The 130,143-nt window shown below is 36.3% G+C and overlaps 8 protein-coding genes and 1 pseudogene across 8 annotated transcripts in view; 1 reads left to right on the top strand and 8 right to left on the bottom strand.

The window, feature by feature from the left end:
- The first annotated feature begins 8,533 nt into the window (after window positions 1–8,533).
- Window positions 8,534–20,298, top strand: LOC115918827 (glutathione S-transferase theta-1-like). The gene is made up of 5 exons (XM_030991986.1): window positions 8,534–8,722; window positions 15,108–15,195; window positions 16,608–16,764; window positions 17,499–17,651; window positions 18,468–20,298. Exons 1-5 carry the CDS (start codon window positions 8,611–8,613, stop codon window positions 18,615–18,617), a joined length of 660 nt encoding a protein of 219 aa, XP_030847846.1. The 5' UTR covers window positions 8,534–8,610; the 3' UTR covers window positions 18,618–20,298.
- Window positions 20,299–28,297: 7,999 nt separating this feature from the next.
- LOC593058 (glutathione S-transferase theta-1) lies at window positions 28,298–36,437 on the bottom strand. Its single transcript, XM_792553.5, has 5 exons — window positions 36,203–36,437; window positions 32,610–32,697; window positions 31,603–31,759; window positions 30,630–30,782; window positions 28,298–29,404 (listed from the first exon to the last, which is right to left on the bottom strand). The coding sequence occupies exons 1-5, from the start codon at window positions 36,312–36,314 to the stop codon at window positions 29,255–29,257; spliced, it is 660 nt and encodes a 219-aa protein (XP_797646.1). The 5' UTR covers window positions 36,315–36,437; the 3' UTR covers window positions 28,298–29,254.
- Window positions 36,438–39,147: 2,710 nt separating this feature from the next.
- Window positions 39,148–43,170, bottom strand: LOC593074 (glutathione S-transferase theta-1). Its single transcript, XM_792567.4, has 5 exons — window positions 42,899–43,170; window positions 41,024–41,111; window positions 40,356–40,512; window positions 39,768–39,938; window positions 39,148–39,543 (listed from the first exon to the last, which is right to left on the bottom strand). Exons 1-5 carry the CDS (start codon window positions 43,008–43,010, stop codon window positions 39,394–39,396), a joined length of 678 nt encoding a protein of 225 aa, XP_797660.2. The 5' UTR covers window positions 43,011–43,170; the 3' UTR covers window positions 39,148–39,393.
- Window positions 43,171–45,187: 2,017 nt separating this feature from the next.
- On the bottom strand, window positions 45,188–57,001 carry LOC593086 (glutathione S-transferase theta-1). Its single transcript, XM_792578.5, has 5 exons — window positions 56,794–57,001; window positions 50,417–50,504; window positions 48,571–48,727; window positions 47,335–47,508; window positions 45,188–45,771 (listed from the first exon to the last, which is right to left on the bottom strand). Exons 1-5 carry the CDS (start codon window positions 56,903–56,905, stop codon window positions 45,622–45,624), a joined length of 681 nt encoding a protein of 226 aa, XP_797671.3. The 5' UTR covers window positions 56,906–57,001; the 3' UTR covers window positions 45,188–45,621.
- Window positions 57,002–60,140: 3,139 nt separating this feature from the next.
- LOC593100 (glutathione S-transferase theta-1) lies at window positions 60,141–69,955 on the bottom strand. Its single transcript, XM_792591.5, has 5 exons — window positions 69,772–69,955; window positions 63,207–63,294; window positions 61,932–62,088; window positions 61,398–61,571; window positions 60,141–61,041 (listed from the first exon to the last, which is right to left on the bottom strand). The coding sequence occupies exons 1-5, from the start codon at window positions 69,881–69,883 to the stop codon at window positions 60,892–60,894; spliced, it is 681 nt and encodes a 226-aa protein (XP_797684.3). The 5' UTR covers window positions 69,884–69,955; the 3' UTR covers window positions 60,141–60,891.
- A 2,655-nt stretch (window positions 69,956–72,610) lies between these two features.
- On the bottom strand, window positions 72,611–78,953 carry LOC115926744 (annotated as a pseudogene).
- A 2,290-nt stretch (window positions 78,954–81,243) lies between these two features.
- On the bottom strand, window positions 81,244–85,346 carry LOC100893229 (glutathione S-transferase theta-1). The gene is made up of 5 exons (XM_003730133.3): window positions 85,141–85,346; window positions 83,738–83,825; window positions 82,349–82,505; window positions 82,004–82,177; window positions 81,244–81,609 (listed from the first exon to the last, which is right to left on the bottom strand). The coding sequence occupies exons 1-5, from the start codon at window positions 85,250–85,252 to the stop codon at window positions 81,460–81,462; spliced, it is 681 nt and encodes a 226-aa protein (XP_003730181.2). The 5' UTR covers window positions 85,253–85,346; the 3' UTR covers window positions 81,244–81,459.
- Window positions 85,347–87,411: 2,065 nt separating this feature from the next.
- Window positions 87,412–91,354, bottom strand: LOC100888690 (glutathione S-transferase theta-1-like). Its single transcript, XM_030991124.1, has 3 exons — window positions 91,250–91,354; window positions 88,420–88,593; window positions 87,412–87,641 (listed from the first exon to the last, which is right to left on the bottom strand). The coding sequence occupies exons 1-3, from the start codon at window positions 91,352–91,354 to the stop codon at window positions 87,537–87,539; spliced, it is 384 nt and encodes a 127-aa protein (XP_030846984.1). The 3' UTR covers window positions 87,412–87,536.
- A 2,391-nt stretch (window positions 91,355–93,745) lies between these two features.
- The window catches only part of LOC589776 (glutathione S-transferase theta-1), a 56,521-nt gene continuing 20,123 nt past the window's right edge, over window positions 93,746–130,143 (bottom strand). Inside the window, exons 2-5 of the mRNA XM_030991123.1 lie at window positions 96,446–96,533; window positions 95,682–95,838; window positions 95,329–95,502; window positions 93,746–94,658 (exon numbers count right to left, since the gene is read on the bottom strand). Of these exons, the coding sequence (XP_030846983.1) occupies window positions 94,509–94,658; window positions 95,329–95,502; window positions 95,682–95,838; window positions 96,446–96,533 (569 nt within the window). The 3' untranslated portion in view covers window positions 93,746–94,508. The remainder of the gene's footprint in view (window positions 94,659–95,328; window positions 95,503–95,681; window positions 95,839–96,445; window positions 96,534–130,143) is intronic.

Genomic DNA, 130,143 nt, shown 5'->3' with positions numbered 1-130,143 from the left:
CTCGTTCGCTTGTGTCTCCTTAGATCAAGATCAAAGTACGGTTCCTAAATTAAATTAAATTAAATTAAGTTCTACCATCGCCCGATGGCTACGATGACCGTCTCATTTACGAGGGCCAGGTATTCATCTGTGCAAACCGTTCTTACTTGATATACTTACTTGGTATACTTGGTAGATTAGCCCTCTTTTCCTAAGGGAAGGGCTCTCAATTGACGCTTAAAAGTCGCCACTGTAGATGCAGACACTACTTTTTCTGGTAGGCTGTTCCACGGTTGGACCACTCTGTTAGTATAAAAGTGGCCAGCCAGTTGAGTTCTGGAACGTCTGCCGCACTGCAAAATGTGGTCCATCGCCTGAGTCTCTCCGCAGTCGCAGTGGGTATCTTCTCCATGGGCATAGCCCAATCTTGCCATGTTGGCCTTACACCACCCCAATCTCGTCTGCATTCGACTTAGGCATTTCCACTCTGGCCACTTCAGGTTTAGTCCCTTGATGAGTATATGGGCTTGGCTGGTGGTGGGATTCTTCTCAGGTGGTGGGACAGAATCGAGGAAGCTGTGTATGGATACAAAGCGTCTGTGGGGTGGTAGGTAGCCGTATATCATGTGTATGTCGTCTGTCGCCTGCTTCATCCATTCCTTTAGGCAGGTGTTAGAGCGTCATTGGTTAGGAGATCCGATGCCAGCGAGGCGATATATCTCCTCAACCTGGGCAAGCATATTATGCGGATGACATGCAAAGGGCAACAGCTGCAGATTGTATAGTTTTGGGGTCAGCGCCATAGTGTGAAGTTGTAGCTTTCCGATGATGGCATTTAGAGATTCTACTTTGCCTATTGGAGCTTAATCCGTGTTTCATTTCAAAAGGAACTAAAAATCCACGAAAAAAATAATCTAAAAATTGAGTAAGACTCAGGAAAAACTGGTCGATTCTTTCTTATCGTGTATTAGTGCCGGTCCAGGCAGAAACCTTTGACATATACAACAACATGAAGGTACATGGCTAAAGGGAAAGTGAAGAAATAAACAAAGGCGATTTACTCAAAAGTACCCAAAGTGGAATTACCTCCTTTTGGAATAACTCTTTATATATTGTTATAACTCCAGATTTGACTGATTGTGATATATCATTAATAAAAAGTAAAAAAAAAAAATGATTGGGGCAAGTACTCCTCCTTGTGGTACCCCTACTGACAGTTCCTTTTTTTGCAGAAAGTTTACCTTACGAGAATACTTGTTTTCTTTCCTTCAGATAACTTGAAAACCACATGAGCAAGTTTTCAGCAATACCATATTGCTGCATTTTGACTAGTAGAATATCATTGTCTACACAATCGAAACATTTCGATATATCTAATAAACATGCCCCCAATTTTTTTTTCTCATTAAATGCATCAAGTAATTCATCGATAATAATGATAGAGAATATTTACGAGGCGCATGATTTCTCTATGCGCTTTACAATTATGACATACTTGGATTTATATACAACATAATAACTAACAAAATAGTTAACCCGCTGTCCACTGGAACCGGGTTGTCCCTGTGTTATCTTCGGTAATGAGAAAATTCAGTAGTCAATGGGATAAGCAAATAACTAAAAATAATTATGGGAAGTAAACCAATTCACATATAATTACACCTAAGTACAAACTATTTAAAATGACATATTACAAATTCAACAATCATACACCCATACGTCGAACCAACCTCCTAATGCCCGCGTCACAATGTCCCGACGTTGACACCAGATGGGCACACGAGTATGTAATTTTGAATTTCGCACGAAGATGGCCCCGAACTTGGTCAACAGCCAGCCAATCAACAGCCGAAGGAAGTACGATGCCTACATAAGGTCACCCGATGGCACCCGACCACACACGAATGCAACACGAATATGTAATTTTTATTAAGTAGTTTACCCACAGGCCACAATAAGGCCTCACGTTGGCTACACGACGTCGTATTGATAGTACGCTGCGTTCGAACTAGGTCACGAAGGCAATTTTAATTGCTGATCGGAGATTAATGATGCTCATAGCAGGGCGTCGGAGCGTCTTTCAAAGTGGGGGACGTGACCAATTAAAAAGGGCACTTTCTGGAAAAAGGGCACCTAGAAAGGGAAATCTCAAAGCGAAAATATACAGTTTGTTAGACATTGGTATATACCCTACATTGTGATTACATCAACTGGGATGCTTCCAATATTTGTTTATATTTATACATCATACAAGATATTGTTTAAGCAGCATACTTTACAGTTGGGTGTGATTGTCTGAATATTTATATGTGAGCGAGGAAAATTTGAAAGATTTGTGAGTCGCAGTGCGAAAAATTACATCTTATAAAGAGAAAAAAACAACAATCCTATTAGGGTTTTACTCACATTCTCATAACGGAAGACTGACAAGACCTTTGCTGACTGACATAATAGTCATCTATAAATGCGAGTGAGTGTAGCGAGCGAGCTGCTGGAGAAATTGCCCCGAGTCACTTTAAATTAGGGGCACGTTTAAAAAGAGAAGAAAATGGGAAACTTATAGAAAGGGATAAGCCACCTTTAGAAAATAAAAAGGAACACGTTTTAAAGTACAAAGGGTAATTATCAGAGGTGAAAATGGGGCACTTCTTATACCGAAAAGAGATACTGACAAGATATGAAAATAGGTACTTATGAGAATGAAAAGGGTCACTTTTAATAGGTGAAAAGGAGGCATTTATAAGAAGGGGAAGGAGTTCATTTTTCATGGGGACACTTATCATAACAAAAGGGGGCACTTATTAAATTGGAAAAGGGGCACACGTGAGAATAAAAGGTAGGCTAATCGGAGTAAAAATGGGTATTTTTTAAAAGGGGAAAAGACAGTTCCTTCAAAGGGCACTTGTCAAAGTAAAAGGAATACCTCTCAAATTAAATTTGGGTCATTATCAGAGGTGAAGGAGGCACTTATCAAAATTGAAAAGGGGCAATTACTAGAGATTAAAAAGGGCACTTAGATAATTAAAAATGGACCCATATTGAAAGGAAATGAAGACTCGTCGAAGGAAAAGGGGCACAGGTCAAAATATAAGGGGCACTTATCATTGGGAGAAAAGTAATATGGGCACTTTTTAAGGTAAAATGGGCCTTTGTCCTATATAAAAAGGGGCAATTCTTACGAAGTTATAGGGGCACTTTTCCTATCATTGGGCACTTTTTAAGGTAAAATGGGCCCTTTTCCTATGTAAAAAGGGCAGTTCTTACGAAGTTATAGGGGCACTTTCACTTATCATTGGGAAAAAAGTAATATGGGCACTTTTTAAGGTAAAATAGGCCCTTTTCCTATGTAAAAAGGGGCAGTTCTTACGAAGTTAAAGGGGCACTTTTCCTATGTTAAAAGCGGCACTTTTGGGGTACTTGAAAAAGCCTGTGGCTCTGAGGCTGGCTATATCATGGGAAATGCTTGAGCTACATAAATTCGGCTGTCTTCGCCGACACCGTGGCCTCATCTCGATGTCATCGTACAATAATTCGATGGCTACACGATGGCTTTCCGAGGGCTTCACATGTTGCCTTCCGAAAACAATCGGGCAGCTTCAAGTTTCCTTCGTATTGTCTTCGTTAGGCGATAAATGACCGATGGAACTTCTGATCACACGAAGTAAAGACGAAGAGGACACGATTTGACAAGATGCCCTCACGATGGCCTTATAGAGGGCAACACGGACACACGAATTCAACACAAAAATGACCCTTCCCATTAAGGTCTTGTCTTGTGTGGCCCGATGTCTTTACGATCAGAGCCGAATTCGAACTTTTCCTTCATCTTATGTCAACAAATCAGCTCTAGGAAACCCTCGAAAAAAAGGCTCTCCCAAAGCCGCCAGTGCTCCCAACAACTCGAAGCTGGTCAGGAAGTTGGTACCACAAGACAGGCGCTGCCGTTGAAAAAGCACGAGAGCCATACGTTTCGGTTGATGTGGTAGATAACTCTATGCAGAAAAGTTTTCGTTGAATGTTTCGGTAGGAAAGCATGTTGTTCAATATTGATAAGATTGTGTTTAAGAAAATAACGTAGCAGTTGTTTGTCAATTTCTTTTTCTATTATTTAAGGGATATGGCTTCAATACAACAGAGATGGATAGGTTGTTTGTTTCTTCATTCCTTGAACCTTTTCCCTTTCAAATTGAAGTTGTTCCAGCCAATTTCCAGTCTTCTGCTACATCTCCACATTTTATGCTTGAATTAGATATATCTGTTAAAGATACACACACACACACACACACACACATATATATATATATATATATATATGCTGCTGCTACTTGAAGTAATCTTATAATCGAATCCTTGTACATCACTATTACTAATTTATCTAAGAGAAGCAAATATTGAAGTACTTCACCTTTTTACAGAGACTCTATTTTGAATTCATACATACATATGCTGGGTTTTTCCATTAATAGATTTGCTTTAAGGAATCATTGTGATAATATTATTACCAAAATTAACAAATAAAGTATTAATTTTATCACTGTCTATACAACAAGATGATGAACTATCATTTTTAGTCATGCCTGTAACCTGTTGCTTTTCTTTCCTATAATTTCTTACCATTATTACTACATTTGTGAGATACATCAGTGAAATAAGCCTTATTCCTTTCATTTCTTAATCTGTCAACGTAAATCTTGCACTTAGCATATTCACAATGATTATCATGAGATACCGTCTCATTTTATGATTTTCGTTTGTATTCTCTAAATCAATGACAGTATGTACACGATAGTGATCACTCAATGATATATTAAGTACGTCAGTTAGAATATGTTTTTTTTCAGGTATTGTGCTCGAAATGTGATCAATACACATTGCTGATTTTGTAGTAAATCTCGTGGGCTTGGTGACCGATTGGGTTAGTAAAAATTATTTCCCTAAGCTATGAACAGTATTACCATGAAGAGTTTCATTAAGTTTGTAATCGACATTGAAATCCCCGAGTTTAAGTAATTCCATATATGTGTCATTTGCCTTCTCAACATTTTCTGTGATCTTCTAAAAATACTCAGCATATGCATCAGGAGGTCTATAACTACAACAACAAAAAATGTAACTTTGCTAGTTTCAGCCTTTGAATTTCAAGCCACATTAATTTAATGGAATCGTCATAAAGATCATTTCTCTCAATGCATGCGAAGAAGCTTTTTTTTTTTTTTTTTTACATAGATACAAACACTACCACCTCGGCGACCATCATTTCTATCTCGCCGATAGAGGGTGTATCCATTTATTTTCACAACTTCACTAGCACTAAAATGATTTAACCAGATCTCAGATAGACATAATAAACCAAAGTTCATAGTTTTCAACAAATAAAGAATTTCATCAAGTTTATCAAATAAGCTTCGCACATTGAGATGTACTACTTTCAGTCCTTTTGCTTCGAGAGTGTTCAAGTTTTTAATTTGCTTTTTAGGAGAATGTTTCTTAAGCGCGTCAATATCAGCACAGTCTTCCTGGCCTTAATTTTAGTTGGTTTATGTATTCTTGCCAAATTTACGTTTGTGTCCAGTTTCATGGCAAAAATAGCACTCAATCTCTTCTCCATAACGGCAGTTTTGGTGCTTGTTATTTGTTTCTCCACAGTAAAAACATCCGGTGTAGCAAGGGGAATTATCAGCGTGCGCATAGCTCATTCTAGGAGGTTGCAGTTACGGTCCTTTAGACATGTTTAAAGGAAACCAAAACCTTACTTTTATTGTAAAGTTTAAAAGATTTGAATAAAATCAGTGAAAATTTGAACAAAATCGGGCAAGGAATAAGAAAGTTAAAGCTTTTTGAAATGACTAGTCACTAGAGGGCGGTATTCAATTTGATGACATCATCTGTGAACAACTCTCCATGCCTTTTGTACATAAAATTTCACAATTTTGTTGTTTTCTTTGTATTTATTTGTGTTCTTGATCCGACTTCATAACATGTGAAGCAGAATATCATTTTGCATTCTATATCTTGCTTTCAGAGGAGTGCATTATCTCAATCACAAGAAAGAAGGAAAAACATGAAATTTGATGTACAAAAGGCATGGAGAGTTGTCCACAGATGATGTCATCAAATTGAATACCGCCCTCTAGTGACTAGTAATTTAAAAAAGCTCTTACTTCCTTATTCCTTGCCCGATTTTGTTCAAATTTTCACTGATATTTTTCAAATATCTTAAATTTTACAATAAAAGTAACTTAGTATGAAGGTTTTGGTTTCCTTTAAAGGCAGTTTTGCTGACGCGGTTCTGCATTGCCATGGAGAAAGAATCCGGGGCAGATGGAAAGGGAATGCGAGTGGCGTAGGTAGAGGATACAGTACATGCAAATTATACCAAACAGAATTAGTCTTATGCACATTATTTTTTTTTAAATATCCTATTAGGCCTCACAGTAACGACGCCATTGTTTATCCTCTAAATCATGGCTGTACGCAGCGGAGAATAGGGTACGTGGCCACCCCCACATATACCAAAAAACACAAAGAAAATGCAATAAATTATCAATAATTCATTGCATTTTCCCCCGTTCCCCAACAGGAACAATTTCTCTGTAGGGCCATGCATTATGGTTTAAGGCATGCAATGGCCACCCAGAGAATCTTTAATTCATTTTCTAGTCCCAAATAATATGATATTATACTTTTTTAAAATAAATATTTGTGTGATGATCTTACACTTCTGAATATTCAACACTAAGTCATCTCTTTCAAGGTGGTCAACTATTTTTTGAAACTCACATTTAAGCGTATTCTCAACAAGGGCAATTTCTTTGCCTTGGCAAAATACTGCCGCATCAGCATCGTATAAACAGATTTTAGTATTTTCACAATAGGGCAAATTACAGAGGTCATTAATAAAAATGCATCGGAGATAAGACCCCTATCTTTCCCCCTCAGTATTAAAAAAATCATTCACATCACCCACCGCCGTTCCTGTTGATTGAAGCGGTCGGAAGCCCGATTGCCTCTGAAGACAATTATCATTGAGATTATCCTACAATAACAGTGTACTGCCTTTTCTAAAATCTAGAATGAAGGTAAAACCATTGCAAAAGAAAGATTTTTGTGTGTGGATACTCCCCGATTGAACCCGGGTCGCTTGAATGGGAGGCAAGTGCCCAATTAACAACATATTTCCGTTATATTTCGCTTACACGCAAAGCTGAAAACGACCTTGGCAAAGTCGTAATTTCAACTTTGAGTTAAAAATCTCGACGTGATCCTGACATCTGATAGAAACAGAAAATATTTTACCCATAGCCCATAGTCGTAGCTATAATATACCAACATGTGGGAGCGAATAAAGCAAAAACAAGCGAGATACTGCTCAAAGAACGATGCATGTAGATTCATGATGTGAACGAAATTCACCTTCCATAGGCGTGACACGCAAATTAAGAAAATTCTGACATGTCCCCTTTAATCGAATTTGTTTTTTTGATGACGTCATCGAAATAAAAATTGTGTAGTTGATCTTGTAGAAAATAGTCTAAGCTACAACAATCAACTACAACCATCTTTGAGTGAGATATTAGGGACTTTTCGATTTGCGTGGACATGGACGTGTGATTTCCTTTTAAGGCACTGGCAGTCACGTGTGACGTCCTTTTATAAAGGCACTGACAGTGTCACACGTTGCAGTTCAAGTTCTCGTCGTGCAAATCGAAAAGCCCCTACTGTCAAATGAAAAGGCTATAACAATTAGGACGACATTTTATCAAAATCATTTCTTTTAGATCATATGCAAAATAATTGACCCCCCAATTGTATTCATAATTCTATTTTAACTTATAGGCTTTCAAAAAGAAACAAATTTGGGGCGTCTCCAGCCTTTCTGACGAGCTATGGCGGATTCGAGATAGGAATGTTTACCCCTTTTTATTTTAAATTGCCTTTGACGTGCGCACACATTTGAAAGTTTGACGCGCGCGTGTAGCATTATTGAATGTCAAGAATGACTGTAAATAGTTGGAAATTGCCAAGAATAGTGTCAGAAAGACAAACCATGCAACAAAAAACGGCGCTTCTATGTTCTGTACGTGCTGCACGCGCGCATAATATGCGTATGGGCGCTTACGCGCAGACAATTTTGAAACACTTGACATATTTTGAAACATAATCTTATTTGATAAAAAAAAAAAAAAGGATATTTAGCATTTTAAATTTTGACGCGCGCGGATTTTGTTGTGCAGAAACGATGTATAAATGAAATATGGCCTATATTAGAAATTCACAAAATGGCGCCAAGATGACGTCACACATCAGTAATTACACAAATCTCCTAGTAACCATGCATATACCACATGACATGAGAGTATTCATAACTTGCTTACTATTTGTCCTTGGATTGCCCTTTAAAAGAGAGAAACAGCGTCCCTCCCTTCGGCATTGTGCCCACTTGTACGCTTTTATTGCGTAATCGTCCCATTGTCCACATGCATGGAGCTCGCACAAACACTCTGCTCTCACCGTCAGCATAGATATCGACTGCCGTGTCATTGTATTTGTCAGCAGTCGACAGGTAAGGATCAAAACCACACCTTCCGAGTTTAATAGAACCAGGTCAAAGTCAGAGAATTCAAGGCCACCATGACCATCGAGCTGTACGTTGATCTGAGATCCCAGCCATGCCGTGCTGTGGTCATCTTTCTCAAGCTGACGGGTATTCCACATGAGCTTAAATACATCGACATCTTTGCGGGTATGCTTTTTCGTTGTGATTGGTTTATTATGAATGAGTGGCTATGAATACTACGGAGCCCCGAAAGGGACATGAACAAATTATCAAAAGAATATATACTTCACGTCCCGGAAGGAACATAAACAAAAAGGGAGATTTGATTTTTAATTTTTTTTTCTCTAATTTTATAGTTTTTTTTAATTCAATTTTTTTTTTGGAATTTAATTTTTTTTTCTTCGAACTTTTAAGTTATTTTTTTCTTCAAATTTTAAAGTTTAATTTTTTTGCGAATTTTTAAAGTTGTTTTTTCTAATCTTATTGTGAAATTAAGATATTGTTAATCATATATATTGATTGGTTTTCTATTTCTTGTATTTTGTATGGTACAATTAACATAACAAGTTGTATAATTTAATTAAGAATCAATAGTGATGTCTTCGCCTTATCCATTGAGAAAATAACCACACAAATGGACAGTCATGTATAAAAATCTTGTTAGATATATCAACCTCAATTGAGGTTGATTACGCAGATCATGAGTAAAGCTGATTAAATACCATCTAGATAAAGGAAAAATCGTAGGGCAAATGGTCCCATTAATCCCTCAACATGTTAGTATACTCCAGTAAATAGCCCTCTTTCAAGTAGATACTTGAAAATGTAAATCCAATAGTCCAAACTATTTTTTTCCTCAAGAAACTCCACCAACTTTCTATTCTCTGATTGGCAGTACTAGCACCTGCCAGATACACTCTTTCAGTCTGCATGCTGCGAAGCACTTCTTGAAGCACCTGAATGTAACGATAGCCTACAAGGACAAGAAATGGGCGTCCTTCACTCTCCTTCAAAGCTTCCCGAAATTATCATGCAATAATTGGATGATATACATTAGGCCATATTATTTTACGTTTTACAAATCCATCGTTACAACCGCTGATGCACAGTCCACATGGTTGCAATTTGTCATAGCCGTCTAGAGGCTGTTCACACCGGCAGAGATAGCGCGGTCTAGCGCGCGCTAGACCGCGCTATCTCTGCGGTGTGGAAGGTACAACGTCGTTTCGGTCCGCCCAACAGCGAGCCACGGCGAGCCAACACTGGAGCACCTCTTGGGGGTGGTCCACGAGGGATAGCGCGGTCTAGCGCGCGCTAGACCGCGCTATATCTACCGGTGTGAACCCGAGCTACGATAGCACGCCGGATTTCATCGTTCTACACGCGGGGAATTTTATACTCATTCTATTTTGGTGCGATCTGAATCTGAATCGGTACAATAGGCCATTTTCGTAATGTAACCAAATTTAATGCATAAGTGTTTGTGAGGTGCCTCAATACAAATTATTTCATTCACCTGATAGGAACAATAGTATTTCAATAGTCAGAATGCAACTGCATATATTAAGTGTTGCTATATAGGTAGGTCAAGCCATAATGCTTGTCCAACCTGACAACAACTAATGTATGCAGTTTGGATTCTGTCTATTGAAATACTATTATTCTTATCAGGTGAATGAAATAATTTGTATTGAGGCACTTTACAAAGACGTATGCATTAAATTTGGTTACATTACGAAAATGGCCTATTCAGAACGTCACGCGTCATGACAACAGGACCTCTCAAAAAACTTGGGTGCAGTTAGACCGCGCTATCTCACTGCGGTGTGGATCCGGCGAATGCCAATGGGCGGACCGTGGGTCGCGCTACGATTGCGCGATCCATGGTCCGCCCACGGTCCCCCCTTGCGGTGTGAACACGCCCTATGAGGCTGTTCATACCGCAATGAGATAGCGCGGTCTATCGTAGCACCCCCTTTTTTTCTAGCGCGCGCTAGCCCGCGCTATCTCTCGTGGACCACCCCCAAGAGGTGCTCCAGTGTTGGCTCGCCGTGGCTCGCTGTTGGGCGGACCGAAACGACGTTGTACCTTCCAAACCGCGGAGATAGCGCGGTCTGGCGCGCGCTATCTCTGCCGGTGTGAACAGCCTCTATGTGACAAACGAAGTTGGGTCCTTATATATGCATGTTTTCTTTGTCGTCTGCCTTTCCTCATTTAAACTCCTTCAGGATCAAGTTCTTCAAAATTAATCTAAGCGAGTCTTGGAGCCGTTCCTAGAAACCGTCATAAGTCTAACTTCTTGACTATGCCATTGAAACGCGTGTTAATTCTATAACACAGGTTTCAATGGGAAAGTCAAGACGTTAGACTTATGACGGTTGCTAGGAACGGGCCCCCGGATTCCATTGTATTTGCACTTGGCGTGCATCATTCGGTAGCCATGAAGTTGTCTGGGTCCTTCTAACTGGTTCAAAATGAATTTGAAGACATCAAGTAGATTGCAAAAATGTCTGCGTTTCAGATTTAAACGCTTCAACGTTTTAGATGCCTTTGGCTTATCACGTTAATTCTACCTTTTTTGGGAGATGCTCCCCCCCCCCCCTGGCGCTCAAGGAGGGTTGGGGTTGGGGGGTGCAATCTGTTTAATTTTTCGAAGACTAAACAAAAATGTGCTCACTACCCAAGCAGCATGTAATCACGGACCCAACACAAACCCTTTATATACCATTTTAATGTATATGGTGCCTCATAAAATACAAACAATTTGTATATGGTGATTGTATATGATGATTGTTTTAACTGACTGCTAAGAAAGCATGTATATGCTTATAGGTTAACAACCAGGGGATCGTGTACCGATACCATTGTTGAAGGTTGATGAAATTACTGCGTAATGTTTGTATGAAATGTTACTTATTATATTCCTTCTACTGTACTAACCCTCTAACATGCAATCAATCCTCACAATTTTTCAAACCACAACGATATTTTTTGCTTTCTTTGTAGGCGTCACTGGTCAACACCCTCTAACAGTAAATTCTCCCAACCAATTTTTGAATTTTCCCAACCTTTTTCCAAAGAAAACAAGACGTAAAACAGACTTTAAAAAAAAAATCTGTCAACACTTACATGTTTGGAATGGTATATTCATATTCATAGCCAATTCATTGCTTTGTGACGATTTACATTCAAATCAAATTAAATAAAATAATAATAATAAAGTTGAGAGATCAGATCAGTTTTTCCAGATTGTAATCATTAATAATGGTCTGTTTTCACTTAAACTTTCATATTATCTGTATTGTATATCTAGCATTGAAGTCACTACCCTATCAGAATTTCCTCTCATTTGAACAATGTTACCAAGTCTCCGAAAGGACTAAATAATGAGAGTCAATGCCTTCCTAAAGGGCACGAGCGTATTTACTGGGTTTTGAAGTATCAACCCGGGACCCTCTTGTTTACGAGACCACTACCCCAACACTTTTATACAAATAATTATATTTCAATATTCGAAATACAAATTGCATACATTGCTTATTGACAGGTAGGACAAACATTGTGGCCCACCCTACCTAACAACACGTTATATACTGTATGTATATTTAGCGTTCTTACTATGAAAATGCAATTATTTCATTACATGTGAACAATATATTTGTATTTAGGCACTTCACAAAGACACATGCATTATATTTAGTTACATTAGAAAATGGTCTATTGAATTAACTTATTTTACCTTGTATAAATTTGAACACCAATGCAATTCCAATGCCTCATCAAATTTTATGTAGAAGACGTTATAGAGCATTTATATTTGCCCAGCATATGATAGTTCATAGAGTTAGGAGCTTGTAATGATTCTCTTGAACCACTTCTTGTCTTTCCGCGTACATCTGGTCTTTCCACCAGTTGATGAAAACAGTAGCGCTTTAGGTTTACCCACAAATAAACAAATACTTGTCTATGACATCGATTAGAAAGCCATGACACCCCTCCTATTCTCCTGTTTTCAGACCTGGGCCCTGTCTTATAACGAGTTGCGATTGATCCAAATCAATCGCAAGTCATCTAATCAGTCGCAAGTTTACAGTCACTTATGTCTGATGTACATAATTGCAGTGATATCAAATACAAATAAGTTGCGATTAATAACAACTCTTTATGTGACGGGGCGCTGGTGTTAATTGCCTTGGTAATTATTCTCATATGGTGATTGTTTGAATATTATTCAGGTTATTCAATTATTCGTAACAGGGGAAATAATTTATAACGAGCCACTTAATTAACAAAGATTGGAGGTGCTTTAAACTATGTAATTTCATTACGAAAATGACTTATTAATTGCAAACAAATATGGTTTCATTGGCCTACCAGGTATCGTGCAATATGCCAACGAAAAAAATGACCGATTACTAAATGCAAACAAACATAGTTCCATCTGCGTACATGGTATCGTGCAAAATGCCAACTCATCGTGTCAACAATTAAATGCGTTAGCAACGACCCCCTTCCCCTACAGTAGTCCGCATACAATTGAATCAAAGATTTAGGTGGTCGATGTGTACAGGATCAATATTGTGATGCAATGTGTATACGAATGGAATTGAAAAGGAATTGCTTAGTCATGCAATTGTGGCAGTTTCGAGCTACATGAATCATAGAAAGTTCAACAGGCATATACAGGATGATACATTATGAACACTTATACTCCAAAAAACATTCCTTGTTATATTTTTATTTTCTTGAAAAGTTAGGCCTATATCATTGAAAATAATGTTTATGCTTTTCAACTTCATCAAGGTCTAATAAACTAAGGGCTCCGGGTTTCTTTGCGAAGAAAACAAAAATTAGGAGACAAAAAGGAATCGCCCGTGCAAAAACATTCCAGATGAGTTTTGTTCCTCTTTTTAATAACGGGGAATAGCAGTTTTATAGCACAATCCTAAGTGTTAATCGATGTTGATGAAGATGTGTACTTGTGGGAAAATTGGGACTCAAGTTTGTTTTCTCCTATTCATTTTGCTCACCCCCCCTTTCCTTCATGACGATTGCTGATCACTTACATGCCCAAGTCACACCGCCAATACACTCCGGGCTAACTGTTTTTTTTTCTCTGGTATCGGTCTGTTGGATGTTACCAAGGTGGATTGCTTTGGTAGTCACTATACTCTCTTTTCTTCTTTTCTTCTTAAACATCAATAAATAAAATCAATAACAAATTGAAGTTAAATACTCCCGAAAATATCTATGAGACGGTAAACTGTACACAGGTGCTTTCCTCCTATATTTCAGGGTCGGTCACATGTCAAGAATTTGAAAAGAGTTTGATTAAAATAAATTGGTCTAAGTTTAGAAAATATGTGGGTTCCGAGAAATTAATGCTTAATATTCATTCTCATACATCGACTAGCATACGTTTTACAAAGACACAATTTAGATCGTTATCATCGATTGTCCTATAATCGTTGGTTTGTATAACCATCCAAACTCCTTTTTCCCCTTTGTCCTCCTAATCTACTTCTGCTTAGGCAGACATATTGCTTAGTCATTGGCAATCTCAATAAAACTAAAACATTATCCTTTCACCCTTCTAAGTAAGAAGTTTGAAGATCATTTTTTTGTTTCAAACCTGTCTGTGATGGGTCGGTAAGGACATGATCGGATTCTCTGTTCAGTGTCACTTAGACCGTCTTATCAACTAACCAGCAATAGAACCCACTCGTTTCGTGTAAGCTCTTTTTCAAACACTGTCACTGTGCCTAAACGCCTATTGTGATTCTTGTAAAAGTTCCTTTGCATAACATCTTTGAGACAGGGGTGGAAAGATACTCATCCTGGAATAGGGGAAGCGGGGAGTGCTTTCAGATGTTATTCATTTTATGACTAGTAAACCCAATATTCTGTCCAGAAAAAGTCTGATTGTTGTTGATATTTCTGTTTCTATCATGTATTAGTGTTGTTATTATTACTATCATTATTATTAGTAGGAAAAGTAGTAGTATTTTTTGTTATTGTTGTTGTTATTATTATTATTATTATTATTATTGTTGTTGTTATTATCGTATTATTGTTGTTATTGGTTTTATCCTTCTTCTTATCATCATTATCATTATCTCCAGCATCGTCATTGATTTATTTTGCGTCACCTTTTTCGATAAAGTCCGGTGGACTTTTTTTTTTATTGAGACACCCTTCAGTACCTCGATGTCATGGCTCAGTTCAGAGTTGGCATGCAATAAAGGGGAAATATACTCTGCCACAGGTGTTATCCTCCACCCGATCGAATAAGCCTAATCCTAAATCCCCTATTGTGTCTTAAACAGTCCAACACATGATACCAATGACAAGGAGGAATATATATTTTAATGTAAACGTGTTTACTTGTATTTTAAAGCGAGCACAAGAAACCCTAAAACGGGAACAATTTCCATCTCCAAACGGTTCCAGGGCTGAATGGAATGATCCTAATCTTATGGATTATAGGTCGTTAATCCCCTATTGTGCCGTTAAGAATCCTTTTGGGTAACATAATTATGTCAATGCCAAGGTGTTTATTTTCATTTTTAAGGCGAGCACAAGAAGCCAGAGTTCGCGGACAAGTTCCCACTCCAAACACTTCCAGGACTGAAAGATGGCGATTTCTACCTCGGTGAAATGTAAGAATTGTTTCTTATTTGCTTTTCCCTGTCATGCGTGTGTTTCATATGTGACAAAACAAGAGTACTGTATCATGACGATTGGAGGAGTATTGCAGAATAACAAGCGCTATAGGCCTACCACCATCATTTTAAATGTATTATATAAACATAACAATTATAACTCTTTCACCTCGCACCGGGAGTAATGGTAGAAATAAGAGAAAGAGTATTACTCCTAGTTGTAGTAGTGGAAGTATTAATGGCGTATTAGTAGAAGTAATGGAGGTAGTAGTACTAGTTATGGTAGTGGTGGTAGTAGTAGTAGTAATATCAATAGTAGTAGTGGAAGTATTAATAGCGTAGTAGTAGAAGAATTGGAGGTAGTAGTACTAGGAGTGTTAGTGGTGGTGGTGGTGGTGGTGGTAGTAGTATTAGTAGTAGTAGTAGTATTAGTAGTAGTAGTAGTAGTAGTAGTAGTAGTAGTAGTAGTAGTAGTAGTAATAGCAGTATAGTAGTATGATCAGTAATGGGCGTTTTAATGTGAGGTATATACAACCAGCAGGACCAATTCCAATTACCAACACGTTAAGTCCATATTAAAATAAGAATATTCTTAAAGGGATAGATGAGTACTTGATTCAAATCGCAAATGTCTTCAAAGTGCATGGTTATTGCTTTTACTCATATTTATGATATTTCTAGAGCCCTTTTATGACCTAAAATTGCAATGAAAGTAAATTTAGACCCCAACATATGTGAAAGTTAGCCAATACGATCGTACCAACTCAGCACCACTTAAAAAAATATGGTGACCGTTAAGTAACAAATTAATTATCAATAATAATAAAAAAGGACCGCCTGGTTTTCTGCGTATTTTAACCAACAGGAAAAAAGCCAACACTGGCATTGGCTTGAATAAAACGTAAAAGGCGCTGTTTCGTTTTTGTCAGCGGCTGGTTCAAATTATCGAATATTTGTGGGGCACCACAAATATTAGAAATTGTTATCTTTGTGGATATTTTAGCCGTCTCTGAACCGACTTTGATCGAACGAAGATGATGTTGTCGTTTATATTGTATGTTCTTCAAATCTGACACTCAGTTTTTCATTTTTACACAAAATAATTATTATTATGTGTGGTGCCCTCTGCAACAAAAATCAATTATCCCTTTTATGATATTGTATGACCTTTTCAGTGATATATCCCATAGATTTGTTTGACTACACGTTCGCAGAGTCGCTATATTCCGTTCTTTGTTTCGTTTTTTGACTTCTAATTCTTTTGCAGATTTGCCACATTTCGTTCTTAGTTTCGTGTTTTGAATATTTGTTTGCATAGTCGCTGAAGTTTGTTTTATACTTGTTTTGGCTATCCTTTTCGCATGGTGGCCTTTTCCATTCTTTAATTGTGTTGGCTATTCTTTTCGCAGGGTGGCTATATTCCATTACCTGATCAATAAGCATGCCGACATGATTGAGGATCATTGGTACCCTAAGGACATGAAGTCCCGTGCACGTGTGGATGAGTACATCGCCTTTCATCATACAGGCACTAGGGGCAAGTGTATGGCACTCTTCGTGGCTGAGGTATGTACATCAAAACTATGTTGTGAAATGTGAAGTCTTTGGCAAGTCAAATGGCCAATAGTTCATTGCCGATTTATCGCCGGGAAAGAGGTTTTTTTTCGAGCGAAAGCTCTGCATATCGACTGGTGAATTTACTTTTTTGCGATAAACATTTGTTTTTATCGAATTATTGGGCATTTGAACTTTCATAACAGTCCTCATAGTGATGTTTTTTCTACTATGCCATCTTGTATTCCCTTTTATTCCACTACCCTTGTCTCCTTCCATACCTCCTCCCTCTGTCTCTCTGTCTTTCTTTCTCTTTTTATGTCTCTCTGTCTTCTTTTCGGTCCCTCTTTATCTATTTGTGCCTTCCCTTTTTCCTGTGTCTCTCTCTTCTCATTCTTCATGCTGAATATACTATGCAACTCAAGGTAATCTTCTCAAACAATGCGAGACGATAATACGAACTTCTCGGTGGTATAAGTACCAAGTTCGTCTATTTATACGGCTAACATTTGTTTTCCGTTTCCAGCAAAATCCCTTTTTTCAATCAACGTTTAAAAGCAATTGCTTTATCATTACTTCGCCCCGCCTCCTTTGCCTTCATTTCCCATATACGATGTTAATGAATGGAGATAATGAGGGATATCTTTTTCTTCTTTAAAACGTTTTTAACGAAAGAGTTTTGACACACTATAGAAATACAGCATATTAACCCCCCAAAACTGTAATGTTCTTTCCTTGATTTTCAGGTATTTGCTCCTGTTCCGGATCAGGACAAAATCAAGACTGAGGCAGAGAATCTCAAGCAAGGTTTGGACAAGATCGAGAAGTGTTTCCTGAAAAATAAATACTTCCTCTGTGGCAAGCAGATATCTATCGGTGATATCATGGCTGTTTGTGAGGTAATGTTTACTTATGTAAAGTATAGGCCTTTTTAGGGGTGTCGTAGTCCAGTAAAAACGTCACCAGATTATGAATCACCAAGTTTCCGGTTCGAATACCGCCGCAGCACTAACGTCCTTTGAAAAGACGAAAATGTACATTTGATACTCGCTACTCTCTTCTCAGGTGTAATATATGGGTACATTGTGTCTTTATTAGGGCAGTTATGCGAAAAGCCAGGTTATAAGCAGTGGTATGTAGGCGCCTTGAGCATACCATGGGATGCATATGCCCGCCATAATTATTATTGTTATTATCATTATTATTATTATTATTATTATTATTATTATTATTATTATTATTATTATTATTATTATTATTATTATTATTATTATTATTATTATTATTATTATTATTATCATCATTATTGGCGTTATCAACATCATCAAGTTCGCCAGTTTTGGGGAGGGGGAGGGGGGGGGGGGGGGGGGCTGAAATGACCTGACCAATCAATTTTCAACCTCTAATCTGTATTATAATAATTTTGTCATGAAAAAATACTAGATCTGAATTTGTAATTAAAATAAAGCACCTCATTGGTAGCGGTTGCCTAAATATGAGGGGATGGGTGCCTAGTGTGCCTAGTGCGTTTGAAATGGTTTATTTCAAGTATTCGGCCCCCCACACTCTCCCGCCCTCCTCGTACGCCTGTAATAACAGACCTGTCAGAAACCCACCTTTGGCATAGGATTCATAATCGTGTTTTTGTTTTGGTATTTGTAATTTGTCATATAACATCTTCTTCTTTTCTTCTTTTGTTTGAACTATTTTTACAGCTCGCGCAGTTCACCGTCCAAAATCGGGACATCTTTAAAGACAACCTCCAGATGAAGGGGTACATGAATAGAGTGAAGGCGTGTCTCCAGCCAGCTTTCGATGAGGTCAATGTTAAGTTATGTGATTGGAGAGATTCGCTCGCGAAGTAGACCTTCCGGAGATTGAGGTCATGTCACGTTCTGCTTCTGAAAACAAATCCTCATTACGTACTGCCACCATTAAAGATTCTATGTCCCTTTTGCAGCCAACATCAAATTATGTAGAACTTTGCAGGAATTATGGATATGTCATGTCCTATCTGTTTAATTTAAACATTAGCAGTTTCCTAGTATTCAAATTATGCAAGGAAACCTGTTTACCTTCTAGACTTCGCTGCCAGACACTATTGAGTGACTGACTGACATCTTTTTTTCTTTGGTAATAAAATAGCTAAAATGAGCTGTAACAGGTACATAAGCATTTTGTCTACATCAATAACCCATTATTTATAAAGGCCAAAATTAAACTGATTGAATCTTTGTGCAGCACAACACATACGACCATTCGGTAAAAGGGTCTGAAAATCAGACTATTACTTAGATGATTGCAATCACTTAAGTCGATTCGACAACTAATGGTCCTTATTTTTCCACAAAAACCATTGGAATTGAACCTTTTGGCTCAGTCAGTAGAGTGTCCGCCTCACAACCGGGAGGTCGTGGGTTCGAACCCCTGCCGCGTCATACCAAAAGACGTTAAAAGACGGGAGTTGCTGCTACCTTGTTTGGCGTTTAACAACAAGGAATAAAGCAACGTCGATTTGGCGCTGCTCAAAGCTGCCGGGCTCACGATCAATTGGGCAAAAAGAATTTCCAATTTCTGTTTAACTTAATAAAATTTAGAGTGGACTTTAAAAGATTATTATTATTATTATTATTATTTTCATTTGTTTGGCCTGCAAATGGGACATAGAACCTTCAAGACCCGTTTCATTTTTATAAATGGCGAAGTTCCAAAGCTAAGCCCACCGTAAAGGCTCATTCAGATATGACACGGGATTTTTTAAGTGTAGAAGAATGGCAACTACGCGCAACAAAAGACTTGCGCGTATCCATTGAACTATGTGTTATAACATGCAGAAATGTGACGCGTAATGCAATTTACGGCATCGTATAAATAAAACAAAAATCCGCGGTTTTGTCGTTTCATATCTGAAGGGGTCAAACAGCGTATTTTTAATAAAATTAAAGTGCTATGACTGGATTGTGATGGAAAATGGTCAGATCTGGGATATTCATATACTACTTTGTGTATTTCCAGTAAATTTATTTTTATAATGGCATTATATTTATTCAGTCTCTTCCCATCTTCACTCAACCAATGTAATCTTAATTTCTTGGAGGTTCTTCTTTTCATTTTGTATTTCCAGTGTAAAATACATGTAAAACAAAATAAAAATGAAATAAACTTGACTTGCATGATAACAAATAATATCGATAAACAAAGTAGGTTGTTACAATTTGAAATTGGCATCATTTCGATTGCGCTATTACCTATACTCGTTCGTTCGTTCGTTCGTGTCTCCTTAGATCAATATTAATGTACAGTTCCTAAATAAAATACAATTGAATTACCTGCACTAACAAAGCCTGTGAAGGAAAATAGCGCATGGGCCAATAATTCGACTTGATGGATCCTGCTGACGCATCAAATGACAGATCGTGTGCAGACATGTGTTATCCAGTAGACAATCAGACATCTCCAAATTTCACTTGAATTTCGCAGACAATCTTAAGTTTATATTGTAAATCCTTATTCTTTTAATCAATAAAGTCTATAATTGAAGGAAAACAGTTGCATATTACTTAATTATTATCATGTCTATTAATGTATTCCCCATGTGTTGAACGCTATTTGCCTAAAGCTTTGGAAGGAGAATAGCCGATTGCATCTAGCGTGCCACTTCGAGACTTGCTTGCCCCAGTGTATTTGGCTGACTAGAGTCACAATTGCATCCGGTTCACTTTATGTCTGTTATTAGGCCTTGGATCGAGCTGAGGCAAAATATTTTGTTCCCTTTCCATCTAAAGAAAGGCATAGGCCTTTGTATTATTTGTATTAAATATCAGCCAACATTTTTTGTTGAAGTAATAGGTAGGCAAGCTTGGAGAATATTGGCAGCTAGAGACTCGGTGAGAAAGTAAACAAAAGGGACATGGACTGTGGTATGGAAAGCGAGAGAGACTTAGAATGGAGAACTTGTGATTTTTCAAGACAGCAAGAGAGAGAGAGAGAGAGAGATTGAGAGAAATGAGAAATAGACAGCGAGAGAGTGATGAATATCGAATGGGAAATAATAGAGAGAGAGAGAGAGAGAGAGAGAGAGAGAGTGAGACAGAGAGAAGTGGCGTGAGAATATTAGTTTGAAATGCACGTACAATATAACGAAAGCATATAATGAGTGTCTCTATACGACGCTTATAATACAGTGCGTCCATGAAAAAAACGAAACCGAGAATTATCGATGTTTTATCATAACTTAGTCAAATTTATAATTAATAAATGACACATATTTGTAAAGTTTAGATCCTCAATCAATTTAAAGAGAGGAAACTAAAAAGTAATTTGGCGGACGGTATCTGAATTTAAACTACGTTGTTACGGCGTTAAACTACGTCGTTACGACAAAATGACAAACTATATGATTATAAAGATTCAATTTCCTTTGTATCAGTTTCTAGTTAAACATCAACGAGTCAACACGAATACTTTCGATATGGCCAACCGTTAAGCTTGTTCACTATGTGATAGGAACTATAGTCGCAAGTTCGACACGAAGAGGTACGAAATTTACATCCTGATATGAAAGATCATGGATACTAGACTAAAGTTTCCAAAGCTGGTGAAGAAGCTAGTGAAGATGCTTTCTCCGAACCACCCTCTAAAAAGCAAAGAGTTGTAGAATCTAGCGATTTTTCGAGCCTTATTTGTAATCGTTCAAGCTGGCATCGTTTCAAGGCATCTTCATAATTATTATAACTTTTCCCTAAAATGATTTTACAAACCCTTTTCTGAATTCTTTCTAAATTATGTATGTGCTCTAAGGTAAGACCTCCATTAAGAACAGGTGCACAATACTCTAAAACAGGACGAATGTATCCAACATATATTTGAACTAAGTCAGGAATTGGTAATTTATATTGCTTAACCATTCTAAACATGTATAGTTTTCTATTGCACTTTTTTAAAACTTCATTTATGTGAGTGTCCCATTTCAAATTTCGCTGGATGTAGACTAGTAGTAAACAGTAATAAAACCATAATTTGTATAGATTTTTACATATGACAATTGTGAATCACCAATACTAAAGGTCTCAGGTATAAATGGATTTTTCATACATGTAATTCTCATTCCAGTACATTTTTAGGGTTAGGTTTCATGTGATTACCTTCTGTCCATTCTAATAAATTATCTAATACATGTTGTAATATTGATTGTTTCTGTAAAGTTGGATCTTCAAGTAGAGTAAGATCATCAACATGTTTAAATTATAACAACGATTGATCTTGGCAAGCATCATTAAACATAATTAGAAATAAAATTGGGCCTAACTTCGTACCTTGAGAAACCCAGGCATGGGTGGTTACATATTCAGAAAAAACATTTTGATATTTTACACACTAAGAACGTTGTTCTAAAAAACTTATTATCCAATTAATAATAAATGGTCTGACATTGAGATCAATTAATTTCCTAATCAAAATATTGTGATCCAATCGGTCAAATGCTTTTGAAAAATCAGTACAAATAAAAGTTGACATAGATTTTGGTCTCTCACAATTTTCGAAAATGTTATGCACTAGTCTAATAAGATAGTGAGATGTTGATAAACCAGGTCTATTGCCATATTGGTGAGGGTCAATGTACTTAGATATGTCTTCCAAAAGCCACTTGGCTATAAAAGATTCTACCATTTTTGAGAGACGACTTGTTAACGCTATGGGGCGTAGTTGTTCAATTGTTGGTGGTTGAGACTTTGGAATTGGAACGATTTGACTTCTTTTCCACTGCCATGGTACTATGCCCTGATGAAAAGATGCATTTAAGATATCTGCTACAGGTAGTCTTAATTCATATGCAAATTGCACGAAAAGTACGAGGTGGAAGTTCTTCTTTCAATCCTGCTTTGTTACTTTTTATCTTTTTAAGAATGTTGTAAACCTCATATTGCTGGACCTCTGGGCATATTGATTGTGAAGGTAAGAATGAAGCATTGATTTGCTCTTGTCCAGGGCCGGAGATCTTTTGTAATTGATATAAACAGCTTGTTAATAGCACTTCGTAGAATTCGTAGACAACCCCAATGATTATATCTGACAAATGTACTCTGTTTCAACATGTTGTACATCAATCGACCCTTCTGAGTACAAACGTGCATACATGAACGGTTCCAAAATAGAAATAAAACCCTTTCTATTATGTTTTATGTTTTTAAGATAATTATACCTACACACTATATGTTTGCCGTACAAGTATGGTAACAGTTTTTACATATTTACGTTGAAATAATATAATAATTTGACTTGGTTCTATTTCTCTAGTTTTTATATTTTATCTTTGTTCCCTGGTAACAACTAAATTGTAATTGTTATCTTTGTATTCAAATCTCTTTTGCATGAAGTTGTCCACATCGATACGGAAACAAATAAAGTAAGATAAAGTAAAATTGCTGTTCTACATAGTGTTTTATTTCATTGATGTGTGTATTTTACATCTGGATCGTACAACATACAAAGTATGTCCATAATGATGTTTTGTGAGAGTTTAAACACAGCCATGACTATATCAAAGTGTTGTGTGAAAGTCCAAAGAACTCGGCGGTATGAACAGGTCGTTAGTAAAACAAGCTTCGCTTGTCGAAAGTCTGTTGAGAGGTTCATAAAGTCAATGCACGATCAGTAAGAAACAACGGTACTATTGCTGAAAAGAGGAATACAAAAGACACTATACCTATACAAAATCAATACCTTTACTGTACGCTTCCTCGTGTTGCCATGCGAGGATCGCAGTATGGGTAAATACACGTTCCTTTATTTAGTTGATCGAACAATAGATATTGATCCAACCTACCACGGCGTTGTAAACGTTTCTCAGAAAGTCAAACACAAAGAATTATATAGAAAGAAAGTCAAATAGCCAAAATTCCATAGACACGCATGTTAAAAGTCAGTTCCAAAAAGAAAATACCTGTCCACTTTTCAAAACGTCAATAATTCATAAAAATCTCAGGGTAAAATTCGAAATATCAAAATTCACATAGAAACACGTGTTGTAAGTCACTTTTTGCTCGAAAAGAAACCCACTGTTGTACAATTCTTGGGATTACTTTTTAACAGTACCCCAATTTACCATGTGTTATGTGTCATATACAAATACATTTCCTACAAGATGATACCTTAATACCTCATTAATTAGGGTAAGAGATGATCGCAAAACAATTTTGAGCCAAATTTTTTCTTCTTCTTAAATATGAATTGCGCCAAAATACATATTTCTTCTTATTTAATCGATTATGATGATAACTGATTTTGAACTTGCTTAAAAAATGTTCAGAAACATGGTTGATAACATATCTAAATTCCAAGTCTATTGCCTTTCTAACTACAAAGATAATAGCGCTCTTAATTTGACACTTTGTTATGAGCCAAAATGGCAAATTTGGTTACTAAGGGATATATTCTTTTAAGCAAGTGACGTGAAAAATAGAATATATCGCGAGAAATTAATATCACCAAGCAGATGACTACTTTGATAGGAAGTATAATGTCAGATGATGCATTTTTCATCATGTTTTAAAGAAATATTTCGCCAAGTTCCCGTTGCTATGGTAATACTAGCGAGCTTTCGATTTAGGCACCCGGCGTCGGCTACTACGAGTTACTGGAGCGTGGAGACGTTACGCAACTCACGTCCGTTCTAGTGCTTTCAATTTTTCGAGACAGAGCTTTCGTCAGTCACGTGACCAATTTTTGAGATCAGGTGATTAAATCAGGTCATGAATCCACCGTGCGCGAAAATCTGATACGAAGAATACCGTAAGGATGACTTAAATGGAAAGTTAGTATCGGATAAAACAAAAAATAACATAAGAAAAGGTGGTAGAAGAATAAACAAAGGATAGCAAGAGGAAATGATAAAAACAAAGAAAGGCATAAGAAAGAAAGGAAGAGAAAGTGATTGAATGATAAAAAACATAGAATAACATAAGAGAAGGTGATAGAATATTCAAAACAAAGAATAACATAAGGAAAGACAAAAGGAGAAAGTAATAGAATCCTTAAAACAAAGAATAACATAAGAGTAGGTGATAGAAGGAAGAAACAAAAAATAACAAAAGGAAAGAAAGAAAAAGAAGGTAACAGAAGGAAGAAACAAAGAATAACAAAAGGAAAGACAGAAAGAAAAAGTAATAGAATGATAAAACAAAGAATAACATAAGGAAAGACAGGAAGAGAAAGTGATAGACCAATAAAACAAGAATAACATAAGAAAATATAATAATAATAATAACGTTTTATTTACCCACAGTAGCCACTTCAGTTATGAAACTGCTCTTCCAGCGGGCCCTGCATAACATAATATGTTATTTCCACCCTTCTCCAATCTCATATGCTGAGCGCCTACCTAGAAGGCAGAAGGTCCCATTGTTATAAGTCTTTCGTATGAGTCGGCCGGGGTTCGAACCCATTACCTCCCGTTCATGAGGCGGGCGCTTTAACTACTGAGCCACAATGCCCTGTTGGAAGAAATAAAGAATAACATAAGGAAAGACAGAAAGAGAAAGTGATAGAATGATAAAACAAAGAATAACATAAGAGACGTTGAAAGAAGGAAGAAACAAAGAATAACATTGAAAAAAAAGACAGAAAGAGGAAGTAATAGAACGATAAAAAACAAAGAATAACATAAAAGAAGATGATATAAGGAAGAAACAAAGAATAACATAAGAGATGGTGATAGAAGGAAGAAACAAAGGATAGCACAAGGAAAGACAGAAAGAGAACGTGATATACATGATCAGGCGCGTACACAGGGGGGGGGGGGTTTGGGGGGGTTAAACCCCTCCCCCCTTTGGTAATTTGTTGTGTGTAAACCCCCCCAAAATTTCCCAAAACCCCCCCTTTTGGATTTTTTTTTTTTTTTTTTTAATAAAAAAAAAAAAAAAAAAAAAAAATTCCAATGGCCGACCTCAAAAAGATGACCTTACCCTCCCCCCCCCCCAACGGAGCAAAATGTCAAATTTTCAAATTTCGATACCAAAAAAAAAAAAAAAATGACCTTACCCCCCCCCCCCCCCCCAACGGAGCAAAATGTCAAATTTTCAAATTTCGATACCAAAAAAAAAAAAAAAGATGACCTTACCCCCCCCCCCCCCCCCAACGGAGCAAAATGTCAAATTTTCAAATTTCGATACCAAAAAAAAAAAAAAAAGTGTCCTCTTACCCCCCCCCCCCCCCCCCCCCCCCCTTAGTCTTAGATCATATAGAAATAATCCTTGATTTAGCTCATGCTGCAATGATAATTATAAACCTTTAGGTCAGTCAGGAACTCCATGACTTTTACAAGCCGATCGCCTGTCTGATTATCAAGATATTAATGATTGGAATTACAAATTTTGAAAAGCGTTCGCCGAACGGTTTTCATGACATTACAGTCTATTGGGGAAAACGAGTATGGTAAAACCGGTCACTCAAAGATTTTTACTTTATTGAGGCACTTCTTGATCATTTTGAAGCGCGATTTTTTTAGGGCTTCAATATTACACCATATCACAGACACTGGTAACATGTAGGACCTTGTATCTCAGATTTAACATTGGTAAACGATCCCTTTAAAGTAACAAGCACTGTACACAGAACGATGTATATGGGACTACACAAACACGTGGCATAAAAATGTGGCTCATGTTTCAGCTGTTACTTGTCATATTAAAAATGTAAAGGCATTTGAAGAGCCATGCTTTTCCAAGCAATATTTACAGTGTATAGTGTGTTGAAAGGACACGTAACGTAGATTTTGAGATCTGTCGTGTCTACTACATTTTGTTTCTGTTATCTTATTGTTCAAAATTTTACCTCCTGACCATCGACATCAGTAAATCCCGATGAAAATATAATTTAACTTTGCATTTAATGCTTTATATATATATCATTACATTCATTATAAATTCGCTGTTCGACCCCTTCCAGATATGACACGAAAAACCTATGGATTAAACAAAGAGAGTAAGAGAGGGAGGTGGAGAAGAAGAGATATTGAATAGATATAGATATAGCATAGTTAGAGATAGATAAGATAAAGATTAAATGAGGCAGGAGAGAGAGAGAGAGAGAGAGAGAGAGAGAGAGAGAGAGATGGAGAGAGACGAAGAAGAAGAGGAGAAAAAGCAATGTGAAAGGAAGACAGGCAAGAAAGATAGGGAGGGAGGGAGAGAGAAGGAGAAGAGAGAAAAATATAGAGAGAGAGAGGTAAGTACGCATACACAGTAACACGGACATAGACAATGACAAAGAGGATACACTTTATGTAGACTGACATATAGACTAAGAAAACCTAGGGTTGAATAATTTTAAACATGGCATTATTTTGACAAATCCCCAAAACAAAGTACTCCTTGAAATTAATTAATTCTTTCGCTTGTTTTTATTCTTTGACTTGTATGTGCCATATATTATAAGCAAACTTGACGAAACTCATTCATTTCATCACAAAAATAAAAAAATAGAACCAATGAAAAGTATATGAAAAATTTTGAGCACAAATGTAGCTATAAAACTACTCATACTTATCCGGTTCATGTATTCATGAGCAATAATCTAGTGTTGTGTCATGAAAAATATTTCCCGATTATATTGTAAACCCCCCCCCTTTTTTTTTACATTGAATGCTTGCATAAGATATGAGTGAACATACTTATGCAGATAAACATGCAAACAGTTATATTTATACATTTTCCGACTGTTTGATAAACACGGGCAAAGAAAGACACTGGGAAGATTTGTCTATCTATTGTACTTATTTGGACAATGTTTAAAGAAGGCGACCTTTCACACAGGGAGATGTGAGTCGGTCTACAGGCACGTTCACTTGGTCAGCTCTCTGTCTACGTTCACAAACTGGCTCAGGCAACTCCGGTTCGTAAACTGGTTTTCGGCTCGTATCTAGGGAAACTCATTATGTGCTCTCGTTGAATTTTACGTGCATTTCAAACTATCATTCTCATGCCACTTCTGTGTGTGTGTATGTGCCTCTCTCTATCTCTCTCTCTCTCTATTTCTCTCCATTGGTATGTATCACTCTCTCTCTTTGTCTATTTCTCATTTCTCTCATTATCTCTCTCTCTCTCTCTCTCTCTTGCTGTCTTGAAAAATCACCAGTTCTCCATTCATCACTTTCTATTCTCTCGCTCCCCAATTCCCCACTACCTTTCCTTTTAGTTTACTTACTCACCGAGTCTCTCGCTGTCAATATTCTGCAAACTTGCCTACCTTATACTTCAACCAAAATTGTTGGCTGATATTTAATACAAATAATACAAAGGTCTATGAATATCTTTAGATGGAGAGGAAACAAAATATTTTGCCTCAGCTCGATCCAAGGCCTAATAACAGACATAAAGTGAACCGGATACAATTGTGACTCTAGTCAACCGGATACACTGGGGCAACCAAATCTAGAAATGGCACGCTAGATGCAATCGGCTATTCTCATCCCAAAGCTTTAGGCAAATAGCGTTCAACACATGGGAAATACATTAATAGACATGATAATAATTAAGCAATATGCAACTTTTGTTTTCTCAATATAGACTTTATTAATTAAAATAATAAGGATTTACAATATAAACTCAAGATTGTCAATCGTTGTCAACAAAGTTCAAGTGAAGTCGAAAATGTATTTGGAGATGTCTGACTGTCTACTGGATAACGCATGCCTGTACAAGATCCGCCATTTTGATGCGTCGGCCGGATCCATTAAGTTGAATTATTGGCCCATGCGCTAATTGCCTTCACATGTTTTGTTAGTGTAGGTAATAGCGCAATCGAAATGACGCCAATATCAAATTGTTACAACCTACTATGATTGATGTTATAATCTTTGTATCATGCAAATCAAATATATTATATTTTCATTTTGTTTTACATGTATTTTACAGTGGAAATACAAAATGAATAGAAGGACTTCCCAGAAACTAAGATTGCATTGATTGAGTGAAGCTGGGAACAGACTGAATAAATATAATGCCATTTTATTAATCGTTTACAGAAAATACACAAAAGTATTCTATGAATATACAATAAAAAGAACCATAGTTACAATCCAAATATCGCACTTCAGTTTCATTATAAAAACGGTGTTAGACCCCTTTCAGATATGACACGACATAACCGCGGCTTTTTTTTTTTTTTTTTTTAATATGACGCCGTAAAGTGCAATGCGCGTCACCTTTCTGCATGTTATAACACATAGTTCATTGGATCCGCGCAAGTCTTTTGTTGCGCGTACTATAGTTGCCTTTCTTGTACACGGCGGTTTTGTTTGCGGCTGATTCCCGCGTCATATCTGAATGAGACTTTTAATACGGTGCAGGGCTTAGCTTTGAAACGTCGCCATTTATAACATTGCGATGTTGGCTAACACCCGATGTTAGGATCGCAGTGTGAAATGGGTCTTAATGTTGAGAGTACGAAATGAGGTATTTGTTTTCGGAAGCAGAACGTGTCATGATCTCAATCTTCGGAAGATCTATTTGGCATGCGAATCTCTCCAAGCACATAACTTAACGCTGATCTCATCGAAAGCTGGCTGGAGACAAGCCTTCACTCTATCCATGTACCCCTTCATCTTGGGGTTGTCTTTTAAGATGTCACGACCGTTGACGGTGAACTGCGCGAACTGTAGAAATAGTTTGACAAAAAGAAAGAGAAAGAAAATGTTATATGACAAATACAGAAACAAAAATACGTTTATGAAGCCTCTGCCAAGTGTGGGGTTCTGACAGTTCTGTAATTACAGGCGTACGATAGCGGGAGACAGATGTGGGGGGGGGGGGGGGCTGCTGCCCCCGGATATTTGAAATTAACCATATTAACCGCCATCTGACACTGGGCACCCATCCCTTTATATTTGGGCAACCGCTACCAGTGAGGTGCTTTATTTGAATTACAAATACAGGTCTAGCATATTTTGATGACAAAATTATTATAATAGAGATTAGAGGTTGGAAAATTGAAATTAGGTAAAGTCATTTCAGCCTCCCCTCCCCTAATCCGGGGAACTTTGGCTCGTACGCCTATTTGATGCAGTCATTGGTTATCATTTTTTGAATGAATCACAAACTAAATTGCGAGTAAATGTTGAGTAGAAAACATTCATTAATATAACTCGGAAATCTGTCTTGCTGACTAATAATTGCAGGTTGTCCCAAATTTGCTGACAGGTAAGTTGACGGGAAGGGGTTCATCCATAATTCCTGTACACTCACTGGCGATCCCTTGTGATTGTAATCTCAGGTAAATTAATAATAATGATGATGATGATAATGATAACAATAATAACAATACTAATAGCGCGCATATGCGTCCCAGGGGATGCTCAAGGCGCTTGCATACTACTGCATAAGTAAGACACTATAGTTGGGTAAATAAGTTGGATAAAATATTATATGCAAAAAGGAGATTAGTGCCGCGGCAAGATTCGAACCACGGACCTCGTAGTCCATAGTTCCGTGACAAATACACTCGGCCACGACACCTCTAACATAATAACATAACCCTATTGTTGGAAAATAATGTTGCCCGCCTTACGTTTGCTCAGTTACATCTGCCCAACTTATTTTGAACATTTAATTGGGTAAATATATTATGTAGTAAATGGTTGGATAAAAATGGCCCAACTCTAGTTTGCCCAATAACATTACCCAAACTTTTTTTTTTACCTTTCATTAGGTAAATTCATATAGTAAACGGTTGGGAGAAAATAACCCAATTATCGGACAAAATTTGCCCAACTTCAATTTTACCCAGTAACATCTGCCCAACTTTATTTACAATGTGGTGATGTATCCCACTGGACAACGACACCCCTAAAAAGGCCTATACTTTACATAAGTAAACATTACCTCACAAACAGCCATGATATCAGCGATTGATATCTCCTTGCCACAGAGGAAGTCATTATCCTTAAGGAAACTCTGTTCGATCTTGTCCACACCTTGCTTGAGATTCTCTGCCTCAGTCTTGATTTTTTCCTGATCCGGAACAGGAGCAAATACCTGAAAACCAAGGAAAGAATATTACAGATTTGGGTTTGATATTCTGTATTTCTATAGTGTGTCATAACACTTTCGTTGAGGACGTTTTGAAGAAAAAGAACCTCTCACTATCTCAATTCATTGACAGCGTATAAGGAAAATGAAGGCGGGGGGGGGGGGCCGAATTAAAGATAAAGTAATTGCTTTAAAACGTTGATTGACAAAAAGGGCATTTGCTGGAAAAGATTTAAAAAAGGATGTCAGCCGTATGAATAGACCTACTTCTACTACCGAGAAGATCGGATTGTCGCCTCGCATTTTTTTTAGAAGATCGGCCGAACACCAGCTTGAGTTGCATAATGTCTTCGGCAGAAAGAACGACAAGAGAGAGAGAGAGAGAGAGAGAGAGAGAGAGAGAGACAGACCAGACAAAGAGAAGGAATACATATATAAAGATGGACCGGAAAGCAAATAGAGAGATATAAAAAGAGAAAGAGAAAGAGAAAGAGAGAGAGAGAGAGAGAGAGAGGGAGAGACGGAGAGAGAGGAGGTGTGGGAGGAGACAAGATAAGTGGAATGAAAGGGAATACAAGATGGCATAGTAGAGAAAACATAACTCGGAGAACGGTTGTAGAAGGCAAAGCCCAATAATTCGATAAACTCAGTTTTTCGAGCGAGCGAAAAAACAATGTTCATTGCGAAAAAAGTAAGTTAATCAGTATATAGGCAGAGCTTTCGCTCGAAAAAACCTCATTTGACGGGGATAAATCGACAATGAACTATTGGCCATTTGACTTGACTAAGACCTCACATTTCACAAAGTAGTTTATATAATATATACCTCAGCCACGAAGAGTGCCATACACTTGCCCCTAGTGCCTGTATGATGAAAGGCGATGTACTCATCCACACGTGCACGGGACTTCAGGTCCTTAGGGTACCAGTTATCCTTAATCTTGTCTGCATACTTGGTTGTCAGGTAACGGAATATGGCCACCCTGCGGATAGAATAACCATAACGATTATAAAATGGAATACAGCCACTTTGCGAAAGGAATTGCCAAAACAATTAAAGAACGAAATATAGCAACTATGCGAACAAATAGTAAAAACACGAAACAAAGAACGAAATATAAAAAATCTGTGAAAGAAAAGGCAAAATATGATACAGAGAAAGGACTATGACGACTGTGCGAACGTGTAGTCGGTGTGAATATAGGGGAGATAACCACCAAACGATCATACAATTCCGTTAAGGGTATTTGATTTGTAAGTATCGGCGGTCATCTGCAGCGACCGTTCCCCTGAGAATGCATTTGAGAAATGGCTGCATTCACAGTTTGGGTTTTGCTGTAGAAGGCGGATCAGATCAAGCCCGATGCTATTCCTATTATCAAGCCGGTTTGAGTTGATATTTTCACCCTTTTTTCAACTTCCTTATAGTGAACGTAAATATATAAGCAATTGTCATTTAAATAAGATAACACACAAACAATGACCTTTGACCCACGTTCATGCTTCAGCCTAAACTTTATACAAGAGGACGTTGGCAATACTTTTTGAAAAACATTCTGTTCTACTATTACTACTACTACTACTACTACTAGGAAGGATTTTCCCTTTTATTACTTCTACTATTACTCCCGGTGCTAGGTGAAAGAGATATATTAGATAAGAAATTTGAAATTATTATCATCCTAGGCCTATAGCGCTTGTAATTTAGCACTATTCATCCAATTTCCATGATACAATAAATACTTTTGACACCCACAGACCTTTTGAATAAAGGTATTGTCTCGTAGGATGCACACTCATGGCAGGGAAAATCAAATAAGAAACAATTCTTACATTTCACCGAGGTAGAAATCGCCATCTTTCAGTCCTGGAAGTGTTTCGAGTGGGAAGTTGTCCGCGAACTCTGGCTTCTTGTGCTCGCCTTAAAAATAAAACAGACACGTTTACATCTAAATGATTATTTTTAAATCCTTGCGATTCACATCACTTCCTTACCCAAATGGATTCGTAACGGCACATTAGGGGATTAACGACCTATAATCCATAATCCATTGTCAGTATATCTGTATTTAAACGTAGACTGAACTGTATTTACTACTGTATAGCAACAACCGATTTACCTTTTCCTTTTTCTTTCCTTCTCTCGCTTGTAGCTAGATTTCAGCTTACAGTGAAAATATGTCCATTTGTCTTTCTCCCCCCCCCCCCCTTTAGAGCTCTCTCTCTCTCTCTCTCCCTCTCCTCTCCTCGCTTCATTTCTATATCCCACGTTATTATCATTCTTATCGCCCCTTTTGTACATAGTCTCTTCTCCCCACTTTTTTTTAATTACACAGTAGAACCTTATTATAATCGTATGGTTATACTTTATAGTAATTTGTTTTAGTACTTAAGAGCCTTTGCCGAACATTTCGTGAATTTATCTATTATATAACCAGGTTTTTTTGTTGGTCTATATATGATATTGTTTTGAGGGACCTGACCTCTACAAGCTAAGTTTTCTTGATGTCTCCTCGTCTTTCTTTTTTTCTTCTTCACTTAAATGCATTATATGAACTTGTTCCTTATAAGTGTTCCTTTTATATACTCTACATGTTATACAATTGCTAAATAGTATTGCATTCATGTTGGAAGAAAGACAAATAAACTAGAACTTAAACTTGAACTTATTGATTTAGCCCTGGAACTGTTTGGAGAGTTAACTTGTGCTCGCGCTAAAATATGTAAATGTATTTCTCCTTGGCATTGAGATCACTTTTGTTACCCAAATCGACAGTCAAAGACAGGAAAGGGATTTACGATCTATTATTCTGAACTGTAGGCTTATTCAATCAAGAGGGTGGGGAGAGGGGGAGGGAGGGGGGGGGGGGGGGGTACGCCTGTGCCAGATTATATTTTCCTTTTTCTAAAAGCCAAATTTGGACTGAGCCATTACATATAGGCACCACAGGGTGTCTCAATAAAAACAAAAGTCTACCCGACGCAAAAGGTGACTAAAAATAAATAAATCATGATGCTGAAGATAGTGATGATGATAAGAAGAAGGGAAAAAACCCAACGACAACATTAATAATGATAACTGCAACAACGATAATAACAATAATAACGACAACAATGATAATGAAAATAATAACAACAATAACAATACAAAAATACTACTTCCACTCCTGCTACTACCAATTATTATAATAATAATCATAACATCTATAATAAAGTCAACGATACAAACAAAAATATCACCAAAAATCAAAGTTTGTCTGGACAGAATGTTAGGTTCACTAGTTGTGAAATGAATAACATCTGAAAGCACTCCCAGCTTCACCCATTCCAGGATGAGTATCCATCCACCCGTCTCAAAAATTGTATGCAAAGGAACTTATACAAGAATCACAATAGGCAGTTATGCACAGTGATAGTGTTTGAGAAAGAGCTTACACGAAACGAGATGGTTATATTGCTTGTTAGTTAGTTGTTCTAAACTTAGACCGATTCATTTTGTATTAAACTGTTCTCAAATTCTTGACATCGGACCATCCAGCTCTGAAAAATAGGAGGAATGCACTTGTGTACTGTTTTTGCGTGTTGTCTCGAATATATTTTCGGCAGTATTTATCTTCACTTTGTTATTGATTTTATTCATTGATGTTTAGAAAGAAAAGAACAAAAGAGAGTATAGTGATGACCAAAGTAATCCACCTTAGTAACATCTAACATACCGATACCGGAGGTAAAACCGACCGAATGATAATAGACAAAATGAAAATTACATAAACTCTAAATATACTGGTCATGATTTTCTTCACTGTCGGTACATTACAATCCCGGACCAAGTTTGCGGTGTGACTTGGGCATGTAAGTGATCGGCAAACATCATGAAGGAAAGGAGTGGAAAACAAAATTGAGCCCCAATATCCCGATAAGGACGTCTCCTCATCAAAATCGATTAACACTTAGGGTCGTGCTATTCCCCCGTAATAAAAAAAAAGACGAGACAAGATAAAAAAAAAAGAAGAATCATCTGGATGGTGTATCCACGGGCTTTTTCTTTTCGTTTCCTAATTTTTTTAAAGTAAGCAAAAAACAAACAGAGCCTTAATTTTATTAAAATTTTAAATACGTTGGTTTAGTTGAAAAACATGAACATTTTTCCAATGATATGAGAGGCAATGCTGTGTTCATATTGAATCATGCCGTATATGCCTATTGAACTCTCAATGATTCCCGGTGCTCGAAACTGGACTCTGCCATGATTGCATGACTAAGCAATTCCGTCCGCGTTCACATTGCATAACAATATCAATAGTTTTGCCAATACTGTACACAGTTTGATCGACCATCTAAATCTTGTATCCTATTGTTTGCGGACTACTGTAGGGGAAGGGGGTCGTTGCTAACGCATTTAATTGCTGAAACGATGAGTTGGCATTTTGCACGATACCCACATTTGACTGAGATCGCTGGGGATTACATGTTGCTCTTTAACCCTAATAAGGCCGGGGGGGGGGGGGGGCACCATGATTTTTCTAATTGTTCGGGAACGCATATGGATGGCGCCCCGCCGCTCGCTGACTTTTTTTCTTTCGAGTCTTGCGCATCTTTTAAAAGACTGTTTTGAAAATAGGACCTACAGTTACAAGGTCACGTGACCTTTTGTCTTTGCATGTCTGCCCGAAAATCGCTCTTTTTCGTGATTTGTGTACAAAACATATGAAAAAGTAATTTTTCCTAAAAATAGATCAAACATTGGTTATTGAGTCTTGTTTAAAGTTTAGGTGGTTGTTTTGGGAGTCAAAATAGTTGATATGTAGTTAGAAATTAAATTAAACAACAAAAACAATAAAATACATAAGTTACAAAAACAATTTTTTTTTATTTTTTTATTTATTTCACTTCTTTATTCAGGGTAGTCTGTTCAGTATACAAAAATAAAAACCTGGTCTTCCACAGAGCCCTGATTATAAAAACAGCACATTAAAAAATAACATAATTACAATGAAATACATTAGAAATTATCAAAACAAGAGGTAACATGAGGAATAAGCTGGCTCTTCCAAAATTTAGTGTCGTATTAATATTCCAAATGATCTAATGAATATATATATAGTGAAAAAGAATGCTTAAAAATGAATAATATATGATTTATGGGTAAAAAAGTTTGTATGACCTTATTTGCATAAATTACCATAAATATGCAAATGAGTGAATTTTTCAAAATATTGAAATTGTTTATCATAGTATTCTATACACTTCACTTGACATGCATGCACATTTTCGCGGAGACCGGCATTTTCACGACCGAGATCTTAAGGGGGGGGGGGGGGCATAATGCCACCCCGGCCGTACTAAGACCTCAAATAGACCGGCCTTTTAAGGGTTAAATGGGTATTCATAGCTACGCACGACCTATCACAAAGATAAGAGCATACCTGCAAAGATGTCGATGTATTTAAGCTCATGTGGAATACCCATCAGGTTCAGAAAGATGGCCACAGCACGGCATGGCTGGGATCTCAGATCAACGTACAGCTCGATGGTCATGGTGGCTTTAAATTCTCTGATTTTGCCCTGGTTCTTACTCGGAAGGTGTGGTTTCGTTCCTTACCTGTCGACTGCTGACAGATACAATGACACGGCAGTCGATCTTTATGTTGACGGTGAGAGCAGAGTGTTTGTGCGAGCTCCATACATTTTGACAATGGGACGATTACGCAATAAAAGCGTACAAGTGGGCACAATGCCGAAGGGAGGGACGCTGTTTCTCTTTTATGTATGCAGGTATACACAACGATATATATATACATGTACCTTCTCTCCTTTCATTTACCATGTTCTTGAATGTTAGAGCGAGAATTGATATCGCTGAAATGGTGGAAATTAAACTGCATGGATCAACCCTTATATCGTCACATTTTCATCGCGATATAATCATAAATACATATATTATGGTGTGTGTGCGTGTCACGGTGTGTTTGTATACATATCAATAATATTTATTAAAAAACGAAGAAAATAATGAAGTTTATTCAATTACATTTAATGACGTCGAAACATATTATTATATTGATCAAATTTATTACGTGATAAGCCATTTTATCGTTACAGTCTGAGCATGAACAGATACAGTTCATTGCAGACCAAATTATGAAATACTAGTACACGGAGACAAAATACTGGATACGTGCTTATGAACGTTACGTAATCATTGTTCATTTATGAACAAGCAGTGCACTTCTATGCAGGTGGAAGCATTCTTTGAAAAGCGAAACAAAGGCTATTTATGTAGCACCGGCATCGCTGTAGGAGTGAACATTTCAAAATGTACAAATGGGACCTCTTTCTGTTTTGAAGATCTGTGGATATCCAGGGTCATTTGGGACATGTGCTAACCGTGAACTGGTCTATCGACGTAGAAGGACTTGGTATATTGTCCTACGTGAATATGAGACACGCCTATCCCTCTCTGCATTTTTCACCTTACGGCGATCGAGATCATATATATATATATATATATATATATAAATATATGGGGCCTGTCACCACGAAATGAGTCCAGTTGGTCAAAAAAAAATTTCCTGTTTTTCAGTATTATATGAATCTACATTAAGTAAGCTTTAAATTAAGGGGTCACACATTAAAATTGATAAATTATATCCAGAAATATGAACAAAAACCTAATTGGACTTTATAAACAATGGGATTACCCAGTTTTGAGATAAAAAGGTGTAAAGTTAATGATGCGTAACATAGCCTATATTATTTGCCAAAACATGTTAGAAGGAGATATTTTCGTGACCTAAGCTCTGGGGACATAAACTACAAGACATTAATAAGTCGATTTTTGGAAAAATCTTAAATGTGGTAGGTGGGTCAATTTTCAGTACATACACACTATACATCGCTATTACTACGATTGAGCCTAATGCGACACTGGACTCATTTCGTGGTGATTGGCCCCATATATACATATTCATAAATACAGGCTATTAAAGTGTATGACCGAAATTAATGTCGTTTCGTGTGTTGTTATTGCTGTATTCCCTTTGCCTTATGTAAATGCCTTATTAACCACTATATATAGACCATGGAGACGGGTCAGTGGCTTCAGCGACATCAGATTCAATTGAGGGACAGATTGACGATTTTTCAACCTTTATTAATGAATTCCTTTGTCGGGGACAGGTGATTAGGAACAGTGACATGACGCATGACTCAGCTGTGTCCAAGCGAATGCTTGATATATACATGTATAAGTTACAATTAATTGTTTACACACGCATATATATATGTATATGTATATATATATATCTCTTGTTAAAATACAGACCGCCTTGTACAAATAAATAATTAAAGACAAATATAACTTAATCGATAATCATAGATTGACGATTTTTCAACCTTTATTAATTAATTCCTTTGTCGGGGACAGGTGATTACGAACAGTGACAGGACGCATGACTCAGCTGTGTCCAAGCGAACGCTTGATATATACATGTATACGTTACAATTAATTGTTTACACACGCATATATATATATATATATATCTCTTGTTAAAATACAGACCGCTTTGTAAAAATAAATAATTAAAAACAAATATAACTTAATCGATAATCATAAGGATGTGACCTTATCGGGATATGGCTACCTAAGTTTTTTTTCCTTTCGTTTATTTTCCTCTAGAAACAAAGGGTACTACATGTTTTGCTGTCTATTATAATGTATTCACTCGAAGATCTAAAGAATAGAGAACATCAAAACCGGCAATTGATCGTTAAATCTTTAATATTTCCATCTGTTACTAAAATTAGTGTACACCAATTCAAAAAAATGTGAACGTTTTCTTCGGCACAGTTTCCCTTTTGATACACTTCTTATTTTTTTCTTCAAATTGCAGTAACTATAAATATACAAAATGCCGTCTGTACCTGTATATCCGAAAGCAGTGTACAATTATTTTATAACACTCTCATTTTCAATAGATATAAAAATAACGTGTGGAATATTGTAATGTTTGTGCTTTCTGTATAGCCTGTTTGGTTCGGTTGTGGTATTCCACTATTGTGACGATGTTAGTATTTCCCCTGATCTGTGATGGTTTAATTCACATATTAGGTATCAAATAACATTATTAATAATAATGATGATTATAATAATAATGATAATAATAACAAAATCAACAATAATGAAAATAATAATGATGATAATAACAACAATAATAATAATCGTAACAATAATGATGACATAACATATGATGATGTTGATAGCAAATTAGCAATAACAATAATACCAATAACAATTTTGTAAATAATTATAATTATACTACTACTACTACTAATAATAATAATGATACAAATAAAAATAACAATAACCATCTGTAGTCTAAGATTTCCGACGTATGGGAGTATGCGTGGTCGTGACCACACAAGACATGCAAGTGAAGTGCTAGTGATATGTCGGGCTACCACATAACGAATCATCTACAAAGATTTTTTTTTTAATACAGATAGCGCGAATTTGATGTCGATATACTACAATACAACAATTAAAGAAGAATCGGTCCTGACACGATGGGTCCAAATTTTTTCTGATGTGATTTAAGTGTACTGTTCATGCGTGATTCTACTTCTTGAAGCTTTCTCTCCATCCGTACAAGGCTGCAAAGACCTCATCAAAGACAGGGTTCAAGCGCTTCTTCACACGGTTAACAAAGGCCTTCAGTTGGGGGCGTCCTTCCGTTACATCTCGATCTTTAACGGTGTTCTGCATCATCTGTGCGAGGGAGAGGAAGAAAACATTTTAGACTTCTGTCTTCAGGTCCTAAAGCCAATAGGGGAATGATGAAACTGTCGTAGATCGAAAGTAAGGTGAAAAAAGGAGGAGAAGAAGAAGAAGACGAAGAGGAAGAAGGAGATGGAGAAGGAGGAGAAGAAGAAAGAGAAGTAGCAGAAGAAGAAGAAAAAAAAGAGGGGAAAAAGAAAAAAGAATTTGCTCACCTCCGAAACGGCCAAGATGTCAGCAACAGAGATGTCATCTCCAGCTAACCAATTATTGTTCTTCAAAAACGCTCTGTCTAGTTTGTCGAGCTGGGTTTTCATGTTTTCCAGGTCTTTCTTCGCTTTTTCTTCTGGCACCTGTTTACCCCCGTTAAAAATTGGAAATATGACCTGGAAGAATATAATAGAAACAAATTACCAATTTGTCAGTATCGATTTCAATGCAACCTACCAAAAATCATTACATTAGGCAACCATATTATGTATCAATAAATGTTGCATTAGATTCGATCACTCCCCAGAATAAATCCTGTTGTAAGAATAGGTCTGAAATGAGTGAATACGCTAAGAAAAAAAAAAGATATTTATCTAGCTTCTTTTCAATAATGCGCAGGACAGAATTCAAGAGTCTAAAATTGCGACAAATCTAAATTCATTTACGTCTGATGTCGATTATAATTAATAAAACCCGATGACAATTTATAGCTCTTGAAGCTCTGGAAATGTTTTAAATATATTATTGAATATGTGATATTCATTAGAAAGTAGAACTTATATTATTCAGTGTAATTCAGATTACAACCTCACCTCATTTACGAAGACCCCGCAACAACCTCCTCTGGTTCCTGTATGGTGAAATGCCATGTATTCATCAACTCTGGCTCTTTTCTTTAGGTCCTTCGGGTACCAGTGGTCTGGGACTAGGTCTGAATACTTAGTTGCCAAGTACCGAATAATCGCTACCCTGCATCCAAAAAGTAATGTAGTTTGGTATACATATGAGTGCTACTGATAATCGAGGCGGACGGGAATGTTGGGTATTTAGGGAGAGTGCAACATTCAGTCATATAAGCTGTCAGCTTTCGAGCAGGTCCCTATTTTCTTCCTGGGTACGGAATTGCCAACGTACATAACAATACATTCTGTCTAAAGTGTTGCTAATAAACTAAAACGACATCTGTTCCACACTTTTTTTAGTAAATTAAAACCCATTAGGAATAGTGCTTAGACATCTTTAAAAAATATATATAATTAGGTATTTATACCGAGATCAATCATTATTTGTATTTTTACGCCGGACAACTAACCCGAGGACTGTAATCTAAAATACCAATGAATGTCGATGACTTGGGAGGGAGTCTACATGGGAAAGGTAAATGTTAAATGTAACAGTTGATCAGAAGGCAGATGTTCTCGGGGTGTATTTATCGGGGGTGGTAATTTAGGGGACAGTTATGTAGGAAGGGATTTCTCACGTTTCTCCCAAGCAGAAGTCACCATCCTGTATAGCGGGGACAGTATTCAGAGGGGTCACTTTTGTAAACTCGGCTTTCTTCTGGTCACCTAAAACGAAAAAATATCGATACAACTATTAAGCAAATATCAATATGATACATGACCGATGATTCATATTGTTCAACGGAAGCGTAATGACGCAATCATGAGAGAAAACTGTCTAGCGTATAAAGTGACTGTGAAGGAGGTGGGGGAAGCGTCAATATTATGAATACAATTTTGATAAAAAATAGCGTCACAACAGTTACTGTAAAGGATTTTCTTAGAGTTTGATAATACATCATAAGTTCATCAACCAGCAGTTGTCGTAACAAAAAAAAAAAAAACGAATATTATTTGGCCACATATTTGCTCAAATGTTAAATGTCTTTTTAGCTGTACCTCGTTTTTAGGAGAGAACAAATGTGACTGAGTTCCTTTTTGCACTTAAACATCAATCTATGGCGAAAGGATTCTCTTACAATAATCAATAAAATAAAGAGGCAAAAGGAAGAATAAATGACAGAGGAAAGAAAGACACTAAGAAAGAAAGAAATAAACAGAGAGAGAGAAAAAGGAACAAGATTCGAAACTAAATTATTTCTTGTGAAAGAGTAAATGAAATCATGATGTTCTTAAAAATTATAATCTGTGGCTGTATCATATTTTTCACTGTTAACTTGGCAACTTCTTTTTTGATCAAGGAACCCCCAGAGAATAAACAGAAATATAATAAAATCAATATTTGATTTTGTAAAAGATATCTAACTTGCATTCCAACTATTGTACCACTTCAAATATTGATAGTAAAGAGTGTTGACATTCACAAAAAGGATTGCGTGATATTGACATTGGTTGAGGCACTTGGAGATAGGCAACTTTTTATTCGACTTAGGATTTATTATATGAATGATTATACAGATTTGAATATTCTTCGTTCATGCGAATAATGATAAAGTTAAATTCTCAGTGTAAGTCTTCAATTTCCTCGACTTTCATGAACAGAGTTTAAAACATTACATCGAGTACATTGATGTGCAATAATCACCAGCATTATATTGCATCCAGTTTACATATGAAACAGTTTTAGCATGGTTAAATTTATATATGAAATTTGAACTAAAGTGATATAGTGTTTAACCTACTGAAAAATGTAGCTTACACGTTGCAAAAACAGATACATGTGTATTCTAAGGGCAATGATATCCTGCCATGACGGAGGGGGTGGAGGGGGGGGGGGGCTCAACTCAGCAAAAGGATGGGGGGAGGAGGGGGACACTGTGCGTATATGCATAGCAAATTAAGAATAATTTTGTAAGAAAAATAATTTGATTTTTGTTTTGTTTAATTTTGGAATACAAACACCACTCTCTCCTATTGTTAAATTAATTTTTCTTCTCAGATTTTACAAGGAGGAAAACTCCTTTGAAAATCGTAGGGCTGATGCGTCCCAGACCCTGGGGTCCTCCGAAGTTATTGAAAGTTGGACGAAATAGGTACCCTTTAATTGAACCTATAATTCACAAATAACTTAACCTGGGAGATAATAAGAACAAAACGTTTGATACTATTTTTTATAATTTTCAAATCTAAATGCCACATCCATTTGATACAAAACTACTCTTTTTGTTTTTTGTAATAAATTTCAAATAGTTCTTTATATGCACTAACGGACAATACAAGTGGTCAGACGCACAAATTGGTTTTATCTAAGCTGTTCTATCGAAAGAAAATGATTACGTTACTAAAGAATTAGAATGAGGGAAGAAAAAACTGGTTTTCGCCGACAGTACCCAAATTCGCCTTACAAGAAAGGAGAAAAGGATAATAATATTTCAATTATAAGCCCAACTTACCATTTCGTAGGCTAATTGTTACTACTTCAAACGGAATCTTGGTGTTCTTGAGAAAGAGAATGAGAGCCCGACAAGGCTGGGAAAGCATGTCCACGTAAACCTTGACAACCATGATAGATTCCTTATTAACAGGAAAGAGAGGAGATCTTGGGAGTGTCCTTCAACGATGGAGATCAACCGAACAAAGACCACTATTCAAATCCGACGCAAGATGACCGTCCAAAGCGGGCATAGGATGGTCAACTACGACATGATCATGTGGTAGGTATGACGATGTTTCGACGTTAAAGGGGAGGGGTTGGACTAGTTGAGTAATACATCTTGTATGTATTTTTTCTTCAATACATTTATTGTTATATTGGGAATTAGTGAAAGATTTCATTGTAAAATGTGGTATTCTATCAGTGGTTACAATACAAATATGGTAACCTTTGACGTTGAAAAAAGGGGGTAACGAAGTATGCCCCTAGACTGGCCGTTCGCCCCTTTCGTATACCTAAGTTCTATTTTGATATGTTAGATATGATCGAAGGTCAGGTTCCGACGGTACAATAGACCACTAATATTAAATATTGACAAACTTGAGAATCTTATTTACTATGAGCTAACTTTGACTCTTCCAACTTTTATGCGGACTCACGATCAGTCAAGAAGTTGGAGGTCGTGAATTTATTTGAATTGTGCATTCAAATGAAGTACTTGATGCGGTCGGTACAAAATGAGTCATTTCTTTATCCCTCTAAACCTTGATTCCTATTTTATCAATGACATGATTCGTCATCTTGCAAGTCAAACACCATCCCAGTTCTTACTTTTTCCTCTTGATAGCCCTTCATATTAACAGTGCATCTCAAGGCATTTTGTTTCCCAATTCACCTTCTACAACACTCTGATTCATTTCTTTATTACTTTTCTTCTCACTGTGCAGAGAATTGTGCACATAGATAATGTAAATTTCACTCTTTAAAATGTGAATGGTTAAACATACAAAACCACAATATTGGAGGTAACTAAAACGGTAGGAGATGTGTAAGGGGCAAAGGTCAGTTGCCCTTTATATTTGTCAATTTACAAAAGAAAGATAAAAGACAGAAGTCATCGAATCGCTCTTGAAAATATCACATGAAACACAAAACGAATTTAAGGCGGGGAATCCTAAACATTTAACATTCGATAAAAAATATTATTTTCATTTCAAGAGAGAGCCAAATACATTTAGAATAAACAAATAGGTGAATTGACAAACAATTTGATTTCAATGCTGAAATTTAAGTAAGATAAAATTGAATAATGATAGCAAACTTTTAGGCACATACATATTTTTGTCATCCTTCGCATTGACATGTTACACAACTGATTTTCGTCTGGCATTGGCTGTGATATACTGATATTCATTATTTCCCTACTCAACAATATGGTATATAAGTGTAATGAGCAGACACTATGTGTGTCTTGTATTTCGTTTGAGTATGTATTTCGATCATTCACACGACAACATATTAGACAAATAAATAATTCTCCTTACCCATGCCATTGGTAGTGAACATAGTTTATTATTCTCCCTTTCAATTTTTTTTCAAAATTCACATACTTTTTGCTTCCATCGTTACATAAACAGTCACTTAACACTCTTGCAAGAGCGATATTTCATAATGATTTTTGAATGCAATACTAGCTTTCTCTCAATGAAATATATTAATTTTGTAAATATGTGATGGACAGCCCCCTAAACTAGCCTGCCTGTAAGACACAACTCCCGAAAACTCCTTACTAACTAATACTATTCTGCCTCTTAAGGGGTTTCAGAAGTTGTGGCTGATTGTATGCAGACTTGTTTCATTCAAAAATTGTGAATCCAATATCTAAAACTGGTACATATTTAATCTTGAGATTCTGAAATACTTTCTCCCACTCAACAGTCCTTATATTGAAATGTTTATTTCTCCTTAAAAGGTGAAAACATAATGAGTATAAAAGTATGAAACTATTAATTTGTGTATCTTTAAAGAACAAGAAAACTTTTGTCGAAATTAAATAAAGGTGTCTCGATGATGACGCAAAGTTTTTAAAGTAAAGAGGACTTTGCAACTTCTGTTGCTGTCTTGTTTCATTTGCTTTCTTTAATCATCAGTAGTTTGTTTGTGTTAAAAGAAAAATGTGCCGAGATATGATAGGCAACATTATCAATTGAGTGTAAGAAAAAGAAAAGAAAAAATAATAATTATATAAAATTTTTACATCTTTTATTTTTACAGCAAATTGATATGAGTTCAAAGATTTTTTGAACAATTTTTGAAAAATCCATGCTTAGCGGCAAATGCTTCGAAAGCAGCGAAAAGCACACAGTGAATGTAGAGCCCTCGTCGAGGTAGTGTGTACAAAATGCCTGGGGAAACTTTGCATAGTAAAACATCTACGGATCCATACATTATTTTTTTAAACAAATGCTGTTGGTAAATTATCTTCGAAATAATTAAATGATAATTCTATTCAAAACTTTTCAATTGGCAAACATTAGAATGAAACCGTGAAGAGCATCAGTTTTCAAAAAAGTATATATGATCAGTAGCCTAGTTATTTTTCGCATGTATTTTCATAGATACTTCTTTGGAAAATGAGGGCACTGTATACACTGCTTCTTAAGAACCTGATCAATGACACTGTATTTCGCTGTTTTCGAAGTATTAGCGGTTTTCGACATTGTGGCTGACTAGCTGAGAAATCTATTTTTTGTAGTTAGCCCTAAATTCGAACAAGACTGCGTGGACTTCATCAAAAATAGGATTAAGGCGATTTGTCACACGATCTACGAAGGCCTTGAGTTTAGGTCGACCCTCTGTTACATCACGTCCATTTATAGTATTCTGCATCATCTGATCAGTGAAATATCAAAAAGAGAAATATTCGTAATTATATTCATAGTAGTTAATTTTTTTAAATCCGAGAAAACAAAAAAGAAACAATATTTCTCCGTAACAAAAAAAGAAATCCGATTTAGCCATGACATTTTCTAAATAAATACACAATCAAAGATTACATACATAACGTACACATATTGTTTTTTGACACGAAAAACATCAAATCTGTCCGGTAAAAGTGACATATTCTGGATTCTCTGGCGAGGGGTGGGGTGGGGGAGAGGGAGGCAAAAAGTCCGCAAATTCCGTGACAAGCAGAGAAAAAACAAGTTCATTAACTCTTTTGAGTGTCGTTTTGGCCAGGGTAAAACGAAAAAAAATCCAAGAAGCAAACGGGTGGGCGGGAACCCCCGTATCCACCACAAACCTCTTTATACTCCTTTGGGTTTATATGTTCCTCATCATTTCATAGATTGAAAAGTAGGTATATCTGGGCATCTAAAATAGAGGTTTTTGTTTGAAACTGCTCAGTTTGATTTGATTTGATTTGATTTATTTATTTCTGTTTGATTTGATTTGATTTGATTTATTTATTTCTGTTTGATTTTCTTTTTCTTTTGCATTTTTACAAATATATAACAAACAAATATTGCAAATTTACACATGACAAAAGAATATAGTTAATCGTGAAACAAAGATGGCACTAGAAAAAATGTATTTCCGACAGAACCAAGACACATTTATATTACATGTTTAATTTAACAGCAAAAGGTAGTGATTAATTGTTTAATATTAGAAAGTTTGTTCTAAAGTGTGGCTTTTTCTTAGATACTCAGATCTATCGTCAAAATGACCATGGAATATAGGCCCTTGAAAATTAACAGTATTTGAACTATGACTTAACTTTTTTAAAATAATTTTTGTATCTGCTGGAAACCTATTCATAGGAAAAAAGAGTTTCAAAGTATTGATCGTACATTGTTCGATGAGGAAATTTGTCTCAGCCTAAAAAGTTTAGAATGGGGACTATAAAAATGGACTTCTTGTGCGCGCGCAAGTTGGTGGATGCGTATTAAGTGTGTGTGTCTGACGGTGTGCCTGTGCATGTGTAATAATGTTATGCTTTTCTTCTCTTATTTCTCAATCGATTCTGACTCTGTTTCTTTCAATTATTGCGGCTATACACGGGCGGTCAATTACCTACACAGAATTATAAAAAGAATTAAGTTTACGCCATAGAAAATTGTACAAAAAGATTGTTAATCACGAGAAAAAAAGTATCATATCCTTCATTTTTATTCCAATGTTCGTTTCTTTATCTTTATATCTGATAGAGCTGTCAGAACTACTTAACGGATTTCTGTAAGTGATTCATTTTGCCAGGCCTAAATTTATGAAATTCATCATCACAAAACGGACATGCATTAACTTCATCCTATGGGCCTATCCTCCCGGATTTGAAGGAACTAATCACCGCGTATATTTACTTATTCATTTTTTCGTTTGTTTATATGTCTGTTTATTTAATTTGTTTGTTTGGTGGTTTGTATTCTACGTCAAGTCAGACATTTTTCTTACCTCGGAAACAGCGAGCACGTCAGCAACAGAGATATCATCTCCAGCCAACCAATCATTATCCTGCAAGAAAGCATTCTCCAGCTTGTCTAGTTGTTTGGTTAGGTTCTCTGTGTCTGTCTTCAACCTTTCCTCTGAAGCATGCTGTTTACCTCCAGAAAGGAAGGGCATGGCGATCTACAAGGAAATAAATTGATATAAAAAGGCGAAATAATAATTGTTCATGTTATTCAAAACAAAAGTAAAACGTAAAGGTAAAGCATGTTTGTATATTTATACATACATGTATAAATATATATATATATATATATATATATATATATATATATGCGTGTGTGTGTGTGTGTGTGCGGGGGGGGGGGGAGTGGACGGTTATTATGTGGATTTAATTCTTACATACTTTACATTACCTGTGTTGTTCGGGTGAATGAAGTCGAAATGTAAAATGTTTTTATTGTATGTAACATTGGGAGATAATACTCCTGTAACATGGTAAGCCATAGCCTTTGACTGCGTACCTAAGGTTTGAAAAGAATTTTAATTTCTTTTTCTTCTTTCATATAAATAATAATAATAATATTTAATTGTTATATAGCGCTTAATACAAATGCTTAAGCGCTTTACAAATATACTAATATATTTCTCTTATTTGATCATTACAAAGTAATTCTAAAGAGTAAATGTGCCAACAATTTCGTCAAAAGCCAAGCCAAGTAATTTTCACGAGGAAAGGCGGCCGTTTCAGTTTGAAATTGAATTGCCTAAAATTACTAGAATAAGAATTGTCCTATTTTGTAAACGTTTTTCGCACGAAGACGTATCGCTTTTAAATAGAAATGAAAATTTGTATTTGTTGCATGTTTTCTTTTGATACTAGAATCGCACTGTTTTTGAGCAGAAATGGGCGCTACGCATGTATGGGAACTTTTATATAATTTTTGAAAGTTTACGTGGTACGATATGAAAAACAATTAGCACACCTTTTAAATTCAATTCAATTAAAAAAAATATTTCCATAACTCAATTTGAAAAAATGCTTACACAAAATTAATATCATTTGCAATATGTAATAGAAAATAAAAAAATATTTGTTATTAAACAATATTAAATGTCGATAAGTGATAAAACAAAAAATTAAGGATATAAAATATATAAACATAATATTATCATAATAAATTAGGTTAAATTGTAAAGGAAATTGAGTCAACTAAAAAATCAAAGCTTGCATTTCTAACTCACCTCACTGAAGAAGATCCCACCGCATCCTCCTCTTGTTCCTGTATGATGAAAGGCCATGTATTCATCAACTCTGGCTCTTTTCTCCAGGTCCTTTGGGTACCAGTGGTCTGGGACTAGGTCTGCATACTTCGTTGCCAAGTACCGAATAATCGCCACGCTGTATTATTATTACAAGAAAATTTAGTAGTATAGATTGTATAAATAGATGTTGATATTTAAAAGGTATCCCGCGGGATAGTACTGATCGTACTCAAAGCAAGTCTCCCAAAATGTATTAGAGGCTATAAGGCTCAGTCCACTCCCAAAATAATCTGCTTTTAATAGAGAAGAGAAACAAGAGAAACAGAGCAAAACAAATTTGAGTAAAAATCGGTTAACTAATAAGGAAGTGATGATTTTTTGAAAAGGTGTGAAAAACTATGGAACAATGAAATTCACTACACAAATTTCCAATTTGGTCATCAGTTTGTGACGTCATTCCCCCACTATTTTTCAATTGCTTTATATATTTTATCCAATTAATTTTCCCTTTTATCCCCCAAAATATTGATTTCCCCATACCTTTGCCGAGGTTGATTGATTTGTATCATATTGCGTGAATGCCATTTCATAAAAATCTTTTATGAACTTTGAAGAATTTGTACTATTTTCTGAATATTATATATTCATAATCATTGATTTTTATAAAAATAGTTTATAAAACTTCACATTTTTCATGATTTAACTCAACAAAATTACTTAATATATTAGTGCATCCACACAAAAAAATATTACTATCAATATAACTTGGATGCTGGAGTGAGGAAATAAGATTCTTAGGGGGGAAATGGGAAATTTATATTATCGATCTAAAGAAAACAATAAGTGGATAGTGAGGAAATGACGTCACAGACTCATGAGTTAGTTGTCAATTTGTCTTGTGATTTTCAAAGTTTTTCATGTCATAACAGATTCATAACTTTCGTATTAGTCATCCGATTTTGCTCAAACTTTTTTAGATTGGTTTGTCTAGTTTTCCTGCTTCTATTGAGAGTAATTTAATTTTGGAGTGGACTTGCCCTTTAAAGGTACTATGTCCCTTTTGCAGCCAACCTCAAGTGCTGTAGAACTTTGCAGGAATTATGAATATGTCATCATGTATGTCCTATCTGTGAAATTTAAACGTTAGCAGTGTCCTCATATTCAAATTATGCAAGGAAACCCGTTTACTTGCTAGACTTCACTGTCAGACACTATTGAGTGACTGACTGGCATTTTCTTCTTTGGTAATAACATACATGGAAAGAGTTGTAAAGGGTACATGAGCATTTGTCTACATCAATAACTCACTTCTTGTGATGGCCAAGATTAAACTGATTGAATCTTTGCGCAGCATAAAACGTATGACCATTCGGTACAATTGTCTGAAAATCAAGACTATTACTTTTGGGCTCTATAGCCCTAAAGTCGATTTGACAACTAATAGTCCTTATTTTCCCACTTGAAGACATTTTCAAGCCCCACCTTTTTTAGGGAAGTTCTAAATTAGTATTATCTTTCAAATGCAGTTGGAATTTAACTTTTTCATTTTTTTGGCCTGCAAATGGGACATAGTACCTTTAAGTGGAAATATTTTTGTTTTAAATGTGAACACAAATGCAACACATTGATAACTATATTAGCTTGAAGTTTTTTGTTGTTGTAGGGCAGCTTTTTTGTATAAACATTATATCAACGTTCTCATTTAGCATTAACAAAAATATATATATATATATCCAAGGTTGAAAAGAAATGGGGGGGAGGGGGGGGGGGGACAGAACAAGTTAACGATATCTGGAACACACAAAAGTGAAATAAAATAGCTTACGTTTCCCCCATTCCAAAGTCTCCATCTTGGATGGCCGGTACTGTGCAGAGAGGATTCATCTTCACAAACTCAGGTTTCTTGTGAATTCCTGAAAAGAAGCACACAAAAATAAATGTTTAATAATTAAATGAGTACACAAATATATAAATAAGGAAGTAAGCAGAAAAATAGATAAATAAATAGCATATCAAACGTATACAAATTACAATCAAATAAGGGTATATTACACTTCTCGTTGAAATCATGTTTGGAACAATGGTTATGACACTCATAAAAACAGAAAGCTTTATGAAATTTAATGTTATATCGTTCCCCTTTCTTGTTATTGATAAGAATTACTACTTCACTTGCTAACGTTAATGTTCCATTGTATAAAATACCAATCATTAATGTCTTTTACACTGATATATCTAGATTATATATATATATATATATATATATATGCATTTTGAGAAAGAAAAAAAAATATTGAAAGAAAGAAGAAAATGCTCAACCAAAAAACGAGATAGTCTATGTTTTTGGCAAAGCCAATGAGCAGATTCTGGTGACAGTAAGAAATCCGCCTTGGAACCAAGTATATCCATTAGTCGTTCTAGATTATGTTTGATTATTGAAGAACTCAAGCTAGAAAATGAAGAGAATGAATACGAAAACATCAAGCCTAACCGAGCCTATACACATCTGCCGAGACACCTACCACAGACAACCGAAAGGTAAGAAGAAAAGGCTTATGCCGAAAAGGTGGGTAGGGTAGCGTCGCGTTGACTTGAACGCGACCATTCGTCCAAAGCCCCCCCCCCCCTCGGTTTGGCCGAAAGGGTGCGTTGACTAGTCTTTACCATCAGTCTTTTATAATAGAATTTAAGGAATAGAAATTTAAGTTGTTTAAATTCAAATAATCAAAATAGAAACAGATTAAAAATGTAATCAAATTAGTTTTTACGTAGTCTTGCAGATCAGGCATTTATAAGAATTAAATCAATAAATAACAAGAAACACAATCAAACATTTTACTATCAGTCAGACCGCAGCCGGTGCGAAAACCCTCTATTTTACTCAGCACGTATGAAAGAATGTACGTGTCTTGCATACGTAATGAGTAGTGCAGACGGTCTTCCCGATCGGCAGTTTTTGCCTTTATAATTGTATATTTCTCATGAAATGGGTCTTATTTTAAAGATAAGAAGTTGCACTCTCTATATACTTATATGACAATCATGTTAGATATATTTTGGAAACAGATATTTCGCCTTGAAAATGGGTTTTTTCGACGATAAATCTATCTTAAGAGTAGGGCTGATTTTCACATAGAAATCATTCTTGCGTCAAGAAGATGTTATAATCAGCATAAAGCATAAATATTTTTCTTTACAATGATATCAAAATTATTTTATTTTACGCTGTACCAAAGTCAGGAACCAAAAAAAATCACGCTCATGTTTATGAATAATTAAAAAAAGTAGTCAACTTTGCCGATGTGATAATACAGCGTTCTGATTGGTCAACTACGTCAACTACGTCATATATGTTCCGCTTTGGTTTATTAACATTCTGAAAACATGTTATTAGTATCCTTGTTTTGTGGCGTGCGCCTGTAATGCACGTGCGCGCAAGCAGTCATGCAAACGATCGAAGGACCCTGGATCACATACGTAATTTGCTCTTCTGATAATTATTTTCTACAATATTTCCTTTTTAATCACTTTTCTTATTTTTTTTCGACCAGTTTGTGGCGCGGCGGAGCTCCCTGGAGTTTAATAATCAGTTATACATTGTCATTGCTCAGACGGCGAGCGTGCACGAGTATGAAATCACACAATTTCGCGCCATCATAGAAAGAACAAATTGGTAATTTCCGGGGTTTTAGGGTCTTAATTATTATGATTATAAAGAAAACATGATTTTGCGTCAATTAGGTTTTGACATTATTTTGATCAGTGACTTTTCATCTTTCCAACGAATCTCAAAGTAAACAAATTAATTATGTACCAAAGTCAGGAACCAAAAGCGAAATTCCGGGTACAAAATAGCTGTTGAAATGTTACAAAAATAACGACCATAAAAGTGGTGAAAAAAGATTGTTTCAAAATTGTAAAATATGGCAAGTTTCATATCAAACTGAAGCTGAAGATCTCTAGAGTAATTACCGTTGACTAAAGTTATCGACCACAAAAGCAGCTGTTTGTACACCCTTACAAATCTCACGGAAAATCTCGTGAATTTCAGCACACGTGAATGCACGAGATTACCAAAGAGATGCTGAGTAAAAATCAGCGTACAGCCTCATTATCGCGCACGCTGCGGTCTGACTGCTATGGTATCTAAAATTTCTAATAAAGGTGTTTACCTAGTCTTGCATATCAGTCGTTTATTTATTAAAATAACGAAAAATAAAATACATTTCTTTCTATGTATGGAATTCAGAAAGCCCCCACCCCCTCCACCCGCCCGCGCTTGTCGCGAAAGGGTGCATTAAGGTGGTAGGCCTACTCCGTTATTTATTTATTTATTTGTTATTTTATTTGTAAAGACTGTTAAGCATGACTAGTTTACATCAAAAAAGAATTCTATACATAGAAAGAAATGGATTTTTATTTTTATTTGGCCTTTTAAAAATATTTATTGAATTCATTAATTGATTTAATTCTTATAAACGCCTGATCTGCAAGACTACGTAAAAACTAGTTTCATTTGATTTTTAATCTGTTCCTATCTTGATTATTTGAATTTAGAAGACTTAAATTACTATTCCGTAAATTCTATTATAAACGACTGGTGTGGAAGACTAGTCAACGAACCCTTTCGGCCAAACCGGGGGGGGGGGGGGGCTTTGGACAAAAGGTAGCGTTCAAGTTAAGGCGACGCGACGCTACATTCCCAACGCACCCTTACGGCCAAACCGGGGGGGGGGGGGTCTTTGGACGAATGGTCGCGTTCAAGTCAACGCGCCGCGACCCGACGCTACCCACCCTTTCGACATAAGCCAGAAGAAAAGAAAGGGGTGAGTCGTGGGAAGGCTGCGGATGTGACAACCCTATTCTAAGAGGTCTAATTCAAGGTGCTCTTGACCGGAAAGAACTATCTGAGATACAGAATGAGATATTAAAAACTAATAACAGGTTTAATATTAACTAAGATCAAACATATTTGGACATTTTTTTTTTACTTGTTTACAGTCCATCGTCCCACTTCAAACCTTCTTGAAACTGATTGATGAATCTTTGAAGAGGATATGGGCAATGTTGGCATACCGATATAATAGATAGTCAGCGACGTGTAGAGGAAGTAGACAGGCTGGCCGGTGCTTTATAACTCATATGCACAACTATGCATTGTTTTCACTCTTATTCTTAAGTTATCAAACTTGATTCTGAAACTATGCAAATTTCTTGACCTGAGTTTCCTTTTTTTTGTATCCATTAGATTACCAATTTCATTACAAACTGCTCAATTTACAAACACACATCCTCTAATTAATTATGACGTCATATACAATCATTATGAAATATTGTACACAAGAGCTTACTTCAATTTCTTTGATGTGTAATAATTTGATTGTAGCACATTGTTATTTATATCTTTGTGAATCTGATTCGACAGCTTTTTTGACTTTGTGTACGTTTTTTTTACCATTGCTATCGATATGTTTGTGTTCTTTATTTGCATTTGAAATCCAATCTCAAGTTTTCGAGAAATGATAATATTAAACCCCTTAAAATGGGCTAAAAAACCTTAAGCTTGATAAACATGAATACATTTACAATTATTTCATGCAAGCATGGTAACGCTTATTCACCACTACTCCCATCTATAATACCTGCAATTAATGATCGTCATGTCATATCTTGATTACTGCAATTAATTTTGGTATATTGACTTTTGCAATATGCTAGGCTGAATGTTCCTCAGGAGAAGATAATTATTCAACACATTAACAAAAAAAAAGAAAATGTGTTGGATATTCATTAGATGACGTTTTGAATACCCATATCTGCTCATAAAGTGCTCATGAAAACAGTCTCCCCGTGAGCAATTCCTTCATAATAACCTCGTAATAACCAAAATATCATTCCCTCTAGTAAACAATAAATCTTTACAGCAGCTCTGGCAACAAAGTCGATAGATGGATATATAGTATTATATTCCACATACTAGAATCTTGCTATACGATTGGTCAAAAGTAAGTCACATGATGAAAGATAGTTCGCCCATCATTGATGGGAGAAGAAAAGTTCGTTGCACTGTGTAGATAGTAGTACTATCTACACAGTGCAACGCACTTTAATTGTATACGCTGCGTATTGCTCACCTCTTTAAGCGCTTTTAGTATTAGTACGCGAACTTTGGTCACGCGCGAACTATTATGGTCACACCACCATACTATACTGCATGCACTGTACGTATCGTACACCGTTTGATAGCTAGCTGTTAATTAATTAAAGACTTGTTGCTCTAAAATGACGGAAGAAGTGAAATGTTTCCGATGTGGAATACAAAGCAAATAATCACCTTTTGGTTTTAGGCGATGGCAAACTATCACTTCCTCGGCAATCTGAATTTATACGCCATCTTTTTTCAGCTTCGCTTCGGAAAGATAGCTACATCCAGATCGCCTCGGAAGTGATAGTTTGTCCCATCGCCTACACCAACGGTAATTATTTGCTTACTATCATTATTATAACTCGAAATGCTACTTTAAACTGCTGAAGGTCCTCCTCAAAAAAAAGAGAAAAATCCAGAGTTGAAATGGAGAAAGGAGTGCCGAAATCAAGAAAGCTAATATACTAAAAATATACATTATATTTGCTTATAGTCTGGAACAGAGCCAATAAGAGTTTTGAAAACTCTAAGAATAGTAAACTTTCGTATCAAAGTGGTTGCTTCCTTGCTTGAGACATTCAAAACTTACAAAGGCATTTCGTTTCCAGACAAGTACACCCAAAACAAAAAGTGAGTCATTTGACACATTTAAGCATAATTTTCGTGAGTCAGGTGTAAATTGACTCATTAGTAACAACCAATGAGTCTCTATTGACTCATTTATATTTCACCAGTGTGTCAATCATGAGCTGACGCATTTGCAAAATGCTTCGACTGACTCACATGGTCGTAAGAAATGAGTCAAGATCGACATAAGAGCATTTTAGAAGAAAAAAGTGAGTCAACTTGAAAGTGAGGCTGTATGCATGCGCGCGCATGTTTTCGTGACTTCATCCAAAATGCGCATTCTCGAGCCATATTTGAATTCCCGATCGACGACGCGACGTCGCCATCTTATATCTTGGATTCAGAAGAGTTTTGACTGCAGCTAGTGAAAAATTGGTACGCATAATTATTCATATGGTTTTAAACGATGATTTTTATGACTGGATTCGTGGGCTGATTCTTCTGATTATTATACAAATGATGCATGCGTTCATTTTACGATATCCGCACTCGAGTTGATGAGGCTGTGTGTAACTTAACTATCACTATGAACATGACTGACAATGAGAGCGGACAAAATATACAGTTCCTCAGGTAGACAAAGGAACATCCCTTACTGCTATTATGTAAAAATGTGTAGAACAGGTGTCACATGCATATTCGCCTTTTTACATAATAGCTGTGAAGGGATGTTCCTTTGTCTACCTGAGGAACTGTATATTTTGTCCGCTCTCATTGTCAGTCATGTTCATAGTGTATAGATTCTACTGTATCGCACGAAGCCGTGTCGAATGAAAACATGCATGATCTTGCATCATTGTTTTATACAACGAAACTCCTAGATCCTTGTTATTTGATGTAAAACGAATTAATTCAAGATTGTTTCGTGACAGTATAGGTGACAAATAAATCTCAAGTTAAGGCTTAATTTAGTGCGTACAAAGTAGATTTTTCAGATTCGGGTAGCGGGACCACCGATTACATCGCTAAAATGTGATATTTTAGGATATATTTTCCATTGCAAATGTGGACAGTGACTCTGGCATGGTATGGTATGTGTGTGATAGGCCTAGGGAGTAGGGGGGTCTATGTCATGATGCACCCACAACAGTGAGTCACCCTTACTCAAATTGATGAGTCACTGGTTTGTCCGTACAGCGAAACACTTGAAGGATCATGTGAGTCACTATGACTCGATACAAATGAGTCTCTTAGATAAATAAGACTCATTTGTATCGAGTCATAGTGACTCACATGATCCTTCAAGTGTTTCGCTGTACGGACAAACCAGTGACTCATCAATTTGAGTAAGGGTGACTCACTTTTTGTTGTGGGTGTAGGCGAGTGTCATTTGATGGGTATCAATAATTGACGTAAAATATTTATTTTTTCGGGTGGAAATTATGAGATAAACATAATAAATGATCCGAGGAAAAGATTGGCAAGCTTACCATCCTTCAGAGTAATCGTCTCAATTTCGAAGGGAATCTTGGTGTTCTTGAGGAATATGATGAGAGACCGACAAGGCTGGGAGCGCCAATCAACGTAAACCTTGACAACCATGATGAATTCCTTTCGTAAGAAGTGGACCAAGAGACAGTGTACCCTTCGACAATGATGATCGATCCAGAAGTACCACTCTTCAGGTCGGAGGCAATATGACGATTCAAAGACAGGTCACGTGAATCACCGAACTCTGTCCTGTAAGTCTGGTAGGTATGACGGTGTTCTCGAAATAAAGGAGAGGGTTTTTGGATAACACTTTTCACCATTTCATGTATGGTACGAATGCAGTATTCCTTTTCCTAAATTCGATTTTGAAGCTAGGTTCTGTAAAAAAAATTGATAAAAATTGTGTTTTATTTTATCGGTTACAGCGACATCAATCCTTGAATAAATGTGTACTTTTTGTAACGGGAGGCGAGGGGAGTGGGGAAAGGAAAATGCCTCGAGACCTTAAACAATTATGACCTTCCTTTATCTGTAAATTGTATTCATATCATATGTTTGTTCTGATCGAAGGTCATGTTTTGCTAGGACACGAAATCGAACGACAGCTAAGTGTTGACCAGCATGTGAGTCTTGAGGGAATGGAAAACAAATGAAAAAAGGTATAGCTATTTTTAAAAGTTAATAAGACCCTATGGGCGCGAGCCCGGAGATATCAATCTGCATGAATTTAAATACTAAAATGGAATTTTAATTTATTCCAAACTTTTAAAAAATAGCCTGGTCTCTGGGAGAATACCCCACTATTTTAATTTTCCTTTTTATCTAACTAAAAAACAAAAACAAACCCAAAACAAGAGGCTGTAATTGGACTGTTGTAAGCAATAAACTCGGGGCCAGATTCAGTAAGCTTAGCAAACCCATGCATCACTCTGCGCTGGCGGACAATGGCCAACGATACCTTATTATATACTGTAAAATTCTGATAAGCTTTGCGTGTCCCTATTATTAGTACAATAATAGTTGTTTTGTGGGATCATGCCCATTTTCATGTTTTGGCAGTACTCAAACCGGGAAAGGGTCCCGGAAAGGGTGACGAATTCGGCGTTCAGCTGAAGCTAGTATCGCACATATGCGGTAGGTATTAAAATTGGAATTATGAAAATAACAGGATTATCGTGATTATGAGACGGCTTTCGCGTTTTTCGAATCATATTGAATTCTACTGAAGTGCTGATGTTGATTATTTCGAGGAAAGAAAAATATCCGTTTTAACGGAGGAAAGAAGATAAAGGATTTTAAAGAAATGTGCCAATATAAAAGTACTTTCGTTGGTGTGTGTTAAATGTGTGTGTGTGTGTGTGTGTGTGTGTGTGTGTTTGCGTTTGGGCGCGCGCCGAAGGGGCGGGTACCTTGCCTCTGCTGTATGTGTTTAACCTTTAACGCAACTTTTATTTATCTGGATGTATTTGTTGAGATCGAAGGTCAAGTCTACACACTAAAATAAAATGAAGAGCACTGCCAATTTGGGTGTTAGAATTGTGTAACTTAAGTTTGAAAATAATTGACTTTGACTTCTGAATCGTGATGCCTTTCCTCGAGTGTCTGTAAAACTCTATCGAGAACGGACATATCAACATTGCTCATGTGGGTTTAAGGAAGAAAGTTTCCATGGGTTGTGACAATCATATTATCTTTGAACGGATGTCATCATTTAATTAATGCTGTCCTTATCGCCAACTGACTTAAGCCTTCTTTGCTGAGTCATACGTATACTTTGCTGTCCTCATCAGGTCAGACAGTCCTTTCTTTTCATTGGTCTACCTCTTCCCCTATGCCATCCATCGATCCTTCCGGTATGTCCCTAACAAATATTGCCTTTGAAATGTTGTCTCGTCCACTGTTTCGAGCACCTTCTGCTCGTTCCCCTCAGACTCCATTCCACATTCCTATTCCTACTTTGTTTTCGTTTGGTCAGTAGTTTAATACACGACGTTTCTATCTTTTTAAGCTAATATAGTCTGTTGTACTTTAGTTTAGTGATGTTTCTATCGCTTTAGTTTGACAAGCATCATTTTATTTGTTGTTTTTCATACAAGTCCAATATTGCAAGTAGAAAATAACTAAAGAGCGTTGATATTTAGTGTTTCCTTTCTTGTTTGAAGCTGTTGAAGAAATTTGAGTGAGCTATTAAAATTTGAGTTGTAAATGTGGATGTTTAAGTACAGCTTTTGCAGTGTCCTATTGGATATTATGGAGTGTGTAAAATTGACTAGTCACATGCGAGGGTCTGGTTCGGTGAAAGATGTTAAAAATCAAAGTTATGTTTTGACCTGGCTTATAAAAGGTTGAGAAGGAGTAAGAAAGAAACTTTGTATGATAAATGTATTCATGTTGGTATATAAATGGTATTTAGGTAGGCCATACAATATAGTATACATATATAGGTATTGGTTCTTCATTCAGAGGGCCCAAGCTTGTTGTATGCATGTAGGCTCTATTATTGGTGTATAATATATTAGGTCTATCATTAATAACGATTAGTAATCGTTTATAACTTATAAGAACGTATGTATTTCATGTGTTATCACGTCATTTTACAACAACAAACATGATACATCTCGGTATACTATGGCAGTTTAAAAACTCCAAATCCCCTGACTTAAAGCTTTGGTAGAACAAGATAAGCATTTATGTACAAGAAGTTTACAATTATTTCTCGGTTTATTATTATATTTATTAGGTACAACGATAACATTTACAAAGGAAAGTGAGCATGTACACAGTTTTTACAAAGCTGTATAATTAATTTTATCAGCTTATATGTATGCTCATTGGCAGCTTTGAAAATTAACATTGCTTATAACTGTGTGTTGCCTGTTTTATTAAAAGATTCAACCATAATTTGAACGAGTTATGGTATCAGCACAATAGTCACTCTAGTGTGTTCATTCGTCACCGGTGACTTTTAGCAAATAGCTGGTTATTGTTAACAATTGGTCCATTCTTAAACAAATATTAAGAATAATGCCCTCCGTCAGTTAGAAGTAGAATCTTGCAAATCCTTTCAACAGGATACCGATCTAGCTCTGTACCCCTGTAAACCTCACACACGTACCCCGACACATACACACTCCCGCCCTCACTTTCTCGGATCGTCTTCCCATCCTTATTTATAACTCATTCTATCCCTCCTTTCAACCTTTGTACAATCATCGTCATATAATTCTGTTCGGGACTCAATTTTTTTAATAAAATCGTTCGTAAAAGAAAATGCAATTCTACACCAGGCTACGCTTCCCAGCGGCCTGTGATTAGCAGCCAAGTATGTGGACGGTAAACATTATGATAAACTTGCAAGTTCAACATTTAATTATCAAGTTTCACATTTACCATATTTACAGCAGACTCTGTCATTATTATTTAGCTCATGTTCAAGTCGATAGTGTGTTAATTATGTTTTTACAAAATGTAGGTTAATGTAACATCTAGAAAAAAATATATTTTTAATGAACAACCATTGCATTACAGATTTCGGTGAAATGTTACTCTTTTTAAGCTACAAAAATAATCTCCTTGTGCCACTGTGTATTCAAAATGGGATGGATATACTAAAGGATTAAAGATCATTAAATTGTTAGTACGGCGATTAAGAGAGAGAGAGAAAGAGAAAGAGAGAGGAAGGAAGAGAAAGAGACGTGGAAATGAATATTACCCGAAAGAGAAAAGAGAGATGTGATATGGGGGAAAATGTTTGGGGAAAATACCTTTTGTATCCTTCAAAACTGTTTTCGCTGAGAATCTACTGATATTGGATTGGATTTAGAGAGCGTTAAAAGAGTGAGGGAGAGAAAGGGGGAACGGGTTTAAACGTAATACAAAGAAGGTACGGGAACAAATTGATAGTCAAATGTGCAGTGCCAGTGTTATATGGAGATTAAAATAAAAAGAGGGTAGACGAAGAAAACATTTTCAGAGATGACAAAGAGCCGTAAAGAATACATGTTCAATAGACTCAAAAGATTTATAGAAGATGATTCGATATTAATAAAGACTTGTGGAAATGTGAGAGTCATTCTAAAGCATTTTTCACTGAGAATCTATTTGTTGTAGCTGTCCCTAAATGCATACAGCGCTCCGTGTACTTCATCAAAGGCAGGATTGAGACGATTCGTCACACGATCTATGAAGGCCCTGAGTTTAGGTCGCCCCTCTGCTACATCTCGTCCATTTACAGTGTTCTCCATCATCTGATCCGTGAGGGTACCAAACAGAAAGAAAAAAAAATGAATGTGGCTTGTGCTCATAAAGCATTTAAAAAATAGTAAAACAAGTATGTTTTAATAGTTAAATAGTTTACATTCGTTTTATGTCGAAATCTATAGTGAATCTTAACAATGCAATGGCCCTAAAAACAAATCTTAAGATAAAGGGCAATACTACTGTTGCATGAATCTATATACATTCACGTTACTTTAAATTGTATTGACAAGATGATAATTGTAAATAGGCCATATATTACATGTACACAACATTATTTCAGTTATTATTTCTTTGCTTGTATTCCAATATTGTATATCAATACCATAATCTCCATCATACTAACCTCCGAGACGGCAAGCACGTCGGCGACAGAGATATCATCTCCAGCCAACCAATCATTATCCTGCAAGAAAGCATTCTCGAGTTTGTCTAGTTGTTTGGTCATGTTTTCTTCGTCTCTCTTCAACCTTTCCTCTGAAGCATGCTGCTTTCCTCCTGAAAAGACCGGGATAAGGACCTGTAATTGTAAAATTAAACAACTAGGCAAATGAATTTCCGATATCGTTGTATTCTCTATAAATTGTAAATAAACAATCAAGTCAAATACTAAAAAACATCTGTGTGTGTGGTGAATGTGTGGGTTTGGTGATATGAGCGGGCAGATTAATCTGATCAATATGCTTATAACATTTTCAGTTAATCATGCTCTAAAGAGCTAAACTTAGAACCAAACACAAATGTTCGTGTAATCTAATCATGCCAATCTGACATGCTTGTTTGCCCTAATCATCATTTTATAGCATTTAAGGAGGAAATGTCGCTTAAGCATCATTTGTCGTAAACTGATGACAGTAGCAACTTTGATAGTTAATCTCACCTCACTGAAGAAGAGCCCACCGCATCCTCCTCTAGTTCCTGTATGATGAAAGGCCATGTATTCATCAACTCTGGCTCTTTTCTCCAGGTCCTTTGGATACCAGTGGTCTGGGACTAGGTCTGCATACTTTGTTGCCAAGTAACGAATAATCGCCACACTGTTTTATAATTAAAAGAACATTTTGAAGTATACATTGCATAAAATAGATGTTGATCTTAAAGGTATCCCGCGGGAAAATAATGATCATGCTCAAAGCATGTCTCTCCAAAGTGCAGCCTTGTGCCTTACAATTTTTGATGTATTAGAATTTAAACGGAAAGACAACTTATAAAATGTGAGCACAAATACAACACATTGGTAACGATGTAGTTTGTAGTATATTGTTTTTGTAATGCAGCGTTTTATTAGTTTTCATCGAGCATTAACAACAAAAAATAAACATATCCATACTTGAATTGAAATGGGGGAAGGGGGGTGGGGAGAGGGGAGGGAGGGGGGGGGGGGTGGGGAGGGGGGGGGGGAGAGGGGTAGTTAGGGATGGAAATTCTCCAGAATAACTTTTCCCAGGGATTTGATTTAGGCAACCCTGTCGGCCCTCCGGAGGGGGGGGGGAGGGGAGGGGGTCAATCAATTTATTTTAAATCCGCTGAACCTGCCAAGGCGCATGAGGGAGAGGTGAATTTTACCTTTTCGATTTAAATTTAATTTCAAATAGAGGTGGGACTTAAACCCCAGTTCTGTGGATCCGCAAAGTTTACCGATAAAATGGATACACAATATATACTATACGGTCCACTCGTACCTATGACATATATTCCTTCGCATTTCTCGCCAAAATATTATTTTACTATGCTATATGCACTCCGAAATATCGACCTAAATGTTATCAATGCCAGATGAGACATGCAACGTAGAAAACTCTTCAATGCCCCCTTTCTCTATTAGCTCATACTGAATCCGAATCATATTTCCTTTACTTGTTTTGATATTCTTTGTTCTATTCCATATTATGTTTGTTACACCTGTAGTATATTAATGTCAAATCATTAGCAGTTAAATTCATTCCAATTCGTGAAGTGACGATGAAGGCTGCATTACAACTGCACCATATTTATTTTATTCTTCCACCTTTAACGTGTTTGTAATATCGCGATATCTGGAGTACATGTTAAGTAAATAGGCTTAAATTTCTTTTTTATGACATTCCGTGTAAACAACGCACAACATAACAATATTAACGATCTCTGGAACAAACAAAAGTGAAAAACAGCTTACGTTTCCCCCATGCCAAAGTCTCCATCTTGAATGGCAGGTACTGTGCAGAGAGGAGTCATCTTCACAAACTCAGGTTTCTTGTGACCTCCTGAAAATAAGCAACATAAATGAAAATGTAATCATTAAAAAAATACAAAAATAAATAAATAAATAAATGAGGAAGTATAAAGGTTGATAAATAAATTAGTTATAAAATAATCTAAAAAATACACATCTTGTTCAATCATGTTTGGAACAATGATCATGATACTAATAAAACACGAAACAGTATGAAATTTAATGTTCTATCGTTCCTTTTCTTGTTAAAGATAAGAATTATTACTTCACTAACTAATGTTAACGTTCCTTTAAGCAAAAATCTTCAATGTCTTTTACACTTATATATTTCAATTTTTAAGATACGCATATTACAAAAGAAAGAAAGAAGAAAATGTATGACCCTGTACGGACGCCACTTATTATACAGGTTATACTGTCACTGATGCTACAGTCGATAATGAATGTGATCGGGGACAAAATATTGCCCAACAACAAAATGAGATAGTAACGCTTTTGACAAAACCAACGAGGAGATCCTGGTGAAAATATCCATTGGCTGTTCTAGCTTACATTTGATTATTAAAGAACTTAAGCAAAGCCAATGAAAAGAATGTTTACCAGAACCTTAAGTCCAACCGAGCCTATACATATCTGCCGAGTCACCTACCACAGACATCCAAAAGGTAAAAAGAAAAGAAAGGGGTGGGCTGAAGGTGCCCTTGAGCTGTAAGAGCAATCTGAGGTACAGAATGAGATATTAAAAACCAATAACAGGTTGAATATTAACATATTTGGGATATTTTACTTGTTTACAGTCCATCGTCCAGCTTCAAATCTTCTTGAAATTGATTGATGAATCTTTGAAGAGGATATGGGCAATGTTGACACACCGATGTGATAGATATCCAGCGATGTTTAGAGGGAGTGGACAGCCTGACCGGTGCCTTCGTACTACTAAGTACAACTTAGCATTGGTCTCACTTTAAAGTTCTCAGATGTAACTCGATTTTGAATCTATGTAATGTTTTTTGAATCTGTGCTTTCGTTTTAAATCCATTATGATTAGCAATTTCATTAAAAACTGCTAAAGTTACAGTTACACATACCCTAATTAACTCTGACGCTCTTTAAAATCATTAAAATATTTTACATATGTGCTTGCTTTGATTTATTTTATGTGTAATAATTTGATTGTAGCACATTATAGCCCATTTTTAATCATATTTGTAAATCACATTTGACAGTTTCTATGACTCTGTGTACAGTTTTACCATTGTTTTCTATCTGTTTGTATTTTTAATTGTATTTTAAATCCAACCATAAGTTTTGGATGCAATCACGGAATATTAATACAATTCAGACCCTTAAACTGGGCTTTAAAAACTTAAGTTTTATCAAACTTAATTTATTAACAATTATTTCATGCAAGCATTGTAAAGCTTATTCACCACATCGGATTTACAACACCTACACTTAATGGCGGTCATCTTGGTTTGTTATGTGATACTATTTTGAGAATATTGATTACTGCAATTATTTTTGGTACAATAACTTTTGCAATATGCTAAGCTGAATAATCTTAATGACCAGACTTACCCGGCCCATTTGAAACAAGAACAGAAAATATGTTGGCTATTCTCTATATAGTAGCACAGAGAAAATTATAGATAGATGGTGGATATGTTATATCATTATTATAACTCGAAATTACACTTTAAACTGCCGAAGGTCCTCCTCAAAAAAGATATCCACAGTTTAATGCCGAAATGGAGAATGGAGTGTCGAAATCCAGATATATACTAATAAAATATACATGACATTTGCTAATAGTCTGGAACAGAGCCAAGACGAGTTTTGAAAACTATTAGAATGGTAAAAATGCGTTAATTTTTGTGAAAGTGGTTGCTTTTTTGCATGAGACATGTTTCACCCAAAACTTGAAGGGGAGCTGCAAGTGGGGGCGGACGTGTTTCTGCTGAGCTCCCTTGTTTCTCATATTATTTCCGTTTTGGCGTTTGTTTCTATGCTGTGATTGGTACTAAAGTGATGATCTGGACGCGTACAAGCCATTTCTAGGATGAGTCTTTTGATTTAGCTTTTTGATTTTCATATATTTGGTGATTTAGTGATCAAATTTTGGTTTTTTGATAGTGAAGGAAGTCAAAATTGCAGTTGTTTTTGCTGCGCGTAGTGCTGAACACCTGTTGTCAGTGACAACATATTGCGCACTCTGTTATTTGTTTTATTACTTCTTTGTTTTTAATTGCGCATATACACCTGCGCCAGCGCCTTTCATTTGAAGTACGCGCAGAGGAATTGTCCTTTATTACAATATGAACATTTTATGTTACTATTAATATGAAATAATATGAATAATAAATAAATAAATAAATGAATAATAATAATAATAATAAATAATTATATTACTGGATTTGTAAAGATAAATATATTACGCTTTGTACTGATATGTGAGTTGGGTGTGTTTGAGTGCTGATAATATTATTATAGTTCACAATTTGGTATTCATTAAATTATTGTTTTTATATTTTCCTGTTTTACGTGATTAACTTAATTATAATTTGTTCTTGAATCGATTGGGTGAGTGGTACATACGCGGTATTATTTTATTTTACTTTTAGGCTCTGTATAATATTGGCTTGTTAGAGCTCTTGTGAGTAGTGTGCCGCGGGGTTTCATATCCTTAAACTGCTGGCGAACAGAGCAACAAGACCAAGCTCTGTAATTGTTAGGTTTCTCCAATGGTAGGTTTGTCCAATAATGCCGAGTTTGTGCCACGGAACCTAGTCGGGCATTTCGATTATATTCTTTTTATGTCATACGTCTTTATCTTTTAAAAAAAATATTTTTTATAGTTTAGTCTACCTTGCTGATACCTCCTCAAAATATATACGATAGACTATCATTAATTCTGCTGCATTGCCATATAGCTTACTTAGAGGTTACTGCAGATCAATCACCTGTACTGTATCTAGACTATAGTTAAGTGTAGGAGAACAGTAAAAACAGTGGGGCCATTGAAGGAGCGTTCACGTCGCGGTCTGTCAGATGAAAATCTGCGAATCCTTCAACCACACTACTCAAGTTTCTTTTAGTAACTACCACAACCAACACCATGGCTACCAATGACAATGATGACCAATTTGTTGCTGAGGCCCAGGGTCGAACTCATGGGTCCTTGTCAGGACCGGCCCTGAGTATCATCTCATCCAACATTGAAGGTCTTTCAGGCGCCAAACAAGAACTCTTGGCTGACCTATGCATAACAACCAACTGTGACATTCTCTGCCTCCAGGAGACCCATCGCGGGCCTACACGAGTTCGCCCTCGTATCTCCGGAATGACCCTCATCGCAGAGAGACCACATGACCAATTCGGAAGTGCAATCTTTGCTCGTAATGGTCTTGCTGTGGACAAATCTTACCTATCAGACATCAATAACATTGAAGTCCTTTCTATTGACCTAATGGGAATCACCGTAAGCTCCGTGTACAAGCCACCTCAAGAGCCTTTCGACCTGCCCGGCAGAGCTACTGACGGCAGGATGAATGTGGTCATTGGTAATTTCAACAGCCATAGCATTCCCTGGGGATATAGAGAAATGAACGAAGATGGTGAACTCGTTGAGACATGGGCAGATGCTAACCAGCTGTCCCTCATTCATGACGCTAAGCTTCCTGCCTCTTTCAACAGTGCAAGGTGGAGACGTGGCTACAACCCTGACCTGATATTTACATCTACCAGGATTGCTAACCAGTGCGAGAAAGTCATTCTCGACCCAATCCCTCACTCCCAGCACCGACCGATAGGGCTTAAGGTTAATGCAGTCATTACTCCACGAGCAGTACCCTTCCGACGTCGTTTCAACCTGAGGAAGGCAAACTGGGAAAAGTTTGCCAAGGACTTTGACTCCTACATCCAGGACCTACCTGCCACCCCCAAAACTACGACACCTTTGTAGAGTTGATGAAGAAATCGTCAAGGCGTAACATCCCCGAGGATGTCGCACAAGCTACATTCAAGACTTGACGGACCACTCCAAGGTGATGTATGAAGACTACATCGAACACTTCCAGATAGACCCCTTTAGTGAGGAGACACTGGAATCTGGAGAAAATCTGACCAAGGAAATTGGTGAATCTAGAAGGAGGAAGTGGCAGGAATTCATTCAATCCACTGACATGACACATAGCAGCAGGAAGGCATGGAAAACGATCCGGATACTGGGCAATGACTATACAAAGGCCCAACCAAGATCTGAAGTCACTGCTTACCAAGTTGCCCATCAACTCCTATTGAATGGTCGGGAAAACCCTGACGATCACCCCAGAAGAGCCAGACTCCCTAAGGTCCCAGACGCTCTAAGCTCTCAAGATGACCCAGGCTTCACTAGACCATTCACTATGAACGACCTGCTTGCTGCCATCAAAGCAAAGAAAAATAACAAAGCTGCTGGACTTGATGACATCCTCTGCGAGCAGATCAAACAGCTTAGACCAGGCGCCCTCAACTGGCTTCTCAAAATGTTCAACGAATGTTTGGGCACCAACAACATCCCAAAGCTCTGGAGGAAATCCAAAGTTATTGCCCTATTGAAGCCTGGTAAAGACGCAGCCAGTCCAAAGAGCTACATGCCTATCTCCCTACTGTGCCATACATATAAGCTGTTCGAGCGGCTTATCCTCAACCGCATCGCCCCATTCGTGGATGAACATCTCATTCCAGAACAAGCAGGGTTTAGGCCAGGAAAATCATGCACTGGCCAACTCCTAAACCTCACTCAGTTCATTGAGGACGGGTATGAGAGTAAGCTAATCACCGGAGCTGCTTTCGTTGATCTCTCTGCTGCCTACGACACCGTGAACCACAGAATCCTTACCAGGAAGATCTTTGAGCTGACAAAGGACGTGAGACTGACTGGACTCATCCAGACGTTGCTGTCCAATCGGCGATATTTTGTGGATCTCAATGGAAAACGCAGCAGATGGCGCAGACAGAAAAATGGCCTACCACAAGGAAGTGTGCTTGCACCGTTACTCTTTAACGTGTACACGAATGACCAACCGATCCACCCAAACACCAGGAGCTTCCTCCACGCCGATGATCTCTGCATCACCACCCAGAACCAGTCTTTTGTGAAGTTGGAGGAGTTCCTCAGTGATGCCCTGGCCGGTCTCATCCCATACTATGCGACCAACCACCTGAGAGCTAACCCTGATAAAACTCAGATAAGCGCATTCCACCTCAAGAACAGGGATGCCAACCATCAACTAAGGATCAGCTGGTATGGGAAAAGGCTGAAGCACACTCCCAACCCAGTCTACTTAGGCGTCACACTCGATCGCTCCCTTACCTACAAGAACCACATTGCCAACACAAAGGCAAAAGTTGGAGCCCGCAACAGCATCCTCAAGAAGCTAGCCAACACCAACTGGGGGACTGATGCCAGAACAATCCGGACGACAGCCCTCGCGCTTTGCTTCTCTGCTGCGGAGTATGCATCACCAGTATGGAGTAGGTCGGCCCATGCACCCAATATTGACCCAGCTCTAAATTCATCTTGCAGAGCGATCACTGGATGCCTAAGGCCAACTAAAGTAGAAGACATCTACCTGCTCTGCGGTATTGCCCCTCCACACGTCAGAAGGTTGGTCTTGTCCCAGAAAGAAAAGGACAAACAAGAAAACAATCCACTCCACCCACTCATCGAACAGCAGCCAGTGGGCAAGCGGCTCAAATCCAGACACAGCTTTCTGCACTCGGTAGAGCCTCTTAATACTAGCCCTCACAACCAAAGGATGACTTTGTGGTCTAACCACCTTCAGACCACTCCACATAAACTCTCCCTCAGCCCGAAGGAATCCCTCGCAACCGGCTCCAGTGAGACTTGGCCTACCTGGCTTAGCCTCAACCGCCTAAGAACTGGCTACGGTCGATGCAGAGTCCTAATGCAGAGGTGGGGTCTAGGAGACGAACAAACGGCATGTGAATGCGGCCAGGAACAGACAATGGAACACCTGCTAGTCTGCCCACTCCTGCCAGAGCCATGCACCCAAGATGACCTGGAAGCCGTTAATTGCCGTGCCAAAGCCTGTGTGGAACACTGGACGGGACTTGTGTAGTGACTCGATATTAAGAAGAAGACCCAAAACTTGCAAAGGCATTTTGTTTCCAGACAAGCAATGAATCATATAAAATTGCATGCGGTAAAGAATCCGCTTCATAAGATAAGGGAATGAATAGAAACAATCAGAAACAAAAAATGTATTACATATACTAAGCATTCATCGAATATAAACTCGCCATTGTAATCATAGCAAATCTATTGAGACACCGGTTTACAATTAAAATCGAAGCCATTTGGTGCAGATTGAGTTGCTTTAAGAGAGGAAAGCTAGGCGAGTTTCATTTCATGGATATCAATAGTTTACGTAATTTTTTTTTTTCGGGTGGAAATTATGAGATAAACATAATAAATATGATGCGAGGAAAAGATTGGCAAGCTTACCATCATTCAGATTAATCGTCTCAATTTCGAACGGAATTTTGGTGTTCTTGAGGAATAAGATGAGAGCCCGGCAAGGCTGGGAGAGCAGATCAACGTAAACCTTGACAACCATGATGAATTCCTGTCGTCAAACGTGGACGTAGTGAGTGTGCCCTTCAACAATGAGGATCGACCCAGAAGTAACCACTCTTCAGGTCGGAGGCAATATGACGATTCAAAGACAGGTCACGTGAACGACCGAACTTTGTCCTGTAAGTCTGGTAGGTATGACCATGGAATAACGGTGTACTCGAAAAAGGGAGAGGGTCGTTTGACAACACTTTGCACCATTTTATGCATTGTACGAATGCATTAATCTTTTTCCTAAATTCGATTGTGAAGTTGGGTTGTGTGAGCAAATTATATTAAAACTTTTTCTCGGTTACAGCGACATCAATCCTTTTAATAAAATTAATGTGTACTTTTTGTAAAGGGAGGCGAGGGGAGTTATGTAGGAAAATGAGAAATGCCTCGAGACCAGTAGACAATTTTGACCTCCCTTTATCTCTAAATTGTATTCATATTATATGTTTGTTCTGATCGAAGGTCACGGTCTGCTAGTACACTAAAGCAAACAACAGCTAATGCCTAGTTTACATTTGGCCTGTGAATAGTCTGCGGAAAATTATACAAATTTGAAAAAATAGTGAGCCAGTAGCCCGTAGACATGTCGAAGGTAGCATTGCACCATCCCCGTAAGGTCACCGCGCCTTCTCCGCGCAACCTCTGCACGGAAGCTGCACGGGCTCCGTGCGATTTCCGTGCCGGAGGCTGCGGAGACTGCACGGCTACCGCATTAAAATTGCGGTATATCCGTACAATCTCCGAGCAGCCTCTGAACAGATATGCCCCGGCCTCGATTTTTTTTTCACGCGCTAGCCTGGCCAGTTTCGCCATAATACTCGTAAAAGTGCGCTGGTGGCAAAGCCTACACATACATATATGTATATCTGATTGATACACGTCTGTAAAAAGCCAATTACACACACACATAGATACTTAATTAATATAATATTAGTCTTTAGTATTCTGTAGATGCCTCATTAATGTATTTGTAGAGGACAAGGGCAGCCAGTATAGCTTTTACTTAAATAAACAATGCCTTTACTCCGATGTGTAAATATAATTTAAGTATGTGCACATGTATCACATGTTATGAGTTCAATATTTTCTTTATGTTTCTCCTTTTTCTCTGATATCAAATTATTAAAATGATATCAAGAACATTTTCAGTGATTCATTAATTCAAATAACAATTTTCTGCTGCCGGTAACTTTCTTTTCCAATTGCTTCCATTAGCAATAAAGAGTGGGGGGGGGGGGGGGGGGGAGGGGGAGGAATGGTGTGGTTAATAATAAAACAAAGAGGGGGGTATATATTGTACAGTGTTAAATTGACAAATTCAAACTGATTGTAAACTTTTCCAATACCCCAATGTGGGTGACATGACAATAAATTGTCATTGTCATTGTCATTGGTCGCTTGTTACAAAGCTTTATTATTCATTTTACCAGCTTATATGTTTTGTTTGTTGCTTGTTTCATTAAAGGTTTAGCCATCATCTTAACGAGTATTAGCACAATGGTGTCACTCAGGGGCGTAAAAAAAAAATATATATATATATGCCCACGGCTAACCTAAAAAAGGTAACCTTACCCCCCTTCCCAACGAAGAAAAATGTCAATTTTCATATTTCGAGACCCCCCCCCCAAAAAAAGTGTACGCTTACCACCCCCCCCCCCCCCTCCACTGAGCGACTTTTCGGCCGGCGCGATTTTTTATTTTTCAGCAAAATATTTTGGGCCCGATTTTAACCCCCCCCCCTTGAAAAAATCCTGCGTACGCCCCTGGTGTCACTCAAGTGTGTTCATTCGTAAGCGGTGACTTTTAGCAAACAGTAGGTTATCGTCAACAACATCGTTCATTCTCAAAAAATCTTAAGAATATTGCCCTTGGTCAGTTGAAAGTACAATCTTGCAAACCCTTTCAACAGGATAATGCTCAATCTCTATACACCCGTAAACCTCATACGCGTATCCACACGCACACACTCCCGCCCTCACTTTCTCGGATCGACTTTCCATCCTTATTTATAACTCATTCTCTTCATCTTTTCATCCTTTGTACAATCATCGTCATATTTCCGTTCAGGACACATTTACAAAAAAATAATATCGTTCGTCAAAGAAATTGAATTCTCACACCAGGCGACCTGCCCAGGCTACTGTTCCTAGGGGCCTGTGATTAGCAATCAAGTATTTGGACAGTAGACATTAGAATAATATTGCAAGTTCAACATTTAAAGGTCAAACAAATGAAAAGGTCAAATTCCAACGGCATTTGAAAGATAATACTAATTTAGAATTTCCCTAAAAAAAAAAGGGGGGGGGGGGGAGGGGGGAGGGGGGGGGGGGCCCTGAAAATGTCTGTAAGTGGGAAAATAACGACTATTAGTTGTCGAATCGAGCTATAGAGCCAGAAAGTTAGAGTCTGATTTTCAGACCATTGTACCGAATGGTCGTACGTTTTTTATGCTGAGCAAAGAATCAATCAGTCTAATTTTGGCCATTACATAAAGTGGGTTAGTGATGTACATGTAGACAAATGCTCGTATACCCATTACAGCTCATTTTTAATATGTATGTTGTTACCAAAGAATAAAAAAAAAGCCAGCCATTCACTCAATAGTGTGTGACACTGAAATCTAGCAAGTAAACGGGTTTCCTTGCATAATTTGAATATTAGGACACTGCTACGTTACATATTCATAATTCCTGCAAAGTTCTACATAATGTGATGTTGCCTGCAAAAGGGACATAGTATCTTTAATTAGCAAGTTTATCATTTATCACGTTTACAGCAGACTCTGTCAGTGTTATTTAGCTCATGTTCATGTTGCTAGTGTGTTAATCAGTTTTTTTTATGCACAATGTAGGTAGATTTAACATCCGTAAAATATCTTATTTTAGCTAATAGTCATTTCATAATACAGATTATGGTGAAATGTAACTCTTTTTGAGCTACACAAATATTCTCATTGTGCAACTTTGTATTCAAAATAGGATGGATATACTAAAGGATTAGACATAATTTAAGTGTTTCTAGTGCAAAAGGGTTGTCATGGAGTTAATGAGCACCTGAAGTGGGTACTTTTGGAAAGCCACTCTGCTACACAAAGCAATCCTTCTGTCAATTAGTGGGTATTGTTTGTTTAAAATAGTACGTGTGGCAAACGGGTGACCGTGCGTAGAAGTGAAGAAAGCAATCGAACTGTAACTGACCTACTAAGAATCTTGGAAAAAAAATTATAAGCGATTTGTAAGACGGATATAGAATTTCATGTCCATACAGGATATTCTTTACAAAATCTTTGAATCGCCATTTCTAAATTATAACTCATATTTTTTAAATAAATAAATTGATATTTGTTGGTGGCTAGCTTTTGACATCAGCGTTATTTTATTGGTGTAAGGGAAAACTTGCAGACAAAGCAAATAATGACAAATGTAATTCATAATGAGTTGATGTAAGGGGAATAAAAAAAGAGGCAACCAAAAATATAAACAAATATTCACCTTAACATAAATCAAAACTATGGGAAGGAGATAGTATAATAATTGAACATAGGTAGGGGGAGCTAGGCGGGAAAGAGAAATGAATAGTTGGCGAAGAACTGAATAAAAGATATCAAAAGTGGAATGAGAGAGAGAGAGAGAGAGAAAGAGAGAAGAGAGGGTGACACGGCATTGAATGACAGAGTTTAATAGAAGTACGCCGATTAAGAGAGAGAGAAAGAGAGAAAGAGAGAGGAAGGAAGAGAAAGAACCGTGGAAATGTTTTGGGAAAATACCTTTTGTATCCTTCAAAACTGTTTTCGCTGAGAATCTACTGAATCTGATATTGGATTGGATTCAGAGAGAGTTAAAAGAGTGAGAGAGAGAGAGAGGGAACGGGTTGAAACGAAAAACATAAAAGGTACGGGAACAATTCCGAGTTAAATGTGCAGTGCCAGTGTTATATGGAGATTAAAATAAAAAGAGGGTAGACGAATAAAACATTTTCAAAGATGACAAAGAGCCGTCAAAATACATATTCAATAGACTCAAATGATTTATAGAAGATGATTCGATATTAATAAAGACTTGTGGAAATGTGAGAGTGATTCTAAAGCATTTTCACTGAGAATCTATTTGTTGTAACTGTCCCTAAATGCATACAGCGCTCCGTGCACTTCATCAAAGGCAGGATTGAGACGATTCGTCACCCGATCTATGAAGGCCCTGAGTTTAGGTCGCCCCTCTGCTACATCTCGTCCATTTACAGTGTTCTCCATCATCTGATCCGTGAGGGTACCAAACAGAAAAAAAAAAAAATTGAATGTGGCTTGTGCTCATAAAGCATTTAAGAAATAGTAAAACAAGTACGTTTTAATAGTTAAATAGTTTACATTCGTTTTATGTCGAAATCTATAGTGAATCTTAACAATGCAATGGCCCTAAAAACAAATCTTTAGATAAAGGACAATACTACTGTTGCATGAATCTATAAACATTCACGTTACTTCATATTGTATTGACAAGATGATAATTGAAAATAGGCCATATATTACATGTACACAACATTATTTCAGTTATTATTTCTTTGCTTGTATTCCAATATTGTATATCAATACCATAATCTCCATCATACTAACCTCCGAGACGGCAAGCACGTCGGCGACAGAGATATCATCTCCAGCCAACCAATCATTATCCTGCAAGAAAGCATTCTCGAGTTTGTCTAGTTGTTTGGTCATGTTTTCTTCGTCTCTCTTCAACCTTTCCTCTGAAGCATGCTGCTTTCCTCCTGAAAAGACCGGGATAAGGACCTGTAATTGTAAAATTAAACAACTAGGCAAATGAATTTCCGATATTGTTGTATTCTCTATAAATTGTAAATAAACAATCAAGTCAAATACTAAAAAACATCTGTGTGTGTGGTGAATGTGTGGGTTTGGTGATATGAGCGTACAGATTAATCTGATCAATATGCTTATACAATTTTCAGTTAATCATGCTCTAAAGAGCTAAACTCAGAACCAAACACAAGTGTTCGTGTAATCTAATCATGCCAATCTGACATGCTTGTTTGCCCTAATCATCATTTTCTAGCATTTAAGGGGGAAATGTCGCTTAATATTAGCAATATTTGTCGTAAAATGAGGACATTAGCAAATTTGATAGTTAATCTCACCTCGCTGAAGAAGAGCCCACCGCATCCTCCTCTAGTTCCTGTATGATGAAAGGCCATGTATTCATCAACTCTGGCTCTTTTCTCCAGGTCCTTTGGATACCAGTGGTCTGGGACTAGGTCTGCATACTTTGTTGCCAAGTAACGAATAATCGCCACACTGTTTTATAATTAAAAGAACATTTTGAAGTATACATTGCATAAAATAGATGTTGATCTTAAAGGTATCCCGCGGGAAAATAATGATCATGCTCAAAGCATGTCTCTCCAAAGTGCAGCCTTGTGCCTTACAATTTTTGATGTATTAGAATTTAAACGGAAAGACAACTTATAAAATGTGAGCACAAATACCGTACAACACATTGGTAACGATGTAGTTTGTAGTATATTGTTTTTGTAATGCAGCGTTTTATTAGTTTTCATCGAGCATTAACAACAAAAAATAAACATATCCATACTTGAATTGAAATGGGGGGAGGGGAATGGGGAGAGGGGAGGGAGAGGGGGGGGGGGGGGGGGAGGGGGTGGGGGAGGGGGGAGAGGGGTAGTTAGGGATGGAAATTCTCCAGAATAACTTTTCCCAGGGATTTGATTTAGGCAACCCTGTCGGCCCTCCGGGGGGGGGGGGGGGAGGGGGGGGGGGGTCAATCAATTTATTTTAAATCCGCTGAACCTGCCAAGGCGCATGAGGGAGAGGTGAATTTTACCTTTTCGATTTAAATTTAATTTCAAATAGGGTGGAACTTAAACCCCAATTCTGTGGATCCGCAAAGTGTACCAATAAAATTGATAGAAAATATATACTGTACGGTCCGCTCGTACCTATGACAGATACATTCTTTGTTATTTCTCCCGAAAATATTATTTTACTATGCTTTATGCACTCCGAAATATCGACCCTAAATGTTATCAATGCCGGGTGAGACACTCTTCAATGCCCCCTTCCTCTATTAGCTCATTGTGAATCCGAATCATATTTCCTTATTTTGTTTGATATGTTTCGTTCTATTGCATATTATGTTTGTTAGTATTAAGTCAATTCATTAGTAGTTAAATTCATTCTTATTCGTGATGTCACGATGAAGGTTGCAAAGCAACTACACCTTATTTATTTTCTTCTTCCACCTTTAACGTGTTTGTAATATCGCGATATCTGGAGCACATGTAAAGTAAATTGGCTTAATTTTTTTTTAATGACATTCCGTGTAAACAACGCACAACATAACAATATTAACGATCTCTGGAACAAACACAAGTGAAAAACGGCTTACGTTTCCCCCATGCCAAAGTCTCCATCTTGAATGGCAGGTACTGTGCAGAGAGGAGTCATCTTCACAAACTCAGGTTACTTGTGACCTCCTGAAAATAAGCAACATAAATGAAAATGTAATCATTACAAAAATACACATATAAATAAATAAGGAAGTATATAGGTAGATAAATAAATAAGTTATAAAATAATTTAAAAAATACACATCTTGTTCAATCATGTTTGGAACAATGATTATGACACTAATAAAACACGAAACAGTATGAAATTTAATGTTCTATCGTTCCTTTTCTTGTTAAAGATAAGAATTATTACTTCACTAACTAATGTTAACGTTCCTTCAAAAAAAAAATCTTCAATGTATTTTACACTTATATATTTCAATTTTTTAAGATACGCATATTACAAAAGAAAGAAAGAAGAAAATGTGTGACCCTGTAGGGAAGCCACTTATTATACAGGTTATACTGCCACTGATGCTATTGTCGATAATGAATGTGATCGGGGACAAAATATTGCCCAACAACAAAATGAGATAGTAACGCTTTTGACAAAACCAACGAGGAGATCCTGGTGAAAATACCCATTTATAGCTGTTTTAGCTTACATTTGATTATTAAAGAATCTAAGCAAAGCCCATGAAAAGAATGTTTACCAGAACCTTAAGCCCAACCGAGCCTATACATATCTGCCGAGTCACCTACCACAGACATCCAAAAGGTAAGAAGAAAAGAAAGGGGTGAGCTAAAGGTGCCCTTCAGCTGTAAGAGCAATCTGAGATACAGAATGAGATATTAAAAACCCAAAACAGGTTGAATATTAACATATTTGGGATATTTTTTTTTTTTTTTTTTTTTTTTTTTTTACTTGTTTACAGTCCATCGTCCCACTTCAAATCTTCTTGAAATTGATTGATGAATCTTTGAAGAGGATATGGGCAATGTTGACACACCGATGTGAAAGATATCCAGCGATGTTTAGAGGGAGTGGACAGACTGACCGGTGCCTTCATACTACTAAGTACAACTTAGCATTGGTCTCACTTTAAAGTTCTCAGATGTAACTCGATTTTGAATCTTTGTAATGTTTTTGACCTGTGTTTTTAAAAATCTATTATTATCAATTTTATAAAAAACTGCTCAATTTACAGTCACACATACCCTAATTAATTCTGACGCTGTATAACATCATTACAAAATATTGTACACATGAGCTTTATTACTTTAATCTATATTATGTGTAATAATTTGATTGTAGCACATTGTTATTCATATATCCGTGAATCAGACTCGACAATTTCATTGACTTTGTAAACTTTTTTTTCTACCATTGTTATCTAATTGTTTGTGTTTGTTATTTGTATTTGAAATCCAACCTCAAGTTTGGGCTGCAATCGAAGAATAGTAAAAACTTCAGACTCTTAAACCGGGCTATACAAGCCTATAAAGCTTTATCAAACTTAATGTATTGACAATTATTTCATGCAAGCATTGTAAAGCATATTCATCACATCCCATTTACAATACCAACAGTTAATGGCCGTCATTTTGGTGTGTTATGATACTATTTTGAATCTTGATTACTGCAATTATTTTTGGTACAAAAACTTTTGAAATATGCTAAGCTGAATTATCTTAAGGACCAGACTCACCCGGCCCATTTGAAACAAGAACAAAAAACATGTTGGCTATTCATAAGAGAAAGTTTTGAAAACACATTTCTGCTCATTGAGTGCCAAGCAATACAGGCTATACTTACACACAATAACCAAAATCTCATATCCTCTTGTAAAAAAAAATTCTTTATAGTAGCACAGGGAAAAATATAGATAGATGGTGGATATGTTATATCATTATTATAACTCGAATTTACACTTTAAACTGCCGAGGGTCCTCCTCAAAAGAAGATATCCAGAGTTTAATGCCGAAATGGAGAATGGAGTGTCAAAAACCAGAAAGCAAATATACTAATAAAATATACATGATATTTGCTAATAGTCTGGAACAGAGCCAAGACGAGTTTTGAAGAAAAAAAATAGAATGGTAAACATGCGTTAACCTTTTATAAAGTGGTTGCTTTCAAAACTTGCAAAGGCATTTCGTTTCCAGACAAATAATGAATCATATAACATTTCATGCGGTATAGAATCCGCTTCATGAGATAGAAACAATCAGAAAAAAAATGTATTACATATACTAAGCATTCATTGAATATACACTCGCCATTGTAATCATAGCATATCTATTGAGACACCGGTGTACAATTTAAATCGAAGCCATTTGGTGCAGATTTAGTTGCTTTAAGAGAGGAAAGCTAGGCGAGTGTCACTTGATGGATATCAATAATTGACGTAAAATATATATATTTTTTTTCGGGTGGAAATTATGAGATAAACATAATAAATGATGCGAGGAAAAGATTGGCAAGCTTACCATCCTTCAGATTAATCGTCTCAATTTCGAACGGAATCTTGGTGTTCTTGAGGAATAAGATGAGAGCCCGGCAAGGCTGGGAGAGCAAATCAACGTAAACCTTGACAACCATGATGAATTCCTTTCGTTAGAAGTGGACCAAGAGACAATGTACCCTTCGATAATGATGATCGACCCAGAATTAACCACTCTTCAGGTAGGAGGCAATATGACGATTCAAAGACAGGTCATGTGAACGCCCGAACTTTGTCCTGTAAGTCTGGTAGGTATGACGGTGTTCTCGAAAAAAGAGGAGAGGGTTGTTTGACAACACTTTGCACCATTTTATGCATTGTACGAATGCATTAGTCCTTGTCGTTTCTGTTATCGGTGACAGCGACATCAATCTTTGAATAAAAGTGTATTTTTTTGTAAAGGGAGGCGAGAGGAGTAGGAAAAGAAGAAATGCCTCGAAACCAGAAGACAATTTTGACCTTCCTTTATCTCTAAATTTTATTCATATTATTATGTTTATTCTGATCGAAGGTCACGTTCTGCTACGGTGACACGACATTTGCTCCTGCGACAATTGCTCCGGGCTTTATTTCGTCTAAGATGTAGGGTTAGGGTTAGGGTTTCAATAGGGTTTTATGTTAGGTTTAGGGTTAGGTTTAGGGTAGGGTATAGTGTTGAATCCAGGGTTGAAGTTAGCCATTCGATTAGTGTATGAAATTTACAGCGGAGCAATTGTCGCCGGAGCAAATGTCATGGAATCTCTGCTACTACACGAAAACAAACAACAGCTAATGCCTAGTTTACATTTGGTCTGCGATTAGTCTACGGACTACGGAGCCCGTATTCTGCCCTTGCATTTTACCCCGACCCCAAACATAAAAAAATCTTCTATGTGAGCATGCCTTGAACCATAATGCATGGCCCTACAGAGGAATTTTTCCTGTTGGGGACTGGGGGGAAATGCAATGGATTATTAAAAATTTAGTGCAATTTCTTAGTTTTTGTGTTTTTGTGGGGGCGTCGACGTACCCTAGCGCCCGCTGCGTACAGTCATGATTCATTGGCTATTAAAGCAATGGCCTCGTTACTGTGAGCCCCCAGGATCAAAACCGTGTCGACGTGCTATATAAGTGCCCTTGTATGGGGCATTAATCCCCATTACTGTCAGTTATGACTTAAGGACGTAGGTCCCCTAGTTGATTAGCATAATAGCACATACATGCTTTTGCAGTCACGCAAAACAAACACTCCCCAATTATTATTCAATAAAATCTGAGAATGTATACTATTATCTAGATCTATTAGGAATACATCATTGTCAAAATCATTCAATAAATTGGGGTAAAAATAATTGTTCCACCATTATGACCAAAAGTGTATGTTGTAACATAATGATATGTAAGGTCTATCATTATTGATGAATAATAATCGGTTATAAGAACGTATGCATATCATGTGTTATCAAGTCATTTTGCAGTAGAAAGCATCTCGGTATATATGCGGCAGTTTCGATACTCCAAATTCCCTGAATTAAAGCTTTGGTAGAACAAGATAAGCCGTTATTTACAAAAAGTTTACACATATTTCTCGGTTCATTATTACATTTATTAGGTACAAAGATAACATTTTTTCGCTCATTCTCTTCATTGTACAATTATCGTCATTTTCAAGTTAAGGACTCATTTCTTCAAGTTCAAATCTTTCGTAAAAGAAAATGAAATCGCACACCAGGCAACCTGTCCAGGCTACACTTCCCAGGGGTCTGTGATAACCAACCAAGTATTTGGACAGTAAACATTATGATATTTTTTTTTTTTTTTTTTTTTTGTGGTTTACCATGTGACATAAGCGTTACTGTATAGGTGCAAAGGAAATCTTGCAGACGAAACAAAAAAACGAAAAAAGTATTTCATAATGAGTTGATGTGAGGGGAATAAAAAAGGAGGCGGGCAAAAATATAAAAACATTAAACAAAATCAAATTATGCGAAGGAGGGTGTATAAGAGTTGAAAAAAGGTAAAGAGAGCTAGGCGGGAAAGAAAAAGTGAAATGGATTTTCGGAAAATGCAACAACTTTATAGAGAGAGATGGAGGGAGAGGTAGAGAGAGAGAGAGGGAGAGAGAGAAAGAGAGGGGGAGGAGGGTGAGACGGCATTAAATGATAATAGTTTAAGAGTAGTACGGCGATTAAGAGAGAGAGAGAGAGAGAGAGAAGAGAGAGAGAGAGAGAGAGAGAGAGAGAGAGAGAGGGGAGGGGGTTGAAAGAGAGGAAGAGAAAGAGACGTGTAAATAAATATTGCCCGAAAGAGAGAGGAGATTTGTTATATGGGGAAACAAATGATTTGGGAAAATATCTTTTGTATCCTTCAAAACTGTTTTCGCTGGGAGTCTACTAAAATTGGATTGGATGTAGAGACTGAGAAGTAACGACATAGAGAGAGAGAGAGAGAAAGAGAGAAAAAGAGAGAAAGGGAGGGGAAGGGGTGAAAAAAAACACATACGAGGTATAGGAACAAATTAAGAGTTAATTGTGCAGTGCAAGTGTTAATGGAAAATTACCAAGAAAAAGAGGGTAGACGAAAAAACCATTTTCGAAGATGACAGGAAAAAAGAGCCGTAAAGAAAAACTATTCGATTGACTCAAAGGATTTATAAAGGAGGATTCAATATTAATAAAGACTTGTGGAAATTTGAGAGTCCTTCAAAAGAATTTTCACTGATAATCTATTTGTTATAGCTGTCCCTAAATGCATACAACGCTTCGTGCACTTCATCAAAGACAGGATTGAGACGATTCTTCACACGATCTATGAAGGCCCTAAGTTTAGGTCGCCCCTCTGCTACATCTCGTCCATTTACAGTGTTCTCCATGATCTGATTCGTGAGGGTAGTAAACAGAAAAAGAAAAAAAATGTGCATGTGGCTTGTGCTCATTTTCAAAGCATTTGGAATTGTAATGAAGGAATATTTTGATATTAAAATAGTTTACACTCGTTTTATTCGTCATATTTCTTAGTGAATCTTTAAACGGAGACGGCCCTAAAAACAAACCTTTAGATAAAGGGCAAATACTAATGTTGCATGAATCTATATAAATTTACGGTACTTCATATTGTATTGACAAGATGACAATTGAAAAAAGGCCATAATTTATATTACATGTACAGAACAGTATTAGAGTTATGATTTCTTTGTTTGTATTCTAGTATTGTACATCAAGTTAAAATATGTTAAATCAAATACCCTAATTGCCATCATATATACTAACCTCCGAGACGGCGAGCACGTCAGCGACAGAGATATCATCTCCAGCCAACCAATCGTTATCCTGCAAGAAAGCAGTCTCCAGCTTGTCTATTTGTTTGGTAAGGTTTTCTTCGTCTCTCTTCAACCTTTCCTCCGATGCATGCTGCTTTCCTCCAGAATATAACGGGATGAGAACCTGTAATTGTGAAATTTAACAACTAGGCAAATGAGTTTCCGATATTGTTGTATTCCATATAAAGCTGAAATAAACAATCAAGCGTGTGTCTGGTGATTTGAGTTGTGTAAATCTACTCATGATTACGTCGTAAAATGAGGCCAGTAGCAATATTTAAATAGTAAATCTCACCTCACTGATGAATATCCCACAGCATCCTCCTCTTGTTCCTGTATGGTGAAAGGCCATGTATTCATCAACTCTGGCTCTTTTCTTCAGGTCCTTTGGATACCAGTGGTCTGGGACTAGGTCTGAATACTTCGTTGCCAAGTACCGGATAATCGCCACACTAGATAACCATGAAAAACAAGTTCTTAATGATTTATATTGATATACCTTTTATCCTGCACTGATTTTCCGCGACATTACGTGTTATCAAAAGTATGTCCACTAAAAGTGCAGTGTATTGCAATTTTCGTTACAATTCATTAATGAAAACAACCAAACAAATGAAGCTGGTATTTCTTAAATATGTAGCGATGTGGTGCGCGAACACCTCGGGTACCCATACATTCCTAGATGGAGAAAGGCAACGTGAATTGCTAAAGGACGTTAGTGCCGGCCTGGGCTTCAAACCCTCAACCTTTTCATTTCATTTCAAATGACTGAACATTAATATTATATACCACGGCACCACCTTCTTTAAATCAGTTGTTCTTTATTTCCACTTTTATCAATTACTTATTTGTTCATTTGTAGGTCTTTTCTTCTTTGTGTATTCATTTGTTTTTCATAAAAAGTTCATAGTTTTCTAATATCTTGCATATTTTACTGGAATTTCAAAAATAGATAAATAAAATCCAGAGTCCACTTGAAGAATTGTTACCGGCTGACGAGGCCATCTGGCTAATAACACTGGAAAATGAACTGATTGACATCTTTTTCAATGTTGGGCTAATTCGTTTTAGGCCCTTTGTGAAAAATAACAATTTCAATACCAGTGCTATATTCTATTAATTATGAAGGGTTTGACCATGTTTATGTCGATTTTGTAATCGGTATAATCTGGTGTAGAACACCTTTATGATATTTTTTACCTGAGATAAATCCATATTTTCTTTCTTCAGAAATGTTCTTAGCTCAGATAAACGACAGTTATATCAAAATTAGAAAACAATTGGTTACCAATTCTATCTCACCCCATTTACCTTACCTATGATATTGTGCTTGCGCTTGATGTCATTTGAAAGCGTACCAATGTTGTTTTCCCGTCACCCGGATCGCCAGTAACTAATATTCTATCCATTTTTACCAACAAATATTTCATTATTTGTCCATTGTTTCATACGAAGTAATACTGTCTTATTCCATATAAAAAAACATTATATATCGCCACTCTCAGGAGGAAGGGGGGGGGGGGGTTCAAATATGTTTACTATCATTGAAATTTAGGTATCATCAGTGAATTTTTAAAACCCATTGCCAAATTTTTTTCATGTTAATTTAAAGAAAACATGAAACGCTTAATATAATAATTTCTCGAATAACAATACAGACAAGATACAAACTAAGGCAGCTTACGTTTCTCCTAAACTAAAGTCACCATCTTGAATGGCCGGCAATGTGCAGAGAGGAGTTATCTTTACAAACTCGGGTTTCTTATGATCACCTGTAAACAAAACCAAAATTATGTTGGAATTTTGTTTAGGGCACCACTAAATCAAATACATGTTCCTCTTAAGGGTCAACGTTTATTTTTCCTGCCGATTACTGTGAAGGATAATTTCAAATGTCATAAAATATGTACATGGTACCTTCTCAACTGTCATGGCTGCTATATCGCTATTTACACTTTACGTATACTATTAAGGGAATCATTACAATTCAAAGTACAAAAAAAATATATATATAAAGTTTGTCAATCCGGTTAACCGGACCTGAATCAACTAAAACCCTCAGAGGAACAGGTAAAGAATATTTCGAAGTACACAACAAATATTAACGATTTTTTATGTAGGCACATAGGGTACTTGAAAAAAAATATCACTTGCATATTTTGCTTGTTTACCTACAACTGTACCACTTCAAATATAAAGGTTAATGATATTTCAAAATAGGAAGAGGGGAAGGCAAATAATGGCACGATAGATAGTAGGCTTAGCAAAGGTCGAGGAGACAGGGCCACGTGCCTTCACATTTCCCATTATAAGATAGTGTCCTTCTCATGACTTATCTTAATACTAGATCGCCTTATTCTTCACATATAGTGCCCCTTAAAAGAAAAGAAGAATTAAATGATGGCAACACCAAAGGAAAACCAGTAAGGAAATTCATAAAAGATATAAAAAGAAATCTTGGAAAATAATGTAATAAATTATTGCTTATTTCTTGAAAAATATAGATGCAATACCAAATATTAAATTACCCCACCCCTAAATTTGCCAATTAAGACGGAAGTTAGAGAGAAGAGTAGGTGCTGTCATTGTTGTAATGGGTCAAAACAGACACAAATACTTTCAAAAAAATAAAACCCGGTAAATTTCAATAGCCTTGCCCATCACCGACTGAAATGTGTGAAGGTTACACTGACGCATCGGACATAGTTAAAGAACATGATTTCCATTGGATATACAGTAAGGATCTGAAATTACCATTCAGTTGATTTCTTGAATGTCTTTGCAATTGTGTATTGAGTGGACACATAACATGTTTATCAGTTAAAATGCTTTGTATTCTATTAATTCAAAGTTGAAATAATTGATACAAATCAATACTTGTTTCCTGATAAGGAAATAACAAAAAACATGTAACATATAACATGTTTAAGAGAACCCAAGTTGAATCATGATTTAACCTTTGCTGGAATAAATTGGTATCTTCAAGACGAAATTTGTTTGGATTATGGTTATCTAATGAATATACAAAAGAAAATATAAAACACGAAAAATCACGATATATATAGAAAAGAGAATTTCGAAGCTTACCAGTTCTCAGATTAATCGTTTCAATTTCAAAAGGGATTTTGGTATTTTTGAGAAAGATGATGAGTGCACGGCAAGGCTGTGAGCGAAGATCGACGTAAACCTTGAGCAACATGATGAATCTTGATCGTCAGAACAGAATTTAAGACTGTGTGTTCGTCGACAACGAAGATCAGAACAGAAGTGAATGGACTCAAAGCTGAATGCATTATATTGCAGTCCAAAGTTTATATATGGCGTAAATTGAATTGTCATGTAGGTATGATAGGGGTGTTCCTTTTTTTAAAGAAGGGGTTCGTGAAGGACATTCCTCCTTAAGCTACATATTGCATGACTTGATCAGAGATGCTCTTTTTGAGGTCGTAATTTAATGATTTAGAGAGAAAGTACCCGTTCCTTGTGATGGGTTAAGCGATGTTAATGTTAAAATCTGAACGTGTAAAAATTCGTCGCAAGAACTCATTTAGAGCGCTTGCTCCTGTTTTGACTAATTGACCTTTATACATTTTTGTTTTATTTGTCCGAATTTATTTGTTGAGATCAAAGGTCGGTTCTAGATAATACAATAATTTGAAGAGCACTGCCAATGATTGTGTAAAGATAGTGTTTGTCAGTGATTGACTTTAGACCCTGAATGGTGATGCCTCGGAATAGCGAACCTTCGGAAAAACTATATGTAGGCCCTTGGTCTACCTTTTCCCACTGTTTGCCAACAGTTTCATCATGTAAACGTCAAGAACGTCTAGAGCTAGGTCTTTATTTTTTCAACATCTGATAACTGCGCCCAACTTTCTCTCTTCATTTCGATTTTGTCTGAAATTGTCGATTCTTAACGAGTCTTAAATTAATATAAGATATTTATTCTCAGTTTTGAAGTACATGTACAACTGTACAATATGTTTGCACTAGGCTCTTTCCACCATCAAGCCCCACCCATGCCCACACACACGCAAGCACACACACACTTAATCTTCCTTCACTCTCTGTTTTACTCCCCTCTTCTTTTCTATCTAATTTTCTTTCTCCTTTTTGAATTTGTTTACAGTCATCGTCAATTTATATTGTTTGTATTTTATCTTATCAAAAATTGATATCACTGTTCATGTTTACTTTACAACTTTTAGGAGTCAATGATAACTAGCCAAGCATTTAGACGGATAACATAATGATATATTTGCAAGTTCAATAGTTTATTAACATGTTTAGTATTCATATGTTCATATTATATAACCTGTTTGTGATATAATGACTACATTATTTACGGGAGGGAGTTCTAATATCCGTATATATTTTGTATTTCTTTCTCGAGCGACCAATCATTTCATTCCCAAATTTCCGTCGAATTCAAAGACGTTTGTCCATGGACACCTTAGGATGTTTTGATAATCTTTTTAAAGTCGCTGGGTTGAATATGAGGATTGAGCGAACTAAAATGTTAATTTTCATGCAGCCCTTAGTCTTGAAAAGTGAAAATTAAATAAATTGTTTTAAAATTACATTAGAAATTTCTAGAAACTTAAATGCTAACGTTTTCTAAAATGGAATGTGACATTGAAAAAGTAAGGGTCAACATTTTACCTCAGGTTTTGTTTTTTGTGAGGTGGAGTGGTCTTGTGGATAAGCCAGCGGAGTGTGGATCATTTGGTTCGTGTTTCAAATCCGCAGTCACTACATTATTTGACGAGACAAGAATCTGCATTTGCCACCCAGGTATAGGAAATGGGTACCTGGTAGGAATTTATTCTTTGAATTCTTGTATTGCCTGAGGGCCTTGAGCATCCTTTGGGATGGATATGCGGGCAATATAAATGTAGCAATTATTATAATTTCTTGAAACCAACATTTGCAGACGGATATAAACACGGAAATTATTTCATTACGACTTGATATGAAGAACAAATAAGACCCCAACATATATATATATATATATATATATATATATATATATATATATATATATATATATAGGATCTTCATCTGGTGTTGTTAGTCTTCGTTTGACGAAGAGGTACCGTGATCGTGGTTAAGAGGTATGGAAAGCTTAGCTGTAGGTAAAGAAATAGTCGGCGAATAGCTGAAATATTGATTTTAAAATCGGATTGGATGTTCGGAAACGTAAAACGCTGGAGAGAGACAGAGAGAGAGAGAGAGAGAGAGAGAGAGAATGGGCGAGGGGGGGGGGGGGAGATGGGAGAGGGATGGAAACGTAACACTTTAAGGAAATTTAGAAATTAAAAGAGTATAAATTTAAACAACATTTTAAAGCTAAATAGACTCAAAGGATTGAGAAGATAAACCGATATTAAAAACTGTTGAAAATGTAAGACTCCGTCAAAAGCATTTCCACGGAGAATCTATTTGTTGTAGCTGTCCCTCCACGCATACATGAATTCGTGGACTTAATCAAAGACAGGATTGAGACGATTCTTTACACGATCTACAAAGGCCCTGAGTTTAGGTCGTCCCTCTGTGACGTCCCGTCCATTCACAGTGTTTTGCATCATCTAATCCGTCAGAAGAGCAAAAAAAATACATATTTTAATAAGGCCTTTGCTCGTTTGAAAGCATTAGGAATAGTTAAGAAAGAATAGTTAGGAAGGAATGGTAAAGAAGGAATTTTTTGATATGAAAAGTTACGTCGTACTTGTCGCATCCTTCATAGCCTTGATACAAAATGATATTTAGTTCCTTTTCCATTATCCTGATATATAATTGTATTATTTTTCAATAAGATTTATTTTGCAACGACTGTAAACATTTACCGAAATAGTTTTAGATAATTTTGATGCAATTATATTCTAGGTTATGGAAAACATTTACTAATGCAGGCCCATGAAAAACCATATAACAACAAGTTTTGCTGGGAAAAAAATTAATCTCCGTTTGTTCCAGGATTCATTTCTTGGATTTTCTGTTAATGTTAGCTTCTTAGTTTATCGTAAAAAAGGGAATATGGAGCTATATACACTAAGAAAATATGATATTCATCTTTAAATAAAAAGCAAAAAGAAATTGTTCAGTTAATCCTTCCGAAGTATAGGTGGGCCGATTACTAACAACACAACCATCAAAACTAATATTGCATGACTCTATATACTTCGCATTGGTACATGTTATATTGACGAGATGATGCTGGGAAAAGGTGATTACTATGATTACAAAAGTAAGGGATACGAATATTAAGTTCTAATCTATCTATATCTAAATTAATTTTTAGCTATGATTTCTTCGTGTATATTCTACATGGAGTTAATGAAATAGCATCACGTCAATGTTCCTTACCTCGGGAACAGCGAGCACGTCAGCGACAGATATATCATCTCCAGCCAACCAATCATTATCCTGCAAGAAAGCATTCTCGAGCTTGTCTAGTTGTTTGGTTAGGTTTTCCGTGTCTGTCTTCAACCTTTCCTCCGATGCGTGCTGCTTTCCTCCGGTGAACAACGGAATGCCGACCTAGAAGGACGCAAATGACTTGGTTATATCGCCTTAGGTGAGAGTCAAGAAGCCCGTTTAGTTTAAAAAAAAAATCATTTGGTTGTCCTCGCGCCCGCTTGTTTTTTTTATTATTTTTTAAAAATTTGTATTATTATTATTTTTTAAAATTTTATTTATTTATTTATTTTTGTTTTGTTGGGGGGGGGGGAGGGGGGAAGCAATCTCAAATGCCAAACATACTATTTATGAATTTACAAGGATCAAAATGCGTCCCGTTGCCAGTTTCGTCTTTTTAGTACGCAATTCTGTATTTATTAAACTTTCTATGTCAAAATGCCGTTCATTCAAATCAGGTCCTAAGCATTCTTAGATTAATTTTAAGCCCATCTGTACTAGTTTACAGGAGGGATTAGACCACCCTGCAAAGTCACTGGACAGGTGGTTATCTCATCAAATCAGCTCTCAGTTAACAAAATATAAAGAGGATCATGGGGGACCAATGGTCACTGATTAGGCATTGTTTGCTATATAGAGGGCGCAAGTAGCTATAAGTAGTACAATGGAGATTTAAAAGGTGCTATATTTCAAAGCCAAAAATCCTTTTTTTTTTGTGTTGGCCTTGATATTCATTGTACATTAAACTAATCTTTTACCATATAAAAGTTTTTTTTATAGACTTTGTTTGTTTAAAAGCTTGACATCCCATTTTTTTCTTAAATGCCTTTTGGAAAAAAAAGAGAAGAAAAAGAAAATCTGCCCGCCCGCCCCTACTCTAAAAAAGCAATCGAGCACAACCAAATGATTTTTTTGGGCCTAACTTCATGCAATCGCCCCATAAGGAAAAGTTATCAATACAAATGTCCCTTACCCTAATATTTTAAGACTGGCACTGGGTATTTCTTGATGGGACATCTAATTCGCTTAGCGTGAGACATGTACACCCATTTATGGTATCGAGTTATGATACACTGCACAAGGAAAACTGCCGACCATACCCCTTCAAAGAGTTACATCCAGAAACAGACCAATGTGTTGGTATGGTATTTTTGGGTCCTGAGATAGAATTATGAATTCGACTCGTGTAAATTTAGGCATAAACTGCGGAGCGATGTGGTGGAAACAACAAAGAACAAATGTTGATTCTAAATTTCATTTCATAAATACCGCAAACAACCATATTTTTGTATTTTGCTTCAACGCCAATTTCCTTTTGAGATCACGGTGGTTTAGAATCAATTGCTTCTTAGTACGTATTTTATTAAATATCGTTTGTAGAGTTTATTAATCCCTGGTAATAATTATACCAAACATAATGCCTGAAAGGGTGTGACTGATTTCTAGAAATTAAAAAAGAGAATAAAGCAGCTTACGTTTCCCCCATGCTGAAATCCCCATCTTCAATAGCAGGTGCTGTCCGCAGAGAAGTCACTTTTCCATAGTCGGGTTTCTTATGATCACCTGAGAACAGAGCAAAATAACAATTCATGTACTACTACTACTAGTAGTAGGAGTAATAGTAGTGGAAGTAGTAGTAGTAGTATTAGTAGTAGTAGTAATAGTTGTTATTATAGTAGAACTAGCAGTAATGGTAGTAGTGGTGTAGTAGAGGTGTCGTGGCCGAGTGGAGTCCCGCCGCGACACTCATGTCCTTTGGCAAGATATTAATCTACATTTGCCACACTCGAACCAGGCGAGGTCAATGGGTACCTGGTAGGATTATTCCTTGAAATGCACTGTGCGCTGATCAGTAGGGGTAGTCGTAGTGGTAGTGATAGTAGTAGTAGTAGTAGTAGTAGTAGTAGTAGTAGTAGTAGTAGTTGGAGTAGTAGAAATAGTAGTAGTAGTAGTAGTAGTAGTAGCAATACTAGTAGTAGTAGTAGTAGTAGACTTTATCCACTCATGTACATTTGATGACTTCTAACGCGGTCCACTGGCTCGAATTCCTCAGTACATACGGATGGTATTGTCCTTCTCACGATTGAAATTCAATCAAATACTGACATGTTTATGTTTACTCTTTGATTCACCCAGAGTGCCTTTTTAAACGGCCCATGTCTCCCAATAAAAGAAGGGAAAAAAGTCGCCTGATGGCGTCTTGAAAGAAGGGCGAAATTCGGCAAAGAAACAAACCAACAAACAAACAGAAGAAAACAAAAACATTAAAAAATAGATTTTACATCGAATCGATAGTATACAGGGTACAGAGAATCCATGATTGTATTCGCATGTGATTAAAAATACTCGATCAATCTTAACCCCCCCCCCCCCCCACAAAAAGAGAAATAAAAAATAAATGAATAAATAAATGAATACAAACAAAAATAAGTTAAAGACATTACTATGTTTGCAAGGAATACCCCGAATATAAAACCCAAAGATATTATGTTTATCATTAAACATGTACTGTAAAACTTTTGTATGCAATTATATTTTTCAAGAAAGAAATGATATTAAAACACATACTGGTATTAAATCAATCGTCACTATCAAAGAACCAAAACATAAAAACATATCAAACAGGTAGAGAAAATATTGAGTTGAATCGTCGTATAACGTGAGAATAACAAACAAAATCGTTTTTGCAAATATTTTAGTCTAAAAGAAAAAGAAAAAATCCTCGAGATATCATAAAATGAATCTGCTACGAAATAAACTTTTAGCGCTTACCTTTTACCAGGTCTATGTTTTCAATCTCGAAAGGAATCTTGGTGTTTTTCAGGAAGATGACGAGAGAACGGCTAGGCTGCGTTCGAAAATCAACGTAAACCTTGACAACCATGATGAAACTTTAATACTTTATCGTCAGAAGAGGACCCGGAGATAATGTGTCCTTCAGCAATACAGATCAAGACAAGGGTGACTGATCTTCTATAGGGTGGACGACGTGGACTATGATGGTTAAGGTGAATTTACTGTCAGAAAAGTTAGACATTATTTGTTTCCTAGGACGAATTATATCATCATCAGCGAACTAATCATGTAAACTTAAAGAAAATTCTGAATGAAAGGGTGATTTTCTTAAAACACAAGAAAGACAAAATACAAAATATACCAGTTTACCTATTTCCAATGCCAACTCACAATCTCGGAACATATATGACTTGCATATTTTGCTTGTTTACATACCATTGTACAACTTCAAATATGGATTATAATGATCGTTCAAACAGGAAGAGGGAAGGCAAATATTACTATATATGATAGATAGTAAGCTTGGCGAAGGTCGAGGAGACAGGTGTGTGTACTGTGCAAGTGAATTTTTACAGACGTGTATCAATCACAAAAGAAGTGAATTTTTACAGACGTGTATCAATCACAAAAGACTGTTTCTAGGGACGGACCTTTGACGTCAGCATCTGAAAGACGTGACTCAGTTTCGAACCGGGTCAGCCTGAGCCAGTTTGTAGGCGAAGACAGGGAGCTGACCAAATGAACATGCCGCTAGACCAACTCACGTCTCACAGTTGCATAGTGCCAATGCGAGGGTAATACAAGTGTAGAAATTCGAAAAGGAAGAAAAATGAGAAAAGTAAGAAAACCATGAAATAAATTATCACTTTATTCATTGACAAATCTAGATTTAACTCCAATATCAGAATAAATTATTATGTTGGAACCGGTCGAAGCACGAACGCAAATACTTTCGAAAAATCAACCCAGGAAATTTCAAATTATCTAATGCATATACAAAATAAAATATAAAACACGAAAAATCACGATATATATCCGTTAGAAAATAGAATTTCGAAGCTTACCAGTTCTCAGATTAATCGTTTCAATTTCAAAAGGGATTTTGGTATTTTTTGAGAAAGATGACGAGTGCACGGCAAGGCTGTGAGCGAAGATCGACGTAAACCTTGAGCACCATGATGAATCTTGATCGTCAGAACAGAATATAAGACTGTGTGTTCGTCGACAACGAAGATCAGAACAGAAGTGAATGGACTCAAAGCTGAATGCATTATATTGTAGTCCAAAGTTTATATATAGCGTAAATTGAATTGTCATGCAGGTATGATAGGGGTGTTCCTTTTTTTTTTTTTTTAAAGAAGGGGTTCGTGAAGGACATTCCTCCTTAAGCTACATATTGCATGACTTGATCAGAGATGCTCTTTTTGAGGTCGTAATTTAATGATTTAGAGAGAAAGTACCCGTTCCTTGTGATGGGTTAAGCGATGTTAATGTTAAAAACTGAACGTGTAAAAGTTCGTCGCAAGAACTCATAAGAGCGCTTGCTCCTGTTCTGGCTGATTGACCTTTATACATTTTTGTTTTGTTTGTCCAAATTTATTTGTTGAGATCAAAGGTCGGTTCTAGATAATACAATATTTTGAAGAGCACTGCCAATGATTGTTTAAAGATAGTGTTTGCCAGTGATCGACTTTAGACCCTGAATCGTAATGCCTCGGAATAGCGAACCTTTGAAAAAACTATATGTAGGCCCTTGGTCTACCTCTTCCACTGTTTGCCAACATTTTCATCATGTTAACGTCAAGTAAGTCTAGAGCTCGGTCTCTATTTTTTAACATCTGATTACTACTCCCTGATTTCTCTCTTCATTTCGGTTTTGTCTGTAAGTGTTAATTCTTAACGAATCTTAAATTAATATAAGATATTCACTTTCGGTTTTCGAGTAAATATCAAACTTTACAATATGTTTGCACTAGGTTCTTTCCACCATCAAGTCCCATCCACACCCACACACACGCACACACTTTTTTCAATAGTTTTTTTTGTATTGATTCAAAACAATACAAATCAATCTAAGAAATTAAATACAGTTGTTTTTCATCTTGACATGAACTCAAAACATTTTCATTACAATACATTGTACGATTGATATGAAACGAAAAAAATGAAATCAGTTGTAACAGAGAAAACAGGTACACAAACACACACCCACACAGACACACGCACGCGCGCACACACACACACACACACACGCATACACACACACACCAACACACATTCTCGTTTTTACCTCGCTCTACCTTTCTGTTTCATCTTCAACCTCTATTCATTCATTGTCACATTTCTGTATCTGACATTTATTGCTTGTTATTTTCTCATTAACATAAATTGATTTCCAACGTGCTACTGTTTACGCTTACAACAAACTTCTAAGGAGGCAATGATAACAAGACAAACATATAGACAGATAACACATTGATTGATTTGCAAGTTCAACAGTTTATTAACATGTTTAGTATTAATCATGTTTTTATTAGACAAGTATAGGTAGTTCTAATATATGGAGACATATTTTCTTCCAGCGAACAATCCCTATATTCCCAAATGTTCGGTCGAACTTCAAGACATTCGTTCATGGACATGTTATGATATTTAGATAATCTGTTTAAAATTGCTAGGTTGAATGTGAGGATTAGGCAAATAGATAATAGTTTAAGAGTAGTAGGGCGATTAAGAACAAAGGAGAGAGAGAGAGAGAATGAGAGAGAGAGAGAGAGAGAGAGAGAGAGAGAGAGAGAAAGAGAGAGAGAGAGAGAGAGAGAAAGACGTGTAATTGATCATTACCCGAAAGATAAAAGAGAGATGAGATTTGGAAAGAAAACGTTTGGGGAAAACATTTGTTTGTAACCTCTAAAACCGTGTTCGCTGAGATCCTACTAAAATTGGATAACATTTTCGGAAAACGTTCACAACTTTAGAAAGAGATAGACGGAGAGTGAGGGAGGCGGGGGGGGGGGGGGTAACAAAAACAATTAAAGGAATAAGAGAAAATTAAAAGATAATAGTGCAGATCAAGTGTGATATAGTGATTAAAAAGACGAATAGGGGAGATGAAGAAAGTAAAAACAAGAGTTGAGGAAATGAGAAACATTTCGATAGACTCGAATAGGTTTGAGTAGATGATTCGATATTAAAGACTCTTGTGAATATGAGGTTCATTCTAAGGCAAATTCACTATGAATCTACTTGTTGTAGCTATCTCTCCATGCATACAAGGCTTTATGGACTTCATCAAAAGTAGGGTTGAGACGATTCTTCACACGATCTACGAAGGCCCTGAGTTTAGGTCGCCCTTCTGTGACATCTCGTCCCTTTATTGTATTCTGCATCATCTGATCGGTGAGATGAGTAAAAAGACAAATATTTTAATATGTGACCTTTGCTCGTTTAAAAGTATGATGAATATCAACAAAAGGAATGATTTGACACTTATGTGACGCATAGTTCATTCCCTAAATTTTGAATTAACTTTCGTTTTTTTTTATAACGAAAACACATTGGTAGCATTGTCGAGATAATTTTGTTTTCAGTTTGCAAAAAATATTTGCTTTGACTGTCAGATTGACAAAAATATGGCAATAACATTTCATTGTAGTTATATTTTTGAAATACAAAACAACTTGATATGATACACGCCCATATCCTAAACAATATTTCTGATATGTCATTACATATAGAACCAGGAATGAAAGTTCTGAGTAATCTGTTTATTCCCGGATGTACAGTTAACATTCGTTCTATAACGAATTCCTCAATACATCTCAGAAATTAAGATGGCCCTATATAGGAATTAACAGAATAAAACATCCTACTTTAAATAAAAAGCAAATCCTAAATGTTGCATGAATCTACATCAGTGAATTTGAGTTAATTCATATTGTAATGAAAAGGTGACACTGGAAATTATCACGTAGTCATGTACACAACATAATTTCAGTTGATTATGATTTCTTCGTTTACATTCTAAGTTAAATCAAATACCATAACTTCCATCAAACTTACCTCCGAGACGGCGAGCACGTCAGCGACAGAGATATCATCTCCAGCCAACCAATCATTATCCTGCAAGAAAGCCGTCTCCAGCTTGTCTAGTTGTTTGGTTAGGTTTTCCTCGTCTCTCTTCATCCTTTCTTCTGATGCGTGCTGCTTTCCTCCGGACCACAACGGGATGAGAACCTGTAATTGTGAAATTTAACAACTAGGCAAATGAATTTCCGATATTGTTGTATTCCATTTACACATAAAATAAACAATCAAGTATGGGTCTGGTGATATTAGTGTATAATCATCTTTTTATGATGACATCACTATGTCGTAAAATGAGGCCGGTAGCAATACTAGATAGTAAATCTCACCTCACTGATATGCATCCCACCGCATCCTCCTCTAGTTCCTGTATGATGAAAGGACATGTATTCATCAACTCTGGCTCTTTTCTTCAGGTCCTTCGGGTACCAGTGGTCTGGGACCAAATCTGCATACTTCGTTGCCAAGTACCGAATTATCGCCACACTAGAAAACCATGAAAGACAAATTCTTAATGATTTATATTGACATACTTTTTATGTTGAGCATTAATCCTGCAGTGATTTTTCCGCGGCACTACGTGTTATCAAAAGTATGTCCCCTATTAAAAAGTGCGTGTAATGCAATTTTCGTTAAATTTCAATAACGAAAACAAACAAATTAGGCTGATAAAGCTGGTATTTCTCATATATGCAGCGATATGGTCTGGGCTTCGAACCCTCAACCTTTTCCTTTCAATTCAAATGACTTCACATTTATATTATTTACCACGGCACCACCTTCGAGTCAGTTGTTCCCACTTATTATTTCCCACTTTTAACAATTACTTATTTTGTGTAGCGACCTCTGCAACATAACTCAACTATCCCTTTAACTATGGTATTGTGCTTGCACTCAATGGTAATTCTAAACGGGTAACTAATATCCTATCCATTTTTACTAACAAATATGTATTAATTGTTCCATACGAAGTAATACTGTCTTATTCCATATGGAATCATTGATTTTTAGCTATCATCAGAAAATATGAAATGGTTAATATAATAATTTCTCGAAAAACAACACAGACAAAATACAAACTAAGGCAGCTTACGTTTCCCCCATGCCAAAGTCATCATCTTGAATGGCCGGCACTGCGCAGAGAGGAGTGATCTTCACAAACTCGGGTTTCTTATGATCACCTGTAAGAAAGGCAAACTGATTGATTAAGGGTTCATCAGACTCTCTGTTTAAATTATTTTGGGAACATTTTTAAAGGGCACCACTAAACAAAAACATGTTATAAACTATGTACCTGGTACCTTCCTACCTGTCATGACTGTTATGTCGCTATTTATACTTTACGGACACTTAGATAATAATAATAATAATTATAATTCAAATTACAACAACAACAACTGCAAAAAGCACCTTGACGATGTTTTCAAAGTAATACAGTTTGTCTACCCACCCGGTAAACCGGACTGCATCAACTAAAACCATCAAAGGAACAGGTAAAGCATATTTCGCAGTACACAACAAATATTAACGATTTGATGCAGGCACAAAGGGTACTTCGAAACAAATATGACCTGCATATTTTGCATGTTTACCTACCACTGTACCAATTATAATATGGATTATAATGATCGTTCAAAACAGGAAGAGGCCTCAGGGGAAGGCAAATATTGGTACGATGGATAGTAAGCTTGGCGAAGGTCGAGGATACAGGGCCACGTGCCTTCACATTTTCACTCGTAATAAGTGTCCTCCCCATTAATACCTATCTTAATACTAGATCGCTTTATTCTTCACCTATAGTGCCCCTTTGCAAAAAGGAAGAATTAAGTGGTGGCAACACAAGGGAAATACTTTATTGTTTATTTTGTGACAAATATAGATGCAATGCCAAATATCAAATTATCCCACCCCTGAATTGTGCAAGTGAGACGGAAGTTAATAGTGAGAAGATTATGTAAATGTGCTTAAAAATGCCATTGCTGTAATGGGTCGAAACACATTCGCAAATACTTTCAGAAAAATAAAACCCTGGCCCATCACCAACTGAAATGTGTTAACGTTACAATGATGCATTGGACATGTTTAAAGAACATGATTTCCATGGGATATGTAAGATTGGTGGTTATTTTACCTGACTGACGAGGGACCTGGTAATGAGGATTAATGCCGTACCAAAGGGCAATAGCGCATCGACTTGGTTTCGAACCCGGGTCACCGGAATACGAGACCACTGCTCTACCGACTGAGCTATCGCGCCTCCTATCGCGATATCCAGTAACGATCTAAAATTACAATTCACTTCTTTTCTTAAATTTATTTGCGGTTGCGTATTGAGTGAAAACATAACATGTTCATCAGGTGAAATGCATTGTATTCTATTATTTTAACGTTAACATTTATTTATACACATCAATCTTGTTTTTTGACAAGAAAATAATAAAACATGTAACATATAACATGTTTGAGAAACCCAGGTTGAATCATTATTTAACATTTGCTGGAATAGATTGGTATCTTCAAAGAAAGATGTTAAAGGGCCATTCTGATCAAAACGGGCTTAGAAAATGAAAAAGAGACATTCAGAAGAATTGTTGACGGAGATTTTTTTGTATAGAAATCATCAATAATTCTAGAATCTAGCTTTAAAAATGACGACTCAGAAAGGTAAGAAAAAATGCCCAGTTTCGAAGCTGTATTGCGCAATAGCATATGACATCACTGCAGGAGACAACATCGGCATTATACTCAACATAACACAGCACTTGAAAGAAGATACTCTACTATAACTTAGTCAAGTACGGATCCAGGGGAGGGGGGCGAGCGGGCCTTGACCCCCCCCCCCCCCCCGCAAAGAGAGAGAGAGAGAGAGAGAGGTTAAAGAAGAGAGAGGGAAAGAGGAGAGAAAGGGAAAGAAAGAAGATGAAGAAGAAAAAGGGGAAAAAAGAAGGAGACGGGGGGAGGGGGCGAAAGGGCCAGCTGTTACCCCCCCCCCCCCCCAATCAAAAATTAAGAGAGAAGGAAGGGAAGGAAAAGAAAAAAGGAAAAGAGGATATAAGGAAGGAAAAAGAAGAAGGAAAGAAAAGAAGGGGGATATCAGTTACAATTTTCCCGCCAACAAGTTGAAGTTTTTTTTTTGGCCCCCCCCCCCCAAAAAAAAAAAAAAGATGGGGGGGGAGGGAGGGAAAGGGAAAGAGGAGAGCTAAAAGGGAACCAAAAGGAGAAAGAAGAAAAGAAAAGGGTGAAAAGAAAGGGAGAACTGTTGCGATTAATCCCGCCACCAACGTGCGGATCGAGGGTGGGGGGCGAAAGGCTCTTGCCTTCCACAGCAAACCTAAAAGAGATAGAAAGAAACGAAGGGAAATTAAAAGAGGAGAGAAAGGGAAAGAAAAAAAAAGAGAAAGAAGAAAGGTATGAGAGATCAGTTGCGATTTTTCCCGCCAACAAGATGTGGATCGGAGGGGGGGGGGGGGGGGCGGGGAGGGCAACTGGCGTACTGATGGGGGAGAGGGAGGGGGCTTGGAGGGGGGATGACAGATTCCCCCAAATATAATTCAGACGTGGTTTATTTCTTATTCGTTACCGGTGATGTACAAATGTTGCTGAAATAGCATAATTTTCCGCGATTTTTCCTAAATCTTTAATTAGGTGATACGTAACGAAGTCAACGTATCACCTTTTGATTTCGTCAAGATTTTTCTTTATTATTATTATTATTATTATTAGGTGATACGTAACGAAGTCTACGTATCACCTTTTGATTTCGTCAAGATTTTTATTATTTATTATTATTTTTTATTTATTTATTTATTATTATTCTTCCTCGAATTTGTTCGCAGGATATCTCAAGACTGAATGAAGCCATTGTCATGAATCTTTCAATGATGATAGATCTTAGTCGAACTTAGAACTGCGTGAATTTTCAAAGACTCAAAGTTATCGTGACGTCATCCAGGCGCCATTTTGTAAAAATCAACTTATGATCATATCTTCATAACGGAAAATAATTTTACATTCATATTTATCAAGATTAAGATCAATATCCGTCGGGCCAATTTGAGGTCAATAAATGCGCGCAAAAATGCGCGTACGCGTAGGCACGCGCGTTAATGCGCGCGTAAAATTCTAAATTGCTCAAAATCGTCTTAAATTTTTTTTGCATACGTTTCAGGCCATTATAAGCATTTCATAAAAAATCACGCAAAACACGCATTTTTGCACGTTTTCGTTCGTCACGGCCGAACGAAAAATAATTTCTCCGCAAAAGCTTTTGACCGAATATTCCTCATATTTTTCCGGAAAATTTGATACCATGTTTAGCTCTTTATCACTATTAATAACGGAATGAGCGTCCGTTCAAGATAACCGTCCGCACGCGCGATTTTTGCAATACATAGCATATAAGGGCAAAAACATGCCTATAAAAAGTCCAGTGGGATGAATAAGGACTGCCAATTTTGTTGTCATATTTAGATAGAGTGTGAGTCGGAGGTATGATTTCATATCTCATTTGGCCATTAACTACATCCTGACGTCATCATAATGGCCTTGGAAGTCAAAAATACAAAATTGCATATTATGACGTCATTGTATTTATGGAAAATGTAGTGTATTTCTCTCAATATTCATCGATTCTCTTTGAAATGTCGATATGTTGTAGATAAGGCAATTCGCTACAAGATCACTTTTCACTAACTTTCATTTTAATGAGGTCATCATAGTACAAAATTCAATTAAAGGCCACATGTCAGAATTTTCGTCATTTGCGTGTTATGTCTATGGAAGGTGAATTTCGTTCACATCATGAATCTACATGGCATTCATCTATGAGCACTATCTATCTTATGTGTGCTCTGTTTTCTCCCAAATTGGGGTATGTTATAGCTGAGACCATGGGCTATAAAAACGGTGTACTTTGTTTTTTCATCGGATGTTGGGATCATGTCGGAATTTTCAATCGAAAGTTGAAATTGCAAATTTTGACGGAATCATTAGGTGATACGTAACGAAGTCTACGTATCACCTTTTGATTTCGTCAAGATTTTTATTATTAGGTGATACGTAACGAAGTCAACGTATCACCTTTTGATTTCGTCAAGATTGTTATTAGGTGATACGTAACGAAGTCTACGTATCACCTATTGATTTCGTCAAGATTGTTATTTATTATTATTATTAGGTGATACGTACGTAGACGTATCACCTTTTGATTTCGTCAAGATTTTTTAGGTGATACGTACGTAGACGTATCACCTTTTGATTTCGTCAAGATTTTTATTATTTATTTATTTATTTATTTATTTATTATTATTCTTCCTCGAATTTGTTCGCAGGATATCTCAAGACTGAATAAAGCCATTATCATGAAACTTGCCATGATGATAGATCTTAGTCTAACTTAGAACTGCGTGACTTTTCAAAGACTCAAAATTATCGTGACGTCATCCAGGCGCCATTTTGTGAAAATAAACTTATGATCATATCTTCATAACGGAAAGGAATTTTTCATTCATATTTATCAGGAAGAAGATCAATATCCATCCGGTCAATTTCAGATCAATAAACGTGCGCAAATGCGCGCGTGCGCGTTCGTACGCGCGTTTACGCGCGCGAAAAAAATTAAAATGCTCCAAATCATCCCAAATTTTTTTTGCATACGTTTCAGGCCATATGGAGCATTTGACAAAAAATCACGCAAACGCGCATGCGCGCGCGTTTTTTTGCGCGTACTAGCATTTTGCAACATAGAATCGCCGAATGTTCTCTATCATCATATTTGGTACATCTTTCCAAGCATTTTGATAACTTGTTCACCTTTTAATAACGCAATGAGCGTCCGTCAAAGTTGACAGCGCGCGCGGACCTGCGTTATCTTTATCCACAATACATGAGCAAAAACATGTCTATACAAAATTCTTTGTAACTCTTCAGAATAGATAGAAACTCCCAATATTTTTTCATATTTAGATAGGTTATAAGTTGGAGATATGATTTCATGTCTCATTTGACCCTCAATTAACTCATAACGTCATCATAATGGCCTCCAAACTCAAAATTTCAATTTGCATATTATGACGTCAGCATAATTTTGGAAAATTGATTGTATCTCTGTAAATATTGATTGATTTTCTTTTAAATTTTGATATGTTCTACCTGAGACAATTTTCTACAAATAAATAATCCACAATTTTCCATTTTGACAAAGGCATCATGGCGTATTTTTGCAATTAAAGAAGGCATGTCAATTTTTCACATTTTACGTGTATTCTCTATGGGACATGACTTTTTCTCAAAACTGGATTCTACACTCCTGTCTTTCGCGAGCAAAATCTCTGTTGTTTTAGCTTCGTTTTCGCTGAACTTCGGATATGTTGTAGCTGAGACAATGAGCTATCACAAGTGCGCCCTTTATTTTTCGATTAGATGCCGGGATCATGCTCATATTTCACTTGCAAAGTAGGATTTCAGAATTCCATTTCCCGTTTACGTGTAATCGCTATGGGAAATGTTTTGGTATATCGGTAACGCACTTGACTTCCAATCTCGAGATCCCTGGTTCGAGTCCGGGTGTCTCCAACAATTTTTTTCTTCACTTTTTTTTCCTTTTGACCTTCACTGTACCATCTCCTTTGATTATTAAAACACGTAGAATCGCAAATAATGTCACAAACAACCCTTTTTACTTTATTATTACCCTATTTTCACTTAATCCATTACTTTTTGCGTGTAATCTCTATGGGAGATGACTTTTTCTCAAATCTGGAGTCTACATTCCTGTCTTTTGCGAGCAATATCGTCGTTATTTCTGCTTGGATTTTGTTGACTTTTGAGTAAGTTGTAGCTGAGACTATATGCTATCTAAATCAACCCTCATTTTTTCAATAAGATGTCATGATCGCGCTCATGATCATGATCATTATCATCATGATCATCATTATCATAATGATGATAATCATTTATCAATTACATTTTCATTTCTTTGAATAAGATAAAATCGTCAAAAGGTGTTCTTCATGATGTAAATTAGAGTCAAATGTGTAACTGGTTACTGCACAGGGTCAAAGGTCATATATTGTTTCAATCTATCTTCCCTAGATCCATGATGATCAAGGAGACACAATTTAATCTTGACATATGAATAGATCATAATGGGAGAAGCATATAAATGGGAGAAGCATTTTACAAAATAATATATCGTGTAATGCATTATTCGTTATGTAAACCATTATCATACGTATCACCTAATTCGTCTAAGTGACGAATTAAAGTCTAGTTTATTTTTATTATTCTTCCTCGAATTTGTTCGCAGGATATCTCAAGACTGAATAAAGCCATTATCATGAAACTTTCAATGATGATAGATCGTAGTCTAACTTAGAACTGTGTGACTTTTCAGACAGTCAAGGTCATCGTGACGTCATCCAGGCGCCATTTTGTGAAAATCAACTTATGATCATATCTTCATAAAGGAAAGCCATTTTTCATTCATATTTATCATGATTAAACTCAATATCCGTCCGGTCAATTTCAAGTCAATAAATGCGCGCAAAAATGCGCGTACGCTTATGTCCGCGCGTTTACGCGCGCGAAAAAAATTAAAATGCTCCAAATCATCCCAATTTTTTTTTACATCCGTTTCAGGCCATATGGAGCATTTGATAAAAAAATTACGCACACGCGCATGCGCGCGCATTTTCGCGCGTACTGGCATTTTGCAATATAGAATCGCCGAATTTTTTCTGTCATTATATTTGATACATTTTTCCAAGCATTTTGATAACTTGTTCACCTTTTAATAACGCAATGAGCGTCCGTCAAAGTTGACAGCACGCGCAGATCTGCGTTATCTTTATCCACCATACATTGGCAAAAACATGCCTATACAAAATTCATTGTAACTGTTCAGAATGGATGGGAATTCCCAATATGTTTTCATATTTAGATAGATTATGAGTTGGAGATATGATTTCATGTCTCATTTGACCCTCAATTAACTCATGATGTCATCATAATGGCCTCCAAACTCAAAATTTCAATTTGCATATTATGACGTCAGCATATTTTTGGAAAATTAATTGTATCTCTGTAAATATTGATCAATTTTCTTTTAAATTTTGAAATGTTCTAGCTGAGACAATTTGCTACAAGTATAGTTGCCACAATTTTTCATTTTGACTAAGGCATCAAGGCGTACTTTTGCGATTAAAGGAGGCATGTCAATTTTTCACATTTTGCGTGTATTCTCTATGGGACATGACTTTTTCTCAAAACTGGATTCTACACTCCTGTCTTTTGCGAGCGAAATCTCCCATATTTTAGCTTTGTTTTCGCTGAGCTTCGAATATGTTGTAGCTGAGACAATAAGCTATCACACGTGTGCCTTTTATATTTCGATCAGATGCCGGGATTATGCTCATATTTCACTTGAAAAGTAGGATTTCTGAATTCCATTTCCCGTTTACGTGTAATCGCTATGGGAGATGTTTTGGTATATCGGTAACGCACTTGACTTCCAACCTCGAGATCACTGGTTCGAGTCCGGGTGTCTCCAACAATTTTTTGCTTCACTTTTTTTTCCTTTTGACCTTCACTGTACCATCTCCTTTGACTATTTAAACACGTAGATTCGCAAATAATGTCATAAATAACCCTTTTTACTTTATTATTACCCTATTTTTACTTAATCCATTACTTTTTGCGTGTAATCCCTATGGGAGATGACTTTTTCTAAAATCTGGAGTCTACATTCCTGTCTTTTGCGAGCAATATCGCCGTTATTTCGGCTTGGATTTTGTTGATTTTTGAGTATGTTGTAGCTGAGACTATATGCTATCTAAATCAACCCTCATTTTTTCAATAAGATGTCATGATCGCGCTCATGATCATGATCATGATCATCATGATCATCATTATCATAATGATGATAATCATTTATCAGTTACATTTTCATTTCTTTGAATAAGATAAAAATCGTCAAAAGGTGTTCTTCATGATGTAAATTAGAGTCAAATGTGTAACTGGTTACTGCACAGGGTCAAAGGTCATATATTGTTTCAGTCTATCTTCCCTAGATCCATGATGATCAAGGAGACACAATTTAATCTTGACATATGACTAGATCATAATGGGAGAAGCATATGAATTGGAGAAGCATTTTACAAAATAATATATCGTGTAATGCATTATTCGTTATGTAGACCATTATCATACGTATCACCTAATTCGTCTAAGTGACGAATTAAAGTCTAGTTAGGTGATACGTAACGAAGTCTACGTATCACCTATTGATTTCGTCAAGATTGTTAGGTGATACGTAACGAAGTCAACGTATCACCTTTTGATTTCGTCAAGATTGTTATTAGGTGATACGTACGTAGACGTATCACCTTTTGATTTCGTCAAGATTTTTATTATTTATTTATTTATTTATTAGGTGATACGTAACGAAGTCTACGTATCACCTATTGATTTCGTCAAGATTGTTATTTATTAGGTGATACGTACGTAGACGTATCACCTTTTGATTTCGTCAAGATTTTTATTATTTATTTATTTATTTATTTATTTATTATTATTCTTCCTCGAATTTGTTCGCAGGATATCTCAAGACTGAATAAAGCCATTATCATGAAACTTGCCATGATGATAGATCTTAGTCTAACTTAGAACTGCGTGACTTTTTAGAGAGTCAAAATTATCGTGACGTCATCCAGGCGCCATTTTGTGAAAATCAACTAATGATCATATCTTCATAACGAAAAAGTATTTCTCATTCATAATTAACACGATTAAGATAAATATCCGTCCGGTCAAGTTGAGGTCAATAAAAGTGCGCAAATGCGCACGTGCGCGTTCGTCCGCGCGTTTACGCGCGCGCAAAAATTTAAAATGCTCCAAATCATCCTAAATTTTTTTTGCATACGTTTCAGGCCATATGGAGCATTTGATAAAAAAATACGCACACGCGCATGCGCGCGCGTTTTCGCGCGTACTGGCATTTTGCAACGTAGAATCGCCGATTTTTTTCGGTCATCATATTTGGTACATTTTTCCAAGCATTTTGATAATTTGTTCACCTTTTATTAACGCAATGAGCGTCCGTCAAAGTTGACAGCACGCGCGGATTTGCGTTATCTTTATCCACAATACATGGGCAAAAACATGCCTATATAAAATTCATTGTAACTCTTTAGAATAGATAGAAACTCCTAATATTTTTTCATATTTAGATAGATTATGAGTTGGAAATATGATTTCATGTCTCATTTTATCCTCAATTAACTCATGACGTCATCATAATGGCCTCCAAACTCAAAATTTCAATTTGCATATTATGACGTCAGCATATTTTTGGAAAATTGATTGTATCTCTGTAAATATGGATCAATTTTCTTTTTAATTTTGATATGTTCTAGCTGAGACAATTTTCTACAAATGTAGTATTCAAAATTTTATTTTTGACAAAAGTATCATGGTGCATTTTTGCGATTAAAGGAGGCATGCCAATTTTTCGCATTTTGCGTGTATTCTCTACGGGACATGACTTTTTCTCAAAACTGGATTCTACACTCCTGTCTTTCGCGAGCAAAATCTCCGTTGTTTTATCTTTGTTTTCGCTGAGCTTTAGATATGTTGTAGCTGAGACAATGAGCTATCAAAAGTGTGCCTTTTATTTTTCGATTAGATGCCGGGATCATGCTCATATTTCACTTGCAAAGTAGGATTTCTGAATTCCATTTCCCGTTTACGTGTAATCGCTATGGGAGATGTTTTGGTATATCGGTAACGCACTTGACTTCCAACCTCGAGATCCCTGGTTCGAGTCCGGGTGTCTCCAACACTTTTTTTTCCACTTTTTTTTTTCCTTTTGACCTTCACTGTACCATCTCCTTTGATTATTTAAACACGTAGATTCGCAAATAATGTCATAAATAACCCTTTTTACTTTATTATTACCCTATTTCCACTTAATCCATTACTTTTTGCGTGTAATCCCTAGGAGAGATGACTTTTTCTAAAATCTGGAGTCTACATTCCTGTCTTTTGCGAGCAATATCGCCGTTATTTCGGCTTAGATTTTGTTGATTTTTGAGTATGTTGTAGCTGAGACTATATGCTATCTAAATCAACCCTCATTTTTTCAATAAGATGTCATGATCGCGCTCATGATCATTATCATGATCTTCATGATCATCATAATCATAATGATGATAATCATTTATCAGTTACATTTTCATTTCTTTGAATAAGATAAAAATCGTCAAAAGGTGTTCTTCATGATGTAAATTAGAGTCAAATGTGTAACTGGTTACTGCACAGGGTCAAAGGTCATATATTGTTTCAATCTATCTTCCCTAGATCCATGATGATCAAGGAGACACGATTTAATCTTGACATATGAATAGATCATAATGGGAGAAGCATATGAATGGGAGAAGCATTTTACAAAATAATATATCGTGTAATGCATTATTCGTTATGTAGACCATTATCATACGTATCACCTAATTCGTCTAAGTGACGAATTAAAGTCTAGTTATTATTAGGTGATACGTAACGAAGTCTACGTATCACCTATTGATTTCGTCAAGATTTTTATTCCTATTCCTATTATTCTTATTATTCTTCCTCGATTTTGTTCGCAGGATATCTCAAGATTGAATGAAGCCATTGTCATGAAACTTTCAATGATGATAGATCTTAGTCTAACTTAGAACTGCGTGACTTTTCAAAGACTCAAAATCATCGTGACGTCATCCAGGCGCCATTTTGTGAAAATCAACTTATGATCATATCTTCATAAAAGAAAGCCATTTCTCATTCATATTTGTCATGATCAAGGTCAATATGTGTCGGGTCAATTTGAGGTCAATAAATGCGCGCAAAAATGCGCGTACGCGAAGGTGCGCGCGTTAATGCGCGCGTAAAATTTAAAATTGCTCAAAATCGTCTTAAATTTTTTTTGCATACGTTTCAGGCCATTATAAGCATTTCATAAAAAATCACGCAAAACACGCATTTTTGCACGTTTCGTTCGTCACGGCCGAACGAAAAATAATCCCCCAGCAAAAACTTTTGACAGAATATTCCTCATATTTTTTCGGAAAATTTGATACCATGTTTAGCTCTTTATCACTATTAAAAACGGAATGAGCGTCCGTTCAAGATAACCGTCCGTACGCGCGATTTTTGTAATACATTGCATATATGGGCAAAAACATGCCTATAAAAAGTCCATTGGGATGAATAGGGATTGCCAATTTTTTTTTCATATTTAGATAGAGTATGAGTCGGAGGTATGATTTCATATCTCATTTGGCCATTAAGTACATCTTAACGTCATCATAATGGCCTTGGAAGTCAAAATTACAAAATTGCATATTATGACGTCATTGTATTTATGGAAAATGGAGTGTATTTCTCTCAATATTCATCGATTCTCTTTGAAATGTCGATATGTTGTAGATAAGGCAATTCTCTACAAGATCACTTTTCATTAAGTTTCATTTTAATGAGGTCATCATAGTACAAAATTCAATTAAAGGCCACATGTCAGAATTTTCGTCATTTGCGTGTTATGTCTATGGAAGGTGAATTTCGTTCACATCATGAATCTACATGGCATTCATCTATGAGCACTATCTATCTTATGTGTGCTCTGTTTTCTCCCAAATTGGGGTATGTTATAGCTGAGACCATGGGCTATAAAAACGGTGTACTTTGTTTTTTAATCAGATGTCGAGATCATGTCGAAATTTTCAATCAAAAGTTGAAATTGCAAATTTTGAAGAAAGCATCATTAGGTGATACGTAACGAAGTCTACGTATCACCTATTGATTTCGTCAAGATTTTTATTCCTATTCCTATTATTCTTATTATTCTTCCTCGATTTTGTTCGCAGGATATCTCAAGATTGAATGAAGCCATTGTCATGAAACTTTCAATGATGATAGATCTTAGTCTAACTTAGAACTGCGTGACTTTTCAAAGACTCAAAATCATCGTGACGTCATCCAGGCGCCATTTTGTGAAAATCAACTTATGATCATATCTTCATAAAAGAAAGCCATTTCTCATTCATATTTGTCATGATCAAGGTCAATATGTGTCGGGTCAATTTGAGGTCAATAAATGCGCGCAAAAATGCGCGTACGCGAAGGTGCGCGCGTTAATGCGCGCGTAAAATTTAAAATTGCTCAAAATCGTCTTAAATTTTTTTTGCATACGTTTCAGGCCATTATAAGCATTTCATAAAAAATCACGCAAAACACGCATTTTTGCACGTTTCGTTCGTCACGGCCGAACGAAAAATAATCCCCCAGCAAAAACTTTTGACAGAATATTCCTCATATTTTTTCGGAAAATTTGATACCATGTTTAGCTCTTTATCACTATTAAAAACGGAATGAGCGTCCGTTCAAGATAACCGTCCGTACGCGCGATTTTTGTAATACATTGCATATATGGGCAAAAACATGCCTATAAAAAGTCCATTGGGATGAATAGGGATTGCCAATTTTTTTTTCATATTTAGATAGAGTATGAGTCGGAGGTATGATTTCATATCTCATTTGGCCATTAAGTACATCTTAACGTCATCATAATGGCCTTGGAAGTCAAAATTACAAAATTGCATATTATGACGTCATTGTATTTATGGAAAATGGAGTGTATTTCTCTCAATATTCATCGATTCTCTTTGAAATGTCGATATGTTGTAGATAAGGCAATTCTCTACAAGATCACTTTTCATTAAGTTTCATTTTAATGAGGTCATCATAGTACAAAATTCAATTAAAGGCCACATGTCAGAATTTTCGTCATTTGCGTGTTATGTCTATGGAAGGTGAATTTCGTTCACATCATGAATCTACATGGCATTCATCTATGAGCACTATCTATCTTATGTGTGCTCTGTTTTCTCCCAAATTGGGGTATGTTATAGCTGAGACCATGGGCTATAAAAACGGTGTACTTTGTTTTTTAATCAGATGTCGAGATCATGTCGAAATTTTCAATCAAAAGTTGAAATTGCAAATTTTGAAGAAAGCATCATTAGGTGATACGTAACGAAGTCTACGTATCACCTATTGATTTCGTCAAGATTTTTAGGTGATACGTAACGAAGTCTACGTATCACCTATTGATTTCGTCAAGATTTTTATTCCTATTCCTATTATTCTTATTATTCTTCCTCGATTTTGTTCGCAGGATATCTCAAGATTGAATAAAGCCATTGTCATGAAACTTTCAATGATGATAGATCTTAGTCTAACTTAGAACTGCGTGACTTTTCAAAGACTCAACATCATCGTGACGTCATCAAGGCGCCATTTTGTGAAAATCAACTTATGATCATATCTTCATAAAAGAAAGCCATTTCTCATTCATATTTGTCATGATCAAGGTCAATATGTGTCGGGTCAATTTCAGGTCAATAAATGCGCGCAAAAATGCGCGTACGCGAAGGTGCGCGCGTTAATGCGCGCGTAAAATTTAAAATTGCTCAAAATCGTCTTTAATTTTTTTTGCATACGTTTCAGGCCATTATAAGCATTTCATAAAAAATCACGCAAAACACGCATTTTTGCACGTTTTCGTTCGTCACGGCCGAATGAAAAATAATTCCTCCGCAAAAGCTTTTGACCGAATACTCCTCATATTTTTCCGGAAAATTTGATACCATGTTTAGCTCTTTATCACCATTAAAAACGGAATGAGCGTCCGTTCAAGATAACCGTCCGTACGCGCGATTTTTGTAATACATTGCATATATGGGCAAAAACATGCCTATGAAAAGTCCATTGGGATGAATAGGGATTGCCAATTTTTTTTTCATATTTAGATAGAGTATGAGTCGGAGGTATGATTTCATATCTCATTTGGCCATTAAGTACATCTTAACGTCATCATAATGGCCTTGGAAGTCAAAAATACAAAATTGCATATTATGACGTCATTGTATTTATGGAAAATGTAGTGTATTTCTCTCAATATTCATCGATTCTCTTTGAAATGTCGATATGTTGTAGATAAGGCAATTCTCTACAAGATCACTTTTCACTAAGTTTCATTTTAATGAGGTCATCATAGTACAAAATTCAATTAAAGGCCACATGTCAGAATTTTCGTCATTTGCGTGTTATGTCTATGGAAGGTGAATTTCGTTCACATCATGAATCTACATGGCATTCATCTATGAGCACTATCTATCTTATGTGTGCTCTGTTTTCTCCCAAATTGGGGTATGTTATAGCTGAGACCATGGGCTATAAAAACGGTGTACTTTGTTTTTTAATCAGATGTTGGAATCATGTTGAAATTTTCGATCGAAAGTTGAAATTGCAAATTTTGAAGGAATCATTAGGTGATACGTAACGAAGTCTACGTATCACCTATTGATTTCGTCAAGATTTTTATTCCTATTCCTATTATTAGGTGATACGTACGTAGACGTATCACCTTTTGATTTCGTCAAGATTTTTATTATTTATTTATTTATTATTATTCTTCCTCGAATTTGTTCGCAGGATATCTCAAGACTGAATAAAGCCATTATCATGAAACTTGCCATGATGATAGATCTTAGTCTAACTTAGAACTGCGTGACTTTTCAAAGACTCAAAGTCATTATGACGTCATCTAGGCGCCATTTTGTGAAAATCAACTTATGATCATATCTTCATAACGGAAAGTAATTTTTCATTCATATTTATCATGAATAAGATCAATATTCGTCCGGTCAATTTCAGGTCAATAAACGTGCGCAAATGCGCGCGGGCGCGTTCGTCCGCGCGTTTACGCGCGCGCAAAAATTAAAAATGCTCTAAATCATCTCAAATTTTTTTTGCATACGTTTCAGGCCATATGGAGCATTTGACAAAAAATCATGCACACGCGCATGCGCGCGCGTTTTTTGTGCGCACTAGCATTTTGTAACATAGAATTGCCAAATTTTCTATTTCAGCGTATTTGGCACATTTTTCCAAGCATTTTGATAATTTGTTCACCTTTTAATAACGCAATGAGCGTCCGTCAAAGTTGACAGCGCGCGCGGATCTGCGTTATCTTTATCCACAATATATGGGCAAAAACATACCTATACAAAATTCATTGTAACTCTTCAGAATAGATATGAACTCCCAATATGTTTTCATATGTTGATAGATCATGAGTTGGAGATATGATTTCATGTCTCATTTGATCCTCAATTTACTCATGATGTCATCATAATGGCCTCCGAACTCAAAATTTAAATTTGCATATTATGACGTTTGCATATTTTTGGAAAATTGATTGTATCTCTGAAAATATCGATTGTTTTTCTTCAAAATTTTGATATGTTGTAGCTGAGATAATTTCCTACAAATATAGTGCACACAATTTTCCTGTTTGACAAAGGTATCATGGCGTATTTTTGCAATTAAAGGAGGCATGTCAATTTTTCACATTTTGCGTGTATTGTCTATGGGACATGACTATTTCTCAAAACTGCATTCTACATTTCCGTCTTTCGCGAGCAACACCTCCGTTGTTTTGACTTTTTTTTTCGGTGAGCTTCGAGTATGTTGTAGCTGAGACAATGAGCTATCTCCAATGTGTACTTCATTTTTCGATCATATGCCGGGATCATGCTCATATTTTACTTGCAAAGTGGGATTTTAGAATTCCATTTTCGTTTACGTGTAATCGCTATGGGAAATGTTTTGGTATATCGGTAACGCACTTGACTTCCGACCTTGAGATCCCGGGTTCGAGTCCGGGTGTCTCCCCAAAAAAATTCTGAACTTTTTTTTTCTTGTTGACCTTTCACTGTACCATCTCCTTTAATTATTCGAACACGTAGAATCGCAAATAATGTAATAAACAACCCTATTTACTTTATTGTTTCCCTATTTTCACTTAATCCATTACTTTTTGCGTGTAATCCCTGTGGGAGATAATTTTTTCTCAAATCTGGATTCTACATTCTTGTCTTTTGAGCAATATCGCCGGTATTTCTGCTTGGATTTTGTTGATTTTTTAGTATGTTGAGACAAGTTTCCACAAGATTTATGTAGACTATCTAACATTATCATGACGTTATCATAGTCAAAAATTCAATCATAGGTAACATGTCAATTATCATATATAACAATCCTCAATCGAATACCTGAAGGGGGCGCTATACCACTTTTAATCATGGTCATCTGGATGGCATTGTTCTCAATTGCATTTCTCTCTTGCTCTTTTTTCTTTCTCCTCTCATGTTCTGCCCCTCTCCTTTTTTGGTCTGTCTCTGCATCTATCTATCTATCCATTTTTCGATCAGATTCCGGGATCATGCTCATATTTCACTTGCAAAGTAAGATTTCAGAATTCCATTTCCCGTTTACATGTAATCGCTAAGGGAGATGTTTTGGTATATCGGTATACGCACTTGACTTCCATCCTCGAGATCCATGGTTCGAGTCCGGGTGTCTCCAAAAATATTTGTCTTCATTTTTTTTTTGACCTTTCACTGTACCATCTCCTTTGAGTATTAAAACACGTAGAATCGCAAATAATGTAATAAATAACCCTATTTTCTTTATTATTACCCTATTTTCACTTAATCCATTATCATATATAACAATCCTCAATCGGAAACCTGAAGGGGGCGCTATACCACTTTCAATCATGGTCATCTGGAAGGCATTGTTCTTAATTGCATCTCTCTCTCCTCTCTCTTGCTCTTTTACTTCTCCTCTCATGTTCTGCCCCTCTCCTTTTTTGGTCTGTCTCTGCATCTATCTATCTCTCTTCTCTTTCACCCTCTCCCTCTCTCTCTCTCTTGCCTTGCGTCCCTCTTATTCTCTTGGTCTGTTTCCCTCTGCCCTACAGTTGAAACTTGACTCAAGAATAGACCATAATGGGAGTAGTAAACGAAATATGAAATCGTAAAAATGCGTTCTTTATTATGTTACACATGAGCATACGTATCACCTAATTCGTCAAAGTGACGAATTAAAGTCTAGTTTATTATTATTATTCTTCCTCGAATTTGTTCGCAGGATATCTCAAGACTGAAAGAAGCCATTGTTATGAATCTTTCAATGATGATAGATCTTAGTCTAACTTAGAACTGCGTGAATTTTCAAAGACTCAAATTATCGTGACGTCATCCAGGCGCCATTTTGTGAAAATCAACTAATGATCATATCTTCATAACGAATAGTAATTTTTCATTCATATTTATCACGATTAAGATCATTATCCGTCCGGTCAATTTCAAGTCAATAAACGTCCGTAAATGCGCGCATGCGCGCTCGTCCGCGCGTTTACGCGCGCGCAAAAAATTAAAATGCTCTAAATCATCCCAAATTTTTTTTGCATACGTTTCAGGCCATATGGAGCATTAGATAAAAAAATTACGCACACGCGCATGCGCGTGCGTTTTCGCGCGTACTGGCATTTTGCAACATAGAATCGCCGATTTTTTTCTGACATCATATTTGGTACATTTTTCCAAGCATTTTGATTATTTGTTCACCTTTTAATAACGCAATGAGCGTCCGTCAAAGTTGACAGCACGCGCGGATTTGCGTTATCTTTATCCACAATACATGGGCAAAAACATGCCTATATAAAATTCATTGTAACTCTTTAGAATAAACAGAAACTCCTAATATTTTTTCATATTTGGATAGATGATGAGTCGGAAATATGATTTCATGTCTCATTTTATCCTCAATTAACTCATGACGTCATCATAATGGCTTCCAAACTCAAAATTTCAATTTGCATATTATGACGTCAGCATATTTTTGGAAAATTGATTGTATCTCTGTAAATATAGATCAATTTTCTTTCAAATTTTGATATGTTCTAGCTGAGACAATTTTCTACAAATGTAGTATTCACAATTTTATTTTTGACAAAACTATCATGGTGTATTTTTGCGATTAAAGGAGGCATGTCAATTTTTCGCATTTTGCGTGTATTCTCTATGGGACATGACTTTTTCTCAAAATTGGATTCTACACTCCTGTCTTTCGCGAGCAAAATCTTCGTTGTTTTAGCTTCGTTTTCGTTGAGCTTTGGATATGTTGTAGCTGAGACAATGAGCTATCAAAAGTGTGTACTTTATTTTTCGATTAGATTCCGAGATCATGCTCATATTTCACTTGCAAAGTAGGATTTCTGAATTCCATTTCCCGTTTACGTGTAATCGCTATGGGAGATGTTTTGGTATATCGGTAACGCAGTTGACTTCCAACCTCGAGATCCCTGGTTCGAGTCCGGGTGTCTCCAACCCTTTTTTTCACTTTTTTTTTCCTTTTGACCTTCACTGTACAATCTCCTTTGAATATTTAAACACGTAGATTCGCAAATATCGTCATAAATAACCCTTTTTACTTTATTACTACCCTATTTTCACTTAATCCATTACTTTGTGCGTGTAATCCCTATAGGAGATGACTTTTTCTTAAAATCTGGAGTCTACATTCCTGTCTTTTGCGAGCAATATCGCCGTTATTTCGGCTTGGATTTTTTTGATTTTTTAGTGTGTTGTAGCTGAGACTATATGCTATCTAAATCAACCCTCATTTTTTCAATAAGATGTCATGATCGGGCTCATGATCATGATCATTATCATCATGATCATCATTATCATAATGATGATAATCATTTATCAATTACATTTTCATTTCTTTGAATAAGATAAAATCGTCAAAAGGTGTTCTTCATGATGTAAATTAGAGTCAAATGTGTAACTAGTTACTGCACAGGGTCAAAGGTCATATATTGTTTCAATCTATCTTCCCTAGATCCATGATGATCAAGGAGACACAATTTAATCTAGACATATGAATAGATCATAACGGGAGAAGCATATAAATGGGAGAAGCATTTTACAAAATAATATATCGTGTAATGCATTATTCGTTATGTAAACCATTATCATACGTATCACCTAATTCGTCTAAGTGACGAATTAAAGTCTAGTTTATTTATTATTATTCTTCCTCGAATTTGTTCGCAGGATATCTCAAGACTGAATAAAGCCATTATCATGAAACTTGCCATGATGATAGATCTTAGTCTAACTTAGAACTGCGTGACTTTTCAAAGACTCAAAATTATCGTGACGTCATCCAGGCGCCATTTTGTGAAAATAAACTTATGATCATATCTTCATAACGGAAAGGAATTTTTCATTCATATTTATCAGGAAGAAGATCAATATCCATCCGGTCAATTTCAGATCAATAAACGTGCGCAAATGCGCGCGTGCGCGTTCGTACGCGCGTTTACGCGCGCGAAAAAAATTAAAATGCTCCAAATCATCCCAAATTTTTTTTGCATACGTTTCAGGCCATATGGAGCATTTGACAAAAATCACGCAAACGCGCATGCGCGCGCGTTTTTTGCGCGTACTAGCATTTTGCAACATAGAATCGCCGAATGTTCTCTATCATCATATTTGGTACATCTTTCCAAGCATTTTGATAACTTGTTCACCTTTTAATAACGCAATGAGCGTCCGTCAAAGTTGACAGCGCGCGCGGACCTGCGTTATCTTTATCCACAATACATGAGCAAAAACATGTCTATACAAAATTCTTTGTAACTCTTCAGAATAGATAGAAACTCCCAATATTTTTTCATATTTAGATAGGTTATAAGTTGGAGATATGATTTCATGTCTCATTTGACCCTCAATTAACTCATAACGTCATCATAATGGCCTCCAAACTCAAAATTTCAATTTGCATATTATGACGTCAGCATAATTTTGGAAAATTGATTGTATCTCTGTAAATATTGATTGATTTTCTTTTAAATTTTGATATGTTCTACCTGAGACAATTTTCTACAAATAAATAATCCACAATTTTCCATTTTGACAAAGGCATCATGGCGTATTTTTGCAATTAAAGAAGGCATGTCAATTTTTCACATTTTACGTGTATTCTCTATGGGACATGACTTTTTCTCAAAACTGGATTCTACACTCCTGTCTTTCGCGAGCAAAATCTCTGTTGTTTTAGCTTCGTTTTCGCTGAACTTCGGATATGTTGTAGCTGAGACAATGAGCTATCACAAGTGCGCCCTTTATTTTTCGATTAGATGCCGGGATCATGCTCATATTTCACTTGCAAAGTAGGATTTCAGAATTCCATTTCCCGCTTATGTGTAATCGCTATGGGAAATGTTTTGGTATATCGGTAACGCACTTGACTTCCAATCTCGAGATCCCTGGTTCGAGTCCGGGTGTCTCCAACAATTTTTTTCTTCACTTTTTTTTTCCTTTTGACCTTCACTGTACCATCTCCTTTGATTATTAAAACACGTAGAATCGCAAATAATGTCACAAACAACCCTTTTTACTTTATTATTACCCTATTTTCACTTAATCCATTACTTTTTGCGTGTAATCTCTATGGGAGATGACTTTTCTCAAATCTGGAGTCTACATTCCTGTCTTTTGCGAGCAATATCGCCGTTATTTCGGCTTGGATTTTTTTGATTTTTTAGTGTGTTGTAGCTGAGACTATATGCTATCTAAATCAACCCTCATTTTTTCAATAAGATGTCATGATCGGGCTCATGATCATGATCATTATCATCATGATCATCATTATCATAATGATGATAATCATTTATCAATTACATTTTCATTTCTTTGAATAAGATAAAATCGTCAAAAGGTGTTCTTCATGATGTAAATTAGAGTCAAATGTGTAACTAGTTACTGCACAGGGTCAAAGGTCATATATTGTTTCAATCTATCTTCCCTAGATCCATGATGATCAAGGAGACACAATTTAATCTAGACATATGAATAGATCATAACGGGAGAAGCATATAAATGGGAGAAGCATTTTACAAAATAATATATCGTGTAATGCATTATTCGTTATGTAAACCATTATCATACGTATCACCTAATTCGTCTAAGTGACGAATTAAAGTCTAGTTTATTTATTATTATTCTTCCTCGAATTTGTTCGCAGGATATCTCAAGACTGAATAAAGCCATTATCATGAAACTTGCCATGATGATAGATCTTAGTCTAACTTAGAACTGCGTGACTTTTCAAAGACTCAAAATTATCGTGACGTCATCCAGGCGCCATTTTGTGAAAATAAACTTATGATCATATCTTCATAACGGAAAGGAATTTTTCATTCATATTTATCAGGAAGAAGATCAATATCCATCCGGTCAATTTCAGATCAATAAACGTGCGCAAATGCGCGCGTGCGCGTTCGTACGCGCGTTTACGCGCGCGCGAAAAAAATTAAAATGCTCCAAATCATCCCAAATTTTTTTTGCATACGTTTCAGGCCATATGGAGCATTTGACAAAAAATCACGCAAACGCGCATGCGCGCGCGTTTTTTGCGCGTACTAGCATTTTGCAACATAGAATCGCCGAATGTTCTCTATCATCATATTTGGTACATCTTTCCAAGCATTTTGATAACTTGTTCACCTTTTAATAACGCAATGAGCGTCCGTCAAAGTTGACAGCGCGCGCGGACCTGCGTTATCTTTATCCACAATACATGAGCAAAAACATGTCTATACAAAATTCTTTGTAACTCTTCAGAATAGATAGAAACTCCCAATATTTTTTCATATTTAGATAGGTTATAAGTTGGAGATATGATTTCATGTCTCATTTGACCCTCAATTAACTCATAACGTCATCATAATGGCCTCCAAACTCAAAATTTCAATTTGCATATTATGACGTCAGCATAATTTTGGAAAATTGATTGTATCTCTGTAAATATTGATTGATTTTCTTTTAAATTTTGATATGTTCTACCTGAGACAATTTTCTACAAATAAATAATCCACAATTTTCCATTTTGACAAAGGCATCATGGCGTATTTTTGCAATTAAAGAAGGCATGTCAATTTTTCACATTTTACGTGTATTCTCTATGGGACATGACTTTTTCTCAAAACTGGATTCTACACTCCTGTCTTTCGCGAGCAAAATCTCTGTTGTTTTAGCTTCGTTTTCGCTGAACTTCGGATATGTTGTAGCTGAGACAATGAGCTATCACAAGTGCGCCCTTTATTTTTCGATTAGATGCCGGGATCATGCTCATATTTCACTTGCAAAGTAGGATTTCAGAATTCCATTTCCCGTTTATGTGTAATCGCTATGGGAAATGTTTTGGTATATCGGTAACGCACTTGACTTCCAATCTCGAGATCCCTGGTTCGAGTCCGGGTGTCTCCAACAATTTTTTTCTTCACTTTTTTTTTCCTTTTGACCTTCACTGTACCATCTCCTTTGATTATTAAAACACGTAGAATCGCAAATAATGTCACAAACAACCCTTTTTACTTTATTATTACCCTATTTTCACTTAATCCATTACTTTTTGCGTGTAATCTCTAAGGGAGATGACTTTTTCTCAAATCTGGAGTCTACATTCCTGTCTTTTGCGAGCAATATCGCCGTTATTTCTGCTTGGATTTTGTTGACTTTTGAGTAAGTTGTAGCTGAGACTATATGCTATCTAAATCAACCCTCATTTTTTCAATAAGATGTCATGATCGCGCTCATGATCATGATCATTATCATCATGATCATCATTATCATAATGATGATAATCATTTATCAATTACATTTTCATTTCTTTGAATAAGATAAAATCGTCAAAAGGTGTTCTTCATGATGTAAATTAGAGTCAAATGTGTAACTGGTTACTGCACAGGGTCAAAGGTCATATATTGTTTCAATCTATCTTCCCTAGATCCATGATGATCAAGGAGACACAATTTAATCTTGACATATGAATAGATCATAATGGGAGAAGCATATAAATGGGAGAAGCATTTTACAAAATAAATATCGTGTAATGCATTATTCGTTATGTAAACCATTATCATACGTATCACCTAATTCGTCTAAGTGACGAATTAAAGTCTAGTTTATTTATTATTATTCTTCCTCGAATTTGTTCGCAGGATATCTCAAGACTGAATGAAGCCATTGTTATGAATCTTTCAATGATGATAGATCTTAGTCTAACTTAGAACTGCGTGACTTTTCAAAGACTCAAAGTCATCGTGACGTCATCCAGGCGCCATTTTGTAAAAATCAACTTATGATCATATCTTCATAACGGAAAGTAATTTTACATTCATATTTATCAAGATTAAGATCAATATCCGTCGGGTTAATTTGAGTTCAATAAATGCGCGCAAAAATGCGCGTACGCGTAGGCGCGCGCAAAAATGCGCGCGTAAAATTTTAAATTGCTCAAAATCGTCTTAAATTTTTTTTGCATACGTTTCAGGCCATTATAAGCATTCATAAAAAATCGCGCAAAACACGCATTTTTGCGCGTTTTCGTTCGTCACGGCCGAACGAAAAATAATTCCTCCGCAAAAACTTTTGACACGATATTCCTCATAATTTTCCGAACAATTTGATACCAAGTTTATCTCTTTATCACTATTAAAAACGGAATGAGCGTCTGTTCAAGATAACCGTCCGTACGCGCGATTTTTGTAATACATTGCATATATGGGCAAAAACATGCCTATGAAAAGTCCATTGGGATGAATAGGGATTACCAATTTTTTTGTCATATTTAGATAGAGTATGAGTCGGAGGTATGATTTCATATCTCATTTGGCCATTAAGTACATCTTAACGTCATCATAATGGCCTTGGAAGTCAAAAATACAAAATTGCATATTATGACGTCATTGTATTTATGGAAAATGGAGTGTATTTCTCTCAATATTCATCGATTCTCTTTGAAATGTCGATATGTTGTAGATAAGGCAATTCTCTACAAGATCACTTTTCACTAAGTTTCATTTTAATGAGGTCATCATAGTACAAAATTCAATTAAAGGCCACATGTCAGAATTTCGTCATTTGCGTGTTATGTCTATGGAAGGTGAATTTCGTTCATATCATGAATCTACATGGCATTCATCTATGAGCACTATCTATCTTATGTGTGCTCTGTTTTCTCCCAAATTGGGGTATGTTATAGCTGAGACCATGGGCTACAAAAAAGGGTGACTTTGTTTTTTAATCAGATGTTGGGATCATGTTAAAATTTTCGATCGAAAGTTGAAATTGCAAATTTTGAAGGAATCATTAGGTGATACGTAACGAAGTCAACGTATCACCTTTTGATTTCGTCAAGATTGTTATTAGGTGATACGTAACGAAGTCTACGTATCACCTATTGATTTCGTCAAGATTTTTATTTATTAGGTGATACGTAACGAAGTCTACGTATCACCTATTGATTTCGTCAAGATTGTTATTAGGTGATACGTACGTAGACGTATCACCTTTTGATTTCGTCAAGATTTTTATTATTTATTTATTTATTAGGTGATACGTAACGAAGTCTACGTATCACCTATTGATTTCGTCAAGATTGTTATTTATTATTAGGTGATACGTAACGAAGTCTACGTATCACCTATTGATTTCGTCAAGATTTTTATTATTATTCTTCTTCTTCCTATTATTCTTCCTCGATTTTGTTCGCAGGATATCTCAAGACCGAATAAAACCATTGTCATGAAACTTTCAATGATGATAGATCTTAGTCTAACTTAGAACTGCGTGAATTTTCAAAGACTCAAAGTTATCGTGACGTCATCCAGGCGCCATTTTGTAAAAATCAACTTATGATCATATCTTCATAACGGAAAATAATTTTACATTCATATTTATCAAGATTAAGATCAATATCCGTCGGGTCAATTTGAGGTCAATAAATGCGCGCAAAAATGCGCGTACGCGTAGGCACGCGCGTTAATGCGCGCGTAAAATTCTAAATTGCTCAAAATCGTCTTAAATTTTTTTTGCATACGTTTCAGGCCATTATAAGCATTTCATAAAAAATCACGCAAAACACGCATTTTTGCACGTTTTCGTTCGTCACGGCCGAACGAAAAATAATTTCTCCGCAAAAGCTTTTGACCGAATATTCCTCATATTTTTCCGGAAAATTTGATACCATGTTTAGCTCTTTATCACTATTAATAACGGAATGAGCGTCCGTTCAAGATAACCGTCCGCACGCGCGATTTTTGCAATACATAGCATATAAGGGCAAAAACATGCCTATAAAAAGTCCAGTGGGATGAATAAGGACTGCCAATTTTGTTGTCATATTTAGATAGAGTGTGAGTCGGAGGTATGATTTCATATCTCATTTGGCCATTAACTACATCCTGACGTCATCATAATGGCCTTGGAAGTCAAAAATACAAAATTGCATATTATGACGTCATTGTATTTATGGAAAATGTAGTGTATTTCTCTCAATATTCATCGATTCTCTTTGAAATGTCGATATGTTGTAGATAAGGCAATTCGCTACAAGATCACTTTTCACTAACTTTCATTATAATGAGGTCATCATAGTACAAAATTCAATTAAAGGCCACATGTCAGAATTTTCGTCATTTGCGTGTTATGTCTATGGAAGGTGAATTTCGTTCACATCATGAATCTACATGGCATTCATCTATGAGCACTATCTATCTTATGTGTGCTCTGTTTTCTCCCAAATTGGGGTATGTTATAGCTGAGACCATGGGCTATAAAAACGGTGTACTTTGTTTTTTAATCAGATGTTGGGATCATGTCGGAATTTTCAATCGAAAGTTGAAATTGCAAATTTTGAAGGAATCATTAAGTGATACGTATCATTAGGTGATACGTAACGAAGTCTACGTATCACCTATTGATTTCGTCAAGATTTTCTTTTTTATTTTTAGGTGATACGTACGTAGACGTATCACCTTTTGATTTCGTCAAGATTTTCTTTATTAGGTGATACGTAACGAAGTCAACGTATCACCTTTTGATTTCGTCAAGATTGTTATTTATTAGGTGATACGTAACGAAGTCTACGTATCACCTATTGATTTCGTCAAGATTTTTATTATTATTCTTCTTCTTCCTATTATTCTTCCTCGATTTTGTTCGCAGGATATCTCAAGACCGAATAAAACCATTGTCATGAAACTTTCAATGATGATAGATCTTAGTCTAACTTAGAACTGCGTGAATTTTCAAAGACTCAAAGTTATCGTGACGTCATCCAGGCGCCATTTTGTAAAAATCAACTTATGATCATATCTTCATAACGGAAAATAATTTTACATTCATATTTATCAAGATTAAGATCAATATCCGTCGGGTCAATTTGAGGTCAATAAATGCGCGCAAAAATGCGCGTACGCGTAGGCACGCGCGTTAATGCGCGCGTAAAATTCTAAATTGCTCAAAATCGTCTTAAATTTTTTTTGCATACGTTTCAGGCCATTATAAGCATTTCATAAAAATCACGCAAAACACGCATTTTTGCACGTTTTCGTTCGTCACGGCCGAACGAAAAATAATTTCTCCGCAAAAGCTTTTGACCGAATATTCCTCATATTTTTCCGGAAAATTTGATACCATGTTTAGCTCTTTATCACTATTAATAACGGAATGAGCGTCCGTTCAAGATAACCGTCCGCACGCGCGATTTTTGCAATACATAGCATATAAGGGCAAAAACATGCCTATAAAAAGTCCAGTGGGATGAATAAGGACTGCCAATTTTGTTGTCATATTTAGATAGAGTGTGAGTCGGAGGTATGATTTCATATCTCATTTGGCCATTAACTACATCCTGACGTCATCATAATGGCCTTGGAAGTCAAAAATACAAAATTGCATATTATGACGTCATTGTATTTATGGAAAATGTAGTGTATTTCTCTCAATATTCATCGATTCTCTTTGAAATGTCGATATGTTGTAGATAAGGCAATTCGCTACAAGATCACTTTTCACTAACTTTCATTATAATGAGGTCATCATAGTACAAAATTCAATTAAAGGCCACATGTCAGAATTTTCGTCATTTGCGTGTTATGTCTATGGAAGGTGAATTTCGTTCACATCATGAATCTACATGGCATTCATCTATGAGCACTATCTATCTTATGTGTGCTCTGTTTTCTCCCAAATTGGGGTATGTTATAGCTGAGACCATGGGCTATAAAAACGGTGTACTTTGTTTTTTAATCAGATGTTGGGATCATGTCGGAATTTTCAATCGAAAGTTGAAATTGCAAATTTTGAAGGAATCATTAAGTGATACGTATCATTAGGTGATACGTAACGAAGTCTACGTATCACCTATTGATTTCGTCAAGATTTTCTTTTTTATTTTTAGGTGATACGTACGTAGACGTATCACCTTTTGATTTCGTCAAGATTTTCTTTATTAGGTGATACGTAACGAAGTCAACGTATCACCTTTTGATTTCGTCAAGATTGTTATTTATTAGGTGATACGTAACGAAGTCTACGTATCACCTATTGATTTCGTCAAGATTTTTATTAGGTGATACGTAACGAAGTCTACGTATCACCTATTGATTTCGTCAAGATTTTTATTAGGTGATACGTACGTAGACGTATCATCTTTTGATTTCGTCAAGATTTTTATTATTTATTTATTTATTTATTTATTTATTATTATTCTTCCTCGAATTTGTTCGCAGGATATCTCAAGACTGAATAAAGCCATTATCATGAAACTTGCCATGATGATAGATCTTAGTCTAACTTAGAACTGCGTGACTTTTCAAAGACTCAAAATTATCGTGACGTCATCCAGGCGCCATTTTGTGAAAATAAACTTATGATCATATCTTCATAACGGAAAGGAATTTTTCATTCATATTTATCAGGAAGAAGATCAATATCCATCCGGTCAATTTCAGATCAATAAACGTGCGCAAATGCGCGCGTGCGCGTTCGTACGCGCGTTTACGCGCGCGAAAAAAATTAAAATGCTCCAAATCATCCCAAATTTTTTTTGCATACGTTTCAGGCCATATGGAGCATTTGACAAAAAATCACGCAAACGCGCATGCGCGCGCGTTTTTTGCGCGTACTAGCATTTTGCAACATAGAATCGCCGAATGTTCTCTATCATCATATTTGGTACATCTTTCCAAGCATTTTGATAACTTGTTCACCTTTTAATAACGCAATGAGCGTCCGTCAAAGTTGACAGCGCGCGCGGACCTGCGTTATCTTTATCCACAATACATGAGCAAAAACATGTCTATACAAAATTCTTTGTAACTCTTCAGAATAGATAGAAACTCCCAATATTTTTTCATATTTAGATAGGTTATAAGTTGGAGATATGATTTCATGTCTCATTTGACCCTCAATTAACTCATAACGTCATCATAATGGCCTCCAAACTCAAAATTTCAATTTGCATATTATGACGTCAGCATAATTTTGGAAAATTGATTGTATCTCTGTAAATATTGATTGATTTTCTTTTAAATTTTGATATGTTTCTACCTGAGACAATTTTCTACAAATAAATAATCCACAATTTTCCATTTTGACAAAGGCATCATGGCGTATTTTTGCAATTAAAGAAGGCATGTCAATTTTTCACATTTTACGTGTATTCTCTATGGGACATGACTTTTTCTCAAAACTGGATTCTACACTCCTGTCTTTCGCGAGCAAAATCTCTGTTGTTTTAGCTTCGTTTTCGCTGAACTTCGGATATGTTGTAGCTGAGACAATGAGCTATCACAAGTGCGCCCTTTATTTTTCGATTAGATGCCGGGATCATGCTCATATTTCACTTGCAAAGTAGGATTTCAGAATTCCATTTCCCGTTTACGTGTAATCGCTATGGGAAATGTTTTGGTATATCGGTAACGCACTTGACTTCCAATCTCGAGATCCCTGGTTCGAGTCCGGGTGTCTCCAACAATTTTTTTCTTCACTTTTTTTTCCTTTTGACCTTCACTGTACCATCTCCTTTGATTATTAAAACACGTAGAATCGCAAATAATGTCACAAACAACCCTTTTTACTTTATTATTACCCTATTTTCACTTAATCCATTACTTTTTGCGTGTAATCTCTATGGGAGATGACTTTTTCTCAAATCTGGAGTCTACATTCCTGTCTTTTGCGAGCAATATCGCCGTTATTTCTGCTTGGATTTTGTTGACTTTTGAGTAAGTTGTAGCTGAGACTATATGCTATCTAAATCAACCCTCATTTTTTCAATAAGATGTCATGATCGCGCTCATGATCATGATCATTATCATCATGATCATCATTATCATAATGATGATAATCATTTATCAATTACATTTTCATTTCTTTGAATAAGATAAAATCGTCAAAAGGTGTTCTTCATGATGTAAATTAGAGTCAAATGTGTAACTGGTTACTGCACAGGGTCAAAGGTCATATATTGTTTCAATCTATCTTCCCTAGATCCATGATGATCAAGGAGACACAATTTAATCTTGACATATGAATAGATCATAATGGGAGAAGCATATAAATGGGAGAAGCATTTTACAAATAAATATCGTGTAATGCATTATTCGTTATGTAAACCATTATCATACGTATCACCTAATTCGTCTAAGTGACGAATTAAAGTCTAGTTTATTTATTATTATTCTTCCTCGAATTTGTTCGCAGGATATCTCAAGACTGAATGAAGCCATTGTTATGAATCTTTCAATGATGATAGATCTTAGTCTAACTTAGAACTGCGTGACTTTTCAAAGACTCAAAGTCATCGTGACGTCATCCAGGCGCCATTTTGTAAAAATCAACTTATGATCATATCTTCATAACGGAAAGTAATTTTACATTCATATTTATCAAGATTAAGATCAATATCCGTCGGGTTAATTTGAGTTCAATAAATGCGCGCAAAAATGCGCGTACGCGTAGGCGCGCGCAAAAATGCGCGCGTAAATTTTAAATTGCTCAAATCGTCTTAAATTTTTTTTGCATACGTTTCAGGCCATTATAAGCATTCATAAAAAATCGCGCAAAACACGCATTTTTGCGCGTTTTCGTTCGTCACGGCCGAACGAAAAATAATTCCTCCGCAAAAACTTTTGACACGATATTCCTCATAATTTTCCGAACAATTTGATACCAAGTTTATCTCTTTATCACTATTAAAAACGGAATGAGCGTCTGTTCAAGATAACCGTCCGTACGCGCGATTTTTGTAATACATTGCATATATGGGCAAAAACATGCCTATGAAAAGTCCATTGGGATGAATAGGGATTACCAATTTTTTTGTCATATTTAGATAGAGTATGAGTCGGAGGTATGATTTCATATCTCATTTGGCCATTAAGTACATCTTAACGTCATCATAATGGCCTTGGAAGTCAAAATACAAAATTGCATATTATGACGTCATTGTATTTATGGAAAATGGAGTGTATTTCTCTCAATATTCATCGATTCTCTTTGAAATGTCGATATGTTGTAGATAAGGCAATTCTCTACAAGATCACTTTTCACTAAGTTTCATTTTAATGAGGTCATCATAGTACAAAATTCAATTAAAGGCCACATGTCAGAATTTTCGTCATTTGCGTGTTATGTCTATGGAAGGTGAATTTCGTTCATATCATGAATCTACATGGCATTCATCTATGAGCACTATCTATCTTATGTGTGCTCTGTTTTCTCCCAAATTGGGGTATGTTATAGCTGAGACCATGGGCTACAAAAAAGGGTGACTTTGTTTTTTAATCAGATGTTGGGATCATGTTAAAATTTTCGATCGAAAGTTGAAATTGCAAATTTTGAAGGAATCATTAGGTGATACGTAACGAAGTCAACGTATCACCTTTTGATTTCGTCAAGATTGTTATTAGGTGATACGTAACGAAGTCTACGTATCACCTATTGATTTCGTCAAGATTTTTATTTATTAGGTGATACGTAACGAAGTCTACGTATCACCTATTGATTTCGTCAAGATTGTTATTAGGTGATACGTACGTAGACGTATCACCTTTTGATTTCGTCAAGATTTTTATTATTTATTTATTTATTAGGTGATACGTAACGAAGTCTACGTATCACCTATTGATTTCGTCAAGATTGTTATTTATTATTAGGTGATACGTAACGAAGTCTACGTATCACCTATTGATTTCGTCAAGATTTTTATTATTATTCTTCTTCTTCCTATTATTCTTCCTCGATTTTGTTCGCAGGATATCTCAAGACCGAATAAAACCATTGTCATGAAACTTTCAATGATGATAGATCTTAGTCTAACTTAGAACTGCGTGAATTTTCAAAGACTCAAAGTTATCGTGACGTCATCCAGGCGCCATTTTGTAAAAATCAACTTATGATCATATCTTCATAACGGAAAATAATTTTACATTCATATTTATCAAGATTAAGATCAATATCCGTCGGGTCAATTTGAGGTCAATAAATGCGCGCAAAAATGCGCGTACGCGTAGGCACGCGCGTTAATGCGCGCGTAAAATTCTAAATTGCTCAAAATCGTCTTAAATTTTTTTTGCATACGTTTCAGGCCATTATAAGCATTTCATAAAAAATCACGCAAAACACGCATTTTTGCACGTTTTCGTTCGTCACGGCCGAACGAAAAATAATTTCTCCGCAAAAGCTTTTGACCGAATATTCCTCATATTTTTCCGGAAAATTTGATACCATGTTTAGCTCTTTATCACTATTAATAACGGAATGAGCGTCCGTTCAAGATAACCGTCCGCACGCGCGATTTTTGCAATACATAGCATATAAGGGCAAAAACATGCCTATAAAAAGTCCAGTGGGATGAATAAGGACTGCCAATTTTGTTGTCATATTTAGATAGAGTGTGAGTCGGAGGTATGATTTCATATCTCATTTGGCCATTAACTACATCCTGACGTCATCATAATGGCCTTGGAAGTCAAAAATACAAAATTGCATATTATGACGTCATTGTATTTATGGAAAATGTAGTGTATTTCTCTCAATATTCATCGATTCTCTTTGAAATGTCGATATGTTGTAGATAAGGCAATTCGCTACAAGATCACTTTTCACTAACTTTCATTATAATGAGGTCATCATAGTACAAAATTCAATTAAAGGCCACATGTCAGAATTTTCGTCATTTGCGTGTTATGTCTATGGAAGGTGAATTTCGTTCATATCATGAATCTACATGGCATTCATCTATGAGCACTATCTATCTTATGTGTGCTCTGTTTTCTCCCAAATTGGGGTATGTTATAGCTGAGACCATGGGCTACAAAAAAGGGTGACTTTGTTTTTTAATCAGATGTTGGGATCATGTTAAAATTTTCGATCGAAAGTTGAAATTGCAAATTTTGAAGGAATCATTAGGTGATACGTAACGAAGTCAACGTATCACCTTTTGATTTCGTCAAGATTGTTATTAGGTGATACGTAACGAAGTCTACGTATCACCTATTGATTTCGTCAAGATTTTTATTTATTAGGTGATACGTAACGAAGTCTACGTATCACCTATTGATTTCGTCAAGATTGTTATTAGGTGATACGTACGTAGACGTATCACCTTTTGATTTCGTCAAGATTTTTATTATTTATTTATTTATTAGGTGATACGTAACGAAGTCTACGTATCACCTATTGATTTCGTCAAGATTGTTATTTATTATTAGGTGATACGTAACGAAGTCTACGTATCACCTATTGATTTCGTCAAGATTTTTATTATTATTCTTCTTCTTCCTATTATTCTTCCTCGATTTTGTTCGCAGGATATCTCAAGACCGAATAAAACCATTGTCATGAAACTTTCAATGATGATAGATCTTAGTCTAACTTAGAACTGCGTGAATTTTCAAAGACTCAAAGTTATCGTGACGTCATCCAGGCGCCATTTTGTAAAAATCAACTTATGATCATATCTTCATAACGGAAAATAATTTTACATTCATATTTATCAAGATTAAGATCAATATCCGTCGGGTCAATTTGAGGTCAATAAATGCGCGCAAAAATGCGCGTACGCGTAGGCACGCGCGTTAATGCGCGCGTAAAATTCTAAATTGCTCAAAATCGTCTTAAATTTTTTTTGCATACGTTTCAGGCCATTATAAGCATTTCATAAAAAATCACGCAAAACACGCATTTTTGCACGTTTTCGTTCGTCACGGCCGAACGAAAAATAATTTCTCCGCAAAAGCTTTTGACCGAATATTCCTCATATTTTTCCGGAAAATTTGATACCATGTTTAGCTCTTTATCACTATTAATAACGGAATGAGCGTCCGTTCAAGATAACCGTCCGCACGCGCGATTTTTGCAATACATAGCATATAAGGGCAAAAACATGCCTATAAAAAGTCCAGTGGGATGAATAAGGACTGCCAATTTTGTTGTCATATTTAGATAGAGTGTGAGTCGGAGGTATGATTTCATATCTCATTTGGCCATTAACTACATCCTGACGTCATCATAATGGCCTTGGAAGTCAAAAATACAAAATTGCATATTATGACGTCATTGTATTTATGGAAAATGTAGTGTATTTCTCTCAATATTCATCGATTCTCTTTGAAATGTCGATATGTTGTAGATAAGGCAATTCGCTACAAGATCACTTTTCACTAACTTTCATTATAATGAGGTCATCATAGTACAAAATTCAATTAAAGGCCACATGTCAGAATTTTCGTCATTTGCGTGTTATGTCTATGGAAGGTGAATTTCGTTCACATCATGAATCTACATGGCATTCATCTATGAGCACTATCTATCTTATGTGTGCTCTGTTTTCTCCCAAATTGGGGTATGTTATAGCTGAGACCATGGGCTATAAAAACGGTGTACTTTGTTTTTTAATCAGATGTTGGGATCATGTCGGAATTTTCAATCGAAAGTTGAAATTGCAAATTTTGAAGGAATCATTAAGTGATACGTATCATTAGGT

The sequence above is a fragment of the Strongylocentrotus purpuratus genome, unplaced genomic scaffold, assembly GCF_000002235.5.
Source record: "Strongylocentrotus purpuratus isolate Spur 01 unplaced genomic scaffold, Spur_5.0 spur5_scaffold_2, whole genome shotgun sequence".
Lineage (NCBI taxonomy): Eukaryota > Metazoa > Echinodermata > Echinoidea > Camarodonta > Strongylocentrotidae > Strongylocentrotus > Strongylocentrotus purpuratus.
The sequence above is the reverse complement of the archived record's forward strand: the minus strand, read 5'-3'. Positions and strand labels throughout refer to the sequence as shown.

Coding starts and splice junctions, on each gene's coding strand:
- LOC115918827 (XM_030991986.1), top strand. CDS start 8,611: ATGACCATCGAGCTGTACGTTGATCTGAGATCCCAGCCATGCCGTGCT. Junction 8,723..15,107: donor ATACATCGACATCTTTGCGG/GTATGCTTTTTC, acceptor TTCATTTTTAAG/GCGAGCACAAGAAGCCAGAG. Junction 16,765..17,498: donor TGGCACTCTTCGTGGCTGAG/GTATGTACATCA, acceptor CTTGATTTTCAG/GTATTTGCTCCTGTTCCGGA.
- LOC593058 (XM_792553.5), bottom strand. CDS start 36,314: ATGACCATCGAGCTGTACGTTGATCTGAGATCCCAGCCATGCCGTGCT. Junction 32,698..36,202: donor ATACATCGACATCTTTGCAG/GTATGCTCTTAT, acceptor TTTATTTTTAAG/GCGAGCACAAGAAGCCAGAG. Junction 29,405..30,629: donor ATATCATGGCTGTTTGTGAG/GTAATGTTTACT, acceptor CTATTTCTACAG/TTCGCGCAGTTCACCGTCAA.
- LOC593074 (XM_792567.4), bottom strand. CDS start 43,010: ATGGTTGTCAAGGTTTACGTGGACATGCTTTCCCAGCCTTGTCGGGCT. Junction 41,112..42,898: donor AACAATTAGCCTACGAAATG/GTAAGTTGGGCT, acceptor TTTTCGTTTTAG/GTGACCAGAAGAAAGCCGAG. Junction 39,939..40,355: donor GCGGGGTCTTCGTAAATGAG/GTGAGGTTGTAA, acceptor ATATTCTTCCAG/GTCATATTTCCAATTTTTAA.
- LOC593086 (XM_792578.5), bottom strand. CDS start 56,905: ATGGTTGTCAAGGTTTACGTTGATTGGCGCTCCCAGCCTTGTCGGTCT. Junction 48,728..50,416: donor GACTTTGGAATGGGGGAAAC/GTAAGCTATTTT, acceptor ATAATAATACAG/CGTGGCGATTATTCGGTACT. Junction 47,509..48,570: donor GTGGGATCTTCTTCAGTGAG/GTGAGTTAGAAA, acceptor ATTTCCTTGTAG/ATCGCCATGCCCTTCCTTTC.
- LOC593100 (XM_792591.5), bottom strand. CDS start 69,883: ATGGTTGTCAAGGTTTACGTTGATCTGCTCTCCCAGCCTTGCCGGGCT. Junction 63,295..69,771: donor GACGATTAATCTGAATGATG/GTAAGCTTGCCA, acceptor GCTTATTTTCAG/GAGGTCACAAGAAACCTGAG. Junction 62,089..63,206: donor GACTTTGGCATGGGGGAAAC/GTAAGCTGTTTT, acceptor ATTATAAAACAG/TGTGGCGATTATTCGTTACT.
- LOC100893229 (XM_003730133.3), bottom strand. CDS start 85,252: ATGTTGCTCAAGGTTTACGTCGATCTTCGCTCACAGCCTTGCCGTGCA. Junction 83,826..85,140: donor AACGATTAATCTGAGAACTG/GTAAGCTTCGAA, acceptor TTTTGTTTACAG/GTGATCATAAGAAACCCGAG. Junction 82,178..82,348: donor GTGGGATATTCATCAGTGAG/GTGAGATTTACT, acceptor TCACAATTACAG/GTTCTCATCCCGTTATATTC.
- LOC100888690 (XM_030991124.1), bottom strand. CDS start 91,354: ATGGTTGTCAAGGTTTACGTTGATTTTCGAACGCAGCCTAGCCGTTCT. Junction 88,594..91,249: donor AGATTGAAAACATAGACCTG/GTAAAAGGTAAG, acceptor GCGTCCTTCTAG/GTCGGCATTCCGTTGTTCAC. Junction 87,642..88,419: donor ACGTGCTCGCTGTTCCCGAG/GTAAGGAACATT, acceptor CTGACGGATTAG/ATGATGCAAAACACTGTGAA.